Source organism: Camellia sinensis, chromosome 11 (assembly GCF_055761805.1).
Source record: "Camellia sinensis isolate YWXY chromosome 11, ASM5576180v1, whole genome shotgun sequence".
Lineage (NCBI taxonomy): Eukaryota > Viridiplantae > Streptophyta > Magnoliopsida > Ericales > Theaceae > Camellia > Camellia sinensis.
The window spans coordinates 143185418-143329596 of record NC_138971.1 but is presented as its reverse complement, the minus strand read 5'-3'; the positions used below and the strand labels follow the sequence as shown (position 1 = coordinate 143329596).

Sequence of the window (144179 nt, the reverse complement as noted above, 5' to 3'; positions counted from 1 at the left end):
CAAGTTCCCGAGCCGAGGCAACTTTGGTGATGACGGACACGTGGCCTTTGGCAACGAGTTAGGGTTTCCTAAATTTCCCAAAATAAAATATTTAGGTGGCGACTCTGTATCTGGCAAAGCAGTCCATGTTTGACACTTCTTTCAAAAATCTGTTTTCTCAAAACGATTTGCCGGATTTGGACTCTTTGGTTCAGACTTAGAACCGTGACCACAAATCGAGTCCGAGCTGTAGTGAGGTCCCCCGCGGGCTTGTTACAGTGACTTAAATAGGATAGTGACTTTTTGACTTTTTTAGTACATGACAAACAAAACCTTATTCTATGAAATTGAATAGAATAAATCATCAGATATATGATAAAATTATGTGATATGATATGTATCTTTTTTGATTTATTATACACCTAATGATGTAGACTCTAATTCTATTACTATATCATTTTGGGTGAATTTATGAGTTTTTAATATTTCTTCTGAATTTATTAAAAAAAAATTATGGTGTATAGTTTTTTTTAATAGATAAATATAAAACAAATATTAAGATAATTCTTTTATCTAAAAAAAACTACTAAGATAATTCACTAAACTAATAAAGAAGGGGAAAAAAATACATACATATACAAATGATTAATTTTATTAATACATAAACCATACTCGCATAATAAATGACCAATTTTATTACTAAGTTAATCAACAATTTTTAATGATATAAAAAATATTTTTCAGTTAACCATTTTGTTAATAAATAAATTATTGAGTCAATTAACAGTTTGTAATGATATGAGAAATATTTTTCAATAAACAATTTTGATAATTTGTTATTGCAAAGGAAATAGTTTTTGTTATCCCAGTTAGGCAACCCAAGAGGGGGGGTGAATTGGGTTATTAAAAATTTCACAATATTAAATATAACACAATATTCAGAATTTGAATAAATAAAAACAAACAGAATAATAATTATCAATATAAAAGTAGAAGAGATAGAGAGAGAAAATCAAACACTGCGATTTATAGTGGTTCGGCACGCCAGGCCTACGTCCACTCCCCAAGGAACCTCCTTGAGAATTTCTTTACTATCAATTGAATAAATACACCACCAAGCTTGTGGATTTGGCACAGGGCTTACTCTTATCTATTGAGCCTCACTCAACAATAAATGCCTTACCCTTACAAAATCTCTCACAAAAATAAGGAATAAGAATAAGTGGTAATTGAACCCACTTTTACAATAATTCTCTCACAAAGAGTAGATATGAAAGTGTAAGAACAAAAGTTAGACTTAGATCTGAAAGTGAAAGAGAAGAATACAATTTGGAGCTCACAGAAAATTTTCTCTTCAAGTTCTTGGTTTTTCTCCACATCCAACACTTCTATTTATACACAAAAATATGCCCGTTGGACGCTCCTTGCTGACGTCATGGCTTACATAAGCACGCTCCTGACGTCATCGCTTACATAAGCACGCTCCTGATGTCATCGCTTACATAAGCAGGCTCTTGATGTCATTGCTTACATAAGCACACTCCTTAAATTTAAATAGTCAGCAAATGATAAGAATTAAAAAGATAAAAATAAGATTGATTTTTTTCTTCTTGTTTTTTTCAAACATGGAGCCACCGTTTTTGTAGACAATTTAATACAAAGTTCACAACTTTCAAACAAACAAATAATTTTCTCCATCTAGTTTATAATATATATATACATATATACATAACTCCATCTTGTTCTTCTTGTTTAATTATAATATGATATAATTAATGTAGTGTAAAAAATTTAATAGCGCACGTGATGTATTCTGCATATAATGTTATATAAGTTCTGATCAAAATTTTGCATACAGAAAAATCTCTATAAATAATATTTATGATGGATCTGAAAATATATGTCATCTTTAAAATATTGTATATGTTGTAAAGATTTTAAACTAAATGTATTTTACCACTCTATATTAATTTTGTCAAAATAAGACAACCCATAAATATCAAATTTGTCAAAATAATACAACCAATCAATCATTTTTGTCAAAATAATATAATTAATCGATTTGTCAAAAGATGAATAGTAATTAACCCTATTTTTCAAAAAGTGAATAGTAAAGTTTTTGAAAATATTTAAAATAATCATTTTTGTCAAAATAATATAATTAATCGATTTGTCAAAAGATGAATAGTAGTTAACCCTATTTTTCAAAAAGTGAATAGTAAAGTTTTTGAAAATATTTAAAATAATATTTAACATATATATTTTAAAAAGATAATATTATTTTATTTAAATAATATTTAACAAATATATATATTTTAAAAAGATAATAATTTGTGTCAAATAATATGTATATTAACTAATATATTTTAGACATCATCAAAATTAAATAATATGATTAACAATCTCCCCCTTTTTGATGATGGCAATATTTGTATGGATTTGACACAAAATAAATTTGACAAAATATTTGACAACCCTGCGACATATAATTTTGATAATGGTAACCCTGCAACATATAATTTTCAAAATCATATTTTTTCTCCCCCTTTGACATCATCAAAATAAAGATGAAGATAAGAAACAAACACAGTGGATACAATAATCTGGGTGGCCAAAAATAAAATAAGGGTCCGGCTGTCTTGTCAGAATCATTGTGGGGATTTTGTAGCATCTCGAGCGCAGGAAGTATGGACAAACAAAAGATTTGAGCAGATATAGCAGATATGCATCGAGGAATGGAGCAATGGAGTGTATAAAAAGTGACACAGATCAGAAGCAAAGATACGAAATCATCAAGTGTTTGAGAGAAAAATTTGTTTTAGCTCATTTTGTAATCATGTCATTCCTTACCTTGTCTATCAATGAGTCGGACCTGCATGAGGTGCCTGTAATGCAGGCAAATGAGAGAGTACCAGTGACGCAGGCACATGCTATGCCTGTAAATGAGGGTTCTAGTGGTATTGGCAATCGAAATGATTTCGATGCTATTAATCACACTATGACTCTTAGTACACAGGCCATGACTGCAGTTTCCAATATGGCGCGACGATTACAAGCAAGAGTACAAGAAAATCAGCAATGTAGAGATGAGGTGTGCTTGTTAAAACAACAAGTAGTGAATATGCGTAAGGAGAAGAAAGAGCTAAAAAGAAAAAATGCACAGTTGGAGAATGCAGTGCAGTATTATGCAACGGTGATAATGCCAAGACTCACAGAAATCGAAAATAGAGAGAGGCATGTAACAGAGGCTCATGAAAAATTGTTGAGAGAAGTGAAAAAGAAAAAATCTGTGAAACCTTCTGAAAATTTACCTGTAATCGAGTAATATTTTCTTTTTCTGAAATAAAATTGTGAGCATTTCTTCCTTTATTTATTTATTATTATTATTATTATTATTTTTTTTTTTAAATTTTGACTTTGCACAAAAAAATTGTTTGTTGGTTCAGATAAGGAGTATGGCAGATAAAAAAAATGTATATATATACTCCCCCTAAAATTATGCACAGAATATACACATGCCCTTTTTTTTTTTTATATATGTATATATATTTATAATGATTGTTAATGTCAAAATATGAGTCTCCCCCTGAGTTAATGCACTAGAAATTTCATAAAATTGAAGAAATAAATTACCAATCTATGACACCAAAGGTCCTTAAGATCTGGCCATAAACAACTACACCAAGTGCACTAGCAAAAAAGGAGAAAATAAAAATAAAAACAAATACCTCAATCAAGGTAGAAGCAACCAATATTAAATCCAAGAGAATTTGGAGCACATATAACAAGTAAAAAAATACAACACAGTGCAACAAAAATTTTAACATGTTGATCGGTGATAACCTTGATGAACGGAAGAAATTGAGACGATTGGGTAGATCGGTGACGAATTTTTGTAGATCGACAATGGATCTTGATGGATCAGTCACGGATCTTGATGGATCGGTGATGGAACTTGATGAATCGGTGAAGATGGTGATGCAGATTTCGGGTGGAGAAGTGATGGAGTTTGGAAGATTAGTGAGGGATTTGGATGGATGGTGATAGTGATGAAAGTGATCGATGATTTTGTGGATGGTGGAGTTGGTTGTAGGCTATGGTGAGGGTGGAGATGGAGTCGGCTAAGGGTAGAGGAAGAAGGGGAGAGCGAGACAGCAAGAGAAGGAGAAAAAGAGAGAGTAAGGGAGAGAGTGGGTGAGAGATAGAGACGGAACGGAAGAGAGAGAGAGAGAGAAAAATTATATATATAAATATATGTATATTATTATTATGGTTATTATTTTTTATAATAATAATTATTATTACAATATTTATTTTATTTAATTATTAAAAAATTATTTTTTAATATAAACATTATATTGGAGAATTCATCATACCAAGTTCTGTTCTAATATAACAAAATTGTTCTTCATTTAGAGGCTTGGTAAATATGTCAGCTAATTGACAATTTGTAGGCACAAATTCGAGTTCAATGTCACCTTTAAGTACATGATCTCTCAGAAAATGATGCCTTATTTCAATGTGTTTAGTGCGTGAGTGCTGAATAGGATTTTTTGAAAGGTTAATGGCACTTGTGTTGTCACATTTTATAGGAATATGATCATAGTGAAGTCCAAAATCTTGAAGTTGTTGTTTCATCCAAAGCAATTGTGCACAACACCCAGCGGCGGCAATGTATTCTGCTTCAGCAGTTGACAAAGCCACTGAGTTTTGTTTTTTGCAAAACCAAGAGGTGAGTGAGTGTCCAAGAAAATGACAAGTGCCACTAGTGCTTTTTCGGTCAAGTCTACATCCCGCAAAGTCGGCATCTGAGTAACCAAAAAGTTCAAAGGTGGTTCCCTTAGGATACCATAATCCCAAATTTTGAGTGCCGACAAGATATCTGAAAATGCGTTTGACTGCGATGATGTGTGACTCTTTCGGTGCGGATTGAAAACGTGCACACATACAAACACTAAACATTATGTCGGGCCTACTTGCAGTAAGATAAAGTAAAGAACCAATCATACCTCGATATTTCTTCTCATCTACGGGTTTACCTTGCTCATCTTTGTCGATTTTTATCGATGTGCTCATTGGAGTTGCTGCAGGCTTTGATGATTCCATTTCAAACCTTTTGAGTAGATCTTTGATATATTTCGTTTGATTTAAATGGATTCCATCATTAGTTTGTTTAATTTGTAGACCAAGGAAGTAATTTAATTCCCCCATCATACTCATTTCAAACTCACCCTGCATGTCTTTAGCAAACTCTTTGCACAAATTTTCATTAGTAGCACCAAAAATGATATCATCAACATAAATTTGAACGATTAGCATATCTTCCTTTTTGATTTTTATAAAAAGTGTTGTATCAATTTTTCCTCTACAAAAGCCTTTGTCAAGTAAAAAATTACTCAATCTTTCATACCATGCTCTAGGAGCTTGTTTCAAGCCATATAAGGCTTTTGAAAGTTTGAAAACATGATCCGGGTATTTATGATTTTCAAAACCGGGAGGTTGTTCAACATAGACTTCCTCCGAAATGTACCCATTTAAAAAAGCACTTTTAACATCCATTTGATATAATTTAAAATCTTTAAAACACGCAAAAGCAAGTAACATTCTAATAGCTTCAAGTCTAGCAACTGGTGCAAAAGTTTCATCAAAATCAATTCCCTCTTCTTGATTATAGCCTTGAGCTACTAATCTAGCTTTATTTCTAGTAACAACTCCAGATTCGTCCATTTTATTTCGAAAAACCCATTTTGTACCAATAACGGGATGATCCTTAGGTCGAGGGGTCAAAAACCAAACTTCATTTCTTTCAAATTGATTTAATTCTTCTTGCATTGTTAAAATCCAGTTTTCATCATTTTCAGCTTCTAAAAATGATTTTGGTTCAATTTGTGAAACAAATGCCAAGTTACCACAAATATTTCTAACAGAGGAACGAGTTTTTATACCTTCCGCCGCATCACCTATGATGAGGTCTTTGGGGTGGCCATGAGCATACTTCCATTCTTTTGGTAGATTTGAGTCATTTTCTGGAAGAGCATATATTTCTTGAAGATTCTCCATTGTCATTTCTTCGTCATGTTTGCGTAATGGATTTTCTTCATTTTCCTTTTTATAAATACTCTCCATGCTTGGTTGATTTTCTACAATATCATTACTTAAAAGATTCTTGGAAATAATATCGTTAGATTCATCAAAAACAACATGCACAGATTCTTCAACAAGTAGAGTTCTTTTATTAAATACTCTATAAGCTTTACTAGACATAGAATAACCAAGAAATATAGCTTCATCCGATTTAGCATCAAATTTTCCTAAATTATCTTTATTGTTATTTAATACAAAGCATTTACAACCAAAAGCACGCAAGTGACTAATATTAGGTTTTCTACCTTTCCAAAGTTCGTAAGGAGTTTTCTTAAGAATAGGTCTAATCATGGCACGGTTTATAACATAGCATGCAGTGTTTACAGCTTCCGCCCAAAAATATTTAGGCAAATTATTTTCACAAAGCATAGTACGAGCCATTTCTTCAAGAGTTCTATTTTTTCTTTCAACCACACCGTTTTGTTGAGGAGTCCTAGGGGCTGAGAAATTATGATCTATTCCTAAGTCATCACAAAACTTAATAAAATCATCATTTTCAAATTCTCTACCATGGTCACTTCTAATACTACAAATATTAAGATTTTTCTCATTTTGAATTCTTTTACAAAGTTTTGAGAAATTATAAAAAGCTTCATTTTTGTGTGTTAAAAATAATACCCATGTATATCTAGTGTAATCATCAACACAAACAAAGGCATAAGATTTTCCTCCTAAACTTAATGTTCTAGATGGTCCGAATAGATCAATATGCAAGAGTTGAAGCGGTCTAGTAGTTGAAACGATATTTTTGGATTTAAAAGAAATTCTAGTTTGTTTTCCAAATTGACATGCATCACAAAGTTTATCTTTTTCAAAAACAATTTTTGGTAAACCTATGACTAACTCATTTTTTGAAAGCTTGGAAATTAAATCAAAATGAGCATGTCCTAATCTTCTATGCCAAAGCCAACCATTATCATTTATAGCAGATAAACATTTAATGTTAAAATGAGAAGATAAATCATGTAAATCAAACACATATACATTCTCATGTCTATAACCTACAAATAAAGTTTTGTTTTCTAAGGTATTTTCAATAGTGCAATGAGTTTTCTCAAAAATAACTCTATAACCTTTATCACATAATTGACTAATACTAAGCAAGTTATGTTTTAAACCTTCAACAAATAAAACATTTTCAATAATAGGAGAGGGATTTTTACCAATACTTCCTACACCAATGATTTTACCCTTGCTATTGTCGCCAAAAGTCACATATCCGCCATCCTTTGGTTGGAGTGTGGCGAACATAGCTTTATTTCCAGTCATGTGCCTCGAACATGCACTGTCGAGATACCATCTATCGTTACTAGATTTTGTCTTGAAACATACCTACAAAAATTTGATTTCTCTATTGGTACCCATTTTTTCTTGGGTCCATAAAAGTTAGAATTTGACACCCTTGAGATATCCTTAGGAACCCACATCTTTTTTATTTTAGCAAAAAGATTTCTTTTAATAGGACATGAAGGTGAAATATGACCTTTTGTTCCACAAAAATGACATGTGAGATGAGAGTGATTAGAAGATGCATATACAAAACCATTTTTGGCAGTTTTTACTTTTGAAAAAGGTTTATATCCAATTCCGGCTCTACCAAAAGTACGGTTTTGATTTTTAAGAATTTTATCTAAAGTCTCTCTACCTTGAGTGAACTTTGAAAGAGTAGTTTTCAAGTCTTCAATATTTTCTTTCAAAATAATTTGCTCATTTTTTAAAGACTCGTTTTCTTTTTGTAATACAACTAAATGTTTTTCAGAAATTGAAGACTCTTTTTGAGTTAAAATCTCATTTTCCTTTTTCATTTTCATGGCTTCATTTTCTAAAACATTTATCTTGGAAGTCAATGATTCATTTTCTTTTGATAAACTTGAAATTACTTTCTTTTGACAATTATTTTTTAAACTAAGTTTCTTAAATTCTGCATGTAATTCATCAAAAGCTAATTGTAATTCATCAAATGTAAAGGATTCGTCATTTACCTCATTTTCATTTCCAAGTGCCATTAAACATAGGTTAGCTACCTCGTTTTTGCAAACTTCGGTTTCTGTGTCGCTTTCATCACTATCTTCTCCCCATGCTGCAATCATAGCTTTCTTTTTGTCCTTCTTGAATTTTTTCTTAAGTTCTGGACATTCTGATTTGTAGTGTCCAGGTTTGTTGCATTCATAGCAGGTCTTCAGATTTTTTGTGATTTTCTCCTCTTTGAAAATCCCTGCTGTTGAAGTCTTTTCTGAAAAAATTTCGTACACCTTGTTTCTTTCTCACAAACCTTTGGAACTTTCTAGTGATGAATGCCATTTCCTCATCCTCATCTGAATCATCTTCGTTATCCTCTTGATGTTTCGAGGTGGATTTGAAAGCTATTCCTTTCTTCTTGTTGTTGTCTTCCTCTTCCTTTCCTTCTTGCATTATGAGCTCATGAGTTAAGAGAGATCCCATTAACTCATCTAGACTTAGCTTTGATAAATCCTTGGCTTCGGTAATGGCAATGACTTTTGTCTCCCAACTTTTTGGCAATGACCTAAGCACTTTTCTTACAATTTCAGCATTAGTATATATTTTGCCAAGAGAAGTTAAACCATTAATAATATCAGTAAAACGAGTAAACATTTGAGGAATAGTTTCATCAGGCTTCATTTTAAAAAGTTCATAATTATAGACTAGCAAACTGACTCTAGATTCTTTAACTTGTTCGGTTCCCTCATGAGTCACTATAAGCTTGTCCCAAATTTCTTTAGCGGTTTTACATGTGGAAATTCTATTGAACTCGTTGGCATCTAAAGCGCAGTACAACATGTTTGTAGCTTTGACATTAATTTGGGCCATTCTAGTATCTGATTCATCCCACTCATCTTCAGGTTTTGGTACCCTAAGTCCATCTATAGTTTTGGTAGGAATTTTTGGACCATTACAAATAATTTTCCAACATTCATAATCATTAGATTGAATATGTATGGTCATCCTAGTTTTCCAATAGCTAAAATTTGTGCCGCTAAATAGAGGTGGCCTATTAGATGCTTGTCCCTCGGGTAAGGAATAACTAGGGGTTGCCATGATCTACTCTAAGACGGTTAAGTCACAAACACTAGAGTCTAGGCTCTGATACCAATTGTTATCCCAGTTAGGCAACCCAAGAGGGGGGTGAATTGGGTTATTAAAAATTTCACAATATTAAATATAACACAATATTCAGAATTTGAATAAATAAAAACAAACAGAATAATAATTATCAATATAAAAGTAGAAGAGATAGAGAGAGAAAATCAAACACTGCGATTTATAGTGGTTCGGCACGCCAGGCCTACGTCCACTCCCCAATGAACCTCCTTGAGAATTTCTTTACTATCAATTGAATAAATACACCACCAAGCTTGTGGATTTGGCACAGGGCTTACTCTTATCTATTGAGCCTCACTCAACAATAAATGCCTTACCCTTACAAAATCTCTCACAAAAATAAGGAATAAGAATAAGTGGTAATTGAACCCACTTTTACAATAATTCTCTCACAAAGAGTAGATATGAAAGTGTAAGAACAAAAGTTAGACTTAGATCTGAAAGTGAAAGAGAAGAATACAATTTGGAGCTTACAGAAAATTTTCTCTTCAAGTTCTTGGTTTTTCTCCACATCCAACACTTCTATTTATACACAAAAATATGCCCGTTGGACGCTCCTTGCTGACGTCATGGCTTACATAAGCACGCTCCTGACGTCATCGCTTATATAAGCACGCTCCTGATGTCATCGCTTACATAAGCAGGCTCTTGATGTCATTGCTTACATAAGCACACTCCTTAAATTTAAATAGTCAGCAAATGATAAGAATTAAAAAGATAAAAATAAGATTGATTTTTTTCTTCTTGTTTTTTTCAAACATGGAGCCACCGTTTTTGTAGACAATTTAATACAAAGTTCACAACTTTCAAACAAACAAATAATTTTCTCCATCTAGTTTATAATATATATATACATATATACATAACTCCATCTTGTTCTTCTTGTTTAATTATAATATGATATAATTAATGTAGTGTAAAAAATTAATAGCGCACGTGATGTATTCTGCATATAATGTTATATAAGTTCTGATCAAAATTTTGCATACAGAAAAATCTCTATAAATAATATTTATGATGGATCTGAAAATATATGTCATCTTTAAAATATTGTATATGTTGTAAAGATTTTAAACTAAATGTATTTTACCACTCCATATTAATTTTGTCAAAATAAGACAACCCATAAATATCAAATTTGTCAAAATAATACAACCAATCAATCATTTTTGTCAAAATAATATAATTAATCGATTTGTCAAAAGATGAATAGTAATTAACCCTATTTTTCAAAAAGTGAATAGTAAAGTTTTTGAAAATATTTAAAATAATCATTTTTGTCAAAATAATATAATTAATCGATTTGTCAAAAGATGAATAGTAATTAACCCTATTTTTCAAAAAGTGAATAGTAAAGTTTTTGAAAATATTTAAAATAATATTTAACATATATATTTTAAAAAGATAATATTATTTTATTTAAATAATATTTAACAAATATATATATTTTAAAAAGATAATAATTTGTGTCAAATAATATGTATATTAACTAATATATTTTAGACATCATCAAAATTAAATAATATGATTAACAGTTTTTTTTTTCCTTTGAGTATTGTGCTAAATTAAAATTTATAACAAACAATAGTTATAATTTCTAATGTTATAGGACCGATTCATATTTTAAACAAATCTTATAAAGTATTTGTAATTTGTTAAAAAATAAAAGATTTGGCAAAGAATAGTTGCGTATTTACGAAAAAAACTTGTTTCATACTTGATCAATAATGTTTAGGTAATTACAAAAAAATCTGTTACATAATTGACCAAGAATGCTTGCATAATTAAAAAAAAAATCACTCAACATATAAGTCACTTTTAAGCTATGTTTGAGATATTACTTTGAATTAAAATAACCACATAAAATAAAATTAATTATTTTAATCAAATTGTAAGAGGGGCTAATTTGAGCCCACTAAATTATTTAGGCCCAATAGCCCAAGATTAGTGGGCCCGAATTTATCGCCATCAAACGGATTGAATCGCTGTAAGCCTCGAAAGGGTTCGGGTCCACGAACCTAGAGACTTACTCGGGCCCGGACTCGAAAGGGTATTAAGCAAGCCTAGAGATCCGAGGCACTCGGACTCGAAAGGATTCGGACCCACGAATCTAGAGATCCGAAGTACTTGGCTTCGAACGGATTCAGACGCAATCTAGAAGTCGCTCCGTTAATGAGTCCCAGAACACTTGCGGGCTCGGAGCTTTCCGGGATCTACGCACCAGAACGATGGGCGTAATGGAGTTCGAACAAAGGACCCGATCCCGAGGACGGTGAGTGGAGATAAATTCACTCTTCGGTTAAACTAGCCTATACCCGGGTCGAGGTGGCACGACCTCGGGGGGTCCATGAGACTCGGCAATATTTTGCGGCAGGACGTCCTCTGGGACTACCCCTGACCCTTTGGGATGATTGGGGATCATAGGTTAGGTGTGGCTAAGAAGAAGGGTTCGCCGAGGGAGTGATCTCCTCTTCGGGGTTTTCTCATCCTCGGAGAAGTCACCTCCTCGGAGAAGTCACCTCCTCGGAGAGGTCACCTCCTCGGACAAAGTGGTTAGAGAGAATATCCCCCATGTGCCTTGCACATGGGCTCCATCCTACATCATGAGGTGCCTATAAATAGCACACACCCATAGCTTTACAAGGGATGGATTTTGGAGATTTTTAACTCTTGGGAAAGAACTAATTTCCCTTCTCCATTATCAACCTTGAGAGTGAAAGTGGGAGATCCATGGGAGAGCCTTGCCATTATTCTATTCTCTAGCCATTTTGCCTTCTTCTTCACCCAATCTCTTATCTCCATCATCTCCTTTGTTGTCGTGTTCCTAAGTTGAGATTATTGAAGAATCTAAGCCTCTCATCATATTCTAGAGAATTCGAAATTGTTCTTCAAGGATCTTCGAAGATCTTCGAATTTTCCAACTCCTTTCTTGAACCCTCTCCTACAGTGAACAAAGCAGAGCCGCTGCCGTTTGCATTGAACTTCCTCGTGGCTTCAAGCGACGCCGCCAATCTGCCCCAACGCCGTGACACAGCCACTGTTTTGTTTCAGCGTCACGACTGCCGCAGTCGTGTAATCCAGGCTGTTGCTCGCCCTTGGTGCTTCACTTCAGCTTAGTGAGCTTAGAGGTTCAAGCACGCCGAACCTTGGTTTCGCTCCCACAATCGCTGAAATCCGCCTCTATTTGCATATCAATTGTTGTCTCAACACTCCGAGTGCCGCTGTCAGCCTCTCTCTGCTCCACCTCCGATCATTGTTGACTTCAACGGTTCCAACACAGACCACACACGTTCGCCCTCTCAACGCAACGTGTGTGGTCTAGCTCAGCCTAGCTCAATCTTGTTGATCTTGATCGACGCCGACTCAGCTACATCTTCAACACCGCCTCCGTCCTCAACTCTCCAACGCCGACTACGCACGTTGCCCTTTCAACGCGACGTGTGAGTGGGCCTGCCTAGTATTGCTCGGCGTCGGCCTCAGGTGTGTCTGGCTTACGTTTTGTAGTCTTGTCACTACTTCCAGCCGTGCTCTTCTTCCATTGGCGTGAATCTGTGAGTAACTCTTTCAATTGTTTTATATATATATATATATTTGTGTGGTGGCAGCTCTTGTAATAAATAAATGAATAAATTCACTTTCCTTCTTATTGATGGATCTTTGTGCTCAAGAAATAGATATATAAACCCATGCATTGCTATATTAAATAAAATGAATCCATGCTTGAACTTCCATGTTCTGATACATTAAATAAAAATAATATCGGTGATTTGAAATCCCAATGTGAATCTTGAATTTGTTTGGGCTTTGCAATTTTTGAAATAAGTTGTGGGATTTATTTAAACGATTTTTCTGACTTGAAATTTGCCAAAGAAATTCTGGACTATTGCATAACTTGAACCATTGCTGCTGAATTTTTTTTTTTGCCCTCGTAATAGAATATCTGCCACCTGAATTGAGCAAATAATATTGACTTGGGAAGAACATTCTTGTAGCTTGCACGTCAATCCATCAAATCTTGCTACTGATAAGCAATGTAATATACTTCGGATCTCGGGCCTGAAATTTACTATTGAACTTCACTGTGTCCAAATTTTGAGCCCCGTATAAATTGGACCTTTAATATGGAACATAGTGACTTTAAGAAATTGACCCAATTGAACTTTATCATGAAGCGACCTTTGACATTGCACCTCTTATTGATGATAGAAGGCGAAAATCTATATGTTGATGATGCACCCATTGGTATTAAAATTTGTTGAGCTTGAAGAATATCCGAGAAAATGAATTGTTGATGACGTCTGAAGTTGAATTTGTTGATAAAACCATCATGTTGCATGTAACAATATTCTGAATTTTAATACGGTCAACTCCTTACTATTTATACCTGTTATTTCAGCCATATGTCTTCTCGAAAGAAACCTGCTGTCCCGGGGTCATCGGAACCGGCTCTTATGAAAGAGAGGGATGTACCTCCGGCATCTGAGTGGAGGAAATCTCCTTATTTTGGTCGGAAGGACCCCTTCTGGCGGGCGGCTACCTCCACCACTTCTCTTCTATCTCCGAAGGCGGCTCCATTATGTCTCACTGAGGACACTGACTCTGGACATGAGGCCCTCATTTCTCCTTCCTCGGTGCTACGCTTTCGGATTGAGCAGGGGGACTTTCCATACTGTTATCCTCAGTTCAAGGCCTTCTCAAACCCTCCTTTCGGTTGGCAAGAGTGGGTCGATGATGTCCTCTCGGACAAGAGCCTCTGTCAACGACTTCAAGAGGCCCGGCTATTGATCCCGGTGAAAATATCTAGATCTCTATCCATCCGTCGCAACAATGCTAGCCTGGAAGCCATGGCTCTTCGGTGGAGCACCGAGACACACACCTTTATACTTGGCCAGCACGAGATGGGGCCCACCCTTGAGGATGTGTTCATGTTGCTGCGCCTGGAAGTGACCGGCCCTAATGCCTTCGACCCTGAGCAGACACCCCCCGAAGATGATTCTTTGATCCAATCTCTGAAGCTAAATCTTCAAACTTGTGGTCGGTGGAGTTCTGTTTTTGATGGTTCAGCGAGGAGGACTAGTCGAGTAAGGACGGACCGTGCCTCCTATACTGCATGGATCCGTCACTTCTTCAAGGATCTTCAGCCCTTGGCCAGAGATGCTGATCCTGACTCTCGGGAGTATGAAGCCGGTCCGATGTATGGCTCCAGGCTCTATTTCTTGGGATTTCTGGCTTGCTTCCTTTCATTCTTCATTATTCCGAGCACACCTCCGGATTCCCTCAATCCTTTCGTCTTCCCCTTGGCAGTCAGGCTCTTTAGAGGAGATCGGATCCCTTTGGCTCCCCTATTTCTTGGGAATCTCTATTATCGGCTGGATCTACTACATCGAGATATGGTTCGCTCCGTGGGTCGATATGAGCCTGTCTCCTTCATTCACAGCCAGTTCCTACTTTGTTTCTTCTTCGAGAGGTTCCCAAAATTTGCCCCTGCTCCAACTGTATTCGAGGCGGAGGTTCTTCGGGAGATAGTGGATAAAGATGGCATCCCCGTGCTCGATACTGATGGGTCTCGGACATTTGAGAAAGCGAAGTCTTGCCAGCCGTTGATTACACGTTGGTCACGTATCATTTCCACCTTATCCTTGAATACTCTGGTGGATGATCCCCGACGCTTTGTGGCACGGCCGTATGTATGCCCACCTGTAGGTGTGGCCACACCGCTTATCTATCATGGTTCCTCCCGCTCGGTGTCCTTTCCTTTGCCGAAGAACATCCCTGCACCCCTTGTTGATATGCTGATTATGATCCGTCCGAGTTCATTACCGGTGTGGCATGAGGAAGGCGTTGATAGTGCCGTTTATAGGCCTGACCGTGTAGCATGTCAATTCGGGTTTGATCAATGTGCCCCGGGGCCAGCACCTCATTTATTATCATTTTCAGAGAGCTACGGGCGCTTCAGTCGCCGGCTTGTACACACCATGCTTCCCATATCCGGCTCTTTGACGATGCCAGGCTTGAGCCGAGTAGGGGGTTTCACCCCCTCTTTCAGGCGGTATTGGCAGAAGAATATCGATGCGTTTATTGCATTTGTCCAGAGCAGACCGACCGTATGTTTGCCTCCGCCGATTTATAAGAAGGATTCTTCTCTTCGGCTACCCGAGAGCCGAAAATCTGACCACATGTACGAGAGTTTCTTCACCTCATCTGCTCCAACTGACCCTTCTGCTCGGGCATCTGCTTCTAGCTTGGCAATTACTTCTCCGGAGCCAGTCCCTTTGGCAATTACTTCTCCGGAGCCAGTTCCTCGGACGACCCGCCTTAAGAAGATGGCTCACAAGAGGACTTCTGATGCCAGTCCTTCCGCTTCTCGCCTTTCCAAAAGGCTTCATGAGGTACCCAAAATTTTTGATTTGAAGCTACTTTCCTTTTTGCGACTATACCTTCTAAAATGAAAACTTTTATTTGTCCATGTTGTGTAGGATCCTGCGGTTGTTGACGTTCTCAGTACCGGGGCTCCTGGCCATGCTGCCTCCCCCAGGCCGGACTCAGACTTGGACGACACCCTTCCTTTGTCTGCAAGACTTGTGAAGATGCGCACCTCTCGTATAGCAGTTATAGATGATGACGATGATGAGGCTGAGTCCTCCGATCATTTTTGTGACCTTATTCCACGCATGCGTCGTCACTGCCCTACCGTAGTTGAGGAGGAGCGCTATCTTGGTGACGAGGTTATTGGGGCTCACCGTTCTGATGTTGAGATTACTGGAGGGACTGATGCCACAGAAATTGATGCCGTAGGCCATGCTTCTAGAAGCAATGTAGAGACGAGGTGCGCCTCTGGGAATGGTGTGGAGGTGGATGTGCTAGAAATCTCTGAGACTCGCTCTGGCACTTATGGTAATTCTCATCCTCCGGTCCTCCTTCCTTCTTCAGGGATGACTGCTACTGTTCAGGCTTTGTCAGACATTGAGATCGATCAGGTGCTCTCTATACGGCCAAGTGACCTTGCTGATGCTAGGAGTCCTTCAGTTGCTCCGGTTTTGCATATTGATTCTCCCTCTGGTAATCTTTCTTTCTGAAGTTTGTCATTTACTTCTATCTGTGAGAAATCTTTACTTAAATGACTTTCCTGTTCCCTACCTCTAATAAGGCCTTCTTATCTTTTCTTCAGTGTTAGCTGCTAACGGGGTCTTGCCTTCACCTACCTCAGATTCTGCTCCAGTGTTAGCTGCTACCGGGGTCCTGCCTTCACCTGCCTCGGACTCTGCTCCAGTGTTAGCTGCTACCGGGGTCCTGCCTTCACCTGCCTCGGACTCTGCTCCAGTGTTAGCTGCTACCGGGGTCCTGCCTTCACCTGCCTCGGACTCTACTCCGACTCTCTTTGTAACTCCTCACGGTTCTCCTTCTCAAGGGGGAACACCTGCCTTTGAGACGACTGCCAGAGGTTCTTCATCGCCAGTACCTTCGAATATTTTGGATTTGAATCTCAGTGATTTCCACATTGATAGTGATGCTTTTGGTCTGTCCCCTTATCGTTCGGCATTCTCAGGCTCGGGACCTCTGCCGGGAGTTACCCCTCCGGGTGGTTCATCTAACCCGATAGACATTGGGGAGATTCCTGAGACTAGCAACTTTCCGGCCCCAATTCCTCCTTCGACTTCTGGCAAAGTATCATTTCTCCATTATTGGGTAGCTCCTGAGTTTGCTTCAGTTCTACAGCTTGTGCATTCAAGTTACCCGGAGACCTTTGCTTCATTTGCTTGCCAGTGTCCACTCATTCAGACTGCTCTTCTCGAGTCTTTTGCCACTATCTTATATAGCTTGGACACGCAACGGTTGTGTGACCTTAATGGAAAAGTAGTCGAGACGGCGTATCAGGGGATCTCTGACATGGAGCGTCACCAAGTGGACTTATCATGGCTTCGGAAGCGCCTGGATATAGCTTCGAACGCCAGTCATCGGCTGGAATTTATGTCTGTGCTTGCCTCTTATCGCACCTCTATAGATGAGACAAAGGCAACTCTTCGTGAACTTGAGTCGGGTTATGCTCGGGCCTTGGAGACTTTAGAGGCACACTCTACTGTTTGTCCTCCAGATGTAGATGTGACGGGCAGCTTCTTCGAAGGTGTCTTTAGGAAAGATTGAGTTTTTTTTTTATCATTACTTTCTTGCCCCTTTCGATAAAAATGTTTTATCTAGGACAATGCAATGAAATGACAAAATTTTTGTTGTTTGGATATTTTCGCATTGTTTTCTCATTCTACTTGATAAAATATTTATTTCGAATGATAGAACAATCATATGCACATGTTTATAAAAGCTGAAATATTCTCATTAGTTCTTCAACTTTCTTGACAAAAGCATAATAGATTCACTGTAAGTGATGGGATAAAACATACACCATAGAGAAAACCAGCTTCTTCATAACGCAAGGGAAATACAACCTTTAGACAAAGTAAGAAAGTGAAAATGAATTTCAACATAGATGAGTCCAACTATGGGTAGTAATGCTTGATAAACTTTGCATTGAGCGGGCCAGTTCGGAAGCCGTCTTCAACCCTTACAAGTTTGTAGTACCCGCTTGAGCTTGCCTGAACCACCTTGTAGGGCCCTTCCCATTTTGGAGAAAACTTGGGTAAAGGCTGTCCTCGCATGATTGGGTCTACAATCTTCCATACTAGATCACCTTCTTCAAACTTCCTTGGTACCACAGTCTGGTTATAGGCTCGGGCGATGGACTCATGATACCTTTCCATGACTTTTGCAGCTCTGTCATGCTTTTCCTCTAATGCTTCCAATCTGGTGGTTCGAGGCTCCAATACCATTCCCGAGGCGAGAGCCATTCGAGCAGATGGCGTTTCCAACTCTATAGGTAACACTGCCTCGGACCCATACACAAGGGAGTAAGGAGTTGCTTGAGTTGGCTTTCTCTTCGAAGTGCGATACGCCCATAGGGCTACTATCAACTGTTCGGACCAAGTCCCCCCAAACTCATCCATCATCTTGCTCAGAATCCTTATCAGTGTCTTGTTTGTGGCTTCCGCCTGCCCGTTCCCTTTTGGATAGTAGGGTGTGGATTTGTGATGCTTCACTTGGTAAGTCTCTAGGAGGCTCTTCACATCTTTGTTTATGAAGGGAGTGCCGTTATCCGAGAGGATGGTGTTTGGTACTCCAAATCGGCAAATGATATTCTCCTTGATGAAGTTCGCAACTGCAGGCCCCGTAGCGTTCTTCAGAGGAATTGCTTCGACCCACTTTGTACTCAATTCTGTGGCTGCGAGAATCCACTTGTACCCCTTAGAAGATGTGGAGATGGGCCCTATCAGATCAAAAGCCCAGGTATGGAACGGCCATGGCGTTCGGATACTATGCAGGTCTACAGCTGGAGCATGGATCAAATTTCCGTGTTTCTGACAAGTCTGGCACCTCTTCACGTGATGGGATGCATCTGACTCCATGGTCGGCCAGTAATACCCAAGGTGTATAAGTTGCTCGAACAGCCGAGCCCCTCCTTGATGTTCAATCTCGTGGGCTCTTCCGAGGACTAGATCTGACTCCTCCTTGGAGAGACATCTCAGGGGAGTGCCCTCAATACTTCTTCTATACAGCTTGTCCTGATCAAGAAAGTACCGCCTCGCTCTCCTCTTGAGGTGTGCAATGTCCCTCGGGCTCTCAGGTAGTGTTCCCTCTTTGAGATAGTCAATGTAGACTTGCCTCCAGTCAGGGGTATCAATTTCAAAGCAACTCTCATCCTCCCGGATGTATGACTGACACTTGGGGCATTCCCTCTGTAATTGATTTGAGTCCTTCTCCATCTCGGGCCAATAATAACCTTGTCTTTGGATTCTTCTATACAGACTGATATCCCCATCCCCGCAAGACTTTTCATGGATCTGTTGTAGTCGGAAGCTTGCTTCTTGTTGGCCAATACACCGGGCTAGGAATCCGGTACCTCCTCGGAAGTAAAGTTCACCTTGAATAATTGTGAATTGGGCAAGCTTGGCCATAGTCAGTTTTCCAACTTTGCTTCTGAGTTGCTCGAGGACTTCTCCTCTCCAGTCCTTCGGAAGGCCTTTGTCTTCGGGTATTATTGAAGGTTCTGTTCTCTTCTTGATAACAATTGTTGCCTCTTCCTCTGGAATGTCAACTCTTGCCCCTAATGTTGCGAGGGCATCTGAAAACTTGTTGTCGGAGCGAGGCACATGCTCTATTTCGACCTTCTGAAATTTGTCAAGAAGCCTTTGGACTGTTGTTCGATATGTGGCCAAGGCAGGCTCCTTTAAGACGAACTGTCCTGAAACTTGCTTCACTATCAGCTTTGAGTCCCCCCGGATCCGAATCTTCTTGATACTGTGCTTCTCAGCTGCTATCAAGCCTAAAATAAGAGCCTCATACTCGGCTTCGTTATTCGAACAATGGAAATCCAGTTTATAAGACAAATATAACTTTTCCCCACTTTTGCTTGTAAGGACTATCCCGGTTCCTCCCTTCCCTCCGGCTGCTGCTCCGTCAAAGCTCAATGTCCAGAAGCTTTCCTCGGAAGCCATAGCTGCGTGCACCTCTCCTCTTAATTCTTCATTCACTGGTTCATAGTCACCACTTGGAAATTGGGCAAGGAGATCAGCTAAGGCTTGGCTTTTGATCGCCTTGGGGGCTACACATGTGATCTCGAATTCACCCAATGCTAACAACCATCTTGCCACCTTCCCGGTTAGAGCAGGCTTGCTGAGGAGGTATCGGATTGGATCACTTCTAGTAACAATCTGAATCTGATGTGCTAGGAAGTAATGTCTGAGCTTTTGGGCAGTGAATACCAAAGCTAAACAATGTCTCTCTACTGGAGTATATCGGACTTCTGCTCCTCGAATCTTCCGACTGATGTAATACACCGGGCGTTCTACTCCATCTACATCTTGGACCAATAATGCCCCTATGGACTTGGGGGTTGAAGTTAGGTACAACATTAGAGGCACCCCGGGCTGCGGGGCTATCATGGTCTGAGGCGAGGTCAAGGCCGCCTTGATTCTCTCAAAGGCCTTTTGGTGCTCTTGGTTCCACTCGAACTTGGCATCTCCTTTTAACAAAGAGCTGAAAGGCGCAGAGATCTCTGCCAGTGCTGGGATAAACCTCCGAATATAAGACACCTTCCCGAGGAACTTCTTTAACTCCTTTTGAGAATGCGGGGGAGGCATTGCTCTGATAGATTTGACCTTGTCTTCATCTGCCTCGATACCATGCCTATGTACAAGAAACCCGAGGAACTTCCCGGCCGTCACCCCGAAAGCACATTTGAGAGGATTCATCCTCATTTTGAATTTCTGGCACCTCTTGAATACCTTCTCAAGGTCTCGGAGATGGTCTTCTTCTTTCTTGGATTTCACCACTAGATCATCAACATAATCTTCCATCTCATGATGGATCATGTCATGAAAGATTGCAGTCATAGCCCTTTGGTAAGTTGCACCGGCATTCTTGAGTCCGAAAGGCATGACTGTATAGAAGAAGTTTCCGAGAGGTGTTCTAAAAGCAGTCTTTTCAGCGTCCTCTTCAGCCATCTTAATCTGATTGTATCCACTGAATCCATCCATGAATGAGAACATCTGGTGTCCCGAGGTAGTATCCACGAGGGTGTCGATGTGAGGAAGAGGGAATTCATCCTTTGGGCAAGATTTGTTCAAATCTCGAAAGTCTACACATACTCTGATTTGGCCATTCTTCTTCTTTACTGGCACGATGTTTGCTAACCACGTGGGGTACTGTATTGGCCGGATGAAACCAGCCTGTTGAAGTTTTTCAATTTCCTCCTTAATCTTCTCTTCGAGATCTGGATGATATTTTCGAGCAGCTTGCTTAATTGGCTTGGAGTTTGGGAACACATCAAGATAGTGGGAGACTAGGTCAGGATCTAGTCCAGGCATTTCCTTATATGACCAAGCAAACACATTTGAGTATCGGCTTATCAACTTTAACAACTGTTCCCGCTTTTCTGGGCTAAGGCTCGAACTTACGAATACCGGCCTCGGTGCATCTTGTCCATCACTCAGATCTATTTCGATAAGTTGTTCAGGCTGAGGCTTCGGCCCATCTTGCATACATTCTGGAGCCACTTCAGGCTTTATTACTATATCATTGTCAGGAGGCTCTTCTTTTGACTCGGAGTCGGTGACTGAAGAAACCGACTCCCCGCACCTTCATAAATAATACACCATCTTGCCTCCTTCTCGAACTTTCATCACCTTCCGAGGAATAGGCGGACTTTCTGGTCTAGACATCGCCCGCTTACTTGATTCTGTCATCGGCTCCTTGTCATCTTTGATATCCTCCCAACGAGGAATTTTGACCCCTCGAGGCTTAGAGGTGGTGGGAACTTCTTCGACAGCCAGTTCGGTGAAGTAGATGGCATCAGAATAATGAGCTTCATGGATCTCGAACGGCCTTTCTGTAGCCTGAATTGTCACCGTCTTCTTTCCCCATTTAGCCTTAACACACTGATGATAACTTGATGGTACAGCCCCATATCTATGCATCCAGGTCCTCCCTAGAATGATGTGATAATTTGCCTCAGAATCGATAATATGGAACTTGGTGGCCGAGCGAATCTCTCCAACGGCTAAATCAACTGTTACGCATCCGATAGTAATTCTCCTTTCTCCACCGAAGCCAGTGATGACTATCGGCTGCTTCACAATGCGTTCTTCAGAGATTCCGGCTCTTTCTAGAGTAGCGCGAGTCATAATGTTGATAGAGGCTCCACTATCTAGAAAGGCCCTTTTGAACTCAACCCCGTTAATAAAAACAGTAACATAAAGCGGGCGATTGTGAGAAAAAGGATACTTTCGATCAGCCTCGGAGAAAGTAATGGCACTAGATTGCTCTTTTGCCTTCCTCGGGATAGACCCCTCAGTCGACATGCATTCCTCATGGTGTGCCTCGGCTATATTAATGATAGACTTGGTGATTTCCGTTCTTGCCTCCCTGGAAAGTCCAAGCTGGTCAAAGAACTGCTTGAACTTTACACAGTCTTGCAGGGTTTTGGCATAGTGATCCGGATCTTTTTCCACACTTGGAGGCTCGTAGTTAACCATCTCCTCGGTCTCCTCAAAATAAGATGCCACATAAACATGGTGTCCTCCTCTTCCATAGTATTCTTCTCCTCCTTCTGGATCAAAGGGATCATCGCCATGAGTCATAAATGTTCTGCCCTCTGGATCGAGAGCACTTCCATAGTAAACTTGCTCACCCTCTGGCTCGAGGATGTCGTCCAGATAACAGTCATCGTCATCGAGATTAGCGATAGCCTCGATCATTGGGCCTTCATAAGCTATCATAGCAACATTCTTGCCCTTGTCTCGGTGTTGAGGATACGGTTGTTCTCGGATGTCTTGAGTCCCTCGCTTTTTGAACCTCAATTCGTCTGCCTCGACTTTATCTCTGAAGATTTTCCTGAGAGTCCAACACTTCTCTGTTGGATGTTTCAATGTACGATGGTAGACACAAAATTCAGGGCTCTCACGGTCCTTTTTTGATGGCATTTCTTCAACATAAGGCAATTTTAGCTCTCCGTCAGCCACCCATTCCTTAACTAGAGCTTTCACTTCCTCGATTCCACATGGATAAGAAACATTCCCCTTTTCACCATTATATTGCTTTCTTTTCTGGCCTCTATGACCTCCTCCTTGTGAATTTCGGGTATCCGGGGCAGAGGCAGCAGCAACGATAGGTCCACGAGATGACTTGAAACTAGTCTTGTAACTGGCTTTAAATCCGGACTCCTGAGCCTGAGGAATGCTAATGTTCCGAGCTGCTTCTATTAATGCCGAGAAGGTGGGTAGCTTGTGGTTAACTAGAAACATTTTGTACCTGCTCAATGCCCCTTCTAGACAAATTTGAACCAGATAACTCTCCTCAACTGCTTCATGACAATCCACGGCCTTGTCCTGAAACCTTTTGACGTAGTCAAGGATGTCTTCACTTTCTTGTTGCTTCTCTTTACACAATGTAAGTGTGGTCACCTTCTCCGCCACTTGAAAGAACTTGGAGTGGAATTTGTTAACCATTTCCTCCCAACTTCGGACAGAGTTTGGGGCCAAATTAACATACCAACTATATGCTCGGTCGGTGAGGGACTTAGAGAATTCTCTCAGTCGGAGGACGTGGTTTGAACCATGAATACCTAGAGTCTCGATGAATCGCACAACATGTTCTCGGGCATTTCCTTGTTTGCCGTCGAACTTGATGAACTTCGGCACTGTATATCCCTCAGGGTATGGATAGCTCAGCATCTCAATGGGGTAAGGCGGCTTGACGTCTGGATCAGGCAAAGAGGGTAAGGTCCTCTTGCCCCGTTCGAGATCGAACATGGCCTGCACATCGGCGAGAGTGAGAAACTGTTGAGGGAGAGAGTTTGATGGTGGTATTCCCGGGACTTGGCTTATGTACCCGAAGACTGAGCTAGGGGCGTCTTGGCCATTCTGGTGCTGCAAATTCATCATTGGTGAGGACATTTGACGATACTGGCCATCAGCGCCTATAGACAAGCCAGTTGGTGATGGGATATTGAATTGAGGCCCGTAAAGTCCACCGTACGGCGCCGCTATACCGGGTTGTGCTTGCAGATTTGTTGTCGGCACCAAAGGAGGCCCGCTTGGTGCTTGGGTAACATTTACTGGTGGCGTGACAAGATTAGGTACGGGCAGAGCTCCCTTTTGCGCCATCACGCTCCTTATGTTTTCCTGGACACCAACAGTCGCCGGAGCACCATTCATTACACTAGAAACTCCCCTAGTCACCATTGGATCTTGGCTTGGCACGCCATGGAGCCCGGGCATGGGCAAACTGCCGCCGCCTACTGTGGTTTGAGCATGTGTTACTGTGGCCGTGTTGCCATGAGCCATAGGCTGATTGGGGCCTACTTCTCCTTGAATTTGATTTTGCGCTCCGGCGAGAATAACTCCACCACCAGTTTGATTCCCGTTTGGCGCCGGTGCAAAGTTAGAACTCATCACCAACATGGTGTGAGTGAGATTCTGAAGAGTGGTAAGAATCTCTTGCTGAGTATTCTGAAGTCCTTGAATGGCTTCAAGCAAAAGTGGTTGATCTGGAGTCATGGTTCTGTCATCACCACCATTAGAGGATCCTTGTTGGTGAACTTCATCTTCTCCCGCCATTCTTGTTGGAGTTGTGTGGATTCCAGATCTCGTTGAGACCATTAACCAATCCGCCTCCCCAGCAGAGTCGCCAAAATGTAGGAGAGGGTTCAAGAAAGGAGTTGGAAAATTCGAAGATCTTCGAAGATCCTTGAAGAACAATTTCGAATTCTCTAGAATATGATGAGAGGCTTAGATTCTTCAATAATCTCAACTTAGGAACACGACAACAAAGGAGATGATGGAGATAAGAGATTGGGTGAAGAAGAAGGCAAAATGGCTAGAGAATAGAATAATGGCAAGGCTCTCCCATGGATCTCCCACTTTCACTCTCAAGGTTGATAATGGAGAAGGGAAATTAGTTCTTTCCCAAGAGTTAAAAATCTCCAAAATCCATCCCTTGTAAAGCTATGGGTGTGTGCTATTTATAGGCACCTCATGATGTAGGATGGAGCCCATGTGCAAGGCACATGGGGGATATTCTCTCTAACCACTTTGTCCGAGGAGGTGACCTCTCCGAGGAGGTGACTTCTCCGAGGAGGTGACTTCTCCGAGGATGAGAAAACCCCGAAGAGGAGATCACTCCCTCGGCGAACCCTTCTTCTTAGCCACACCTAACCTATGATCCCCAATCATCCCAAAGGGTCAGGGGTAGTCCCAGAGGACGTCCTGCCGCAAAATATTGCCGAGTCTCATGGACCCCCCGAGGTCGTGCCACCTCGACCCGGGTATAGGCTAGTTTAACCGAAGAGTGAATTTATCTCCACTCACCGTCCTCGGGATCGGGTCCTTTGTTCGAACTCCATTACGCCCATCGTTCTGGTGCGTAGATCCCGGAAAGCTCCGAGCCCGCAAGTGTTCTGGGACTCATTAACGGAGCGACTTCTAGATTGCGTCTGAATCCGTTCGAAGCCAAGTACTTCGGATCTCTAGATTCGTGGGTCCGAATCCTTTCGAGTCCGAGTGCCTCGGATCTCTAGGCTTGCTTAATACCCTTTCGAGTCCGGGCCCGAGTAAGTCTCTAGGTTCGTGGACCCGAACCCTTTCGAGGCTTACAGCGATTCAATCCGTTTGATGGCGATAAATTCGGGCCCACTAATCTTGGGCTATTGGGCCTAAATAATTTAGTGGGCTCAAATTAGCCCCTCTTACACAAATAAAACAAAATATTATATCTAACTCATAATAATTTTATTTTTTCTCGCAGGATAGCTTGTGGACATCACCCAAAAAAAAACAAAGAAATTAAAATTGCAGTACGCGTTAGCCCGGTAATTGCCCTCGTGTTTGACCTCGAATCCCTTTGCTTTGCGTTGACCACGACCACCAGCCTTCATGTCTTATAAATTAATCCATTGGAATTAATGAAACCTGGTTCTCAATTGACAAACTACTCTATGAAAAATATTTTTAAGATATTAATGTCTTAAAATATTAATTTTTTTATTATTCTGAAATATTAATTTTTTTTTCAAAAATTAAGAAATTTTGTTATTTTTTAAAATTTATTAATAACACAAGAAATACAATTATAACTATTAATATTTTTTTTTAAAAAGTACTATTAAAAAATAATTTTGAAAAATTAATATTTTTAAAATATAATAATTGTACAATAAAAAAAATTAAATTCCCCCGTCAAAAAAAATTATTCATCTCGTTTGTTTTCAGTTTTTTAAAAACATTTTTCAAAAAATTTTACTTACTTATTTTTTGTATTTATTTTTATTTTTATTGAATTTTTTTTGCATATTTTAAGATTTTTTTAATTTTTAGACACACCTAACATAAATATACTTAAAAAATATAATTTTTGTGATTTTTTTAAAAATTCACTAAATACCAAAAATATGAAAATTCAGTATATTTTTTATTTTTATTAATTTTTTAAAATATTTTTTCACAAATATTTTATTTTTTACATATATCTAAGTAAAATACATCTAAAAAAATAAAAAAAAAATGTTTAAGATTTAAAAAATATTCACTAAAAATAAAAAATTACAAAAAAATAAAAAAATTTAATTTTTTAAAAACAAAAACTAAATATACTGATTATTATTTTAAAATAAAAGAAATATTAATTTTTTTTATTAAATATCCGACAATCACACCATAATTTGATAAAAGATTTGAGATGGCTACCACTACATCTAAGTGTGACCAGCTGAGAAGTAAGGTCCGCAAAGTTGAAGAAATTTTTGTATACCACGACACCACCTTTTACTAATCATAAATATAAATTGGCTAATCTCGAAGAAATTTTTGTATAACGCGACACGACACCACCTTTTACTAGCCATCTGTTAAAACCCAACTCATCAGCTAATCTCCATTATAGCGAAACTTGTTCACAAATTGGCTATGGCTACCAAGGAAGGACTGTATACGAATCCAATCTTCTTTCTCGTCTTCACTTTGTTCTTCATTGGTGGATTTGATTCGTCTCTTGTTGCAGGAGTCAGCACCCTCAGACATGGCGATCAGCTTAATTCCACCGACTCTCTCGTCTCCCAAGGTGGGAATTTCACATTAGGGTTCTTCACTATTCCACAAACCAATTACACTTATTTGGGCATTTGGTACACCAACGACGATCAATTCAACAGAGTTTGGGTTGCGAATAGAAACACCACTTTATTAAGCAATTCCAGTGTTCTCACCATTGACAACGCCACCGGAATTCTCCAAATCACCAGCGGAGGGAACACTGTTCTGAACCTTTCGGATCAAATCACCCGCAACGCAACCGCCACCCTCGAAGATTCCGGCAATTTTGTTCTCACCGATCATGAAAATGGCGATCGACGTTTGTGGGAGAGCTTTGATAACCCTACAGACACGCTTTTGCCCGGTATGAAACTAGGCTTTAACCTTGCAACTGGGAACAACTGGTCTCTCACTTCCTGGTTCAGTGCTTCTTTCCCTGCTTCTGGAATCTTCACTATGAATTGGGAACCAAACCAAGAGTCCGGACAATTGGTAATTTATCGGCGAGGACAGCCTTATTGGACTAGCGGGAATCTGGAAAATCAAACTCAAACTTTTCCAAACATGTTAATGTTGAATGGTCCTCAGTCTCAAGACTATTGCTTCCTCAATTATATATCCAATAATGATGAGAAGTACTTCACTTTCAGTGGTTTAAATGGAAGTTTTTGGATGTTGAAGTTGGAATCAGATGGGGAAATTTATGAGGGTCCTAATCGTCTTTTGCTTGGACCGCTTAATTTTTGTTATGGGTATCAATCAGTTAATGAGGCTAATGGGTGTGTGATTTCAGAGTTGCCCAAGTGCCGAAGCAGTGATGATACGTTTCTGCAGAAGAGGGCAAGTTTTTTACCCATCAATGCTCGCAGTGATTATGATGATAATTCAAGCCTAAGCATTAGTGATTGTGCGCAAAGGTGCTGGAACAATTGCGATTGTGTTGGTTTTAATGTCAATAGCAATGGAACAGGTTGTATAACTTGGACCGGAAAGTTGGAGTATCAACAAGATAACATTACCGTGCCCATATACGTGCTGGTTCGAGGAAATTCATCTAAAGGTAAGTGTATCTCTATTGTCATTTGTGATTTGATCTGCATCTGGTCATGATCATAGAAAAATGTCAATTTAATATGATCCCATTATTAGATAGCAGTGATATGTTTGAGAATTTTTGTAGATGCATTCTGTTAAGCTGAATTTGCATAAACCAATTTGACAACTTTAGACAAGGCATACATATGAACTGAGAAACCACACCCCTGTTCCGGATGGAAATTATAGTGCTTTAGAATCCATGCTTCATCCCTGGCATTAAGGTGAAAATACTTCTTTTTGTTGTTGATAATACAATGTACAATTTGGTACAATCTTGGTTGGTTGGGCTGAGTATAGTACTAATTTAAGCTTGTCTTTAAGTTGCCTAGTGATTGCGCTCTATTAAGCACTCATATATACCTTTGTGACTCAAGCAGGGCAGTGGATAACTGCTGCTCAATGATAACTAGCCTACTGTAAATCCTAATTGCAAGCCATCCAAAGCATGGAAAGGTGGCAAAAAATACAGGGGATTTATTTTAACAAAATTGGGATAAGCATTGGATTGTGATAATTCAAATAGCATACTAGTTGTGGCATAGCAACAATTGTGTGATACAAGAAGTGGTTACTGATAATTTTAGTAATGATTTTTGTGCAGCAAGTGCGGCAAAAACGTCGATATGGATAGTCATTGCACTGGCTATTTCTCTGTTTGTGCTCATTTAGGGCATCTTTGGCTACCTAAGTATGAGAAAGCATAGATTAGAAGGTATAAATGTCTTACAGTAGATACATTAGCCTAGTGATCGTTTATGTATGATGAATATTGTTGACACCATAAATAGTATATTATTATTACTATTATTATTATTGCAGGACAAGTGGCACTTTTTTGGTCAATCAGGAGTTAAGAAAAGTTACAGAGTTAGTGGTCTTGCATGGTGGAACATGGAAGACAAGGTGGAAGAAGTTAAAGCAATATGATGGACAAAGTGACTTAGTGGAAGACATGGAGGGATATGTGGCATTGTGAGAATGAAGGTGGAAGAGTAGGTAGTTTTAGGTGGTTATTAGGTAGTTATTGTTAGAAGTTTTTTTTTCTTATAAATAGCCATTGATGGCTATATTTACGGACCCAGAACCAGATCCAGAAATCAGTTTATTTTTTTTTATATTTTCCAGTCCTTTATTTCTAGTTTTGTACTTTCTTGCACTGCATTTCAAATTCCTAGGAGTATTTTTAAGTAAGTCTATTGCTATAACCCCTTTTGAAGTTGTAAAAGTGCGAAGGTACAATTGTAAACTCTTGTTTACTTAATGAAATTTGATTTCTGATACTATTTCTTTCTCTTTCTTTTACTTCTGTGATCAGTCTTATGAATTTTCTCCTAAAACAAGCCACCGGTAAATGTCCTCTTCATTGAGGCTAAAAAGAACTTTGAAACAATCGTCTGATTAATTGGTTGGCATTTACTATCTTTATAAGAACTTATTGATCTTTGCTGGCACGCTCTAATTATATTTCTAACCTTTGAAAGCCAAAAATGTCAACATATATTTTTAGCACCCCTAGCTGGACCACCATTACAATGGTTAGACGTAGACGACAAGGAGAAAATGAGCGCCTTGAAGAAGGCATAGAAGAAGAAATGACAAACTAATTGAATTTTGCCATTCAAATTTGTCAATATGAAATATATTGGCGTGAAAGAAAAATTTTGGATCTTCAAAAAGAGATCCATTTTCTTGATGAAGAAAATTTCCAAGTTGTTTCTTTATTACCATATTATTTGGTAGAAGAAAAAATACACTATTTAATTGGAGTAATTCATCAACTTGATATGAAAATTTACCAATGGAGACATGAGTTATCAACCCTTTTTGTCAAGTCTTTAATGATTGAATTTTGTGGGGTTTTACAAAATGTTTTCAAGTCTTTTATGGCTGAAATTGGTGAAAAAAATAATTTCATCAATGGCTCGGGGAATTCAAGAGCTCGCTTTTAAAGAGCCAAATTATGAAATTAACATAATGAAAGAGCATGTTCTTGAGTCAAACATGGCTAAGAATGATATTCCATATATGGCTCGGGGGGTTCATACATTCATTTGTAGAGAGCCTAGTCATGAAAAGCTTGTTAGGGAGCATGTTTTTAAACCAAGTTTGGTTAAAAATGATGAGCAACTCACGATTAGTGGATTTAAAATTTTTGATAATGTGGAAAATCTCAAAATATTTGAATTTCCAAAACCACCATATACCACTATCTTCATTGTTCAAAATCCATTTTGGATTTGTGGTTCACATCAAAATTTAATTTTGATGAAAACGATTAACAAAATATCAAAGTCTAGAAAATATATTTGTTGAGTTTTTTTTATACATTTTCACAATGTGAAGCATGGAAATGACCAATAATAATGGTCCTGGCTGTTTTCATGGTTATATATGAAATAGTGGCCAATACAAATTTACAGTTGGCCAAGGAAGAAGAAGCTCTATAGAAAACACAATGAGTTCACATGTTTGTTGTTTTCTATCATGCAATGTGAAAACCATCATTCTTGACCAAAAGCTAGTCTTTGATATGCATTAGACATTTTGGCTTTGTTGTTGGTCAACGTGTGTGCTTCGAAAGCCCTTTTTGCCATAATTTTTTAGCTTTGAAGCACTCCATCTTGCATCAACAACAGTTTTGAAGAAAAAAAATAATGGTGGTTGTGAACCTTCAAAGCTTTGCCGAGTATTTCGAAGGATGTAATTAGTCATTTGTTGGCACCTTCGACCTTCGAATGATGATTTTGGCCCTCTAGTAATACCTTTAGAGGATGACTTTCATCCTTTGAATTACAACTATTCAGGAATTCGAGAAGTCTCATAATTTTTTGTTATCATATTGGCTACTATCAATTGAGACATTTACTACATTTACATGGCGGTAAACTTCGAATCGTTTCAGAGTGGCTTCTGAGCATTCTGAATTAGCTTCGAAGTAGCTCCAAGGAGGCTTTAATATGTCTTTCTTTATAATGAACCTTCTAGTAAGCTTCAAAGGGTGCTAGAGAAGCTTTGAAGGATTCCAAAAGAGCTTCGAAGAGGGATTTTATAATAAACATAGTAGTGTTGCCATTTCATTGAAGTATTAACCATGATTTTTGGACACCATACATAGTGAGTGTATGCATTCATTGATTACAAATTGGTGTCTCACGTTAAAATATTGAACTTGCCACCTAAGAAAGTACAAAGCTTCCACTCATGACGCATACCAAACATGATTGGTATGTATTGTGGCCAAATCAAATTGGTGCTTCTTGATTCAAATTGATCACATTAAAGCACTCATATTGAATTCGAAGCACATGCCTTCAGTGTAGTGTCCCTTCGAAGCACTTCGTTGGTGCTGGTATTTGAAACACTTTATTACTCATATCAGTTATGTGCTTGGTTCGACTCTTTAAAAATTCAAATAAACATAATTTTTAAAGAGTCATGGGGGGTAATGTTGACACCATAAATAGTAATATTATTATTATTGCAGGACACGTGACATTTTCTTGATCAATCAGGAGTTAACAGAAGTTATAAAGTTACAAAGTTAGTGGTCTTGCATGGTGGAACATGGAAGACAAGGTGGAACAAGTTAAAGTACATGTGAAGAATATGATAAACAAAGAGACTTAGTGGAAGACATGGAGGGAAATGTGGCATTATGGGAATGAAGGTGGAAGAGTAGGTAGTTTTAGGTGGTTATTGGGTAGTTATTGCTGGACGTCTTTTCCTATAAATAGCCATTTATGGCTATATTTACGGACCGAGAACTAGATCTAGGAAGCAGTTTATTTACTTTACATTTTCCAGTCCATTATTTCCAGTCTTTTACTTTCCTGCACTGCATTTCAAATTCTTAGAAGTAACTCTAAGTTATTCTGTTGCTGTAACCCCCTTCGAAGCTGTAAAAATGCGAAGGTACAATTGTAAACTCTTGTTTACTTAATGAAATTTGATATCTGACACTATTTCTTCCTTTTTCTTTTACTTTTATGACCGGTCTTCTAAATTTTCTCTTAAAACAAGTCATCAGTAAAAGTCCTCTTCATTGAGGCTAAAAAAAACTTCGAAGTAATCGGTTGATTAATTAGTTGGCATTTACTATCTTTGTAAGGACTAATTGATCCTCGTTGGCACACTCTAATTACGTTTCTAACCTTCAAAAACTAAAAAAGCCAACATATATTTTTAGCACAGCTAGTAGGACATGTTATAATGGCTAGACGTAGGAGGCAAGGAGAAAATGAGCGCCTCGAAGAAGGTATAGAAGGAGATTTAGACACGCATACCCTAGAGGATAATGCAATATCACATCCTGCAATGACCCAGATTTTTCGTAAGTCATCATTTATTTATTATTACTTTATTTTATTTTGAGACTTCATTAATTGTATAGTTACATGAGAATTTAATGTGATAGTTAGTTAATTTAATATGTTAGTTAATAATATATAATTAATCTGAATATTTATATTTATATATTCTAAATAAAAAAAAAAGAATTATTGATATAGATTTTATATAAGATATTTATATTTATATATGTCATATTTATGATTTATTTGTATAATATAATATAATAGGAAATTAGGTTATTATATATTTAGACTTAGGTTTAAAATATACTTTTAGGTTGTAATCATAATAGTGTGTGAAAGAATTGCCAACTTAGCAGCAACTGAGAGAGAGAGAGAGAAAGAGAGAGAGAGAGAGAGAGAGGGGGGAAGAAAGAGGAAATGGGAGAAAAAAAAGGGTTAGGGTTTTGTTTTGGTGGCTCTATTAGTTCTTCAAATATTTTTTTGATCTGCAAAAATAATTGTGAGTGCAAAACCCACTTTTGTTGATTTATGTTTAATTCGTTGTTTTTATTTATTTATTTGATGTTGGTTTGATTTTGTATTTGCATGTAGTTGATAGATTGATTTCAATTATTTTAGTTAGTTGTGTATGCAATGTTTAGGGTTTTTTTTATATATATTTATTTTGTGGTTGTAATCACACTTATGTATATATGAAATTAAAATAAATTGGAAACCTATAGATAAATTCCTTATACTCCACCATGACTCCATGGATTGTTGTTTTATTTGAGTGTTGGCGAGAAAGAGTGTATATATATATATAAAAAAAAGGGTGAGGATTATGAAATTAATTTGAATGCCTTAGACTTGGCATTGTTATGTTTATTTTCATGAGTAGATGAGGGATTGTGTATATATATATTGTTACCTCGTTCTCAGGAGTCGACGAGTGCTTTGATTTACGCGTGTACCTATGTACTAACCATCTGGAGAGTGTGGGTCAAACTCAGGACGATATCCCCGTGCAAGTTTGGCTTCGGAGCGGTGTTAGGTATACGAGAGGCACATGGGATATATGTGTAGACCGGAAGTAAAGGACCGAAGTGGTGGAGTTAAGGTACAAAGAATTAAATATGAACTTGTTGGTATTGTTTGCATTGTTTCGATTTGTACATCTTGAAAATAGTAAATGACCTTGATAAATTATGAAATTTGGGTGGAGGCATGTATACGTAATTCTAGACAACTTTTGTGTTTTAATTTTTTACTAAAAAGATCAATTAAAACTTGTAATTGGATGATCTTGGTTATAGTAGGTTTTATTCATTTTGGCAATACTGATTTTAGAGACTGTTTTAACCCACGAAACGAGCTCATTTTTATTGATTTTGCGAAAACTGAAGTAAAACATTATTCTGAACACTTTTTGTGTTTTGAACTTTTTCGAAAAAAATCATGTTAGGGCAGTTTCTTTTCTTTTTCAGTTCCAGATTTTTTGATCGAATTTTGTTTAGGATCTTCTATTAAGTTTTTCTCTCAACCTGTTCAGATTTTACTAAATTCGTCCGCATAGCATTTTAGAAAATTTGATTATGTACAACTTTGATTCTTTGAGTTTTGGTCAATTCAAATGATTTAAGTATGAAACAATGCATTTTTATACTGCTTTGACAATTTACTTATGATTAAATTATATTAACTTTATTTTTTTTTGCAGAATGGTTGGCCTTACTAACTTTTTTTGCAGGGTTGACCCAACATAGTTTTATGTTTATTTTGTTTATTCTATACTCAATTTATATTTAGTTGTGTACAGGTAAGAAATGCCACCGTATCTTGAGAAACTACCCCTTCGTTTCAGTGCGGGTGAAACTACTTGTCTTGTCTCGTAACAAGAATTAAATGTACTTTTATTTGTGTCTGGTGGACACGTGGGTGTCAAATATTTGTACCCATACCAGCATACTTCTATATTGACCCGTTTTGTCTTTTGGCAACTCGGGTGCGTTCTATTTGAGTGTAGCCGAGCTTTCTTTGCAGGATTAGTTGGGACTATGGTGGTGACGAGAAATAACTACAGTTGTTAGATATGTTACTTGGACTTCTTTTGTTTTCTTGAGCTTAGAGTTGATATTAGTTTATGTATTTATTATTTTTTTATGACCTTAGTATTTTGATAATTTGGCATGGTTTGTAATTTTACATTATTTAATTTGTTTTGACCATTTATTGTTACTTTAATGTTGGAGGTATTTGATAGTTATGAATCTATGGTGGATAGTTTGGTTGGCATTTTGTTCCTTTTTTTAATCTCTTGTACTCTTTTGAGCATGAAAATTTACTTAAACCTTATGGGACGAGAACGTTTAGATTTTGTTTCATCCCTAGGATTTGGATGATGGAATACTGATTGGGGTTTAGTTCTAATTTAATATTTAATTGTCCAAATTTTGGGGCGTGACACATCCCATGAATGTTCCTTCTTCAAGTGATCCTGCAGAAGTGGTCGAAGAGACCAGCACTTCAGGACATGCAGCACATGTCCAAAATGTTGGACAGGGCCATGAAACTGGACCTTTAATTGTTCTATCTACCCAACCAATGAATCCATGGGATGGATTAGTTGATGTTATGGGACAACAATTAATGTATACAATGGAAAGATGGGCAACATCATTTTTGGATTGAATGAGCTCTTATCAACCACCTTTCATAAGATTGGCTGAAGAGAACATAAACTTATTTTAGCAGAGATTAGCTCGAGATAAACAGCCTATGCAAAATAATAGGCAAACTAGTGGTCAAACTAATAATCAAAACCATGAGAGACCATCACCTGTGCCTCAATCATGGTACGAAGCTCCTCCTAGACCACTGATAAGTCAGAACATACCGTTGCCTACCAGCGAAAACATACACATTGGTGGGTCTGGGCCGACACAAGGAAATGACATTCGAGTGTTTTCAAGTCCTGTGTTTGAACCCATGCCTGGCACACGGATGTTCACTAATCTTGTGTTTGAACTTACACCCGAGGGGTTAGAAGGAATTCTTGCTGTTGGAAGAGAAACAACACATGTTCCTCCTTCAGTAGTTCCCTTCGCAGCACCTTTTGTGGGACAACTGCCTTCCCCAAGGGGGTAGTCATATCCTTAACATCAACCAGCATAACAGGGGCTGTCCATTCTCATTCCCTAGGGACAACCAATCCCAAATGTGCCTTTATATGGACCAAGAAGGCCTCAAGCACAGGGAGTTCCTCCAAACCCTATGTTTGCTCCTTCAACAGGGGCCCAGCCAGCACAGAATGTTGTACGTAGAGACCAAATCGATGACATTGATAGAGAAATTTATAGACCTATGGCCCGGGTGGTCCAGACCCCTATTTACAGAAAGTCTTACCCAAAATGGGTAGATAGGTTACATGATTACCCAAGGCGGTATAAGATATCAGACTTTGCCCTTTTCTATGGGAATGGAAACCAGACAACTGTTGAACACATTGCCAGATTACAAGCCAATGTGGTGAATTTACCAATAATGATTACATGAAATTGAGACTCTTTCCAAACTCTTTAACTATGGCAACCTTTGTATGACACAAAAACCTTACACTTGGTTTTATTCAAACTTGGCAACAAATGGAGGAAGTGCTTCATGCCCAGTTTTTTCAAACAGAGCCTGAAGTACCTGTGACAGACTTGACAAGGTTGAGTGTCATGACCCGAACCCGCCCCTATGGATTAAGGTCATAACCGGCCAGTAATCAAGGGATTACCTACGCCCTCAAACCTGATCAAACTTGTTTTCAATAGAATAAGGGGGCCAAAACGAAAGCAGACTTGAAAATTTTGTCCAACGAGCTATGTTTACATGGTAAAACAAACATTCCATAATAACTCACACGTATAGTAAGATTACCAGTTTATGTGTCCAAGACCTTTCAAACATATTGTTAGCTTAACAAAAAGCCTATATACATGGTGATCCAACATATTCATCATAATAACAAAAGGGACATCAAAAGTAGAAGAAACAACGTAGAGTCTCATTCGTGAGACGTTCGGGCTGACTCCATAAAAACTTGATTCCTCTCATGTCTTTCACTGGGGCTGGGTTTGGATATCTCTTTGCTCACCTACACACACATGAATGAGAGTGAGCGATAGCCCAGTGAATAATATCAAAATAAAGGAGTACATGAGTGAAATTTGTAGCAGCCATACCAAACGACCTTAGGCCCATTCATGATTCTATCCAATACATCAAACGGCCTCAGGCCCAAATGTATCAAATGGCCTTAGGCCCAATTCGTCATTTTCAAATGGCCTTGGGCCCAACTGGTTCGTGTCAAACGACATTTAGCCCATTCATTCATGTCAGATGGCCTTTGGCCCAATCATACATATCAATGGTCTTTGGCCCAATCATTCATGTGAGACGGCCTTTGGCCCAATCATTCATGTCAGACGGCCTTTGGCCTAATCATTCACGTCAAATGTCAAATGGCCTTTGGCCCAATCATTCATGTCAAACGGCTTTTGGCCCAATTCGTTTATGTCAAACTGCCTTAGGCCCAATTCATTTCCGTATTCGTGTTTATGTGTGTCACATATCCGTGATCATGATCATATTCGTATTCGATTAATCTTATATTATGCAAAAGACTGATTCATCCACAATTCAAAATACCAATCCATAAGGCTCATACAGAAGTAACATTTGGAAAATAACGTACTTGAACCTATCTTTAATAAGGTATTACTCACAGTGATTTGCCGAATGATTTGCCCTTGTGCTTGACCCTACACATTTCATAAACATAATGGGTCACAAGCGATTCAATCTGTTCTTAATTTATACATTCTTCTTAGGCTTCTTTCTTATCCTTTTAACTCATTTATAATGTTCACTGCATGCCTAATAGTGCCTAGAAATGAAAGAGAACGGAAAACAAGTCACAAAACCACTTTTCAAAATTTCAGAAACAGGGCTCTCTGCTTGAGCGCAGACTTGGCCGCTCGAGCGGACCCTTAGGTCTGTAACAGTACTGGTTACCTCATTTTTGCGCTCAAGCGTAACTTTGGACTCTCGAGCTGAGAGTCAAAACATGTGACTGGGTGCTTGAGCGTAACTCCTCCCGCTTGAGCGAACATCATTGTCTGCAAAAATTCTGGGAGTTAACATTTCACACTCAAGCGGTGCTTTCCCTGCTCAAGCGGACATGCTGAATTCTGAAATTTCCAGAATTGCATTTGAAGCTCAAACTTAGTATTCAAAAGCCCAAAGCTCAAAGCTCGTGTTTTTAGTACAAAAACATGGAAGGTCAATGCATGGTATGAGAATATGGGTTATTTGAGACCAATTGACCAAAACCATGATCTAATTCTCAAATCATTTAACATTTTTCTTGGTATGGTTAAAGCTCTTGCATTCAAACTTCATACAAACTTCATACCTTCATGAATCATTTATGCATGTCAATTATTGACTCCAATCCTTCTTCAAATAGCACAAATGATGCTCAAAATTATGGAGTTCATCAAAATTATGCATGCATGTATGATTTGGTATCATATTCTTCATGTTTCAATAATCAACTTCTAATTACAACATAATCCTTAGAATTGAGTTTCATATCATGATAATTCTCTCATGCATGTAGTAAAGGACTCTCAAATTAACATGAACCACATGTTTCATGCTCAAATATACAAATTCATGGCAATTTCTTACATGCATGTGTACATTGACTTCAAATTCATCAAATTCAACTTAATTCTTGTTCTTAGTCACATAACAAGTTAGAATTCATGCAAGGATGAACTTAAACTCATGAAATGGAGTTCATTTACTCACATAGGTGTTCAAATCTCCCAAATTCTAGCTAGCTCTTTGAATTAACCTCCTCAATTTCAAGCTATTAGTTCAAATCCCCAATTTGGTGCTCCCTCTCTCTCTACAATCGGCTCACTCTCTCTCTAGAGTGTTTATTTCAGATTTTTGAGCTCAAAGTAAAATGAATATTAGCGTAATTAGGCCCTTATGTAAGCTTGCCTGATCAAATTTGATTAGGGCTAAGTAATGGTGCTTAATTCAATCAGTTTAAACTAATTAATTCGTTCCGAATCAGTTTTCAATTAAATTTGACCATAGGCTCTAAAAATCATGCCAATCACGATAATACAGTCAATTTCAGTTTCTGAAACCTCTACGGTCTTCAATTTTCAAATTATCGCAGTAAGTTGGACATATTTTCCTACGGTGAACATATATAGTTTCAAACACATGAATAATCACATAATTACCACTAAAAATCATATTGAACATATAATCACAATCATAATTAAGATTAATTAGCATAACATGGGACAGGGTTATCCCAATCTTCTCCTCTTTAGGAAGTTTGGTCCTCCAAACTTATTTTACCTCCATTCGTAAACAAGTGCGGGTAACGTAGTTGCATCTCATCCTCTTTTTCCTACGTGGCGTCCTTCCCATAGTGTTCTTTCCACTCTATCTTCACCATTGGGATGGACTTATTTCTCAACTGTTTCACTTGCCGGTCAATGATTCGTTCTGGCCATTCTTCGTATTCCATATTTTCATCGAGAGTTATCCGATGGTAATCAATCACATGAAACGGATCTCGAAGATAATCTTTCAATATTGATACATGAAACACATTATGCATTTGTTCGAATCCCGACGGCAAAGCAATCATATAAGTAACTGGACTAAGTCTTTCCAGAATTTGAAATGGCCCAATGTAACGGGGTGACAATTTACCTTTCTTACCAAATCTCAGCTAGCCTTTCATCGGAATCACCCGAATAAATACATGATCAGCAACCTTGTATTTAAGAGGCCTTCTTTGAAAGTCTACATAGTTCTTCTGTCGACTCTGAGCCGTCTTGAGCCTTTGTTGAATAATTTTGATCTTCTCAGAAGTGTCTTGCACAAGTTCAGGCCCAAGTAAGGCCCTATCTCTGACCTCTGTCCAACAAATTGGTGATCTACACTTTCTACCGTACAAAGCTTCGTAGGGTGCCATATCGGTGTTGGAGTGGAAGCTGTTATTGTATGCAAACTCTGCTAGTGGCAAATAATCTTCCTAACTCCCATGAAAATCCAAAACACACATTCTTAGCATATTTTCCAAGGTCTGTATTGTCCGTTCTGATTGCCCGTCTATCTGTAGGTGGAATGTGGTATTAAACCTCAATTCTGTTCCCATAGCTCTTTGCAAACTTTTCCACAATCTAGATACAAATTTCGGATCTCTATTCGAGACAATGGACATCGGAACCCCATGTAGGCGAACAATCTCATCAACATATATAGCAGCCAGTCTATAAGCATCAAATGTAGTTCTAACAGGTAGAAAATGTGCAGATTTAGTCAGTCTATCAACTACAACCCAAATAGAATCCATACCTCAAGGAATTCAAGGTAGATCAACAACGAAATCCATGTTTACATGTTCCAACTTCCATTCTGGAATAGGGAGAGGTTGAAGTAGACCGCCTGGCTTTCGGTGTTCAGCTTTAACTTGCTGACACTTAAGGCACTTGGACACATACTCTGCAATTTCTTTCTTCATTTTGGGCCACCAATAGCTTTGTTTCAAGTCCTGATACATTTTGCTATTACCCGGATGCATAGCAAACACTGATTTGTGGGCTTCATCTAAGATTCTCTTTCTTAATTCAGAAATGTTTGGAACACACATTCGATTTTGAATCTTCAACACTTCACCATCAATGCTGAATTCTGATTTCGGGTTTGCCTCAAACTCATCAATTATCTTCTTGAGGAACTCATCCTTTTTTTGCCTTTGCTTGATTTCAGTAACTGTTGCCGGTTCAGCTGAAATGAAGGCTGTTAACCCAGCTTGTTCGTGTAACACAACTTTAATCCCGGTTCTCTCGAGATCTAGCAAGATTTCTTTCTGTTCAGTAAGAAAGCAAGCTAAATTCCCTGTTGATTTTCTGCTCAAGGCATCAGCAACTGTATTAACTTTCCTGGGGTGATGTTGAATCTGAAGATCATAGTCTTTTATTATTTCAAGCTATCTCCTTTGTCGCATATTCAGCTCCTTTTGCGTAAAGAAATACTTCAAAATTTTGTGATCCGTGTAGACTTCGCATTTCACCCCATACAAGTAATGCCGCCAAATTTTCAAAGCAAATACAACTGCGGCCAATTCCAGGTCGTGTGTTGGGTAATTCTTCTCATGTGGCCTCAATTGCCGAGAGGCGTAGGCGATCACCCTTCCATTTTGCATTAATACACAACCCAAACCTTTATAAGATGCATCACTGAAAATCACAAAGTTTTTCGTACCTGTGGGCAATGTAAATACTGGCGCAGTGGTTAGTCTCATTTTCAGTTCATGAAAGGCAGATTCTCTTTTGTCATTCCATTCAAATGGTTGCCCATTGCGTGTCAGTTGAGTAAGTGGTACAGCTATTTTTGAAAAATCCTTAACAAATCTTCTATAGTACCCCACTAAGCCCATGAAACTGCGAACTTCTGTTACATTCGTTGGAGTGGGCCAATTCACAATTGCCTCTATCTTCTGTGGGTCTACTGAAATCCCTTCCTTGCTGATAACATGCCCTAAGAAAATGACTTCATCCAACCAAAATTCACATTTCTTTAGTTTGGAAAATAGTTTCTTTTCTCTAAGTGTTTGCAAAACGATTCTCAAATGTTGTTCATGTCCAGGTCTATTCTTCGAATATATCAGAATATCATCAATTAATACTACAACAAATTCATCGAGGTAAGGTTTAAAAATTTGGTTCATAAGATCCATAAATACTGCGGGGGCATTAGTCACTCCAAATGGCATAACAAGGAATTCATAATGACCATATCTCGTTCTAAATGCTGTTTTCTCTACATCTTCTGCCTTTACCTTCAACTGGTGGTACCCGGATCTCAAATCAATTTTAGAAAATACTTGTGATCCCTGCAACTGATCAAACAAGTCATCAATACGGGGTAAGGGGTATTTATTCTTTATCGTTACCTTGTTCAATTCACGATAATCAATACAAAGGCGTAAGGTTCCATCATTCTTTTTCACAAATAGTACTGGTGCACCCCATGGTGAAGTACTTGGTCGAATAAACCCCTTGTCCAGTAAGTCTTGTAACTATTCTTTCAGTTCTTTCATTTCAGTAGTAGCCATTTTGTAGGGAGTTTTGGAAATAGGTTGAGTGCTTGGCACGACTTCAACGGTAAACTCTATTTCCCTGTCAACTATTCACCTGCAATTCATCTGGGAATACATCTGGAAACTCACAAACAATAGGGATACTATTCAATTCAACATTCACAGATTGTTCAGATAGCACACAACACAAATAACCCTGGCATCCCTTCCTGATCAATTTACATGCTTTCATTGCAGATATCAAATAAGGTGGAGGCACTACCCCGTTACCCATGAACACAATTTCTTCCTCCCTCGGTGGTTTAAATATAATCCGTTTCATTACACAATCAATGGTGGCACAGTATTTAGTTAGCCAATCTATGCCCAAAATTACATCAAAATGTCTAAAGTCCAAGGGTAATAAATTTACATAAAAGGTAACATTCCCAATATGCATATCACAAAATCGACATACAGATGTACACAATACAGATTCTCCAGATGGAGTAGACACACATAACAAGTATGGCAATGATTCTAACGGTCTATTCAATATAGATGCAAATGCATAAGTTACAAAAGAGCGTGTTGATTCGGAGTCGATTAATACAAAAGCATCCTGATTGCATATAGAGATAGTACCTGAGACAACGGCTTCTGTGTTCCGTGTATCACCCGGAACAAGAACAAAGACTCTCCCTTGCCTCACAGTATTTCCAATAGTAATAGGCCTTGTAGTATTTCCCAATTTTGGGATTGACGCAGCTGAGCTAGCAGCTAACTTCCTACTGTTCCGATTACAATCTCTGGCCATATGCCCCGTTTTACCACATTTAAAGCAGGCTCCTGACACACGGTAACAAACTCTGCGATGCCTTTTACTACAAATATTGCATATTGGAGATGTATCTCGAGAAGAATTAGAAGTACTTGAGGAGCCCGTATTCTGTTTCTTTGATAATCTCTTCTTTGAGAAGAAGCCTTGTCTTGTACTGCTTTTCCAGTTAGTTGATGATTCGGTCTGTCTGGCTATATTAGCTTCTGATATTATGGCCCGATCTAATACATCAATATAAGTTTCTAGCTTTAACACATTCACCTTGTCTAAGATATCGTCTCGAAGGCCTCCTTCAAAGTGCCTTGCCTTCTTATAGTCGATGTCTACAATATGTGTTGCAAATCTGGCCAATTCAGTAAACTTGGCTTCATGCTCGACTACTGTCATGTTATTTTGTTTGAGTTTCATAAACTCCGACACTTTCCAGTTGCGGACACATTGTGGAAAGTAGTTGTCGTAGAAAATTTCCAGAAATCATGCCCAGCCAATGTCTTTATGATCCTCAAGCATTAACATTCACCACCTTCTCGCTTCGTCTTCCAGTGTAAAAGTGGCTAGTAATACCTTCTGTGTTTCTTGACAAGGAAATACCTCAAACAATTTTTCTATCCCAAGGACCCAAGCCTCTGCCTTCAATGGATCCAATCCTCCATGAAACTGTGGTGGTTTCATTTTCTTGAATTCTTTGGTGAGAGCTATTGTTCGGTCATCATTCTGTAGGTCTGGCATAGGTGGTGCTGGAGGTGGAGGTAGAGCTGGAGGGTGTGGCTATTGCCATTGTTGTTGCCTCAATGTTTCTGCCATTTCCTGAATTAATCTTTCCATCATATCCATTCTGGCAGTAGAAGACTCCTCTAGTTCATCACTTCTTGTTCTCACCATTATCTGATTAGACTTACATTATTCTATATGCAAAAATGTTCGCAAATATGCATATACAAAAGAGTATACGTATCCAATTAATTTACGATGCAAGTCATTCACAAAACATATAACACATAGTCATTTATTTTAAAGCATTTAAGCATATATTCGAAGTCTACAAGTTCAAACTTATCTCATGAATGCATCCTAGATCTTTTCTAAATGCTTATTGCTTATTTGGACAAGTGTGTGAGCTATTAACTCATGTTTTAATACCACCCTGTCATGACCCGAACCCACCCCTATGGATTAAGGTCATAATCGGCCAGTAATCAAGGGATTACCTCCGGCCTCAAACCTGATCAAACTTATTTTCAATAGAATAAGGAGCCAAAACGGAAGCAGACTTGAAAATTTTGTTCAACGAGCTGTGCTTACATGGTAAAAAAAACATTCCATAATAACTCACACGTATAGATAAAATTAACAGTTTATGTGTCCAAGACCTTTCAAACATATAGTTAGCCTAACAAAAAGCCTATGTACATGGTGATCTAACATATTCATCAGAATAACAAAAGGGACATCAAAAGTAGAAAAAACAACGTAAAGTCTCATACGTGAGACGTTCGGGCTGACTCCACAAAAACTTGACTCCTCTCATGTCTTTCACTGGGGCCGGGTTTGGACATCTCTTTGCTCACCTACACACACATGAATGAGAGTGAGCGATAGCCCATTGAATAATATCAAAATAAAGGAGTACATGAATGAAATTTGTAACAGCCATACCAAACGACCTTAGGCCCATTCATGATTCTATCCAATACATTAAACGGCCTCAGGCCTAAACGTATCAAACGGCCTCAGGCCCAATTCGTCCTTTTCAAATGGCCTCGGGTCCAATTTGTTCATGTCAACCGGCCTTTAGCCCATTCATTGAAGTTAGACGGCCTTTGGCCCAATCATTCATGTGAGACGGCCTTTGGCCCAATCATTCATGTCAGACTACCTTTGGCCCAATCATTCATGTCAAACGGCCTTTGGTCCAATCATTAATGTCAAACGGTTTTTGGCCCAATTCGTTTATGTCAAACGGCCTTAGGCCCAATTCATTTCCGTATTCGTGTTTATGTGTGTCACATATCCATGATCATGATCATATTCGTATTCGATTAGTCTTATGTTATGCAAAAGACTCATTCATCCATAATTCAAAATACCAATCCATAAGGCTCATACAGAAGTATCGTTTGGAAAATAATGTACTTGAACATATCTTTAATAAGGTATTACTCACAGTGATCTGCCGGATGATTTGCCCTTGTGCTTGACCCTACACATTTCATAAACATAATGGGTCACAAGCGATTCAATCCGTTCTTAATTTATACATTGCTCTTAGGCTTTTTTCTTATCCTTTTAGCTCATTTATAATGTTCAATGCATGCCTAAGAGTGCCTAGAAATGAAAGAGAACAGAAAACAAGTCACAAAACCACTTTTCAAAATTTCAGAAACAGGGTTCTCCGCTTGAGCGCAGACTTGGCTGCTCAAACGGACCCCTTAGGTCTGTAAAAGTACTGGTTACCTCATTTTTGCGCTCGAGCGTAACTTCAGACACTCGAGGTGAGAGTCAAAACATGTGACTGGGCGCTCGAGCGTAATTCCTCCCGCTCGAGCAGACATCATTGTCTGCAAAACTTTTGGGAGTTAACATTTCAAGCTCGAGCGGCGCTTTCCCCGCTCGAGCGGACATGTTGAATTCTGGAATTTCCACAATTGCATTTGAAGCTCAACCTTAGTATTCAAAGGCCCAAAGCTCGTGTTTTTGGTACAAAAACATGGAAGGTCAATGCATGGTATGCGAATATGGGTTATTTGAGACCAATTGACCAAAACCATGATCTAATTCTCAAATCATTTAACATTTTTCTTGGTATGGTTAAAGCTCTTGCATTCAAACTTCATACAAACTTCATACCTTCATGAATCATTTATGCATGTCAATTATTGACTCCAATCCTTCTTCAAATAGCACAAATGATGCTCAAAATTATGGAGTTCATCAAAACTATGCATGCATGCATGATTTGGTATCATATTCTTCATGTTTCAATAATCAACTTCTAATTACAACATAATCCTTAGAATTGAGTTTCATATCATGATAATTCTCTCATGCATGTAGTAAAGGACTCTCAAATTAACATGAACCACATGTTTCATGCTCAAATATGCAAATTCATGGCAATTTCTTACATGCATGTGTACATTGACTTCAAATTCATCAAATTCAACTTAATTCTTGTTCCTAGTCACATAACAAGTTAGAATTCATGCAAGGATGAACTTAAACTCATGAAATGGAGTTCATTTTACTCACATAGGTGTTCAAATCTCCCAAATTCTAGCTAGCTCTTTGAATTAACCTCCTCAATTTCAAGCTCTTAGTTCAAATCCCTAATTTTGTGCTCCCTCTCTTTCTACAATCGGCTCACTCTCTCTATAGAGTGTTTATTTTAGATTTTTGAGCTCCAAGTAAAATGAATATAAGTGTAATTAGGCCCTTATATAAGCTTGCCTAAGCAAATTTGATTAGGGCTAAGTAATGGTGCTTAATTCAATCAGTTTAAACTAATTAATTCGTTCTGAATCAGTTTTCAATTAAATTTCACCATAGGCTTTAAAAATCATGCCAATCACAATAATACAGTCAATTTCAGTTTCTAAAACCTCTACGGTCTTCAATTTTCAAATTATCGCAGTAGGTTGGACGAATTTTCCTACTGTGAACAGATATAGTTTCAAACACAAGAATAATCACATAATTACCACTAAAAATCATATTGAACATATAATCACAATCATAATTAAGATTAATTTGCATAACACGGGACATGGTTATCACATTGAGCCCAAGGCCTGATGAGATGGCTGCTCAATTCATTGCTAGATTCGAAAGAGCACAAAACAAATATAGGGCCATATTAGCTGAACCTAAATTTGTGAGGTTGACCCAAAGTGGGCTAAAGTTTAGGCTTCAAAAAAAGTTTGACTCAATAGAGTTTCGAGACCTAGTAGAACAAACTTATAAGGTCATTAGATATGAGACTCTCCTTAAGGAAGAATAAGATCGAAGTAATGTATCCTATAGGACCTATTATAGGGATCCTAATTGTGACATTGATGCAACAGAGATCATAGGAAAAGAGCCTATAATCCGTGAAACATTAATTCGAAAGGATACCACTGTTGATTTGTAGCTTAAAAAGAAAGATTTTCACAGGAAATATTCTTTTGATATATCAAAAGCAAATGACATATTTAATCATTTGCCAGCAGCACATTTTCTAAAATTACCTAAGGGGGTTGAGATCCCAACTTCAGAAGAAAAAAATGGTAAAATGTACTATAAATGGCATAACTCTTAGTCTCACTCAACTAAAAACTGTATTGATTTTCGAGACAAGATTCAAGAGCAGATTCGGAAAGGAACATTGAAATTTCCAACCAAAGCAGAAAAGGGAATGGGGATTGACATTGATCCATTTCTGGAGATCAGAGAAGCGACAGCCAATGTTGGCATACTAGACTTCCTTGCCCAAAAAGTAAAGAAGAACCTCTCCTTGAAGGAATTGGATGAGGTCAACGTGCAAATGCATGTTGCTAGCCAAACTGTCTTTAAGAAGAAGACACAGGGTTGACCAGCTGTAGACACCCCATTTTTGACCGTCCTCAAGACTTGGACGTCACCGCTTGAACACTCGGTGATCATCCATGTTTGTGTTCGTCTTGAGTTCCCGGAGGTCTCGGCTACGCGCCTTGCCTCAGGATTTCTCGACTCGACTATTTTGTGTCTGGTTTTGCACCAAACACTTGTGTTTTGCCTTGGAGGGGCAGGGAATGGCTTGTGGGCCATCCCCACACTCCACCGGCCATGGCTTGAGGCCATCGGCTGTGTTTTGTTTCCACCGGCCAAATTCTTGGCCGGCCGGCACTATAGATGGCCGGGTGGCTATCTTGTTTTGGGTAATTGCATTTTTGGCTGGTCGACTACTGTGCATCTGCTTTTGCAGATATTTTTGTGCAGCTGGCATACACTGTCACCCCCTCCATACACGTGTATGGAGGGATTGCCCTCTTGTTAGTTTCCTTTGGAAGCTTTACAAGACTAATTGTCTATAAAAGAGAACCTCTTCTCTCTTGTTTAGGGTTAGACAACTTAGACAACATTTTCAGAGCTTGAGCTTTAGGGTTAGGGTTTACATATATCCTCTATCTTTATATCTCTCTCTCTCTCTCTTGTGTTTAGTGTGTGTTTAGTCTTATTTTTGTGCACAAACACCCACCATCACACCTTTTCTTAGTTGCTGAGGTTCCAGAGGTCTTTCCTTGAAGCTTTTGGACTGGTTTGGAACCAAAAGAGCTGCTGGAACATTGTTTGTGAAGAGGGTCTACAAGGGTAAGACTTTTGCCCCTTTTTACCCCATTTTTGAAAAGCTTTTTAGCTTATTTTACATCTGTTTTTGAGCTTAGCATATAACATATAAAAGTCTTGTTTTTGTCTGCTCTAAATAGTTTGTTAAGGGTGTTTTAAGCTTTGGGGTTGTTTGACCCCTCTTAAGGCTTGTTTGGCCTTTGTTTTGTGCCATTTTGGTTGAGCTCCGGGACCATTGTGTTTGGGCCTCCTCACCACTGAAATCTTGAGGGATTTCAGAGGTGAGGATGGTGCCTTGAGGTCCTAGGAAGGAGAGGGCCACCCCCTCTCCTTGTTGTCCTTGAAAAGAGCTATTTTTGCCTCTTGAGGGAGCATCTAGTTTAAGTGTGTATTGACCATGCCTTGACTGATATTTATGCTTATTTTTCCATGAAATAGCATTGTGTTGAGTTGGTTTGGACACACCTTGCATGTTTTGCATACATGTCTTGTAATGCCATCATTTAGCCTTAACATGCATCTAGGCTTTGACCCTTGTTCAAGCATGTTTTAGGCCCTGCTTTGTGAAGCTTTTGTACTTGTTTTTCCATGCTTAAGGTCTGCCTTTAGTTGTTTTGGTCGACTATGGCATGCATTGCATAGCCCCTTTACATTGTTTAGCTTATAGGCTTTAAATGTGTGAAGTGTTGAGCATGCATTGTTTGATTTATTTCAGTGGTTTGACACCACTTATAGCATCATTTCAATCCTCATGACATGCTTGCATGCTTGCCTTTGATGCCTCTTTGATGCCTTATGAGGTTGTGCCTTATGCTCCATGTTTGGTCATTGTGCATGCCCTTGAATTTAAGTCATTTAGATGCCATCTAAGTGGTCTTTAGGCTTTGTTTTAATATGCTAAAACTCTGTTTTTGGTCATTTAATTCATGCCATGTTTGGTTTTGCTAAGGGTAGTTCAATACCTCCTTAGCTTGCCTTGAGTTCTGGACCTCTAATTGCATGCTTATGCTTGTCTTGTTGGCTTGGTTTGGCACCATTTTAACATGATTTTCAGAGCTTATGTTGCATGTCATTATTCCATGTTTTTGTGCTTACAAGCTGTCTTCATATGCTTAAGTGTTGGACCATATTTGCATGCATGCGCGTGTGTGTGTTGGACCTCACTTCCATAGTATTGGCCACTGATTTTGGCAAGCTTGCAAGTTACCCATGTTAGTTTAAGCCCACCCCTTTGCATGTTGTTGTATGCCCACCTTGTATGTTGTTGCATATTTGTGTGTTATTGCATGATTGGAGTTGCATGATTGAATGAAGTCACATGCTTGCTTGCATGCTCGAACACCCACATTGTGCCTTGCATACTTGTTAGTTGCATTGTCTCATGCCCTATGTCTTGCATGACCATTGTATGCCTTGTATGCTTCTTAGCATTGTCCATGTTGCATACTAATCGACATGCTTAGGATTACATTGCATTGGCATGTATGCTTCGCCTCTTGAATTGCTTGTGATAGAGGTTGAGTTCAATTTGCTTGATTATGTGCATTGCATTCCATATCAACATGCACACTTGATTCTTTGGGCCATCACGCATGGAAATGCGTGATTGGTGGCCCGAGAATCGAGGCCCATCCTCCTTTGAGTCATAAATATGATAAGGAGTGTGGTTGGTGCATACATTGCTTGAAATGCATTGCCATGCCAAGTTCTGTCCTCTGCTGCTGTCAAACCAGTTTTTGCAAGAAGATTTGGCCGGCCGGCCATCTTAAGTGCCGACCGGCCATCCATTGTTGGCCGATGGATTATTTTGTGGCCAGTGACCATCATACATGGCCAGTGACCAATTCCCTCAGCCGGTGGTGTTCCACAGCATTCAAAGAAGCAACCCTGAGATTTGTGCAGTCTTCAGAGAAGGATAACAGTCAAAACAGAGGCAACTTGTGCATGGCAGTGGCTTTTCGAGCGGAGTCGAGCGCGCATTGCATTGGGCCCTCTTCTCGAGGCTGTTTACTGCTTTCATTAGATTAGTTAATTTGTTAATTAATTAATTGGTCTGTAATATTTAATTAGCTTATAGGTTAATTAATTTGTATTATTCTTTCGGTCTCTCCGAGCGAGGGCAAATTTGTAATAAGTGTGGGTGCGTGTGTGCATGTCTTCCAACCCCCACTTCTTTCTCCCTTTTACTTACCTGCTTTTGATGGTTAGTATTAGGACATGTTTACTTTAGCATACCTTATGCTATGCATGCGTGCATCATTCATTAGTCTTGCATGCACCAGGCTCGGCGCATCATGCTAACTGCATAAAGTATTTCAAATCTAACTTGAATACATGCTATCTGTGCATTTTCACATGTCATCCTTAGATTAGCCGAGCCTATTCTAGATTGCATTCTGTATGTGTTGCATTAGCCACTTAACATGGACTTGGATCATGCATTGATTGCTAATGTGTTCTTGTCTTGGCTCGGAGTACATTGTAAGTATTTTTATGCTTTAGCATCTCGCATGAGTGTGAATGTCAACATGACAACATGCTTACCATGTGGCTAGATGCTTATGTGATATAAACTGCTTGAATGCCTGTGGGTGAAGGTTGAGTTGTTTGAGTTAGAACAACTCATTGAAATCCGTGCTTTAGCCTACTTGCGAGTAGCAAATTTCAAACTGTTTTTCAAACAAACGGATATGCAATGCTTCGTTCCAAATTAGGCAATCTAGTCTATATTTTTGTGTTGTGCGCATCACATAGTAATTCTAGCTAATTAACTGGAATAAGAACACATAACATTTTCAAGAACGGATATCACGGTTAGTAGAGGCCGATCTTCGGATCGGGCGAGAGGGGGTGCTCATAGCTAACCTTCCCCAATCGTACCCAAGCTCCCGAGCCGAGGCAACTTTGGTGATGATGGACACGTGGCCTTTGGCACCGAGTCAGGGTTTCCTAAATTCCCCCATAAAAAATATTTAGGTGGCGACTCTGTATCTGGAAAAGCAGTCCATGTTTGGCACTTCTTTTCAAAAATCTGTTTCTCAAAACGATTTTCCGGATTTGGACTCTTTGGTTCAGATTAAGAACCGTGACAATTTGAGAGTCCTGAACTGTAGCGAGCCCAAAACGAAGAGAACGGGACTCGTCCTCCCGGGGCGTTCGGGGACGTCTACACCAGCAAGTGGGCAAAGTTTCGTAGGCCAAAAGGATGATTCTAGCGAAGAAACTTTAGATGATGACTTGCTTGAAGCATCTATTATACAGCGAATGTGTCCCAGGTGCAGATTGAGTTACAAATGGCTGAAGGGGTTTCCAGTTTGTGGGAAGCAATACTACAAAGACGTGCAGAAAGATCGTAGGCTAGTCAGTACCTACAACAAGAGAGCATACCCAAGTGGTCTTAGCCAGCAGCCGTCCTTGGTTGGGCCACCAGACGTTAGGAATTTGTCGAGAGGTAAGAGACCTTTGTATGAAACTAGGCCACCAAACTACTATAGGATGGTCAACAAGCCTGTAAGTAAGCTTGAACTTGGCTTGAGACAGGGAACCAAGGCCAATGATTGGCTTTCGAAGATAAAAATAGTAGGCCCAACAACTGGCACAATGGGTTCATGGGTACCAGGAGTACTAGACTGGTTTGTCATGCAGAACAAACTTTAAATGATAGCAACCCATGGAAAAGCCTTTGTAGGCAAAGACAGAATGATCAAGCCTCCTTTGGTGGCTTCAAATAATTGGGTCTTACTAAAAAACCCAAAGACAAAGGAACCAGACATGGTTCCTATGATCTCCAGATCTCAAAGGAGGAAGATCCAACGAAGGTTTACCCAATACCAGAAGGATCTAAAGGGAACTGGTGAGGGTACCTCTTTGGCGCAATCAAGAGGTCAAATAGGAGAATGAGAGAGTTCAAAGCCTAATCCCAAGATTAATAGAAGTGCTAGCAGAGAGAAATTGGCTAAGGTTTATGCTGAACTGAAAGCCAAAGAGAAATCAAGTTTGGCAGGCCTCGAAAAGGCCTTCATGGAAAATAATGACGACATTGAGACAGACGGAAGAACTAAGCCAGACTAAGAAAAGATATTGGCTGAAGAAGAAATGTTTGAGGCCTTCATGGCTAAGAAAGCATTCATGGCTAAACAAATAGAATATGTATTCAAGATAGACCAACAACAGACTGTTACTAAGGAGCCTACTAACTTAGAGGTTTCAAAATGCAGCATGGAAGATGTATCCCATGCATCAGGTTAGACCAACACAGAAGGGCAGCATGTATAACCAGTAGTACAATTTGGATCATTCTCTCCAATGCCAATCAATATGGTCTACGTGCTGCCACAAGAGTTTCACGCTGTAGAGGGAAATTAGGAAGGACAGGAAGATGATCCTGTAGAAATCTCCAATGAGGATTTGCAAGTTAGCATAGTCCAGGATGAGTCTGAAGTAGCCAAGCCTATGGAGACTGATAAAGAAAATGAAGAGGTAAGCATAGTTACCATATTCTACCCCTTTGAATATCCCACATTGTCAATGACTCAACATGTTAAACCCTTGTATATTAAGGTATACTTCGATGGGATAGAGATGAACAGGGTATTAGTGGATAATAGGGCAACAGTAAACTTGCTTCCTCGTTTATCTTTGAGGAAATTGGGCAAGGGAAATCCTAGATTGATCCCAATGAGCACGACCATTGTTGGTTTTGCTGGGGACAAGCAGATGGCCTAAGGCACGTTACCTATTAATTTGAGTATGGGAACAAGGGATTGTATGACTGCTTTCTTTGTTATAGACAACAATGCCAAGTACAATGCCTTATGTGGTAGATATTGGATCCACACAAACAAGTGTGTGCCCTCCTCTTTACATCAAAAAGTGATATTGGCCCTGAGCAATGGGGAAACAGAGGAAATAAATGCAGATCCACTGCCCTTCAATGCATGTGCAACGCCCCCAAAATAATTACAATAATTCATCTATGAATGACTAATACCAGATGACATAAAAAGAATAATAGAATTTCATTGACCAAAGTTAATGTACAAAAATGTCACATGCGATATACATTCATAAGCTCTATCTTGAATCTATAGCATGTGGTACCAATCTAATGCTTAACAAAAGACATGCCTTACAGGCTTACATCTTTCCAAGATTATACTTGGTTACAATAAAAGAGAGTCTTAAGCTCCATACATATAAAGCCCTAGGCTTGTACAAATATTAAATACAAAACAATCAAAATAGAGCCTTCAGCTCCTAGGTCCTCCCAAGCTAAGTCCTCGGAGGAGGCATGACACCAACACCTGAAAATGGTTTCCCAAATAGAGTGAACCAAAGCCCAGTAGAAACAATCTAACACAATATATGAATATTGACAAAGATATAAGTACGATGCATATGTTCAATGCCCAAATGACAAAACTTTTATAATTTTTCCCACAACCACGTTATGTCACACTTACATCTCAATCCATTAGTCATACCCATTTCATTTAGTCATTCAAACAGAGGATGCACCCCTTAGACCTCCAACCAACATAGTTATCATATAAGATACACTCACTTGCCATTTTACAAAAATTTTGTCCGTGGGAATCGGTACTCATGTACACGCGTGGTTTTCAGGACTTTCACCCTAGACACACAGGCCAACTTAGTTTAATGGAGTCCATCAATTTTCTCCTTCCAAACATGGAGTACATTTCCTTTCTCCTCCCAAACATCATACATATACGATGTATATAAATCATAATCATATTCAATGATAATGGCTAAGAGATTAGTTTTAATTCGCCTAATCCACATGCAATTTCTACAACAATCATGGCCATCCTCCACCGATAGCCCAAAACATATATTTCTAAACAGATACACAATCTCAAAGACAGATAAATTATCCAAATTTTCATAGGTGAGAGGTAACATACATTTAACTCCACCATTTATATAAACATTCATCTAAGTTCACATTTCCAATGGCAATTTCATTTATTTATACAAAGTAATTATTTGAGATATTTTAGGGCAAACTTCCCCTTTTTCCAACATCCACTCCAAGTATCAAAATCAATCATTTTAACATAGCACAAGCTCATATTTACTCCCATAACCATTTCCAATACACCCATTCAAAAACCTTTCTTTTGATTTTAAACCAAAACCCTGGGTTCGTTCAAAATTACCTCAAATCCCAATATTTCTCTCACACCAACAAATAACTAAGTTAAAACTCATAGAAGAGTATAGAAAGTCCCTACCTCACGTTTAGAAGACCAAGGGAGAAATGGAAAAGCTCCAAAGACATCAAAGCCAAGATTGATTCAGATCGAAACGTAGCTCTTGATGTGTTCTACCTTTTTAACAAAGGCACAAGGCCAAAGAAATCACTAGATCTAGATGAAAAAGTAGAGAGAATGTAGGTTTTAGAGAGAGAGGGTCTCAACTTTAGGGTTTGGAGAGAAAATAGATCTGAAAAGTGATGTAAAAAGTCACTTTCGTGAATTGATATACGCATAGTCCGCTCGAGCACAAGAATTGGCACTTGAGTGTCAGACACAATAAGTTGTTCCGTTCGAGCGCAAGAAGTGACGCTCGAGCGTAGAATGCACACTCCGAGTAGTTTTACAAACAACTGACCAATCGCTTGAGCGCAAGAATGGCTACCTGAGCTAAACCTGCTCGAGCGCAAAAAGGATCGGTTGAGCGTAGATTACACTCTCCTAGTAGTTTTGTAGACCTACAAAAGTAATAAGAGTTTGCAAAGCCCGCTCGAGTGCAAGAAGTGCCGCTCGAGCGGAGGATCAAAATTCTGGACAACAATAGTTTGAAAACTAAGCAACCAACCTATCCCAAACGCAACCACAATGATCCCATAGCCAAATCTAAGGAGATACAAGGGAAGCAAGATGTAAACAAAAATATAAAACCATTAAACCCGAGTTCGGGATATAACAAAGTCGGGTCAAAATCGGAATCGCTATAGCATGTGCAGATTTTGCAGAAGCAAAGTTGTATACCGAAGGGGTGGTTCCATTAAGTGTGCTAAGAAAGCATGATGTAACAACCGAAGTAACGGCTGATGAGGAAGTGACACACCTGAAACATTTGGTACAAGAAAGTGCTGATGATGAATACGACTACATTATCAAGGATACCAACAATGCCTGGTTGTAGGCAGGAGAATCAAGATGCCAGACCATTGGCTTTAGTCAAGTTCTACACATTAGACATTGATGCTATAGTCCAGAAAGTCGAGAAGGAAGAAAGGAAAGCTATAATGATTGGCTACAAACATGAGTAACAGGAGGCCAAATCATTAGCTCTAAGTAGGTATTGTGCGCTGGACATTGAAACTAAAGTTAAAAAAATATAGGAAGAAGAGGCTTTATGGACGAATTTTGTCTATGAAGAAAAAAGTAAAGATACTAAACCAGGAAGGGTTATGACAGATCAGGGTGAAAAAAGTCACTTCGAAGCTAGAAGAAGCTAAAGGAGAAACATTGGTAAGCATTCAGATGCAAGATCTTTTGGAAGAAGTAAATCTAGGAGAAACTTCAGCACAACAACCTACCTACATCAGTGCTTGGTTGGATCCCATTGCCAGGGGCTAGTTATTGACTATCTTGAAGTAATATAAGGATTGTTTTACTTGGTTGTACAATGATCTACCTGGATTGGACAGGTCATTGGTAGAACATAGACTTCCAGTCAAGCCAAACTTTAAGCCATATAAGCAGAAGCCTAGGTGAATGAGTCTTGAGGTGGTTCAAAAAGTGAAAGAGGAGATTGCTAGGCTCCTCAAAGCAGGCTTTATTAAAACAGCTAGGTATGTTGAGTGGCTGTCTAATATCGTGCCTGTGGTCAAGAAAAATGGTAAGTTGAGGGTATGCATTAATTTTAGAAATCTGAATTTAGTAACTCCAAAGGATGAATACCCTATGCTTGTAGTTGATCTGCTGGTGGACAGTTCAGTAGGACACAAGATCTTGTCTGTGATGGACGGACACTCTGGCTACAACCAGATATGCATAGTTGAGGAGGATGTTCACAAGATAGCTTTCAGGTGTCTTGGGAACATTGGGACCTTCGAATAGGTTAAGATGCCATTTGGGTTAAAGAATGCTAGGGCAACATATCAGAGGGCAATGAACACCTTCTTCCATGATCTCATTGGAGGATACTTAGAGTGTTACATTGATGATATTGTTGTAAAATCTTAGTCTATGGAAGAGCATCTAGTTCATCTCATAGCATCTTTCAAAAGAATGAGGAAATTTAAGTTAAAGCTTAATCCACTCAAATGTGCTTTCGGGGTATCAGCTGGAAACTTCTTGGGGTATATAATTCACAAGTAGGGAATACAGATTGATCAGAACAAAGCCAAAGCCATCATTGAGGCCAAACCCCCATCAAGTAAGAAAGAATTGCAAAAATTATTTGGCCAGGTTAATTTTCTTCGAAGATTTATTTCTAACACTACTAGAAAAACTAAAGTTTTTTGTTCTCTATTGAAGTTAAAAAATGAAGAAGAATTTATGTGGACAATAGAGCATTAAGCTGCCATTGAAGAAATAAAAGCCTATTTGGTTAAGCCTCCAGTACTAATGCCACCAAGGAATGACAAACCTTTGAAGTTATACATTGCTGCAGTTGAAGAATCATTGAGAGTTTTCTTGGCCTAGGACAATGAAGAAAGCATGGAGCAAGCAGTCTATTACTTTAGTAGGTTTTTAAACTCTTATGAATGTAAATACTCAGCTATAGAAAAGCTTTGTTTAGCCTTGTACTTTTCAGCAATGAAATTAAGATATTATCTTTTGGCTCCTGTTGTCTTGGTAATTACAATCACATATTTGGTTAAATATATGTTATCTAGAGCAATATTGAGAGGGAGAATTGACAAATGGATTCTAGCTTTGTCAAAATTTCATTTGGAATATGTCCCCCAAAAGGCAGTGAAAGGTCAAGTATTGGCCAACTTCTTATCTGATCATCCATGTCAAACAGAAAGTCAAGAAATAATGGAACTTGACATAGCAAATCTGGAGCCATGGCAGATGTGGTTTGAAGGATCAAAGGCTAATGGGCTGGTTGGAGTTGGTGTTGTGATTAAATCTCCACAAGGGGCAGAAACCACACATGATTTCAGAATTGATAAGACCACCTGTTCCAATAATCAAGCTGAATACGAAGCCTTGGTTGTGGGACTTGAGATACTTATTGGTTTACAGGCTCATGTAGTTGACATATTTGGAGATTCCCGATTGGTAATTAATCAAGTAAAAAGGGGTCTTTAAATGTCAAAGTGCAAGTATATTGCCATACTATGTTGCTACTGTACATTTGCTATCCCACTTCCTAGTGGCAAATGTAACTTACATCCCAATATTCATGAATCACAAGGCCAATGATGTGGTCCAGAAAGTTTCGAATTTTAAAAGAACGGATTATACTCAAATAGACATGAGCTAAGCAACATACTAGAAGCTGATACCACCTTTAGCAAAATGAGGTATATTGGTAGAAGCTAATCAAGATGACTTGAAAAAACAGGATTGGAGACATCCAATCATTCATTATTTGACTGGCTCTTCTTCGAAGACCAGTAGAAAGCTTAAAGTACAGTCAATGCAGTTCATAGTGTATGGGAATGCTCTTTATAACATAGGGGCAGATAGTCTTCTATTAGAATGTCTGGGACCAAAGGAAGTATTGACAACCATGACTAAGGTGCATGAAGGCATTTGTGGTGCTCACTAGTTTAGTGTTAAAATGAGATGGTTGCTTCGAAGGCACTCTTATTACTGGCCAACCATCCTTAAGGATTGCATAGAGTATGCAAAAGGTTGCCAAGCATGTCAGAAGCACGGTACAATAAGGCATGTTCCAATAACTGATCTACATCCAACAGTGAAACCTTGGCCATTTAGAGGGTAGGCAATAGACATGCTAGGGAAAATTTACCCACCTTCTTCGAAGCAACATTGTTTCATTCTAGTGGCCACAGACTACTTTACTAAGTGGGTTGAGGCTAAGCCTTATAAGACTATAGATCATACAGAGGTAATTGATTTCATCAAGGAATTAATTTATAGGTTTGTTATTCTATAGACCATAATTGTGGATAATGAGACTGTGTTTGATGGAAAGCTAGTAAAAGCTTTCGTAGCAGAATTTGGAATTAGTTTTGTTAATTCCACCCCTTATTATACACAAGCAAATGGTCATGCAAAGTCATCTAACAAGTCCTTGAAGAAGGGAATACAGATGGTTGTGGAAGACAATCCTAGAGATTGGCACAACTTATTATTAGATGTATTATAGGCTTATAAGACTTCCCAAAGATCAAGCATAGGAGTTACCTTTTATGCCTTGGTATATGGACACGATGCAGCATTGCCTGTGGAGATCAATATAAAGTCCTTAAGGGTCAAATGCCAAGATCATCTAAGTGTTGATCAATATCATCAAAGCATGCATTTAGAATTAGAAGATGTGAATGAAGCTAAAATTTTGATACTAAATAATATCCTTTTACAAAAGAGAAAGGTAGCCAAAAGCTATAATAAAAGGGTCAAACACATCAGCTTTGATGAAGAAGACTTGGTGTGGAAAACAATACTTCTAATAGGAATTAAAAGCCATAAGTTTGGCAAATGGTCATCTAATTGGGAGGGACCATACCAAGTGCATAGAGTTTTTCCTGGAGGAGCTTGCCATTTGAAAAATCTAAATGGATATGTACATCCCAAGAAAATTAATGACAGATATTTGAAACCTTATTACCCAACTGTGTGGGAGACACAAGGAGTATAGAGACAATATATGGAAACATCAAGAAGAAACAATAAACACTTGTGTAAAGAATAATGTTTCATTTTATAAAAATTTAAGTACATTGTGTCATAAATTGGCCCAAAACTCATTACAATGTTTCAATTGTTCCCTTATAATAAGCTTTCTACTCTTAAGTGATGAGAACAATTGTATAGTTGTGTTCATCTCCTGCCTACGATTGAACAGCCCCTGGTGAGGAGTGTGCAACCTCTCTACATTTTGCTCCAAAGCCAGGTTGATTGTTGCTAACTCCTTCTCCAATTCTGCCTTCCTATGCAAGAGCTGAGCTTGAAGTTGAAAAGCAGAGGAGTGTTTCCCCTTCAGTACTGACACTTCAGAGTGACTGTGAGAGACAAACTCTTTATCTTTTAACAGCTCCTCTGCAGTTGTAGCCATTTGGCAGATATTGACATAGAAGTCAATGGGATGCTGCTGCGCACCCAAAATGACGTCGTTTTGATGGCCAAGCTGATTTGAAAATGTAATCTGCAGCACTGAGTTTCGAACCCTTGACCTCTCCAAAAAAGAAGCACAACACTAACCACTGTGCCACTTTGTATCCTTACTAAGATTAAGGACATATATTTTATTTATTATATTATTCAAACAATCAATATATATGTATATACACCCAAGTGATGTCATCCAAAAAAAAAAAAAAAACTATATGTATATAAATCTAACTGGGTGGATGTCATCATCTCACTTTACTATGTGGTTCTTAATTTCATAGTGATAAAATAAATAATGTCCATTCAATTTAATTTATATTTTTTATTAATTAATGAAGCCACTCAATTCGATATATATATATATATATATATTTGAACCTATTCATCTAAACAAGAAGACAAATGACAAAAAAAAAATGATTACTTCAAGAATAAACAATACAATTTGTCAAATCAATAAGTAAAAAAAATAATTATCAAGTTATGCCAAAAACTACAATATGTCCATCCAAAACAACACTTAAAAAAATTCCAAGACTCAAACAAAATTCTATAAAACCCATTTGAAATATTCAAAATATGTCTCAAAAAAAATATCATTATCTAAGAATTACAGTAAAAAATAAAATAAAAATATTACATTTCAATTCTGTGGAAGAGATTGTGAATGACTAATTTTTTAAAAAAAAGTTTCATTATCTAAGAATGACTCGCCCCCCGTGGGATTGAGCTCTCTTTCATCAAATGACATCCCCTGAAAAAATAAAAATGAATAAATGTAAGAATATATTGGAATCAATTTATTTTATTTTATTTTATTAAAAACAAACAACATTACAAACTTAAGAAAATTGCATACCTAAGAAGTTTGTGGATTAAATGATATTTGTGAAGATAAAGGGGTAGACTGTGGGTAATTGGATAAGCACGCAATGTTAGTATCGTCTAGCTTGAAAAGATTGTTACCATAATTTATCAATTGTGGCCAATAGGGTATCCCAACATCTTAATTCATAAAATACTATTAGAAGTAAATATACTATTATAAGAAAATTTTAATATATAAAAAATAAAATCTAACTTGTGAGCGGCATAAAGAGGAACTTTGATCAGTTAACGTGTTGCTTGATTGGCCAATTTTCTAAAAAAATTGTAACATTTATCAATACATTGCATGAGTGAAAAAGAAAACAAAAATTAGAATCAAGTAGGTAAGCAATACCTTATGAAGGCCGGTAGGTTGTGAAATAATTTTTGTCCTCTTATTAGTCTTCTCTTGTTAAGGTTTTAATCTACCCCCACCCTTTTGTCCACCTTCTTTTTTTCTTTTCTTTTTTTAAGCCTTTAACTCGTGCAAAGTTAGGATTAAAACTCATATCAATGTTGCTTCCACTACCATAAGTGCCTGAATCATCAATGTAGCTTGCTTTTCATGCTCCTTTCGGATACGACTAGCCCTATAGTTCGGACTCCCGTGGTTTTGAATTTGATTTCACAAGTGCAATGTGAAATAGATAAACACAAATGAGTCCAAATTCAACAAATCTTTTGGAAAATCGATGTTTGAATCAAATGCCAAAAATGGACTGCTTTGCCAGATTTCAGAGTCGCCACCTAAATATTTTTGGGAAAATTTAGGAAACCCATGACTTGTGCCAAAGGCCACTTATCCATCATCGCCAAAGTGTCTCGGCTCGGGAACTTTGATATGAGATGGAGCACCCCACTCACCTGATGAAAGATCTGCCTCTACTAATCATGATGTGATTTTTATTTACATTATATGATCTTGTTCCGGTTATTATGCTATTTTTACTAGGTGATGCACACAAGTATAGACCAATTCGCAAAATTTGGAACGCATTGATTTTATGTTTGTTTTAAAAAAGTGTTTTGAATACATGTCACTTGGAAAAAGCGAGCTCATATTTTACATTAATCAATTTATTCCAACTTAAGTAAAAAGACATTCATCCACCGGTATTCAAACATGTATATCATTTAAGCACTTAGCCCCATGGAAAACATGCTCGATATGACAACAATCACATACATGCAATATGTTAAAGTGAGAAATGCTCACCTAGTACTCCAAGGCAAGCCAAATAAAACAAAATAATTAGAAGAAATGCATGCTCCTAGACAATGCAATATGACTAATGCAACACACACATTATGTAAATAATGAGTTCGGCTACTAGCATGGCATATGAATCAATTTAAGGCATGCGATAGAGCATGTATTCGAGTAATGAATTCGAAATTGATATTGGTTAGTATGATGAGCCGAATCCTTATGCATACAAAATGAATGGATGCAAATCATGGAAACTGACAAGGAAACATGATGTTCTATGCTACCATTATAAGCGGGTAAATAAAAAGGAGAAAGAAATGGGGTTAGAAGACATCACAATTATTACATATTTGCCCTCGTGCAATGGGGTTCGAATGAGTGTCCAAGTGTCCAAATTAAATTAACTATTACAAATCCGACTGACTAATAAATTAGCTAAACTAATTACTTATTACAAATTTTGGAATGAATAATAAGTAAATAACTAACCATCTAATTTATTACAACAAAGGCACTATGATAATAATAATGACAACAACGAATTACAACAAGATTATGTACAACAATAATGTGAAAATGGATTAAAAAAATGATTACAACTATAACATAAACGACATTAATAATGCATAAGAATCGGATGCGTGCTCATGCGGACAATCTGCAGAAGCTACTCTGTCTGCCTCCCTGGAAAATCTGCCATGTTTCACCCTCAGCTACTGTCCCCTGTTTCTGCCAAAACACTCTATTTACCAAACATTAGAGCTCGACCGACCCCTAATGAGGCCCAACCGGGTCCAAATAAGGCCAGCCTTGCCCTAATCTAATGCAAAAATCTGTTTTTGTGCTATGGGGTGAAAATAGTGCAGACAGAGCAACTTTAAGCCATGTTTGTCCCTTCTGCTCTCCTCTATCATGAAACTCAAGAGAAGAGTGAATTCGAGTATGAAACCATCAATAGACACAAGTTGATGGCTTGATGATTTTGAACAAAATTTGGACAAAACAATTAATAAATGAAATGAAATACGACCACCTCTCACTTTCATCATGAATTTGGCTCAAAGAGGGAGATAGACATGCCTCAAGTTTCGTCAAAATATCATGGATCGATATGTGACAACTCTTGAAGCGATGAACTTGGCAAATATATAGTTTTTACTTCTTCGTACTACTTATCTAGAGCAATCCAGTTGAAGTAGGTAAAAAATTGAACAATATTATGATTAACTATCAAATACCTCTTTAATGCTGAATTGAAGCTTTCACTAAGCTGGGTGCTTCGCATTCTTGCGGTGAACAAATATTTCATGTATACGTGCCCCCATTGCTCTCTTTTTTCCCAAGTCTTCTTCATCCACGCATTCTCATGCAAGTTGTATTTATCAATCAAAGAGTCCCAAGCTTCAGTTAACTCGTGTTCATCCTCATATCCAAAAATATAAGCTTTGAAATCACTACCAAATCTTGAACCACTCTTATACAAGTATCCTAAATGCTTCAAATCATTTTGCATTCAATGGTAAGTGCATAATCCATGGAAAACCTTAGGCATGACTTTAGATATTGCCTTAATCATTGCCTGATCTTGGTTTGTGAAAAAATTGCTAGGCTTTTTCCTCGACATTGCCTGCAAGAAGGTTTCAAATAGCCACTCAAATGAATCAGTAGTTTCATCATAAAATAATGAGGGACCAAAAATCACTATCTTTCTAAAGTGGTTAATGCTTGTAAATAAAGCTAGTGGCCGATACTCCTTATTTGTTCGAAATGTTGTGTCAAATGATACGACATCACCAAAAAGTTCATAATCTGTAATCGTCTCATGGTTAGCCCCAAAAATATTAGTAATCATTTCATCCACATCCAATTGAATTGCATAGTAAAAATATGGATTTTTAGCTACTTGTTGCTGAAAATATCTTAATAAACTCCCAGCTTCCTCGTATTCCAAATTTCGTTGTCTTTTTCCACGCAAGTAGCTTTTTTGGTCCTCTCTCGTGAATCCCAAATTTTCTTTTCCCCCAGCTAAGGCACTAATGAGATCATGTGATGCTTTAAGATAGATACGAGTGTCATCAGCTATATCAACATTCAAAGCCTGAGCCTGATATAACTTTCTTTGAGATGGTATCAAAAGTGTGCACTGAGAAAGATGCAAACGATGGTTATGGTTGTCATCAAACTTTTTCAATATCCACTTCAACAAGTCTCGATCCAAAGATACATACATAAATGCATTGCAGTTTGTTCTTGTCTCATGTTAGGATGATTACAATCATGTACCGTTTATCTTTTTCTTTTTCTCCCTCCTTACAACAAACAAACTTCATGTTAACCATAACACCATCTTTTATACTTTTGTTATTGTAATCTATTCTAATGCCGAACCGCATAATCCTTCCATATTCATTATAGAATTGATATGCGACTTCCTTTGAATGAAATTCCATTCCAAGATATGGTGTTTTATCTTTGGTCAACTCTCTCATATCTTTGCTACAACCCCCATGTCCACCATTCTCTATTCTAACACCAACAAATCTAAAAAATTGAGAACAAGTATATAAGTAAAATAAAATATTAGTCTCTGTTTATAATTTTTATTATTTTTTATTCTACTTATCTAATAAGATGCCCAGGTTTTACTATTAAAATTTTTAGTAGAGCAATTGTCCGGGAAAAACTACTAAATTGGACAAGGCCTTCCCAAATAAACTCTTAGGATTGGGGCTTCCTAACCTAACTGTAATTCTGATTAAAAAAGAAATGTTTCTAACCTCAAAACAACCTATCATTCAAGGGCAGAGAAAAATTGACAAAGTCTAATAACCAATTGATCAATTGAAAGAATTAAGATTCACCTTTTTTTATTCCACAAAGTTTATCATTACAACAATATTTTGTTGACAAACAAACTGATAAACATAATACGGTATAACAATATGATAGATGTAACATTATTGTTCTTAGTTTTGAAAATATGAAGTAAAAGTTAAACAATAAAAAATCTTAAATCTAGTCATTCATTAATTTTAGAATATTTTATATTAATTAATTTATATATTTTATTGTTCACTTTATTGATGTCAAAAAAATGAAAATAAAATAAATTGTAGAAACTCAACAAAGCAACGCACAAAGGGGCAACAATAAAGGTAGACACATCTAGCATCTAGTATTAATAACCAAAGCAATAGTTCTAAAGACAAAGAAAAATAATAATAACTCGTAACATTCTGCTGGGAAAAAAAAAAAACCAACCAATCACAATCACAATATTAAAGAAAATTATATGTTTTTTCTTGAGGCCTACCAACATTCAAAGACAAAATATGTTATATTCGTACAAACCTGAATAGTATGGTGCAAGCAATGGAGAGTCTCCGACAAAGGTAATAAAAAGTGTTCGGCAAAGGTAGATAGATGGTTGGCCAATGGGAACAAACTTTTTATGGTTTTGAGACACTGATAGTTGAGAGTTTGTTTGAGATTATAAAAAGAAATCAAAGTAAAATAAATGGTAAGATCTTAAATGGTGTAGTTTTGATTTTTAAGATTTAAAAAAAAAAAAAAAATTCCAAAATGGAACTACTAAAAAAATTCCAAAATGGAACTGCTGTGCCACAATTTGTAATTGGATACTGTATAAAAATTATAAGGTATAAATAATATATATGTCCTTAATATTTCTAAGAATACAAAATGGCACAGTGGTTACTGTTGTGCCTCTCTTTTGGAGAGGTCACGGGTTCAAAACTTAGTGCCGCAAATTACATTTTCAAACCATCAAAATGACATCATTTTAGCATCCCCAATTCCCTATCAAAACACCCCTTACTATGATGTATATGGTTCGGCTTCTTCCATTTATGTATGAGTTTTATTTGTTACTTTTTGTTTGCAGTCTTTGCTATGTGATTTGTGTAGTTGTTTGGTGTATTGTATGCTTGTGATGATATTGTATTAGGCTTTTTTTATTTCGAGCTTACTTGGAACTTAATTTTTTTATTTTTTTTATTTTTTACGAAAATACATATAAAAAATATAAAGAATGATTTGATAAATTATAGTACTTATTTGACAAAAAAATTTTACTTCCCAAACAAGGCCTAATAATGTAAGTATCATGACATTTTTAAATGGATTTTGTTAATGAGTGCAACTGGGTAATTAATTTTAAAATTATTATGTATTCGCCAATGTTAGTACCATGTGTGGGGATATATTTTCTGAGTACCAACACGTGGCTAAGGTGACGCCGACATGTCAGCCGAGGTGCCACGTGTCCGGATCATGACGCCGAGGTGATCTCGGTCAAGCCGAGGTTATCTCCAAAGATATCGGAATCCGAGATAAGCGGATAAGGGACAAGAGTCCTAGAATAAAGAGGAGACTTAGCCAAGATAAGGATAAAGCTCTTAGGGAGTTTATCTTTATCTCTGAAGGAGTCCAAAGTAAGTACTAAACAGGAATCCATAGAAGTCAGGCTTCTATTGGGATTAGGATTGAGGAAACTATAAAAGAGAGGCACTCCCATGGGTCTAAGGTACACAATTTTATGCTTTGAGTATTGAGTTTAGCATTATTGATTATCTTTGAGAGATATACTGACTTGATCGTCGGAGTGCCCCCGGGTGGTCGAGCCACCACTGGAATCTTCTCTTTCTGTTACAGGTTAGCCAGGTGTCATCTATTCTGCCAATGTTCTCCAGCTGAATATTGAGTTGGGCAGTGTGGTCGGAAAATCACTCACACAATTTGGCGCCGTCTGTGGGAACGAAAGGAGAATAGATGGCCAACGACAAACCGAAAGAGAAGGTTGAGGATGACACCCCTACTGAGAGTGGGAAACATATTGACCTTGGCATCGAAGAAGACAACTATAACGAAGAAACTTGTCATAAGAATCACGGAGAAGAGGACATCGGCCAGGAGGGCGACGTGCTGAAGAAATCAGACCGAAGCGAATATTATAACGAGGACGACCTCCAGGTATGGAAAGAAAGATACTTACGAAGGGACGACGAGATGAAAGGAATGGCGAACAAATTGGCAGACCTGCAAACGGTTGTCAATTTCATGATACAGAACAACGTCATGCAGCCACTGTTCCCGTTACAAGATACGCTGATTCCAGCAGCCAAGAAAGATGCCCAGGCAGGGGGCAGAAAATGGTTCCTGCAGTCCTTCAGCATGGCGGGACCAAGGGACATTCTCACCGGTCTTCGCGGGAGGTCGGGCATGGAGAATCCCAGAAGACACAATCTCGGCCTAGATGATTACGTCTGAGAAGAGAAGCCTAAAGTGAACAAATCTCAGATTCTAGAAGACAAGATCTCGACCTAGATGATTAGGTCCGAGAAGAGAAGAGCTCAGCCTAAAGTGAGCAGATCCCAGATTCCAACAAACAAGAGACCGAAATCATTGTTTAACACTTGTTGAAATTTGTGGACAATTTAAAAGTTGAAGTTAAACCGAAATCATTGTTTAACACTTGTTGAAATTTGTGGATAATTTACAAGTTGAAGTTAAACCGAAATCATTGTTTAACACTTGTTGAAATTTGTGGACAATTTACAAGTTAAGTTAAACCGAAATCATTGTTTAACACTTATTGAAATTTGTGGACAATTTACAAGTTGAAGTTAAGCCGAAATCATTGTTTAATACTTGTTGAAATTTGTGGACAATTTACAAGTTGAAGTTAAACCGAAATCATTGTTTAACACTTGTTGAAACTTGAGAAAAGTTTACAAGTTAAATTTAAACCGGGGTCATGATTAAAGGAAGGAATGATATAGGTTCCATCACCTCAGGATGCCGAGGTAATAGAACCTAGGGGGCAGTTGTGGGGACATAATTTTTGAATGACAACACGTGGTCGAGGTGTCACCGGAGTGCCAGCCGAGGTGCCACGTGTCCTGGTCATGATGCCGAGATAATCTCGGCTAGGCCGAGGTTATCTGCGAGAATACCAGAATCCGAGATAAGCGGATAAGGGACAAGAGTCCTAGAATGGGAGAAGACTTCAGTTTGGGTAAATATAAGACTGTTAGAGAGTTTATCCTTATCTCTGGAGGAGTCCAAAGTAAGTACTAAACAGGAATCCATAGAAATCAGGTTTCTATTAGGATTAGGATTGAGGAAACTATAAAAGAGAGGCACCCTATGGGTCTAAGGTACACAATTTTATGCTTTGAGCATTGAGTTTAGCATTATTGATTATCTTTGAGAGATATTTTGACTTGATCGTCGGAGTGCCCCCGGGTGGTCGAACCACCACCGGAATCTTCTCTTTCTGTTACAGGTTAGCCAGGTGTCATCTATTCTGCCAGTGTTCTCCAGCTAAATACTGAGTTGGGCAGTGTGATTGGAAAATCACTCACACAATTTGGCGTCGTCTGTGGAAAAACAATCCCCGTAACCCCTCAGCATAACAGAAACGAGAGATACTCTCACCGACCTTCTAGGGAGGACGGACGAAGAGAATCGAGAAGAGAAGGATCACTGAGGATGCATCGCACAAAGGAGGCAGACCCCAAAGGACATCGGCATGTTCAGGGGCAGGCACTGTGCTTCGACACAACTCATGGAGAAGGATCGAAAAGGGCTCACCACGAGGCCGAGAGTAGTATACTGAAAAGACTGAAGTTGAAAGATAGCCGAGCTCTTGGGCAGAGCAAAGAAGACTTAAGAGATTACCTCAAGAGGAAGCAACAGAATGCCGAAGCCGAGGTAACCTCTCCAGATAAGCCGAAGACACCATTCTCTGTGGAATTAGACAGATTTGAGGCACCAAAGCGATTCAGTATGCCGAGGTTTCAAATATACGATGGTAAGTCAGACCCCAACTTCCACGTTGGACTATATTTGAATTCAATGGCATTGTATAGTGGGAACGAGCCGTTGCTCTGCAAAGTGTTCCCCTCATCCTTCGGGGAGATTGCATCAGATTGGTTCCACAAACTACCGAAGGGAAGCGTGAAGACTTGAGAAGGCCTGGCCGAGATGTTTGTGGCCAGGTTTGTGACAAACAAGCTGCAGCCATTAAGGGTGGACGCATTGATGGCTCTAAAGATCAGCAAGGATGAAGGCCTTAGGGCCTATGCAAAAAGATACTATGAGGTATTCAATCGAATACCCGAATGTAATCAAGAGGTGGCAGTCGTATCTTTCAAGAACGGCTTGAAAGACAACTGTCCACTACGAAAGTCTTTGGCAAAGACCTTGCCAAAAAGTATGGAGGAGCTTATGGCGAGAATCGAGAAGTACGCCAGAGCCGAAGAAGATACGTTCGGAACTAGGGAGATAAAACAAGAGAAAGGAAACAGCTCGCCGAAACGAGGCCGAGGTAATAATGGAACGAACAGACAAGAGGCAGAACTGAGAGCCACACAAGCAGTAACAACTGTGTTCCGAATCCCAATTCCCAAAGTCCTGGATCAAATTCGGAACCAACCCTATTTCAGAATGCCAGAGAGGACTCCGGGAGAGTTTATGGGAAGAAACATTGGCAGACATTGCGCCTACCACAATGAAGATGGGCATACGACTCAGGGTTGTAGAGCCCTGAAAACGTATTTGGAAGACCTGGTCAGACAAGGACATCTGAGAGACCTTGTCGATGAGACAAGGACAAGGGAAGAACGGGCAAGGTTGCCTCAGGCACCAGCAGCCCCACCTCCCCCAGCACAGCAGCCGTAGGCAGGAGGACCTCGGGTAATCAATGAAATCCACTCAAAGGTCAACGAAAACGAAATCCGAGGAGAGACCCAGAAAGTGAAGCACCTACAACATGTCTACTAAGTCGGGGAGAAAAGACATCGGGTAGAAGAGTACCAGGGACCAATGACAACCTTCATTGAGGCCGACCTAGAGATGGTCCAGCATCCGTATAATGATGCCTTGGTAGTATCCCTCTAGGTTGGGGAGTGCCAAGTGAAACGCATCCTGATTGATCAAGACAGCTCTTGCGACATCATGTACGTCCGATGTTACAAGGAGCTTGGCCTTCACCCAGATGATATGGAACAATCCAATGGCCCAATGGTTGGGTTCAATGGAACACCGACATGGCCACTGGGAACAGTAAGCTTGGAGGTGCAGGCTGGCACCAGGAAGATCAAGACAGAATTCACCATCATCGACACACCCTCCCCTTACAACATCATCTTGGGAAGGCCATGGTTGCATGCAATGGGGGCAGCTCCCTCAACATTGCATCAACTATTGCGATTCCCAATAGAGCATAGGATAGAGGAAGTCAGAGATGATCAGCTGCAGGCGAAGAATTGCTCCATGGCAGCAATGAAATCTACCTGCAACATACGAGAGCCAGAGAAGGCAGAAATTGAAGATGAGGACGTGGAAGTCCTAGAAGACGTCGGCAAAGAGCCAGCCGAGAAGAGCGAAGAGGCACTGAAGACAATCTTCGTCCATGATGAGGATAAAGAACGCTTCTTTCTTCTCAGCTCGGGCTTAGCCAAAGAAGAGGAAAAAGAGTTAGAAACTTTTTTGAGAGCAAATACTGAGGTGTTCGCTTGGACACCTTACGAAATGCCTGGCATTGACCCCGAGGTCACTTGCCACAAGCTGAACGTTGACAGGTTGGCCAAACCTGTAAGTCAACGAGCCAGAAGACCAACGTTGATGCACGTCGAAGCAGTAGAGGAAGAAGTAGACAGACTTCTGGAGGCCAGGGCCATTAGAGAAGTACACTACCTAACATGGCTATCCAATACAGTAGTAGTGAAGAAGAAGAACAGTGAATAGAGGGTCTGCGTAGACTTTACCAGCCTCAACAAAGCCTGTCCCAAAGACGGCTTTCCTCTACCCAAGATTGATCAGCTAATAGATGCCGTTTCAGGGCATGGAAGAATGAGCTTCCTAGATGCCTACAGAGGGAACCACCAAATAGCCATGTACCCCCCAGACGAAGAGAAGACCGCATTCATCACCCCGAAAGGCTTGTACTGTTACAGAGTAATGCCTTTCGGGTTGAAAAACACAGGAGCAACTTACCAAAGGCTGGTAACCAAAATGTTTAAACACCTGATTGGCCGAACAGTAGAAGTCTACATTGACGACATGGTCGTTAAGACCAAGGAGCCCAAAGGTCATCTCGCCGATCTAAAAGCAGTCTTTAAAATCCTTAAAACATATCGGCTCCGACTCAATGCATCGAAGTGTGCATTTGGAGTTGGATCTGGTAAGTTTTTAGGATACTTGGTAACTAGAAGGGGCATCAAGGCCAGCCTAGATCAAATCAAGGCCATCCTGGAGTTGAAGAGCCCGACGTCGACAAAACAGGTGCAGATGCTAACTGGAAGGGCTGCAGCCCTAAACAGATTCATCAGTAGAAGCTCAGATAAGTGCAGACCTTTCTTCAACTTGGTGAAGCAAGCCACAGGCTTCTTGTGGACAGAAGAATGCGAAGTCACTTTGGCTGACCTGAAGAAGTACTTGACCACAGCTCCAGTTCTTTCAAATCCAAAACCTGAGGAGGAGCTGTTTCTGTACTTAGCTATTTCTGTACTTAGCCGTTTCAGAACATGCAATAAGTGCAGTACTAATCCGAGAAGAGAAAGGGGAACAAAGGGCTATTTACTATGTAAGCAAAACCGTAGCCGATGCAGAAACGAGGTATCTACCCTTACAGAAATTGGCACTAGCTTTAGTAATGGCTTCAAAGAAGTTGAACCATTACTTCCAGGCCCATAAAATTGTGGTGCTAACAGAACACCCCTTGAAGTCCTTACTGCAACAAGGAGACCTGACAAGAAGAATAGCCAGATGGGCAGTCACCTTAGGCCAGTATGAGCTGGAGTACAGGCCAAGGACAGCAATCAAAGGCCAGGTTCTGGCCAACTTCGTGGCCGAGTTCACACCAGAATCCATCGAACATCGGGCTCCGTTGAGCCAGGATGAGTGATGTCCAACCAAGCAAGGAGAAGCACAACCAAAAGCAAAAGAACAAAGGAAAGAGGACAAACTCAGACCCTGCAGCATTTACATCGGCGACTCCTTTCGACTGTTTGTTGATGGGAGTTCAAACTGGCAAGGAGCGAGGGCAGGAGTAGTATTGATATCCCCAGATGGGCAGGTACTAAAACAGTCAATTCGTTTGGGGTTCAAGGCCTCAAACAATGAAGCAGAGTATGAAGCACTCTTTGCAGGACTGAAGTTGGCAGCAACAGTGCAAACAGATGAGGTAATAGTTTTTTGTGATTCACAACTAATAGTTAACCAGACAACATGCGAGTTTACAGCCCGAGATGAACGAATGTCGGCCTACGCAAAGGAAGTCATCAGACTATCAGCCTTGTTTCAGAACTGCTGACTACTTCAGGTAAGCCAAGATGATAACAGCCACGCCGATGCGTTGGCTAACCTAGCTAGCGCAGTACAACCTGGAAAAGCAAGGACAATAATGATTGATTACCTGTCAGGCTCGAGCATTGAACCAATAACCACGGAGCATGAAACAATGTGTGTAGGCATGGGACCAAGCTGGATGGACGCAATTGTTACGTTCCTAAAGGAAGGAAAGCTACCAGATGACCGCAAGGAGGCACACAAGATCAGATTAAAATCGACAAGATTCAGTCTGACAGCAAAAGGACATCTCTACAGAAGGTCCTTCACTGGACCCCTTTTAAGGCGCGTACACCCTTTGCAGGTTAAAGATTTTCTATATGAAATCCATGAAGGAATTTGTGGAAGCCACACTGGGGGCAGATCACTAGCTCACAAGGCCATTACCCAGGGGTATTGGTGGCCTTACATGCAAAAAGATGCAGAAGCCTACATGAACAAGTGTGAACAATGCCAAAGGTTTGCACCTTTGATACACTAGCCAGCTGCTGACCTGAACCCTGTATCCAGTCCTTGGCCATTTGCCCAATGGGGCATGGATCTCGTTGGGCAATTACCCCAAGCAACTGGATAAAGAAAGTACTTGATGGTAGCAACAGATTACTTTACAAAATGGGTAGAAGCAGAACCTCTTGCCAAAATTTGAGATGTGGATGTCAAGAACTTCATATGGAGAAACATCATCACTAGATTTGGGATTCCGAGAGCAATTGTTGCAGACAATGGAACTCAATTTGACAGCAAGCTAATCAAGAACTTCTGTGCAAAGTTCAAGATCAAGAACTACTTTTCACCCCAAGCTTTTCACAAAGTAATGGACAAGAAGAAGCATCCAACAAAGTAATTTTGGATGGAATAAAGAAGAGGATGCAGGCAGCAAAAGGCAAGTGGGTAGACGAATTGCCCAATGTACTCTGGGCATATCGGACTACGCCGAGAAGATCAACAGGAGAATCCCCCTTCGCCATGGCTTATGGCACAGAAGCAGTCATTCCGTTGGAGATCGGCATCCTAGGAATCAGAACCTAGGGAGTAGAAAACGGGACTAATGATGTACTCTTAGCCCGAGATCTGGATCTTTTAGAAGAAAGAAAAGAGAAAGCTGTAATCCAGCTTGCAGCATACCAGCAGCAACTTGCAAAAGCTTATAACAAGAAGGTCAATCCAAGAGAGTTTCAAGTTGGCGACCTAGTCTTGAGGAAAGTCGTCGGCAATAAGAAGGATCCCAGAAAGGGCAAGCTTGGCCCAAATTGGGAAGGACCCTACAGAATCATCTCGGTACTAGGTAATGGGGCATATCGGCTTGAAGATAATGAGGGCAAAGAGTTGCCAAGACCTTGGAACACTTGTAATTTGAAATTTTTCTATCATTAGAATTTCTTTGTTCCTTTGCCATTTGCAGAAGTAAATAAATAAAGATTCAGTTCTCTTTTCAAGATACTTGACATTGTCTCTAGAATACATGCATAATGAGAACCCAAGTGGAACTCAGGTTCACATTAGGGGGCAGAAAGAAGAAGAATATGTTTAACACTTGTTGAAATTTGTGGACAATTTACAAGTTAAGTTAAAATCATTGTTTAACACTTGTTGAAATTTGTAGACAATTTACAAGTTAAGTTAAAATCATTTGTTTAATACTTGCTGAAATTTGTGGACAATTTACAAGTTAAGTTAAACCCAGATTATTGTTTAAATATTTGTTGAAATTTGTAGCAATTTACAAGTTGAGTCAAACCGATATGATGTTCAACACTTATTACAAGTTTACAAGCCAAATTAAACCGAGAAGTTTGTTTATCCGAGGTATGTCACCCTGAGAAGATTGCATAGAGAATGAAGAATATGATAAAGACATACAGAATATTCTAAGTATAGAATCACACAAAAGCAGTCAAAAGAAGACAGTGGTACATGCAAAAGTTGTATTAGCATTCAATAAAGAGAAAGAACATCGGCCATACGGAGGGCTTACAATGTTTCAAAAACAAAGAAAAACAAAGTACAAAAGAAAAGACATGAAAATTAAGACTCCTCAGCATCGACAACAGGCTCGGTTTGGACCTCAGAAGGCTGTTGAGAAGCCACCTCGGCCGCCTTTTCTACCGCAAGCTCGGCATCAATTTCTTGCAAAGTTTCCTCAAGACTCTTCTCGGCAATGGTGACATCGGCTGATGTCTTCTCGGAAGTAGCATCTTTGCGAACATCCTCATCCTCCTCATCTTGAGTCAAGTCCAGGACTTGCTCATTCTGAGGAGGAGACTTGGCCCCAACAGCATCTTTGGACTTCCTTACCAAAACTTCCTCCTCGATCTCATCCTCAGAATCAGATTCATTACCAGACTGAGCAGGAGTTGGAGTTGGGGCCGGAGGGAATGGAAGAGGAATGAGGTCGGCATTTCTGAAGGGCGAGTCCTCAGGGACATTAAGCTTCTTTAGAAGAGACATCCAACCAAGGGTGAAACCCTTGTTGCATGCCTGCTTCACTTGAAGTTCATAAGGCTCTGTGACATCGGCCATGCCTTGAGCGTATGCGGCGTCCTTAATTTCAGCCTCTTTGGTGGCCAAGGCTTCTTGAAGCTCTTTTTCTGCTTAGGCCATCTTCTCATCGGCCTCTTTTCTTTGGGCCTCAGAGACCTTCCTGATGGCCTCGGCAGATTCAGCCTTTTCTTTGGCATCAGTTTGGGCTTTGATTGCGGCCTCAGCTTGGTCTTCCAGCTTCTTCATTTTTTACTGTAAGCCTTTATTGGTCTTTTGAAGAGAAGAGAACTCCTTCTTCATCTCTGCCAATTTCTCCCGGTTTTCAAAAGACTGAATTGAAAAGGAATGACCATGCTGAATGGCCTGAAAGTAAACAAAACGAAAGTTATTAGAAAATTTCTAAGTATGAAAAAGAAGGAAAAAAGTGCCAGATGAAAGACACTTACTTGGACAGAACGCTGAAGCATCAAGGCATAGTTCTCATACTCGCTGAACCCGGCGTTTCGCTCCAGGTCGCCTGGTAGAAGCAGAGCAGTACTGAGCGCAACGCCGACATTGATATCCTCGGCGCTATCATTGGCCATGAATGGCTTATCTTCCAAGGTTATTTCTCGGGCCCAGGGGGCAGCAGGCTTTTTAGACCCCGAGGTCGTTGCAGAAGATGATCTCGGCTTCTTCGATTTTGGCGATTCGGATAGTTGGACCTCAGAGCGCCTCTTCCCAGCAGAGGGTTGAGATTTGTCACTCTCAGCCAATTTGGATATTGGCAAAGCATCATCAGACTCAACTTGAGTAACTTTAGCCTTTAGTTGAGCTTTTTTTATTCTTTTCGGCTTCGGTGGAGGAAGGGTTTGAGTTGGTTGTGCATCAATATCAGAAGGGATGCTGGCCAAGAGATCTTTTGCAATTGGTTTTGGACGACCCATCTCGGCAGTAGAAACTGTTCGGCATCGACGGTGGCGTTGGGATATTGGAATCAAGTATGGAGCTGAAGTTGACGGTTGCTCGGCTTGATCAGAGGTTGACCCCTGGTCTGTCCGAGATGTGGATGCGGTCTGTGGCATTATGGCAGAGGGTGGAGAAAGGCTTTTCTTCTTCCTCCGAGGAACGTCGGGAAAAGCTGACTTGTACGTTGGAATAAAATTGAGAAGCAGAGGCACCGTTCGTTTATGAACTGGCAGGTCCAAGAGTCTCTTCAAATTCTTGCTGGGAATGAAGGATTGACGAAAGTTCTTTGGTGGCTTAGGAACAGCTGCAAGAAAAACAAACACTAAGAAATAGATGAAGTACACAAAACTTTAAAAAACAAGTAGGTATGAATGCAGGGCTCTTACCATTGCCCTCTACAAAGACTGATCGAAGGAGAGGGAAGAGCTGAAGGTCTTCATCTGGGGCGAACTCCCAGTTCCCCGAAGTAATGAAATAATAATCCCCAGCTCCCTTGTTGGAGTCAGGGAGGTCGGCGACAATTTTGTATTCAGTGGACCTCGGCTTGAGGTAGTAAACGTAGCCGGTGTCTTTTTTGAGGCCACACATAGTGTAGCAATACTGGATATCGGCTAATGTGATCCTAGCTTTCTCTTGTTTTGCTAAGGCTATGATACCATTGATGGTTCGATAGGAGTTGATGGAAAGTTGCATTGGGTTCAACTTATAATAATGAAGTATTTCACGAAAAAGGATGTTGAGTGGGAGCCGAAGTCCACACTTAATGAAGGCTACCATAGGGAAGGGCATGGAATGATCAGTAGGCATGATGGAGTCATCATCCCCAGCCAACCTCAGATGGACGTCGGCTGGGATTTCAAACTCTTGTCTAAAGAATTCTAGTTTAGATGGGGTGTTTACTCTATGTTTCCACATGCCCATGATGTCGGCTTAAATGGAGATATCAGATTTCAGGAAGAAGTATTTTTGGAAGGTTTAAAGGACCTCGGCTAAAAAACCTAAAAGTACACTTTGATAAAGGTTTGTATGGATCTAAAGGAAGTTCGTTTCAGTTTTTTCCTAAATTATGGGTTCTACAGACAAATCCCAAAACCTAAGTCTATGGAATCGAAGACTGAAGGCATGAATCTGGAAAAGACACCAAAAACAGAAACAAAAATGAGTTTCAGAATCAAGAACATAGATGGTCTATCAAGAGCATAAAGAATACACGAAGTATAGGGCCAAGAACAGTGGCAAAAATACAGGGAAGTGGTGAAACAATGCGTATGTTCAAGATATGGACAAGGGCAAAATCACACACTCAAATATATGATTCACAGGTTGAATGTTTAAACAAAGCAGTAATGGCAACAAGTTCAAGAAAAAATTAAGAAACTGGAATAAGAAGGAATAAGTGTATTACTAGAGGAAGAACGAAGCCGGTGTTGAATATTTCCGAGGTCAGATGACGGCGGCGGACGGGAGAATCAGCACGAACTTAGTCAAAGAAAACGAACGATGGTGGTTGCAGAGCTTTGGAAGCTTGAGCAATGGAGGATTTCGAAGGGTAAAGCAAGAACGAGAGAGAAAAAGCTTCAGACGAGAAAGAGTAAAGTGAAAAGACGGGGGAAAGAAAAAGTTTTGATTAAAATTGAAACGGCGGCAAAAAGGAAATCAATGACTCTAGAAAAACGAATCCGTCAGGCGGCGCATACAGGCGCAAAAATGATCTACAGGCGCGTCCGGAGTACGATCCAGTAAGAAGAAGACGCGTGGCTGAAACAGTTGAGTTGTTTGTGCACGACAGCTCACAAACAAAGAAGGGCACTTAGAAGTCTTGATCTTTAAAGAAGGCATGTCAGCCTTTAAATGATGATCTCGGCTAGAAGCCGTTAAGCCGACGAACTGAAAGGAAGCACAGATATAGGTTCCATCACCTCAGAATGCCAAGGTAATAGAACCTAGGGGGCAGTTGTGGGGATATATTTTCTGAGTACCAACACGTGGCTATGGTGACGCCGACATGTCAGCCGAGGTGCCACGTGTCCAGATCATGACGCCGAGGTGATCTCGGTCAAGCCGAGGTTATCTCCGAAGATATCGGAATCCGAGATAAGCAGATAAGGGACAAGAGTCTTAGAATAAAGAGGAGACTTAGCCAAGATAAGGATAAAGCTCTTAGGGAGTTTATCTTTATCTCTGAAGGAGTCCAAAGTAAGTACTAAACAGGAATCCATAGAAGTCATGCTTCTATTGGGATTAGGATTGAGGAAACTATAAAAGAGAGGCACCCCCATGGGTCTAAGGTACACAATTTTATGCTTTGAGCATTGAGTTTAGCATTATTGATTATCTTTGAGAGATATATTGACTTGATTGTCGGAGTGCCCCCGGGTGGTCGAACCACCACCGGAATCTTCTCTTTCTGTTACAGGTTAGCCAGGTGTCATCTATTCTGCTAGTGTTCTCCAGCTGAATACTGAGTTGGGCAGTCTGATCAAAAAATCACTCACACACCATGGATGAGTACTTCAGTTATGCACTCATAAAGGATCCAATTTATATACCTGAGGAACAAAAGGTTATATCAGGATGGTTGTTAGATTATAGGCCTATGATTGCACCAGTTAATCTTTCTTATGGGTACAACACAGATGAAGGCTGTGACTTGTGGAAGCAGCCTGAGTGCAGAAATAACAAACAAACAAACATACCTTATTTTGTTTACTATGGATTGTTTGGTGTAGTTTATGTGAACTACGTGTAGTTTTTATTTATTTATTTTGAGAGTCTGACTATTTAGTACAGCTTTTAATTATTAGGTAGAAATAGCTTTAAAAAGTTAAAAAAATTGCTATTTGAAAGTTAAGGTCATGTTTATTTGGCTCCATAGGTGGAGGGATTGGACTACCAATCCTGTAGGCCCTACATAGCCCATGTTTGGTTGACAAAAATAGAAGGGGACTACTAGTTTCATAGGAATATGAATTCTCTCACATGGGGGATTAGCTTGGCTAGATTTTAGGTGAAATTAAGAAAATAGTGAGGGGATTGAGTCTATTTTATATAAAAAATTTATTTTTTAATTTAATTTTATTTTTACCAAGTGCATCTGTTTGTTTTAATTTATTTTAATATAGAAATAATTTATTTATTTATTTTATATAAAAATAATTTAACAATTCCATCACTAATCATATCCCATACTATCATCAAAACAAACACACTTTTATTTAATCTCCTCATTAACAATCCTCCCATTAACAATCTGTTCACTAATAATCTCATCAAATCTAATCCATCAAACAAGAAAAGAGTGTTTTGGACTTATTTTTTTTAATTATTAATTTTTAATTTTTGGAGAGCTATATCAAACATGCTTTATGTATTGTCGCATCACTCTGTTAAGCTAACTTAGGAATGGTTTGAGATGGTCTAAACAAATGTATTTTTTTATTTTTTATGAAATATAAGTTGAGTTTAAAGTGATATAGTAGAGAAGTGATATAACTTAAATAAGATCATATAATTTAAATAAGATAGTGACTTTTTAATTTTTTAATTTTTTTAAATTATCACAAACAAAACCTTAATTTTAGGCATACACATGAATTGACAAACCACACACCCTGGAAATTGTTCCTTATAGTGGTTTGGGTATTGGATTTTTTTTTTAGTAATTTTTTAATGGACTTTTTGCAGACACTTTTTGACTTTTATAATCGATGCTCCAGGTCCAGGCCTAGAATTAAGGTAAACGATTTGATCAACTTTTTGTTTCATTTACTTAGCAATTTCCTAGAATTTTATTATATTTGATTACGGGATAAGAAATGGGGGATTGAGTATGGAAAACATCTAACCTCATTGGATTTTTAATTCGTTTTTTTTGTTTAGTTCATTATTAAATTTTTAGATAATTTTAATATTGTTATGGGAGATTACATGGGAAAAGATGAGGGATAAAGTAATACCATAGAGATTGTGGTAATAAACCTCACCAAATTATTTTTTACTTTCATTCAATGTTAAAAAATAATTATACTTTTTTATCTCATCCTTACAAAACATAGTATCATACTCCCTTTTTATTCTATGATATAAATAGAAATAAAGCCTACAAGGAATATTAAATCCCTCTCCAGAGCAATTGAACATAAAATTTCACACTACAAAGTAGTGTTTCATAATTATTAGGCTAAATGCCTTGATTTATTTCGTAGTATGACTTATTCTTCTTAATCCTATCGCACTCAAAACTTTAAGATATGATTTCAGATTTTTTCACAATTTGAAGACCAACGTTGTTTAACATATTCGTTTTACACTAGGTGATTATCTCAACTTCAATGTTTCATCTTGACCAGCGGAGGTGGGGTCTTCAGATTTCAAGTTGAAGGTTGTAGTGTAGTGGAGTTTTGGATACATTTGACGACTTGAATCTAGTTGTTTTCAATTTGCTTTTTTTATTATTTTGATTATTTGCTGTAATAATCCTCCCTGTGTAGAGGTTGTATATCTCCTTTGTGAGGGTTTGTTATCTCTTTATGAGATCTTTTACTACTGTTATACGAGATTGATCTGATTTTTTACTGATTTTGCAATGATGATTTTCTTCCCGATCAAAAAAAATCCTATATTAATTCCATAATAATATAACTTATCTTCATAATTCTATCATTAATCTATTTAAAAAAAAAAAAAATCTAATGATCGTATCTAATACATAGGCTTTGTTTGGGAAGTTGGTTATTTGACTATCTTAGCTTGGCTAAAATAGTTGTGATAGGAGAGTTGTTTTTTTTTTTTTTTTTGTGTGGTGGTGGTTAATTTGATAGTTGTGGAAAAAAAAAAGTAAAATGATTATAAATTCGAGCTACCAAACATTTTTCATAAATATAGGCTATGTTTGGGATAATTTTTTTTTTGTTATTTTAGTCACAAAAAGACAAAATAGATTAAAAAGCCAACAAAAAAAAAAAAATCACATCCAAACCATAATTATTTCATTTTTTCTCTTACAAAAAGTCAAAAAAATCAAAAAACTTATTCCAAATTAGACTTTTTAACTTCTCCCAAACGAGACTTTTTAATTTCAAATTAAAATAATTAAAAAACCAAAAAACCAACTCACATTCCAAACCCAAACGAAGGCATAATGGACCACTGTCATAAACTTGACACGGACAATATTGTTTATAGCCACCAGTGGAGTCAAAACCCAACTCATGAGCTCCATTATCGCGAAACTTGTTCACAAATTGACTATGGCTACCAAGGAAGGAGTCTCTACGAATCCAATCTTCTTTCACATCTTCACTTTGTTCTTCATGAGAATAATGTGCAAGTCAAGTGTGGCGACTGAATTATTGAAGCAGGTGTGGAAAAAAAGAACGAAGGATAAGAAAGAGAAAAAGAGAAAGAAAAGGTGTCGTGTCTTAGTTTTGAAACTGTGCACCTAACGCTGCTGTTGACATATTCATGGACCACTATTCACTCTCTAGATTATCAAATTCTTAACCCATAAAATTGGATATCACTTTCATCACTTTTTATTATATAATACTTTAATGTGTTTTTAACAATTTTATTCTGAGAGTGTAAATTTGTACACGTAAGTGTGGACAATACGCATTATATTGGTTGAACGACTAAGATGATCCCACCAAAAGCCCAAATAAGCCAATCAAGTGTTGTGTAATTTTTACATTGTGTGAACAAATTGATGCTCTAGGCCAATAAATTTCTAATATCTTGGAGCATTTCAATTGTTTCTTTTCTTCTCACAAAACATAATCGAACAGACAAATCACTTGAATATACAAATTTCATGGTGTTGGGCACCATAGACCTATTTGGTGTAGTTTATTGTAATTTAAGTTAATAGTTGAGAATCAACATGTAAAAGTCAAAAGCACATCTCCCCCTAACTTTTAGGTGATCAATTTTTTTTATTTTTTTATTTTTTCAATTTGTTTAAACTAATTTTACCTAATAAATAATAACTAGAAATTGCACTAATGCGGCTTAAATAAACTGCCCAAACGGGAACATGTTGGGCAGCTTGTGAAAACTTTTGCATTGTCACATTGACTAATGCGATCAGCATCTCAAGGGGACAACTAGAGTCTACACTTTGACACACTCAGCTAACAAATTTTCATCTGCCTGACTATCTGAGCTATATATGTGTTAAAATAAATGGATATATATTATTGATTGATATATTGATTTATAAGATTGTTGTGTATATTGATATTTTTATCTGTATATTACAAGTCCTATATATAGAGAGGTTTTGGGAGTAGTAGGTGTAGAGTGGGTGGTGGTAGTAGGTATAGTGGAGGTGGTAGGTGGAGTGGGTGAGGAGTAGTGGAGGTGTGTAGTGGTAGTGGTAGGTTTTAGTGGTGTAGGAGGTGTACATTAACAGCCCCCCTCAAACTCAAGGAGGATAGGAACTAACCAACTTGAGTTTGAAGAGAGTAACAAAACAGAAAAATAAACTGATAAATAAAACAGGATAGGAGACACGGTATGGTCGTGTCAGACCGATGTAGCAGACAGTTTATGGGGTCATGTCGGACCGTTGTAGCAGACACTGTGTGGTCGTGTCAGACCGATGTAGAAGACAGTTTACGGGGTCATGTCGGACCGTTGTAGCAGGACAGTTTACGGGGTCATGTCGGACCGTTGTAGAAGACAGTTTACGGGGTCATGTCGGACCTGATGTAGCAGACACTGTGTGGTCGTGTCAGACCGATGTAGAAGACAGTTTACGGGGTCATGTCGGACCGTTGTAGCAGGACAGTTTACGGGGTCATGTCGGACCGTTGTAGAAGACAGTTTACGGGGTCATGTCGGACCGTTGTAGAAGACAGTTTACGGGGTCATGTCGGACCGATGTAGCAGGACAGTTTACGGGGTCATGTCGGACCGTTGTAGAAGACAGTTTACGGGGTCATGTCGGACCGTTGTAGCAGACACTGTGTGGTCGTGTCAGACCGTTGTAGAAGACAGTTTATGGGGTCATGTCGGACCGTTGTAGAAGACAGTTTACGGGGTCATGTCGGACCGTTGTAGAAGCTGACCGGAATCAATGTCGGGACAGTTTATGGGGTCATGTCGGACCGTTGTAGAATGTTGTGGTGGTGTACCAAGGGGGCGACTTAGGGAGTGCGCCATGAGTGACTTATACATGATACTGTGTATAACCCCCCCTCAAACTCAAATAGGTGTGAAGATAGAAACCTATTTGAGGTTGAAACAAAGGGATTGATAAAGCTGGCCGGTGTAAAAGACACTGTATGAGGGTGTATATAGGCTGCCCAAAAAATATACATGGATGTAGATATCGAGCCCTCAAAAGTCGTGCCCTCAAAAGGTGTGCCATCAAAAGGCGTGTCATCAAAAGACGTGCCCGAGTCATGAAAAGGTGTGCCATGAAAAGGCGTGCCAGGTTGTCGGTGTCAAAAGGCGCGCGATGCGCGTGGCTGTCTCTGTGTCATGGTCGTTATAAACCGAAGCGGAGGAGGCAGAAACTGAGACAGAAAAACTGAGAGAAACCTCTGAAAACTTCTTCATTTTGCTGAGAAAGAGAGGTCATTTTGCTGAGAGAGATAGGCTGTAACACTCTGTTGCTGTTGCCCAGAAAATGGCTTCGTCGTCCCGTGGGCTGCTCACTCTCTTTCCCGATCTCAACGAGTCCACAGGAGAGAGAACTGGTGCGGTGGCCAGTGAACCTCAACCAAACACCGCTGGGTTTGCTCCTCTGAACTTTCCGATGCGGTCTGTGGAGCAAAAAATGGCAGTGCAAACGGATGTGGAGGCGAATCAGTATACTTTGAAGGCATGTGTGGAAAGCATGACGGCGGTCACAAATTTGTCGAACCGGCTGCAGAGTAGGACAAATGAGGTGCAGCATTTAAACTCCCAGCTGGCTCTGCTCCAACGCATGTATAAGGATGCGCGAGCAGAGATAAGCGTGTTAAGGGCAGAAAACAAGGAGCTGAAGCGGAAGGCCACCGTGATGTTCCGATTTGGAGGGCCGCCATATGCTGCAGTGGAGGAGCAGGGAGTAGTGATCGTGCCCAGTGGACAAGGAAACACGGAGACCGGACTGGCACGGGACACCCAAGATAAAAGTAAGAAGAAGAGACCTGCAGTAGAATAGAGAAGGGAAAAGAAAAATCCCATTGTGGGTGTTGTTTTTTTTTTTTTTTTTTTTTTGTGTAAAATGGTGATCGGGGTGAGGCCCGATATGAATAAAATGAGTTTGCAGTTCGTCTTCTTCCTTCTTCTTTTTTTTTTTTTTTTTTTTTTTATATTTAAGAAAATAAATAAATAAATAAAAATAAAATAAAATAAAAGAAAGAAAGTGGAGCAACGTGGGTGAGGCGTAAAAGTGATGATAATGTTTTGTGAGTGGAGAATAAAGAAAAGAAAAGAAAGGATTCTGTTGTGTGGGTTGTGTATGTGCTGGTGTATGTGTGTGATGATTAAAAACATGTTGGCATTAGAAATCCCGTGGGTGTGTGTGAGTGTGGGTCACAAGAAAAAGAGGGAGAGAGAGAGAGGTTAATAAATAAAAAAAAAATGCAAGATGAGGAGAAGTGAGACTGTAGAGACGACAGAGAGTGAGACTGTAGAGACGACAGAAGGAGGAGAAGTCGAAGAGCTCTGTCCATGGGCGGCCCGTGGCCAGTAGGGATTGAGTCTGGGCTGTGGCGCGAGAGATGAAGGTTGACGGTGGTGGCGGCGGCGGAAGCGGCGGCCGTCTGCTGCTGGTGGCGGTGGTGGGGGAGGTTCCATAACTAGATGGTGATTTGTTTGACATTTTGGATCCACAAACAACACAGATCAACTAGATGCAGAGAGAGACGACTGTGATGATCGAGAAGAAGATGTTTCGGAAAGTTTTCGGAGAGTCCACGTTGAAGGACACGGTGAAGGCGGTTTTGATCCCCTGCTACGACCTCACCACGCGATCGCCGTTCGTGTTTTCGCGCGCGGATGCTGTGGAGATCGACGGCTATGATTTCAAGATGGCGGACGTGTGTTTGGCCACGTCGGCGGATCCGACGGTGGTTGGGGCGGTTGAGATGAGCTCGGTCGATCGGCAGACTAAGATCGCCGCCGTCGGTGGTGGTGTTGTGATGAATAATCCAACGGCTGCGGCTATTACGCACGTGCTTAATAACAAGCAGGAGTTCCCATTTTGTAATGGTGTGGAGGACCTCATTGTAGTGTTTCTTGGAAACGGAGAGTCAGATTTCGGTGCAGGAGATCTGACGTCATCGCCGGCGAGACGGGCGGTTCAAATTGCCGGAGAAGGAGCTTCCGACTTGGTTGATCAAGCTGTTTCTATGGCATTCGGTCAGTCTAGGACGAGCAATTATGTTCGAATTCAAGCAAATGGCAATGGAAAGTTTGGCAAAAACAGATCTGGAAAACGCGAGATGCATACGATGAGGAGAGACGACCTCGTCGGCGGAGCCAACTCAGATGTGTAGAGGTCCGGCGGGCGGCCAAAGCGAGACTGCCGCCCGCCGGTGAAGCAGAATGGTTAAGTTGTTAACCTTGCTCTGATACCATGTTAAAATAAATGGATATATATTATTGATTGATATATTGATTTACAAGATTGTTGTGTATATTGATATTTTTATCTGTATATTACAAGTCCTATATATAGAGAGGTTTTGGGAGTAGTAGGTGTAGAGTGGGTGGTGGTAGTAGGTATAGTGGAGGTGGTAGGTGGAGTGGGTGAGGAGTAGTGGAGGTGTGTAGTGGTAGTGGTAGGTTTTAGTGGTGTAGGAGGTGTACATTAACAATATGGTGAAGAGTTTCATTCTTTATCATCACCCCATACCCATAATAGTGAAGAGTTTATCTGATCAATATCTAGTGAAGAGTTTCATTCTTTATCATTCTTTACAAATTGGTTATGACAATCAAGGAAGGAGTCTGTACCAATCCAATTTTCTTTGTCATCTTCACTTTCTCTTTCACTTTCTTCTTCATTGGTGGACTTGATTCGTCTCTTGTATCAGGAATCACTACCATCAGACCCGGCGAAGGGATCAGTTTTGCTGATTCTCTCGTGTCCCAAGGTGGAAATTTCACCTTAGGATTCTTCACTGTTAAACAAACAAAATACAGTTATTTGGGGATATGGTACATCAAAGATTCTCAACTTTGGAGAGTATGGGTTGCCAATCCAAACAACCCTTTAAACGATTCTGGTGTTCTCACCATTGACAGCAGCACCAGAATTCTGAAAATTACCAGCCGAGGGAGGACTGTTCTGAACATTTCTGATCAAGTTGCCGCCAACAATGTAACCGCTACACTCCAAGATTCTGGCAATTTTGTTCTGACTGATCATGAAAACGGTGATCGGATTTTGTGGGAGAGCTTTGATCACCCTACTGACACGCTTTTGCCCGGTATGAAACTTGGTTTTAGCATTGCAACCGGGCAGAAGAAGAACTGGTCTCTCACTTCCTGGCTCAGTGATTATTTCCCGACTTCTGGGGCCTTCACAATGAATTGGGAACCCAGCAAAGAGTCAGGACAGTTGGTAATTTATCGGCGAGGAGAGCGTTACTGGACTAGTGGGCTTCTGAGAAATCAAAGTCAAACTTTTGAATCTATACCTGCACTGAGTGGTCCTCCAATTCGGTACTGTTACATCCTCAATTACATATCTAATAATGATGAGAAGTACTTCACTTTCAGTGGTTTAAATGGAAGTTTATTGATGTGGATGTTGACTCCAAATGGAATGATTCATCATGGTGCTAATAGTCTTGCCATTGGACCTGTTGATTTTTGTTATGGGTATCATCAATCTGATTATGGGTGTGTGGTTACAAAGTTGCCCGAGTGCCGAAGCAGTGACGATAAGTTTGTGCAGAAGAGGGCAACTTTTTAACCCAGCAATGCTCGTGGCAATTATGATGATAATTCGAGCTTAAGCCTTAGTGATTGTATGGAGAGGTGCTGGAGCAATTGCAATTGTGTTGGTTTTAATGTCAATAGCAATGGAACAGGTTGTATAACTTGGACTGGAAAGTTGGAGTATCAAGAAGATTACGCTAATACCGTGCCCATATATGTTCTGGTTCAAGGGAATTCATCTAGAGGTTTATTGTCTTTTGTTTTGTGATTCTTAATTTTCTGCATTGCATTGGGTTTATTACTCATTTCTTGATTGCCACGTACAGTGGGTAAAAACATTACACAAGTCACTTGTGGTTCACGGATCATTGATTCAAACATTGCTGGTAGTACTAGTTGCAGATTCTATTTTTCTTCTACCTTTCAGCAACACAAAAATGTGAAAATTTCTATGCAGTTGTTACTGATCAATTTAGTAAATGCTATTTTTTTGTAGGGGAAAGATGGACATGGATAGTCATTGCTGTGGCTATTTCTTTACTTGTACTCATTTTCGGTACCTTTTGCTATCTAAGAATGGGAAAGCTTAGGTTAGAAGGTATAAATGTCTTACCATAACTACATTAGCTTAATGATCATTTTATATATGATGAATATGCATGTTGATGGTTAGTGTTGGGCTAATAATTTTCCCAGTAGAGGAGAAGAGGAGGGAAAAAGAGTTTTTACAGGAGTTGATAAGTTCAGACAACTTTAATAATGCAAATGATGGAGAAGATGATGGAACAGAAGGTCATGCGTTGAAGATACTTAGCTTTGCATCCATTGTCGAGGCTACAAATAACTTCTCAATAGAAAATAAGCTCGGACAGGGTGGTTTTGGGCCTGTTTACAAGGTAACCACGAATCCTGTCGAATAAGAAGTTGGTTAGTTACAATAAACAAAAAAATTAAATTAAATTAAAAAGGAAGAAGTTGATAAGTCTTTGTACAATATTAAGCAATCATCGATAATTTTCAAACAGGGAAAGTTACAAGAGGGGCGAGTAATAGCAGTTAAGAGACTTTCAACAACATCATGTCAAGGGCTTGTAGAGTTCAAGAATGAACTTATACTTATTTCCAAACTTCAGCACACGAATCTTGTTCGGGTTCTAGGTTGTTGCATTCATGGAGAGGAAAAAATGTTAATATATGAATTCCTGCGGAACAATAGCTTGGATACATACATCTTTGGTGTGCAATATTTATGACCTTATCTATGTGAATTTTCAATAATTTTAAATTCATTTATTCAACCACTTATACTCTGTTTTAGTAACTGATGTTTTTTTCTTTTTCTTGGGTGAGACAGATCCAGCTAAAAGGGGGCTACTAGACTGGACGAAGTGTTTGAATATCATTGAAGGGGTTGCACAAGGGTTGCTTTACCTTCACAAATACTCGAGAATGAGAGTAATACATAGAGATTTGAAGGCCAGTAATGTATTATTAGATGAAAACATGAACGCCAAGATATCTGATTTTGGCATGGCAAGAATTTTCAAAATAAATGAGACAGAAGCAAATACTAAGAGGCCTGCTGGAACATAGTAAGTACTTACTATATACTACATGCAGTTGGATTGAAGTCTTAAAACTTTATTCACTGTTTATGATCTTGTTACACTGAAGTACTTGTCAATCATGTGATATACAGTGGTTATATGTCTCCCGAGTATGCCATGTTAGGAACTTTCTCAGTGAAGTCTGATGTCTTCAGTTTTGGTGTCTTAATCCTTGAAATTGTGAGTGGTAGAAGAAATACTAGCTTCTATGATTTTGATAACCGTTCGCTCAACCTAACTGGATATGTGAGTTAGTCTAACTAATCCCGTCTAATAAATTTTTTTTTTTTTTTGGACCAAATAATTTGAATGCGTACACATTAACATGATGAGCATGTAAATGAAAATGAAAATGGTATTGACTCAGGCATGGGAGTTGTGGAAAGAAGGGACTGCGTTGGAGTTAAAGGATCCAGCACTAGGCGATTCATGTGTCACAACCCAATTTCTAAGAATCATTCATGTGGGTCTTTTATGCGTGCAAGAAGGTGCAATGGATAGACCTATGATGCTGGATGTTATTTCTATGCTTAATAATGAAGCTGTGGTTTTGCCTGCTCCGAGACAACCAGCATTTTTCATTGGAAGAAATGTGCCTAGCACAACAATTTCAGATGGGAGGAGGTCAGAAGATTGTTCTGTAAATGATTTGACCAAATCTATAATGGAAGCACGATAAGGGTATTAATTCATTTTATTTGCTTCATTTACTTCGCAATTTCTTGGAATTTTACTATCTTGTGCTATGTTATTTTATAAAGAGTGGATGTACAGTTTAGAATTTACAGTATGCATCTATAATAAATTTACTTTGGAAATTTATGTGCTTTTTTGATTTGCTGATCCAACCCTCATTGTTATAATCAGCAAATAGTGTGCTTATTGCTAGAAGACTATGAACATTGAGTTAATGGTCTTCACAAACAATTTATAATTGTTGTAGAGTGCCATCAACAGATTAGATCTATGTGTACAACATAAAAAATAGCATGAGACAGAAGTTCCTCGTGACCGGTATCTGCAAGTCAAGAGAATAAGATAATCCCAGAGCCATTCAAAGAAATTGAAAACTGCAACAATAGAATTTTTTTTACTGAATTAAAAAAGCAAGAAACAGTATGTGACAACCTTGACTTCCCAAGTTCCCATTGTTAATTATGCATATATGAAACCTGCTTTTGCCTCTTCTGCATTTAATAATCTGATAATTGATAGGGGAAAAAAAAAACATAAATTAATATAAGGAATGGATTGACTTACCAATTTAATCCAGCCGGCCATGAATTAATTTAAGAATTTTCATATATACATGTTGATGTAGCCTGTAACTCCGATGAGTTAGAATTGCGCATTTGATTATGGCTATCAAGGAAACCTTCATGATCATGATAATTTTCTTTCTCATCATCTTATGCTTCTTGGATTCTCTTGATGCATCAAGGGGTCAGCACACTCAAACCAAGGCGATAAGCTCAATTCCTCAACTAATCTAGTTTCTGTAGGAAAGATCTTCACACTGGGATTCTTTACCATCAATATTTTCCAATGACAGTTACTTAGGAATATGGTACACCAATGATTCAACAAGCTCTAAGGTATGGGTCGGCAACAGAAACACACCTATTGCTAACAATTCAGGTGTTCTCACCATAGACAATGCTGGAAACTTGATTATCACACATATTGGAGGAGGTCCTATTGAGCTATATGGGGCTCAAACCAACACCAACATATCTGCTACTCTGTTGGACTCCGGCAATTTCATCATGACAGAGGTGAACAACAATGGATCTAACAAAAGGGTATTATGGGAAAGCTTTGATTATCCTGCGGATACACTTCTACCGGGCATGAAGCTAGGGGTCAATCACCAGACTGGCCAGAACTGGTCACTTACATCATGGTTAGGCAGATTGATACCAGCTCCGGGGACTGTCACTCTAGAGTGGGATCCCAGTGAACGCCGATTAATTGTTAAGCAAGGAGGGGTGATACATTGGACTAGTGGGATATTGGGCAACAAAGACTTTGATTTTATAATGACAAATAGTTCAAATTTCAATTAAGTATTCACTAATGTTAGTACCATGGATGAGGAGTACTTCAGTTATGCACTCATAAAGGATCCAATTTATACACCTGAGGAACAAAAGGTAATATCAGGATGGTTGTTAGATTACGAGGGCCAAATATCTGACGGAGATAGGCCTATGATTGCAGCAGTTAATCCTTGTTATGGGTACAACACAGATGAAGGATGTGAACTGTGGAAGCAGCCTGAGTGCAGGAACAGCTACCAAACGTTTGAATTAAGATCTGGGTATTTTGGGTATTCCAAAGATGGGATTTTCATTTGTCAGAGAAAATATGTTCTTAAGTTGTTGAAGGAAACATGGATGCTTTGAAGCAAAGCATGTGACACTACTGGAGCCTAGTCAGAAACTTAGTGATGATAGTGGGGGAGCAACCGTGGATAGGGGAAGTTATTAGATACTAGTGGGTAAGCTCATTTACTTATCCCATTCTCGTCTTGATATTGCTATTGTCGTTAGTGTGGTTAACCAGTCTATGCATGCTCCTCGTAAAATACACTTGGATACAGTTATAAGAATCTTGAGATACTTGAAATTTTTCCCTAGAAAAGGTCTTTATTTTTCCAAACATGATCATCTAAGTGTGGAAGCTTATACAGATGCTGATTGGGCAGGATCAACAACTGATAGGAGGTCCACTTCAGGGTATTATACCTTTGTTGGAGGAAATTTGGTTACTTGGAGAAGTAAGAAATAGAATGTGGATGCCAAGTCTAGTGCAGGAGCTGAATCTAGAGTTATGGCACAAGGTGTGTGTGAGCTCTTATGGATAAAGTTGTTATCGAGTGATCTGGGAATTGGCCAAATAGACTCCATGCACATATTGTGATAATAAGGTTGCTATCAACATAGCTCACAATCCGGTTCAACATGATAGAACAAAGCATGTTGAGATTGATCGTCACTTCATCAAAGAGAAGCTCACTAGCGGCACTATATGTACTCCATTTGTGAAATCTGGTGAACAACTTGTAGATATCCTCACCAAGGGAGTTGGGGGTAAACCTTTTCATGAGATACTTGACAAGCTGGGTATGAGAGATATCTTTGCACCAACTTGAGGGGGAGTGTTAGAATATATGTTAGATTACTCTATTATTTGTTTCCTTATTTAGATTATATGTTTGATTCCTTCCTTGTAATCTTCTTGGGTTAATTAATATATAAGGGGTGTGATATCATTATCAACCCTAAGTTTTGTTTTCCTCAAACAAACAACTATTGCAGGTATGGGAATTATGGAACAAAGATACTGTACTAGATCTCATGGATCCAATGCTTAGCAATTCATGTGTAAATCAACAATTGGTGAGATGCATTCATGTAGGTCTCTTATGTGTGGAATATCGTGCAGTAGATAGGCCAACCATGTCAGATGTTATTTCTATGTTAAACAATGACAAAACAGTTTTGTCAGTACCCAAGAAACCAACATTTGTCTTTGGAAGAGATGTTGTAGAGAGAATTACACAAATGCAAGTCGGAGAAGCATTGGAGACTTTCCTCTACTACAATGGATGGGAGATAGAGGTATGGTTCTTCCCTGTATAACCTACAAAAAATAAAAATAAGAAACGGAGAAAAATGAGAGGTGGTTTTCCATTTCTCTAAATCCATATATGTTGATCTCCAATTCTCAAGTTTGTTATAAAAATGTTGTAATTTGTTACAATTTCGTTATACTTGTATATTAGTTGTAATACTCAATTGAATATTGTTTGTTAGCATTCAGTCTCTTGTTATATTTCTCTCTGCCGTTTGCATTCTGTGTTCTCTATGTATGCATGGGCGATGCCTGGCTCAACTCAAGGGTTCAACAGGACCCCTTTTTGAAATATTTTTGTAACATATGTAAAATATTTATTAGGTAACATAAATGATACATTGCTTATGAACCCTTTACTTTTGTGTGCATGTTAGTGGTTCAATATTTTTTTTTATTTTAGGTGTGTACCAATATTTTCCCTCCCAAATATATATTAATGTGTACTAATTGGGCGTTGTTTTATTTATTTTTAAAAAATAATATTAGTTATAACCCAATGTGACTGTAATCAATGACTCATTTATCTTTTCACTCAAAATTTTAAATCCAATGACCTAAAATGCGTCTGCATATGATGTGCATATTTTTGTGTGTATAGTACAATTTCCCTATATCCAAATCTAATAATTGTATCATTATTGTTGAAAAATGGTAGTTTACACTCATTTTTCATAAAGTACGGTCTATTTTGATTTTGAAATTTTTTACAATGACGACACAAATCAAACCTACAAAAATATTATATTCAAATGCTTTTTCATTTAATTCTTTGAGCGAAGATAAGTAACTAATAATATACATTTTGTAGTAAAAATTAAGGAGAAAGGCATTTATAGAACAACTTTTACTTTTTTTTCTTTATTTATTTCCAAAGTGAGATTCTACAAGTTTTTACAAAATCCTTCAAAACCCATTACAAAGTATTTTCCCTATTTCTTCTTATGCGCTAACTTTTTTTCAAAGTTGAGCATCCAATTTATCTTTTACTGACCAACAAATATATAATTTCTCTTAAGTGATATCATGGTGAGCCATACCTCTGTCTTGCATCCATTGCAGAAATAGAAAGCCCATTCACTGAATATTTTCCCAACTTGCTTTTGTTTGAATTTTCCTCACCTACAATTCTAGAGACAAATGCTGGTTTCTTGGGCATTGGCAAAGCTATGTTGTCATCGATTAACATGGAAATAACATCTGGCATGGTTGGTCTATCGACTGCACAATCTTCTACGCATAAGAGACCCACTTGAATGCATCTGAACATTTGTTGCTGTATAGATGAATCGCTTAGCAGTGGATCTATAAGCTCTAGAGCAGCATTTTTGTTCCACAAATCCCATACCTGCAATGTCACGATTGTTGGTTAAGGTGTTACTAATGACAGTGTCGTGAGCAAAACATACAGACTTGAATGTGAGTTTTATAGTACTTACATATCCTACTAGGTTGAGTGGCTCATCAACATGGTAGAAGCTGTTATTCTTTCGACCACTCACTATTTCAAGCATTAAAACTCCAAAACTGAAGATATCAGCTTTAACAGAGAAAATACCCTCCATGGCATATTCAGGAGCCATGTAACCGCTGTAAAATGGATTCAACAAAAACTTGATCATGTGAGTTAATTAATAGCAAACTTGCAGGAATACTATCGTAAACCTCACAATCCCATACAAAATATATATTCACATATATATTTTCCCACTTTCTATGTTCCAACAATCCTTTCCGTCTTCACTTCCAACACATTCTGTTTGAAAATTCTTGCCATGCCAAAATCGGAAATTTTAGGGTTCATGTTGCTATCAAGTAATATGTTGCTAGCTTTCAAATCTCTATGAATTATCTTCAATCTTGAGTATTGGTGGAGGCAAAGTAGTCCTTGAGCTATCCCTTCAATGATGACGAAACGTTTCTCCCAAGTTAAATTCTCCTTCTGAGAAGGATCTGCCCAAAGTAAGTTAGAATTAAGTGATAAAGTTTTTTAGGAAAGATTGTATAAGAACTACATTTACTTTTAGTAATGATGTGTTAGAATTTACTATCACCTACCACCACTACCACCTCACCTACTCCACTAAACCTAACCCACTACACCACTACCACCTCACATACTCCACTAAACCTAACCCACTACACCACTATCACCATCCACTACACACCATCCACTACACCTACATCTATATAAGGAACTATTTGTAATAGACAGAAAATTAATAGATCAATCAATATCAATCAATAATACAGTATTTTTTACATGGTATCAGAGCTATAAGATTTAGACCTATATATTGTTTTCCCCCGGCGGGCAGCCGGCCGGCAACCTTGCCTTCGCTGCCCGTTGGAGTTTTTTCTATACATACCTTCTCTCTCTCATCTAAGCTAGGGTTTTTCACGATGATGCAACCAGCAACGAGCGTAGTTCAGCCACACCAGCAGAACCACCTTCAATACCAACAACAACAACAGTCATGGATGATTAAGCAGCAGATGTATTACCACCAGCAACAGTCATCGAACCAATTTCCGACTATGGAGCCGCCGGAAAACACCGCCGGAGCAATCGAATCAGCCGAGAAAATCATCCTCCGGTGGGACTCCACGGCGTTGGAGGAAGCCAGAGAGCGTATGATCTTCGATTCCGATCGTCAAGAGATCGATCGATACTTGCAAGCCGTTGATGAGATTCAACGATCGATGGAATCGGTGACTGTGACCGATGATCAGAACAAGGTCAATGGTGCGATGCAGATCGCCATGGCTAGGCTCGAGGACGAGTTTCGTAATATCCTGATTTCACATACTGGACCTGTTGAAGCCGAATCGTTAGTCGAATCGGTTCGATCTACTCCGAGAACTGATAGCACTGGAGTTGATTTTCCAGAAGAAGATTACTCGTTTGCAGATTCGGTGGTGAGCAAGGAAGTTGAAGTGGAGTTTCATGTTGGAGAGAGTAGTAGTAGAAGTAGTAGTAGTTCCAAGTATCAGTCTACTACTAGTATTCGGGAGATCGATTTGATTCCATCGGAAGCCACCATCGGAGACTGCTGCTGTTACTGGTGGTGTTGTTCTGCTGTTAAGCGAGGAAGACTCAAAGATTTTCAAGTACCTAGATTCTCTTGAGGAGAATAAAGAAGAAAAGAGCAAACAACACAGGGGGGACATAGCACACACTGTCACTCTCTCTTCCTAATAATCACCCCACATGCCTCAAGATATTTCACGTGGGTACTCCACCTCCATAGACACATCAAATATTTTATTCACACCCAAAATCATCATTTTCCACCGCCCCACTTTTTAAACATATTATTATTATTATTATTATTATTATTATTATTATTATTATTATTATTTTAAATATATTATTATTATTTCTTTCTTTTATTTTTTTTTTATTTTTTTTTCACTTTATTAAAAAAAAAAAAAAACAATTGCAACCAATTTACAAATTTGCACAATACACTCATTTTATTCATATCGGGACCAACCCCGATCCACATTTTACACAAAAAAAAAAAAAAAAAAAACAACAACAACAACAAAAATCCACAACAACAGCTTTGTTTTCTTTTCTGCATACGGCCACCCACCGACCTACTCTGTCGCCGGTCTCTTCTTTTTGCCTCCGTCCTGGGCGGCCCTTGTCGGTGTTGCCTCCGTGTTTCCCACTCCACTGGGCATGATCACTACGCCCTGCTCCTCCACTGCAGCATATGGCGGCCCTCCAAATCGGAACATCACGGTGGCCTTCCGCTTCAGCTCCTTATTTTCTGCTTTCAGCACACTTATCTCTGCTCGCGCATCCTTATACATGCGTTGGAGCAGAACCAGCTGGGAGTTTAACTGCTGCACCTCATTTGCCCTACTCTGCAGCCGGTTCGACAAGTTTGTCACCGCAGTCATGGTTTCCACACATGACTTCAATGTATACTGATTGGCTTCCACATCCGTCTGCACTGCCATTCTTTGCTCCACAGACCGCATCGGAAAGTTCAATGGAGCAAACTCCGGGGCGCTTGGTTGAGGTTCCAGTGCCACCGCACTAGTTCTCTCTCTTGTTGACTCGTTGAGGTCGGGAAAGAGGGTGAGCAGTCCACGGGAAGACGAGGCCATTTTCTGGGCAACAAAGTGTTACAGACTATCTCTCTCAGCACAAGGAACTCTCTTTCTCAGCAACACGAAGGATTTTTCAGAGGTTTCTCTCAGTTTTTCTCTGCCTCAGCCTCTGCCTTCGTCTTGGTTAAATAGCCGCGGCAGCCACGCGCATCGCGCGCCTCTTGACGCCCGACAAATTGGCACGCCTTTTCATGGCACATCTTTTGATAAAGTGGGCGCGCCTTTTGAGGGCTCACTATATATATCCATATATATATATATTTGGGCAGCCTATATACACCATCATACAGTGTATTTTTTAGGGGTCCGACAAGACTCTGTAAACTGTCCCGACATTGATTCCGGTTAGCTCCTTTATGGGTCCGACAAGACTCTGTAAACTGTCCCGACATAGATTCCGGTTAGTTGCTACAAGGGTCCGACAAGACTCTGTAAACTGTCCCGACATAGATTCCGGTTAGTTTCTACAAGGGTCCGACAAGACTCTGTAAACTGTCCCGATATTGATTCCGGTTAGTTTCTACAAGGGTCCAGCAAGACTCCGCAAACTGTCACAACAACTGTCACAACATTGTCTGCTACAACGGTCCGACATGACCCCATAAACTGTCTTCTACATCGGTCTGACACCACCATACAGTGTCCTCTACCACGTTATGACACCCCCATACAGTGTCATCTACAACGTTATGACACCACCATACAGTGTCCTCTACAACGTTATGACACCACCATACAATGTCTTCACCAACGGTCTGACACGACCATACAGTGTCTCCTATCCTTTTTATGTATTTTCTTGTTTTGTTCCTCTCTTCAAACTCAAGTTGGTTAGTTTCTATCCTCCTTGAGTTTGCGGGGGGCTGTTAGAATTTACTATCACCTACCACCACTACCACCTCACCTACTCCACTAAACCTAACCCACTACACCACTACCACCTCACCTACTCCACTAAACCTAACCCACTACACTACTATCACCATCCACTACACACCATCCACTACACCTACATCTATATAAGAAACTATTTGTAATAGACAGAAAATTAATAGATCAATCAATATCAATCAATAATACAGTATTTTTTACATGATGCAAACAAGAGTAAAGGCGTTTCTAACCAAACAGAAAGGAGTCTAAGCTTTTGTTGACCATATACTCATAGATTAACATCTTTTCATCTCCTTGAATGCAACATCCCACAAGACGGACTAGATTCACATGTTGGAGTTTGGCAATGAGTATGAGCTCATTCTTGAACTCCACTACTCCTTGTCCTGACGTTCTTGACAATCGCTTTACTGCAATTTCTCTTCCATTGATCAACCTTCCCTGAAGCAAATAATTGTTATTAAGGTAACTTAATGCTGGTAAGATAATCTTTCACTAAATTATTCATTTTTTCCTCCCTTCCTAAAGTAGTGTTAAACAAATGAATAGTGTGTACAAGAACCCTATAAGCCAAAAAGGTCATCGTTTCTCTTGCTTTTGTGATTCTTCCTTTCAACATGAATAAGAAACGACAACACAATTTTGGATGACCTTTTAATCTGTCTTATTTATTCTACATGATTTATTTGTACTAGCTGTTCATAACAATAAGAAGTTCTAATATACCTTGTAAACAAAGCCGCCTTCCCCAAGATTGTTTTCCAATGAGAAGCTATTTGTAGCAGCAATGATGCTTCCAAAACTAAATATTTTTAAATCATTACTCTGGTTCCCATCAAGTTCGAGTTCATTTGTGACCGTGTACCCATTGGGTGTCATTAATTCAATTAGATCTTTCGTGTTCCTTGTTTCATACTTCCCTATTTATATCAACACACAAGACTGAAATTGTCATGGACAACTATTAAGAGGATCTTCAATATAATCATAATCTACTATTTGTTAAGAGGTGTACCACGCAGTCTAATTTTTCTCTGTTTCGTGTAGCACAAGATCCCAAAGACAAGCATAACAAATGTTGCAATTGGCACAGCAATGGGAATCCATATATGCTTCCCTCCTGCATTGAGTTATAAATGGTAAACTTCTATAATGTAGCATGGTTCATGTACCCAAACAAAATGAGTAGGCATGGTTTGCATTTTAAAAATAGGAGTAATGTTATATATCCCTAATTTTTTTTTTTCACAATTTCATGCTATTGTGAACACTCTACTTATCAATAAATTATTTCTTTCACGATTTCCTTAATGATTATTTCTAAACAACGAACCGATCATAAGTATTCAAGTAGGCGGTGATATGAAACATAGACGACAAAATAGTGATATATACCATTTTTGTAAAAATAATATGTATGTTGGAGAGTCAAAAGGTGAAAAACACCTAAAATTTTGTTGATGTCACTTTTGGAACAAGAATACATGAAAATTAATAAGTGGCTAGTTATTATAAATCCACATGACATTTGGAGAAAATTCGGTATTCAGTAAAATAATTACCTACGTGGTAATTGGATTTCAAAGGGCATAGTGGGCTATTAAAGAGCCCACAGACCAAAAGGTGCATTAGCCTACAAGCCCAGTTTCGGCATATTATTCATAATTTAATTTCAAGATCGCTTGGCAATTGAAAAATGACTTATTTTGGCATTCGGATAATGAGTCTATGGCCCAACCAAATCTTTAAGGCTTATTAAGGCCTCGGTTAAACGAGGCAAGTGCCCTAGAACCCAGACACGTTTTAGACATTTGAAGGGACACATACATGTTCATCACTTAAAACACATTATAAGGTTGAATAAATAATTTAGAGGATATAATGATAAATGAAATTCATATAGATGTATACTTATAATCCCTCTTCCTTTGAACTTTAGAAATTAGTGTTATGTTGTATTTTTTATATGTGGTACTCATGGTTTTGATGTTTCTGTTGTGTGCATAGTGTTCGTATTGGACACATGTTGGACATGGATACATAGCTTGTTAGAAGTGAACGTGCTTCTTAGATTAGTATGTACTATCTCTAAATTAGCTCCTATTGAAGAGTGATTTAGTAACTTACTTTTGTGTGGCGGTGGCTGATCTGAACTAAGAACATAATGCCTCGCTGAAGAACCGGCATAATCTTGATTGAACTCCAAATCTTTTGTCCAAAACAGACATCTAGTCCCACGAATATCAGCCATAAAGCCAATGCAATCACAAACATTCCAGCACTTCTCTCTACAATCACTGAGACCAATGCTTGTATTTCCATCATAAAACCATGCTTTATCGCTGTCATTAAAATGCCCAGATCTTTCATCAAATTTTTGGTATCCGTTCCTGCACTGAGGCTGCTTCCATAGTTCACACCCTTTATCTTTGTTGTACCCATAACAGAGATCGACTTGTGCAATCATAGGCCTATCTCCATCATATATCCAACCATGGTAATCTAACAACCATCCTGATATAACCTTTCGATCCTCAGGCGTAAAAAAAAAAAATCCTTTATCAGTGAATAACTAAGTACTCCTCATCCATGGTACTAACATTGGTGAATACATAATTCAAATTAGATGGATCAATAGTTATAAACTCGAAGTTTTTGTCCCCCAAGATCCCACTACTCCAATGTATCACCCCTCGTTGCGTAATGATTAATCGGCATTTCGTGGGATCCCATTCCAGAGTGAAAGCCCAGAAGCTGGTACATCTTGTCCTACCCATGATGTGATTGACCACTTCTGGCCAGTCCTGTGGTTGACCCCTAGCTTCATGCCCGGTAGAAGTGTGTCGGTAGGATAGTCAAAGCTTTCCCACAGTACCGTTTTCTTGGATCCATTGTTGTTTGCCACTGTCACAATGAAATTGCCAGAGTCAAACAGAGTAGCAGCTACGTTGGTGCCGGTTAGACCCCCATATAGTTCAATAGGATCTCCTCCATTATGTGTGATAATCAATTTGCCAACACTGTCTATAGTGAGAACACCAGAATTGTCAGCAATAGGTGTGTTTCTGTTTCCAACCCATACCTTCCTGTAACTGTCATTGGAGTACCATATTCCTAAGCAACTGTCATTGGAAAATGTTGATGGTATAAAGAATCCCAGTGTGAAGATCTTTCCTGCAGAAACTAGGTAAGCAGAGGAATTGAGCTTATCGCCTTGGTTGAGCGTGTTGACCCATGATGCATCAAGAGAATCCAAGAAGCATAAGATGATGATAAGAAAGAAAATTATCATGATCAAGAAGGTTTCCTTGACAGTCATAATGAGAAATTCTTAGACATTGGAGGTGTAGGCTACATCAGATGTATCACCTATGTATATATGGAAATTCTTATATTAATTCATGGCCGGTTTATTAAGTCAATAAGTCAATCCATTCCTTTTATTAATTCAAGTTTTTTAAAATTTTCCTATTAGCTTGAGATCAATCATTTGATTATTAAATGCAGATAAGACAAAAGCAGGTTTCAGATATGCATAATTAACAATGGGAAGTCAAAGTTGCTACATTGTTTCTGGCTTTAATCAATTTTTTCTATTGTTGCAGTTTCTGGTTTCAGATGTGCTCCAGTTTATCTTATTCTCTTGACTTGCAGATAGCGGTCAAGAGAAACTTTTGTCTCCTGCTATTTTTTATGTTGTAGACATAGATCTAATCTATTGATGGCACTCTACAACAATTACAATTTGTTTGCAAAGACTTTTCATCAAAGGAATAATATCATGAAATGTTCCATGAAGATTTTTCATCCTTCGATACCTTTCCTCAATGTTCATAGTCTTCTTGTAAGATCTTATTCAATGTTGTGGTGCATATTTTCGAACTTTTACTTGGCTTGAGTTAGGCAATCTCTCTCTCTCTCTCTCTCTCTCTCTCTCTCTCTCTCTCTGTCGTTATGAGTCAGTCAATTAACTTAATATTTATGTACCCTTAATGGCATATCTATGACCTTTATTCAAAGAAAAAACTACAGACAATTACTTGCCATAATCTTTATATTTACATATAAAAGTCGTAAAAATAGAACAAAAGTACCTACCAATTGGAGGCAGGGGTAGGAGTTAGATGAAAAAGGGAAATAAACCAGAAAAAGGAGTGTGAAGTTTTTTTTTTTTTTTTTTCTTTTTAGATGGGAAGGCATATGAAGTATTAAAGTCTTAATACTTCTCACCTTCTTGGTTTAGTTTCTTTTAGGGCAGTAAAATGCAGAAAAATTCAAGCAATCAGGTCTCTGTAGTTTAAAAAATCTGACTTTCATGTCTGAGTAGTGTAAATTTTGCCTAAATTGGATTTTTTTTTTTCATCAGGACTGCTATTTCTCTACTTTCTCATCCTAAGATGGTAATAAGTGTCCAAAATGAGAAAAAGTAGAGAATTAGCTACTGCAATGACTATATCCATATCCAAGTTTTTTCTACAAAAAATACTATTTACTAAATTGATCTGTGACAACTTCATAGAAATTTTAATGCATCCTACTCAGTCCACATGTTCAATCTGCTGTTATGTTACCACTCAATAGTATGCAATTTGAATCTTCACAAATTACAATCTACTGCTTATCCCAATCATACTATAATAAATCCCCTGTTTTTTTTTTTTTTTTTTTTTTGGGTACCCTTTAGTAAAGCCCATACAACCAAGAATGTACCAAATCATGAACCACAAGTTTGAAGTTTCATTGTAATGTCATCAAGAAATTAATGGTAAATTCGACGCATATCAAAAATTAAGAATCACCAAACAAAAAGGGCAATCAAAATTCACCAACCTTTGGATGAATTTCCTTATATGGGCACGGTGTTAATGTAATCACCATCACTGCTCCAGCACAGGGCCAACTCTGAAACCACACGCCCACCATGACCAATGTAAAATCCAACCATTAGCACCATCCAGAATCACTCCATTTGAAGTCAACAGCCACATCAATAAGCTTCCATTTCAACCCTTCATCAATTTATATATTTTTTTTAATCTAATTTGGTTTTAAATTTGAGTAAAAGCTTTATTTTATATGAAATATTCAATTCTTTCATTAAATTTTTATCAAAATCTTTTTTAAAATTCTCTTCTCTTCTCATCCCAAATTTCATTTTTCATCAAATTTGATTATAAAAAAAATGATCTCCAATGTTTAATCTTTTTAAATTTTCATCAAATTTAAATTTGATGAGTTCTCAATTGATGAAAAATAATGACTCCCTTGATTTGATGAATTCCTGATGAAATGATTATAAATGATTTTAAGCATTTGTTTTTTTTTATTTATTTATTATTATTATCAAATTTAAATTTGATTAAAAAAAAAAAAAAAGGCAAAGAATTGGAAATGATGTTAGACCTTGGGGATGAGACTCGTCTTTATGCTCTATTTGGATGCGAGGTGGCATTGCACAAGACAAGAGTTTGTTAGTGAAAATAATAATAAATTAAAGAATTAATTGGTGAAAAGTTCATTCTTATGAGGTCATATGTTATTTAACTCAAAATTTAATATTTTTATGGTGATAAAAATATGCCTTAAAAAGTCATCAAAAAAGTTAGCCCCGAATATTGTTGAGACCTATGGTAGCTAGTGGTAGTGAGATGGACCGATATATGACATTGAACACGTAGGTGAATAGATGAATAATACGTGTACATATAAGTGAAATTTGATACATATGAGTGACATTTAGATAGATAGACAAATAGATAAGTTTTGAACAAATAAATATCTCTTTTAGACATATATGTGTCCTTTTGGCCTTAAAAAAATTTAAGCTTGGACCTATTGGCACAAAAGTTGATTGCCCCAAATTAAATAAATAAATATGGTGATTCTTTGCTATATTATTTGGATGAATAATAAATAAAAGAGGATGCATGTATCATTTTATTTTATTAACTATAACATTTAAAGAGTAATTTGGGTATTATATATATCCTCTTTTTTTTCTTTTTCTTTTTTTAAAGCTATTTGATTTCTCTCAAATCTTAACATTTTTTTTTTTTGAGAAATAAAACTTGAATTTTAAAGATTTATCTTTCTCGTCATTTGTTATAATTTCTCATCTCCTATTTTTATGAAAACAAAAAGGATAATTGCACATTTCACTCTTCTAATTTGAGACTCTTATAATTTGACTCAAATTTTAATTTAATTCTTATTGTTTAATTTAAATCATAAATTTTAAGTTTAATTTCACTTTGATCACTCTATCCAAATTATGTCAATATTTTTTTAGGTGTGCTCCTAATATGATTACCATGTGCAAAAAAAAATCGTGAATTTAAAATATTTTACTTTGACTTCAAACCAACTTTTTAAAATTATAAAATAACCCCACACACAGGTTCCTAAGACATGTCCAAATACAAGACACATGTGTCCCCAATGAATCTTGCAAAAAAGATAATATATATATATTTGAACAAAATAATCAAATTAAAATTAGACTTCAAATTTAAAATAAATATTATTCAAATTAAAATAATTGAGATCAAAGTAAAACCCTCTCTCTCTCTCTAAAAAAAAAATACCAAAGAACAGTGCGTCACCAACCACTACAAGAATTAACACTTTTGGCAACAAAAAAATTGGTCGCTAAAAGTCAATTTTTGGTCGGCAAAAGTTATCCGCGACCAATTTTTTTGGTCGCTACTTTGGTCGCCAATTGAGGGTCGGCAAAAGTAATTCGCGACCAAAATTGTGGTTGGTCGGCAAAAGTTGGATTTCGCGACTAAATTTTTGGTCGCTAAATATTTAATTACCGCGACTAATTTATTTTGTCGCCAAAACACTTTGGTCGCGAAAAGTAATAGATTTATTTTGTCGCCAAAACACACAGATATCATCTAATCAATCACATATACAGATAGATAGATTATAGAGAGAGAGTACCAGGATCGAAGGGGGTCTGCACAACCGACTCGTTTTTCTTTGTCAGAGAGATGGGAGACGGAAAGCCCTTGCGAGATTTAGGCGCCAAAGAGCTGCCTCTGCAGATACCATTCTGCCTCTGCAGATTTAGAGGCGACAAACACTCACCTGAACCCAAATCACAGAGGAGACAAGAAGACAGAGACACATAGAAGAGACCGAATAGAGAGAGAGAGAGAGAAACAGAGGGCGATGGCGAGTGTGGTCTGAGGATCTGTGTGAGAGAAAGACAGTTGGCGATGGCGATTTACGGCGGTGGCGATGTGCGACGGACGTGAGCAACGGTGGTGAGGGACTTCGGTGAGCGAGAGAGTGGGCACCGATTGAGAGAGAGAACACAGAGAGGGAGAGAGCGGATGAACATACACAGAGGGAGAGTTGGAGACAAAGAGGAGATCAGGGCTTTTTTTTAATTTGTTTTTTTTTTGTTTTCCAGGTACAAAACGACGTCGTTTTTACTTTGGCAACCAAATTTTTTTTGTCGCCAAAAAATTTCATTTCCCCCCTCCCTGTTTGAAATTTCCCTCCCAAACACTTTTTGTCACGACCCAAACCCGGCCCTATGGGTTTAGTACCGTAACCGGCCAGTAATCCGAGATTACCGAAGGCCTGCAGAACAGTAATACAGTAAAACAGAGTACAGGGCCTGGCGGAAGCCAATACAGTAAATAAATAGTGTCCATTGAGCTGTGACAGTCTGTATGCAAAAAGGGTTTTCACACATTTATACATAAACAGTACGTACAATATTGACATTCATTCAATCTAGGGACTCAACCCTAGATAGCGGTACAGAAAACATTCCGTCTGTACAACACAGTATACAAAATTAACAGTCACACAGTACAGGGACCTAATCCCTGTATAACAGTACAGTAAACAGTCAGTCTATACAAAACAGTGAAACAGTACAAAAAGGGGGAAATTCTAAAGCACCCCTAAGCCTTAACAGTAGGCTCGGAACCTCGCAGTGAGGCACAAAGGCTGGCTTGACAAAACTGGAGTTACCCTGACGCTCCTAGCTCCGTTCTGGTGCCTGTACACCTACATATATATATGAGCAGTGAGCTAAAGCCCAGTGAATAACATAAAGCGTAAAGGGGTTTAGAATGAATGTCCTTACAGTAATGAAAACAGTTCATTTCAATCAGTAATTCAGTTGCTCAGTACAGTAAACAGTCATATGTGGTACATCCATTAGCATAACAGTAACAGTAGGTCTTAAAAGACCGAACAGTAATGATGGCCATCAGTCAGTAAACAGTAGTGGTTCCACAAGGAAACCGACAGAGATCTCTGTGACCGTAACAGTAACAGTAAACCGTAGATACTAAGGATGCCACAGTACAGTTCAGAAATAAAGGACATACATTCATTCAGTAAATAATACCAGTTCAGTAAACAGTTCAGTTCAGTATTCAGAAGATAATCAGTTGAACATATCTTTACACAATTGTTACTCACAGAGTTCTGGGCTACAGTATGCTAGAGCGTGCCTCCCCAGTTGCCAACCCTACACAGTTCACAGGTTGAACACACACTAAGCTACACAGTTGGGAAATCTTATAACTTAATCCCTAATTTGCCTTGGTGTGTTCTACAACGATATCCTCATCTAAATGTCTTAAACTAGGCCTAAGAATGCCTAGGATGGGATGAGGATGGAAAAATGTACATTTAAAAGCATTTTCAGGATTTTCAGAAAAACAGAGTCCCGCTCGAGCGCAGGTTTCCACGCTCGAGCGTACAGGCAAACAAAGGTACACGCTCGAGCGTAAACTTTCCCGCTCGAGCGTACTGTAAAAGTACTGGATGGGTGAAATCCCCGCTCGACGCCCGCTCGAGCTTGAGACAAGACTCCGCTCGAGCGCCCAATCCTCCGCTCGAGCGGACTGCCAAACAGTGCAGAGAGATGCTGGTTGCTCGAATTCTACGCTCGAGCGGCACTTCCTCCGCTCGAGCGGAAGTGCGAAATCTGGAAAATCCAGATTCGAGCTCCAGGTTCAAAACCAAGCTCAAAAGCATCAAAACCAATCCTCTTGGGCCCATTTTCTGGAAAACATTTATAAACACATAGAATATCATGTTTCAAAGCTCAATTTGAGAAATCAAAGCCCAAGGGTGTTTAATTCAAACCCAATTTCAAATCATTTTCAAGAACAATCTTCAAACATGACATGCATGATCTTAAATCATTTTCAAAGCTTCAATGCTGTTTCAAAAGAGCTCAAACCTTCAAAAACAAGATGAACTCATGGACTTAGACATAGTTGTGAACATGCATGTAACATTTTGCCATGACTCAACTCCAAATTCAACCAAGAACACATGCATGCAAGAATTGAGCTTCATTTAACAACAATATGAGCATGCATGCACTAATGTCTATGTAATCAACCTCAAATTGCAACAATACCAACATGCATGCAAGAAATGATCTTCAATCCATCATTTATGGACCAAATCATGACTTAGCTCTACAAATTAACATGAATCATGCAAGAACTAGCTCAAACACATCAATAAAGGTTGAGTTCTCTTACCTAGAGCCTCAATTACTAGTGTAGGACCACAAAGCAACAATCAACCTTCAATTCTCTAAGTTGTTTAAGCCAAATCCCAAGAACTACACAAACTCTCACTCTCTCTCTCTCTAAGTCGGCAAAGCAAGGAGAAAGGCTGATGAAATGTTTATGTATGAGTGTAATGAGATGAGCCAAGTAGTGGGCCACTTAAGTGGCATTTAGGTAATTACGGCAAACTTTGCAATTAACTCATTTTAATCTAATTTAATCATACCTAATCAGTTTTCAGATAATTATACCATAAAATCATATTAATTATGAGGGTCACGGAACATCAATCGGTTTCTAATTCGGCCGCCGATAAGGCCTTCAATTAGCAGTTTAAACATATAAACATGAACAGATAATCAGACAATCAAACAGATAAAATGCAATTAACTAACATATACTCAGTTAATTCAGATTCCAATTTCAATCAGTCCCTAATCAGTAAACAGTATGAGGGTTGTTACAGTCTCCCCTCCTTATAAAGAGTTTAGTCCTCTAAACTCGAGTTACCTTCATTCTGGAAGAAAACAGGATTCAGTGGAAACAGTTCAGGATATCGTTTAGCCATGTTATCTTCCCTTTCCCAAGTGGCGTACACGCCACCATGGTTCTGCCAGTCAACTTTCACTAACGGGATCTCTTTGTTCCTCAGTTTCTTGATCCGTCGGTTTACAATCTGTATAGGCCGTTCCTCGTAAGTGTAGTCATCACTCAACACTACGTGGGTAGGCTCTATTACATGGAAGGGATCCCGGAGATAGTCTCTCAACATAGAAATGTGGAAGACGTTATGCATATGCTCCATTTCAGGAGGAAGCGCAACTTGATACGCCACCGGATTGATTTTCTCAATAATCTCGTATGGTCCGACGTATCTCGGTGCTAGCTTGCCTTTGACTCCAAAACGAGTCTGGCCTTTCATTGGTGTCACTTTCACAAAAACGTGATCACCCACTTCATACTCTCTGTCCCGTCTTCTGACATCGGCATAACTTTTCTGTCTACTCTGTGCAGTTTTCAGTCTTTGCTGTATCAGTTTCACTTTTTCAGTTGTTTCATACACAATCTCGGGTCCAAGCAAAGGCCCATCTCCAACTTCTGCCCAGCAGATTGGAGATCTACATTTTCTGCCATACAATGCCTCAAAAGGCGCCATTCCAATACTCGAATGGTAGCTGTTGTTGTAGGCGAATTCAACTAATGGCAGATGACTTTCCCAGTCTCCCTGAAAATCAAGGACACACATTCTCAGTAAATCCTCCAGAGTTTGGATGGTCCTTTCTGATTGGCCATCTGTCTGAGGATGGTAGGCACTACTCAGTCTCAGTTCAGTACCCAATGCAGTCTGTAGACTTTGCCAAAACCTCGATGTAAACTTCGAATCCCTGTCAGAAACAATAGACACAGGCACTCCATGCAGTCTTACAATTTCATCAATATAAATAACAGCCAATTTGTCCGCATTATAAATCGTCTTGACAGGTAAGAAGTGAGCAGATTTGGTTAGTCTATCAACAATCACCCAAATTGAATCCATACCTTTTCTGGAGCGAGGTAATCCAACGATAAAATCCATCGTGATATGCTCCCATTTCCACTCTGGTATGGGTAGGGGTTGCAATAGTCCGGCAGGTCGTTGATGTTCAGCTTTGACCTGTTGGCAATGAAGACATTTGGATACAAAATCAGCAATTTCTTTCTTCATTCCCGGCCACCAGAAATTCTGTTTCAAATCTTGATACATTTTCGTATTCCCCGGATGGATAGACAATCTTGAGTTGTGGCCCTCTTGCAGAACTCTTCTTTTCAGTTCAGTATCATTTGGTACACACAGTTTTTCATGAAATTTCAGTACATTGTTCTCGAATTTGAATCCCGGTCTCGGTTTAGATTCTCTTTCTTCGATGATCTTCTTCAAGAAGTCATCCAGTTGCTGTTTCTCTTTAATCTCTTCAACCAGTGCCGGTTGAGCAGAAATAGCAGCTAAGGTTCCACCTTGTTCTCTCAAAACAATTTCTATTTCAGATTTTTCAAGGTCACAAAGCAATTCTTTCTGTCCTGTAAGCAAACAGGCTAAGTGTCCAATCGATTTCCGGCTCAATGCATCGGCAACGGTATTGGCTTTTCCCGGATGGTACAATATCTGTAGATCATAGTCTTTAATCAGTTCCAGCCATCTCCGTTGTCTCATATTCAGTTCTTTCTGTGTGAAGAAATACTTTAAACTCTTGTGGTCGGTGTATACTTCACATGTCACCCCGTACAGATAGTGACGCCAAATTTTCAGTGCAAACACCACTGCAGCAAGTTCCAGGTCATGGGTCGGGTAGTTCTTTTCATGCGGTCTCAGTTGACGGGAAGCATAGGCAATTACTCTCCCATTCTGCATTAAAACACATCCCAAACCCTTATGAGAAGCATCACTATATACAGTATAACCATCCGTACCTGATGGTAAGGTCAAAACTGGCGCAGTCACAAGTCGAGTTTTCAACTCCTGGAAAGCAGATTCTCTTTGATCAGTCCAATTAAATGATGTCCCCTTTTGAGTTAACTGAGTCAATGGTAGGGCAATTTTGGAGAAATCTTTGACAAATCTTCTGTAATATCCAGCCAATCCCAAAAAGCTTCGGACTTCAGTCACATTTGTTGGTCTAGGCCAGTTCACTACAGCTTCAATTTTCTGCGGATCAACAGAAATTCCATTTTTGCTAACAACATGCCCCAGAAACATAACATGGTCAAGCCAAAATTCACATTTAGACAGTTTAGCATACAGTTTCTGTTCTCTTAAGGTTTGTAGGGCAAGTCTCAGATGATGTTCATGCTGTTCTATACTTTTGGAGTAAATCAATATGTCATCGATAAATACTACAATGAAGTCATCAAGGTACGGTTTAAAGATTCTGTTCATAAGATCCATAAATGCAGCAGGGGCATTCGTGACTCCGAATGGCATAACTAAAAATTCATAATGGCCATACCTTGTTCTAAAAGCAGTTTTATCAATGTCTTCCGGTTTAACCTTCAGTTGATGATACCCCGATCTGAGATCAATCTTAGAAAACACTTGTGCACCCTGTAACTGATCAAATAAATCATCAATGCGTGGCAATGGGTATTTGTTCTTTACAGTTACCTTATTCAGTTCACGGTAGTCAATGCACAGTCTCAGTGAGCCATCTTTCTTCTTGACAAACAAAACAGGAGCACCCCATGGCGAAGTGCTAGGTCTGATAAACTTCTTATCCAGCAGTTCCTGCAGTTGTACTTTTAATTCTTTCAATTCAGTTGGAGCCATTCGGTATGGAGCTTTAGAAACTGGTTGTGTTCCGGGAATCACATCAACAGTAAATTCAATCTCCCTGTCAGTCAAATCTCCTGGAAGATTATCTGGAAAAACATCTGGAAATTCCCTGACTATAGGAATACAATTCACATCAGTTTTAATGCTACCATCAGTAGGCACAGTCAGTACAGAACACAGATATCCTTTACACCCCTTTCTAATTAATTTAACAGCTTTTACTGACGAAATCAAATACGGAGGAGGTACTACTCCACTCCCATTAAACACAAATTCAGGCAAACCAGGTGGACGGAAAACAACTTGCTTGGTCACACAGTCAATAGTGGCATGATATTTTTGTAACCAATCCATCCCCAATATTACGTCAAAATGATCAATGTTCAATGGCAGTAAATCAATAAACAGATGCATATCCCCAACAATAATTTCACATGCGGGGTACATATAAGCACATGTCATGGATCCCCCTACGGGTGATGATACGGCTAGCAGATAGTTCATGGGTTCTAAGGGTCTATTCAATTTCCGTGAGAAAGCATGCGATACATAAGAATGCGTAGACCCCGAATCAATCAGTACATATGCATTTTGAGTACAGATAGAGAGAATACCTGACACAACGGTCTCGGTATTCTGGACATCTCCCGGTACTAGTGCGAACACTCGGCCTTGCCTCATAGGCTCTTTCCCCGTAACTCTGGGGTTAGGCTTTGGTGGAGCATTTGATGCTGCTGCGCTTGGTGCAGCTTTACCACTGGCTTGTGGAGCAGAGGGGCAGTCTTTAACCATGTGGCCCACCTTGCCACACCTGTAACAGGCTCCAGATATTCTGTAGCAACCCCTTTGTGCTTCTTGCCACATTCAGAACAGGGTGGTATAAAACCACTCCCTTGGCTGGGGCTAGTTGTCGACCCCGTATTCTGTTTCTTGTTGGCTGGGTTGTGCTTGCCTTTCTTGAATTTGAAACTCTGCCTTTTTCCATGCCATTCAGTCGTTGGTGTTTCAGATTGTTTCACTGCTGCAATGTTCGACTCGGCCATCAATGCCCGGTCGAGAACACCCACAAAAGTCGGTAATTTCAAAACATTTATCCGGTCAAGTATTGCCACATTAAGGCCACCTTCAAATTTCCTGGCCTTCTTATATTCAGTATCCACCATATGCGGTGCATATCTAGCAAGCTCAGTAAATTTCGTCTCATATTCCGCAACAGTCATTGTGCCCTGCTTCAGCTGTTCAAATTCAGTCACTTTTCTATCCCTAACACACTGAGGGAAGTACTTTTCAAAGAAGGACTCCTTGAACTGAGCCCAAGTCATAACAGTGTTTGTTTCACGGATTAACATCCACCACCTTCTAGCCTCTTCTTGTAGGGTGAAGGTAGCTAACAATACTTTGTTTGCTTCTGAGCACGGAAACACTTCGAACAACTTTTCCGTTTCCAGAACCCAAGCTTCAGCTTTTAATGGTTCAAGGCCTCCCTGAAAGGATGGCGGTTTCATTTTGCTGAACTTCTGGGTCAGAGCAATAATATCCCCATCATTCACATTAACGTTAGGTTCCGGCTGAACCGGAGGAGGAGGAGGTGGTTGGTTCTGTTGTTGTTCAAGTCTAGCAGTTATCAGTTCTATCATTCTTTCCATTCTTTCCATTCTTGCCTCAGTAGATGAGGACTCAGGTTCATTTGCATTGTCCATTTCACTATAAGCAGTTATAACAGTTTTAAACATAAGCAGTCATTTGTTTAACGGTTTACCACATTAGCATGTATTCAGTCATAACATAACCACACACTTATCATGCTCATGAGATGCCTTAATAACTTTCTAGGACACCCTATAGCTCATTTGGACACGTGTGTGCGGTATAACTCGTGGTTAAGTATCGCTCTGATACCACTCTGTCACGACCCAAACCCGGCCCTATGGGTTTAGTACCGTAACCGGCCAGTAATCCGAGATTACCGAAGGCCTGCAGAACAGTAATACAGTAAAACAGAGTACAGGGCCTGGCGGAAGCCAATACAGTAAATAAATAGTGTCCATTGAGCTGTGACAGTCTGTATGCAAAAAGGGTTTTCACACATTTATACATAAACAGTACGTACAATATTGACATTCATTCAATCTAGGGACTCAACCCTAGATAGCGGTACAGAAAACATTCCGTCTGTACAACACAGTATACAAAATTAACAGTCACACAGTACAGGGACCTAATCCCTGTATAACAGTACAGTAAACAGTCAGTCTATACAAAACAGTGAAACAGTACAAAAAGGGGGAAATTCTAAAGCACCCCTAAGCCTTAACAGTAGGCTCGGAACCTCGCAGTGAGGCACAAAGGCTGGCTTGACAAAACTGGAGTTACCCTGACGCTCCTAGCTCCGTTCTGGTGCCTGTACACCTACATATATATATGAGCAGTGAGCTAAAGCCCAGTGAATAACATAAAGCGTAAAGGGGTTTAGAATGAATGTCCTTACAGTAATGAAAACAGTTCATTTCAATCAGTAATTCAGTTGCTCAGTACAGTAAACAGTCATATGTGGTACATCCATTAGCATAACAGTAACAGTAGGTCTTAAAAGACCGAACAGTAATGATGGCCATCAGTCAGTAAACAGTAGTGGTTCCACAAGGAAACCGACAGAGATCTCTGTGACCGTAACAGTAACAGTAAACCGTAGATACTAAGGATGCCACAGTACAGTTCAGAAATAAAGGACATACATTCATTCAGTAAATAATACCAGTTCAGTAAACAGTTCAGTTCAGTATTCAGAAGATAATCAGTTGAACATATCTTTACACAATTGTTACTCACAGAGTTCTGGGCTACAGTATGCTAGAGCGTGCCTCCCCAGTTGCCAACCCTACACAGTTCACAGGTTGAACACACACTAAGCTACACAGTTGGGAAATCTTATAACTTAATCCCTAATTTGCCTTGGTGTGTTCTACAACGATATCCTCATCTAAATGTCTTAAACTAGGCCTAAGAATGCCTAGGATGGGATGAGGATGGAAAAATGTACATTTAAAAGCATTTTCAGGATTTTCAGAAAAACAGAGTCCCGCTCGAGCGCAGGTTTCCACGCTCGAGCGTACAGGCAAACAAAGGTACACGCTCGAGCGTAAACTTTCCCGCTCGAGCGTACTGTAAAAGTACTGGATGGGTGAAATCCCCGCTCGACGCCCGCTCGAGCTTGAGACAAGACTCCGCTCGAGCGCCCAATCCTCCGCTCGAGCGGACTGCCAAACAGTGCAGAGAGATGCTGGTTGCTCGAATTCTACGCTCGAGCGGCACTTCCTCCGCTCGAGCGGAAGTGCGAAATCTGGAAAATCCAGATTCGAGCTCCAGGTTCAAAACCAAGCTCAAAAGCATCAAAACCAATCCTCTTGGGCCCATTTTCTGGAAAACATTTATAAACACATAGAATATCATGTTTCAAAGCTCAATTTGAGAAATCAAAGCCCAAGGGTGTTTAATTCAAACCCAATTTCAAATCATTTTCAAGAACAATCTTCAAACATGACATGCATGATCTTAAATCATTTTCAAAGCTTCAATGCTGTTTCAAAAGAGCTCAAACCTTCAAAAACAAGATGAACTCATGGACTTAGACATAGTTGTGAACATGCATGTAACATTTTGCCATGACTCAACTCCAAATTCAACCAAGAACACATGCATGCAAGAATTGAGCTTCATTTAACAACAATATGAGCATGCATGCACTAATGTCTATGTAATCAACCTCAAATTGCAACAATACCAACATGCATGCAAGAAATGATCTTCAATCCATCATTTATGGACCAAATCATGACTTAGCTCTACAAATTAACATGAATCATGCAAGAACTAGCTCAAACACATCAATAAAGGTTGAGTTCTCTTACCTAGAGCCTCAATTACTAGTGTAGGACCACAAAGCAACAATCAACCTTCAATTCTCTAAGTTGTTTAAGCCAAATCCCAAGAACTACACAAACTCTCACTCTCTCTCTCTCTAAGTCGGCAAAGCAAGGAGAAAGGCTGATGAAATGTTTATGTATGAGTGTAATGAGATGAGCCAAGTAGTGGGCCACTTAAGTGGCATTTAGGTAATTACGGCAAACTTTGCAATTAACTCATTTTAATCTAATTTAATCATACCTAATCAGTTTTCAGATAATTATACCATAAAATCATATTAATTATGAGGGTCACGGAACATCAATCGGTTTCTAATTCGGCCGCCGATAAGGCCTTCAATTAGCAGTTTAAACATATAAACATGAACAGATAATCAGACAATCAAACAGATAAAATGCAATTAACTAACATATACTCAGTTAATTCAGATTCCAATTTCAATCAGTCCCTAATCAGTAAACAGTATGAGGGTTGTTACACTTTTGGCGACCAAAACACCATATTAGTCGCAAAAAAGGTACCTTCGGCAACAAATTTTTTTAGTCGCTAAATCTCAATCAACGCCGACTAAAATATTAGTCGCTAAAAGTACAAATTTGGCGACTAAATTTTTTTGGTCGCCAAAATGTAACCTTTGGCGACCAAATTTGTAGTTGGTCGCGAAAAGCATACCAATTTCTGCGACTAACTCATTTTTGGTCGCCAAAATGTGACCTTCTGCGACCAACTCATATTTGGTCGCCAAAAATATTGATCATTCGCGACTAATTAATATTTGGTCGCCAAATGTCATTTTTTTGCGACCAAAATTTTTTTGGTCGGCAAAAGTGGTCGCCAAATATGTAAATTCTTGTAGTGAACTACTACTCTTCATGGATTGCCATAACTAGAAGTTTGCCGGGTGGTTAATTTTAGGGCTTACAAAGATTAGTCTTCGATTGTTTAGATATGAAATAATCCGGGTCCAATTAGACTAGATAGGGCGGGAGATATCTTGGATTATCAAAAATAAAAAAATAAAAAATTATCCATGAAGTTTGGAAGGAACTGACAAAAGTCTCGTTTGATTTGGAAAATAAACCAAAAGTATCACAGCCATCCATGTACATATTGATTGCCAAAACTGCAACCTATTTTTTGGGGGGGTGAATAAATTGCAACCTATTTTGTCCAAACACTGCAATTTTTGTTCACAATTAACTAGCTTTTAAGTATGTACATATACATAGTCACCACATTTAACCAGTCTGTAACATTGAGTGCATGTTTTACCATGAAGAAATCTGCAACTGACTAATCATCCTCTAATTTACAGCAATTTTAGTATAATTGAAAAGGAATAGTTTCAACTAAACTAAATAGTTCCAAATTGATAAATGTAAATCTTCATCCACTTTTCATGAGATAACATACAAGATAACAAAATTCCAAGAAATTGCTAAGTAATTGAAGCACACAAAAAAAGGAACTCATATCCTATCGCGCTTCCATTATGGAAATGGTCAAATTATTTAGTGAACAATCTTTCGACGTGCCCTCCTTTGAAGTCATCATGTTAGGCACATTTCTTCCAGTGAAAAACGCCGGTTGTTTTGGAGCAGGCAGTACCATAGTTTCGTTACTTAGCATAGAAATAACGTCTGACATGGTAGGTCTATCTGTTGCACTTTCTTGCACACATAAAAGGCCTACATGAATGATTCTCAACAGTTGGTTTGTGGCACACGAGCCGTCAAGTGATGGATCCTTTAACTCCAATGCAGTTCCGTCTTTCCACAAGTCCCATACCTGAGGCAATACCATTTTCATTTTCATTTACATGCTTATCATTTTAATGTGTTTGCATTCAAATGATTTGATCAAAAATAAATTAATTAGAAGGGATTAGTTAGACAAACTTACATATCCAATCAGGTTGAGTGAACGGTCATCAAAATGATAGAAGCTAGTATTTCTTCTACCACTTACAATTTCAAGGATTAAGATTCCAAAACTGAAAACATCAGACTTTATTGAGAAAATTCCGTCCATGGCATACTCAGGAGACATGTAACCACTGTATCACATTATTTTAAAAAAAAAATTAAGTATACTTTAACAAGATCATAATCAATGCACAAAGTTTTAAGACTTTAATTCAATCATATGAAAGTAGTACTGTTTCACTTACTATGTTCCAACAACCCTGTTAGTAGTTGCTTCTGTCTCGTTTCGCTTGAAAATTCTTGCCATGCCAAAATCAGATATCTTGGCATTCATGTTTTCATCTAATAATACATTATTAGCTTTCAAATCTCTATGTATTACTTTCATTCTTGAGTATTTATGAAGGTAAAGAAGTCCTTGAGCAACCCCATCAATGATATTCAATCGTTTTCCCCAATCTAGTAACTCCTTTTTAGTTGGATCTGTCTCAAAGAAAGATTTTCAAAATGAACAATAACTTACATAGAGCACAAATAGTTGCATAATAAATTTAAGATTATTGTAAATTAACATTAAAAAACAAGGTTAGAAAACTACGCACTGAAAATGAAGAAATCCAAGCTCTTGTTTGGCATGAACTCGTAAATCAACATCTTTTCTTCTCCATGAATGCAACACCCCAAAACCCGAACAAGATTTGTGTGTTGGAGTTTGGAAATGAGTATAAGTTCATTTTTAAACTCCACAAGCCCCTGTCCTGAATTTCTTGAAAGTCTCTTGACTGCTATTTCTCGCCCATCTCGTAATTTTCCCTGTTTGAATAATTTATCTACATTAGTTTAACATTAGACTAAAACTAGTCAGTTTTTTTCCTTAAACAAAAAAGATCTCCGGTTTACCTTGTAAACAGGTCCAAAACCACCCTGTCCTAGCTTATTTTCATTTGAAAAGTTATTTGTGGCCTCCATGATGGTTGTGAAGCCAAGGATGTTCAAGCCATGACCTTCATTTCCATCACCTTCAACTTCATTTGCATTATTAAAGCTGTCTGAAGTTGTCAACTCTTTTAAATATTCTTTTCGCTTTCTCTTCTCCACCTCTACATTCAATATATACTACCACTAATAAGCACATTCAATATATAGAAAGATCAATAAGCTAACGAAGCAATTGCAAGACATGTACCACGTTGTTGATACTTTCTCCGTATCAGATAACAAGAGTAGCCGGAAAGGAGGATCAGTAGAGAAATAGCCATGGCAATGACTACCTGCACCCATATTTTCCCTGCACAAATACCAAAAATTATTTATTACCACTTTAGAGAAATTTTCATGTATCATACTGACCAAACGTAGAATATGTTGATATGTTTACTATTACACAACATGAATAATCACAAATCCACTCAGTTGCAGAGCTAGAAAAAATAGTTAAAAGGGAGCACTTACTAATTAAATTTTCAAAAAAAAAATTCATAATAAATAACAATAGATAATAATTTTTTAAATTATTATTTAGCACAAATTCTTAAATATTTAATATAAAAGTTTTAAATATATATATGTATATTTTTTACAAATGACCTTGTGAAAAATCAAAATTGAAAATATGATGTTACTTGTAACTAGTATATTATAGGCAATGTAAAATAGTCTTGTATATTTTATGATAGATTATATAATAATATATAAATAATAGTGATACCACGTCATCATCAATATATGATATTACTAACCGATAGCAAATTAACGCATGAAAGGTTAATCTTATTTGTCAAATATAAATAACAATTCAACAATTCTACATTTCCGTAGTAAGGTTAACTATGTTTACATGTAAGTGTAAGTAATGATTTGGTATCACTGTTGCATTAAATTTTTTTTATAAAATTTTCATACATAATAATGTATTTTTTTAGTTTCTTCATTTTTAATCAAAACAACTATCGTTATTTTCGTAATTTAAAAAATGCCATTAAGAAATCATTTTAAATTTCTATATAAATTTTCTATTTGCTAATTATTTTTCTTTATACATTAAAAAAATTAAATTGCAAAATTGAGGGGGCACGTCCCTTCATTCACTATTTTCCCACGGTATTATAGTTTATTCCATGTACTTTTTCCATGCCATTTCATACTTTCTAATTCAATTAGGTTGCGTTTGAATTATGAATTTCAGCAAAGATTTAGAAAGAAAAAAGAAAAATGTGAAAAAACTATGAATGAAATATAAATTAAATTTTTTTTTTCCATTTTTCTTTTTCTTTCCAAATTCTTACACAAATTCATGATTCAAATATGGCGTTAGCAAATTTCGAATTATTTGGAATTTTCTTTTGGAGTAGGCTATAGTAGTCCTCCTTTGTTATGCAATTGCCAAGCTTGAGTCACAGAGGTGTATTAATGAGTTTAAAAAATTCATTAATATATTTAAATTATTTAATTCAACAAAAATTAACTAAAGTCTTGGACCTAGTGATTATGTAGCATTACTTTGTCACGTGAAATTGCGAGTTTAAATCATATGAAAAAAAAATTTGATACCCTTTGGGTTACTCCCTTCTCCTTCTAAGAACTAATAAACTACCTCTACTTATCTACACCAAATGAATGGAAAATATATTAAAGTTTGAAGAAGTCAATGAAAGGAAAAAGAGACAAGTACACTGTAGAAACCAGATACATGTGAAAATTAATAAAAATACTGAATAGTTCCATTTTATTCAGTTTTTTTGAGCTGAACCATAATCAATGGTTGTTAATTTTTTACAAGAAGAATCAAATTGTACTCTCAAAACACCAAGGATTCTCTAGAGTGAAATTTTCCTAAAGTTTGTTAGAGTGCTACATTGTGTGGTTGAGATTTACTGGTAAGTCAAATTGATGTGACTTGCCAGTAAATCTCAACCACACAATGTAGCACTCTAGGAAACTTTAGGGAAAAATCACTTTAGAGGATCCTTGCTCCTCTCAAAAACTAGACTAATATGGTTTAAACTGGTTCGGATCAATTTACAATTTTACCCTTTTTTTTTAAACTCCTAATTCTGTTTGAACATGGATCCTGTCATCTATGAACCACAATTGCCTCACCATATGTGGGTTACTGGGTATTCAAACAATGACTAGGAAAACCCAATGCAAATAAGTTTTAAGAATCAGATATACGAAAATTAAACAACTGTTCTATTTGTAAAGAAATCAATCATAGATACGAAAATTAAGCAGTTTTTCTATTTGAAAAAAAACCAATCATAGAGCATACCATATTATTCTTGGACATTTTCAAAATTAAAATGAGCTTACTTTTAGGTGAATTTTCATGAACCATCACGTATATGCCCTCGGCTCCACTGATTTCTTGATATACCAAGTCTCCAGTCCACGTTATACAACCCGTTCCGTTGCTATTGCTTGTGGTGAACCCAACACAACTGCAATTGTTCCAGCACTTTTCCATACAATCGTTAATGCTTAAGCCCGAATTATCGTCGCGCTGGCTAACAGTATTTCCTTCGAACCTCGCTTGCTTTTGCATGAACGTATCTTTCCTGCTCCGGCATGAGGGAAGCCCGAAATGGCTCACACAACCATCATTACTACCCGATTGATACCCATAACAAAATAAATATGGTGTAATAAAAAGATTACTACTATCAACAATATACCCCTCTGGCTCCAACTGCCACATCAGTAGTGGTTCATCATAAACAGAGTATGTGAGATACTTTTCTTCTTTGTTTGATACTGGAAGAAGGTTGTGATGGAACGCAGAATTAGGACCGTTCAACATAGGCATGTTCGGGAAATTTTGATATGACAAAAGCCCACTCGTCCAGTACCGCTGTCCATCCCGATAAATCACCAATTCGCCTGAACTGATGAGCGGTTCGGGTTCCTCCCAGGTCAGCTTAAAGGTCCCCGAAGCCGGGATTGATTCACTGAACCAGGAAGTAAGCGACCAGTTTTTGCCCGTTACAAGATTTGTTCCAATTTTCATACCCGGTAGAAGCGTGTCTGTAGGATGATCAAAACTCTGCCACAAAGTCTGATTCTCGGTTTTCAGAACGAAATTTCCGGAATCTTCGAGCGTGGCGGTTGCGTTGCTGGAGACTTGATCGTAAATATTCAGAACAGTCCTTCCTCTGTCGGTAATTTTGAGAATTCCTGTGGTGTTGTCAATGGTGAGAACGCTGGAATTGCGTAAAGGGTTGTTTGGATTGGCGACCCATACTCTTCTAAGTTGATCGTCCTTTGTGTACCATATGCCTAAATAACTGTGAGTCGTAATTGGAAAAGTGAAGAATCCTAAGGTGAAATTCCCACCTTGGGACACGAGAGAATCAGTGAAATTGAGCTCATCGCCATGTCCGATGGTGCTGATTCTTCCTGCTACGAGAGCCGAATCAAGTCCCCCAATGAAGAAAAACAAGGTGAAGCCGAACAAGAAAATAGGATTCATAGCCATAAGCAATTTGTAAACAAATTCTCTATGGGATGATGATAATAAATAATTGTTGGGTCGATTGAGAGTTGGGATGAGACATTAATGCTGATTTTTCAAACATGCAGAGTGTATTCGGTTTGTGTTTTGAGATTAATTTTATAAAATAAAAAATTAGGGGGAAGTTTAGAAATTTAGTTTGTTTCTTTGTATATTTTGAGAATAATTTTGGAATTTGAGAGTTTGGAATAATTTGATATTTTGTTGTAGTTGAGTAAATGTATGTGAGAGAAAAAATGATTGAGAAGCAGCGAAGAGAGAGAAAAAATGATTAATTGATGTGTAGAAGAGATAAAGTAATTTATAAAAAAAATTTCAAAAAATTTAACGCAAATAGAATTTAAGGTTGCGTTTGGTTGAGTTTTGTAAATATGATTTGAGAGTAGGAGTTGTATTTTGAGTTTGTGAGTTGTGCATTATGATTTGAGTGTAGAAAATTTGTTTGGTTATGATTTTTGAATAGAGTCTTGAATTAAGTTTTGAATTGAGTGTGAAATTAAATTTTGAAAGTTTGATTTGACATGTGAAGTAAGAAAATTTGTTTGGTTATGAATTTTGGAAAGAGTTTTCAAAACTTAATTCAAATTGTTATAACTCATAACAAAACACACTACTTTCACACTATTGAAAATTCTGATAAACACTCATAACCAAACTCTTTTTAAAATTCAATTAAAAAAATTTATTATTAACAGAAAATAACATTAATCAATTTTTTAATTGAAAATACTACAAAAGAAATAATTTTTTTTCAAAATAAATATTCAAAAAATTTAAATCATAAATATTTAACTAATTTAAATAATCTAAAAAATCTAAAAAATTTAATAAGTAAAAAAATTAAAATAAATATTCAAAAAATTTAAATCGTAAAAATTTAAATAATTTAAATATTCAAAAAATTTAAATAATTTAAAATGTTGATATTTTAAATTTAAAAACAACTCTACACTCAAATCGTAACCAAACACATAAAAAAAAATTGAATTAAGAAATTATTTTTAAAACTCATAACCAAACACATAACTCGAAACTTCATACTACTTTCACAACTCTACACTCAAATCGTAATCAAATACATTGCAACAAAATTAAAATATTTAAAAATATTTTTATAAAATAGAGTTTGAATTTATTTTTATAAAATATTTTAAAATTTAAAAAATTAAAATCGTAATATTTTGAAATTAAAATATTTAAAAATATTCAAAAAATTAAAAAAATCGTAACATATTTAATTATTAAAATATTTAAAATCTTAACAAAATTAAAATATTTTTAAAATATTTAAAAAATAAAAATATTAATTTGAATTGAGTTTTGAAAAGAGTTTTGAATTATGTGTTTGGTTATGAGTTTTGAAAAGTAATGATTATATTTTGAATTGAGTTTTGAGAAATGGGTGTACAATTATGATTTAAAAACTCAAAACAAACAACACACTCAAATCAATGAGTGAAACTATAATTTAAGAGGCTTACCAAACGGAGCCTAAATATTTTTTTTCAAAAATATGTTCAAAAATACAAACAAAACAAGCCTCTATTATTGGGAGCATCTATTTACACACACTCAATCCTCTATTTGCACATCTTTCTTAATACACACACCTAAAAAAATAAAATATATACTCATTCCACACATCCTTGTTCCAATTTTATCCCTCAATCCACACACCTTCCGGACCTTCCAAACTGGTGACCACTGTGTACCTTTCAGACCGGCGACCACCTCGCCGGTGGAGATGCAACACCATCGTTTCCACCTCCCTTCCAGTCGCCATTCCCACCCCTTCCTCCACCCACCGGCGACACTACCGCGACGCCCACCCCATCTCCTCGATCTCCTTCTCTCTCCCCTCGCAGTCGCGAAAAGGGGCTGCGGCGGGGTGGAAGCTGAGGCTCGCGAAAAGGGGGCTGCCATTCCCACCCCTTCCCAAATCTAGGTTCTCCTCTCTCTCTCTCTGTGCAGAATTGAGGGTCGCGAAAGGGTGGAAGCTGCGGCGGCGGCGGCGGTGTTGTGTCCCGAAGTGAGGGGTTACGGGGGTGGCGGGGAGGGTGAGTGAGCGACGAACGATGGGGTAGGGTGGAGCTTCAATTCGAGAAGAAGGAGGCTGGAGGGAGGCGACGGAAGGAGGAAGGAGATGACCGGAAGGGAGGCACTGTGTTGGGTATTAGGGTTAGGGTTAGGATTTTGGTTGGAAAAGAAAAGGATATTTTGATAATTTTATTTTAAGATAAAAATGTAATAAAAAAAATATCATTAAGTGTGTGCGAAGAGGGAAAATAATGTGGGTAAATAGAGGCTCCCTCTATTATTCGACAATAATAACTTTTTTGAAAGTTTGACAATTTTGCACCGACTTTTACAATAGCTTTTTTGAAAGTTTGAATTATTGAACCCCATCCCGCCATCTCACCACTTTTATCTCCACCTCCGTCTCACATGGCCGTTAAAAATAGAAAAATATTTTTAAAAAATAATTTTATAAAAAATATTTTCCGACAAACAGAGCTTAGGCCTCGTGTGCAAATGACTTTTTTTATTAAAAAATTAAAAAATTATTAAAAAAATTAAAAATTCAACAACTCATATTAAAAAGTCAAAGATTGTCTTTTCTCTCTACTTTTTACACATCTTTTTATAAAAATTCAAAAAATTATTCAAAACATATATTTTTTTAATTCATATTTTAACCAAATAACTAAAAAGTTACTAAATTAACATGTTTCCAAACAAGGCCTTAATGCAGCGGACCCAGAATTAATACAAAAATAGTATTACCTCCTCATTTTAGAAAGCAAGAGTTAATTTTTAATTTTTTTTTATTCTTTAAAAAAAATATGTAAAAAAATAAATAGATAATATGACTTAAAGCATCCCACATGAGTTAATTTTGAGCTAGCCCCGTTTGGCCGTATTGCGACGGAGGTAAGCCACGTTCTGTGAGGTTTCGTTCTTGTGCTGTCTATCATGTTGCTCATTGTTGGACTCGATTAGCTATTCATTTATTTTATCACTCGTGCTATGCACCAGATAATTATACATATTTATATTTATTTTAATTTTTTTAATATATAAATTATGTTTTTTAAGATTTTTTATAAATATAATTTAATAATCTTATCACTAACCATAGTGTACAAGAGGAATTAAAAAGACTACTGCAATAGTTATGCACGGACTGTATCTATAGTTATTTGTATGATGGGATTTTAAATGCTAATCAGGGATTTTGACCAAATCAATAAATGCAGGTATATGGATTGGAAAAAGTTAATAAATGTTGAACAGGAAATTTTGACCAAATCAATAAATGCTGAAGTTTTTTTTTTTTTTAAATCAAAAATTTAGAAAATTAAGATTGAGAGATTGGAGCTCGCTTGGGGTTTAGAAACCCCATTTTCCTTAATATATTTACAATTATCAATATATGTTAATTGCGATTTTTACATGCCTTTTTTTTTTAATTTTTAAATGTCTTCTTTTTTTTCTTTTTTATATTATATTAAAGTTTAATATTTTGATAATAATCATATGTGTTGGACATTTCAAGGAATTAAATGTCTTCTTTTTTTATTATATTATGTTAAAGTTTAATATTTTGATAATAATCATATGTGTTGGACTTTTCAAGAAATTTTTTTTATGCTTGTTCTTAATACATTAAAGTATTATTATGAGAGATAATAATCATATGTGTTTGGACTTTCAAGGAATTCATATGTGTTGGATTTCAAAAAAAAAAAATTATATTTGTTCTTAATGAATTAAAGTGTTATTATGAGGGTAAGACTTGGGAGTTTGGAGAAGTTAATAAATGCTAAGTTTTTTTTTTTGTTTAAATCAAAAAATTAAAAAATTTAGATTGGAAGATTGGAGCTCCCATAAGGTTTGGGATTAAAAACCTCTTTTGCTTAATACATAGTATAGATATTAACAGTTGAAACGTGTACCGTACGTATTATTTTATTTTTTAAAAATATTTGATGGTGTAATATGTGTTATAAAATAATAATTTTAATTTTAATTTAAAATTAAAATTAAAGTATGATTTTAATTATTTATTTTGATAATATTAACGTTATTGTACTATAAAATTGTTATTTGAATACTTATAGATATATTAATTTGATTAAATTATTTAGGTATTTTGATAATTTTAGTTCTATAGTATTATAAAAGTGTAATTATCATACAATAATTTTGTATGATGTATATTAAATTATAAAATAGTAAAATAAATACTCATTTGATATTAAAAATAATAGTTAAATTAGAAGAAGAATTAGTAACATAAAATTAAAATTAATTCTAACTATTTAATTGTCTTTTATATTAATTTAGAAAATAAAAATATGTAGAATAGAAATTATATAAAATTTATTAAAAAAATTTAAATATAAATATGTTGTAATTGGATTATCATATAATAATTTTATATGATATATATATATATATATATTGAACTATAATTGTAGAATAAACACTCTTAATTAAATTAAAATAGCGACTATATAGAAGAAATTCAATAACGACTAATCAAGAAATAATCACATAATAATATCTAAACCCAAAAATAAAAAATAATGAAAATATCTAAACGATAGATACATCTCGTGTGAAGTGATTGATCATTTGTAATATAATATTAAAATATAAAAAAAAATACTATTCAATAATTGAAAAAGTAACCCTAGCAGTAAATTCAAACTTTAGAGATTCGTATCATTATTGTGCAGATTTTTCTCCTGTGAGTTGTGATTATATAAAATAATGTAGGAAATAAAATATACTTTCATAAATAGAATTACTATAAAATTTAAATGACAAATTCATAGTATAGAATAATATAGAATTAATATTGGGTATAGAATAATACACGGAAAAATAAGAAGAAAAAAAAACAATGCATTAAAAACAATCCTAATATCCTTGCAAGAATTAAGAAGAAACGCAAAATTAGAATTGGGTTTGTAGATTATCTTAATTTACGATGAAAAATATATGAAAAAGAAATATTTATCAAATATAGTCCATATAAAATAAGTGAAATTAGTATAATTTAAATTAGGTTTAAATTTGTGTAAAATTCTTTATATAATTAAGAAAGATATGTACTGACATGACTCTTTTGAAAAAAAAAAAAAAGTCTTTATATTATAATGTGCCACATAAATATAAGAAAAACACTAATTTTAAGTAATATATACAAGTGTCCCTTTTTGAACTATTTTTCAGATTCGGGTGGAACTCATTCCATCTATGCAACTATAATTATATAAATATGATTATTATACTATTAAATGATACCGATGGGCACCCAGAAGGGCCTAACCCACGGAATAGAGGCCAGTCCTCCACCTCCTGTTTATCAAAGCCCAATAGCTCTGAGAAATTAATACTAGGCTAGGACCAATAACGTTCAAACACTTGCCAAATAGGGGCCTAGACGCATAAGCAGACAAAGATCCTGCAAAGTTATTGCACCACACATCAGCCATTAATAAGGTTCTCACAGCATTAAATGCGACAACTCCTTCACGTCGGAACAGGCAGCCTCACCGTGAACAATGCAAGCTAGGGTATAGACTTTCAGCCAACACGACAGGTCGAAATGGACAAGGAAATGATGGACAAAGGATACAAGGAAATTTCCAAGACACATCAAAGGTTAAGTTCTTCATTATCTTCCCTCCTCTCTCTGTCTCTCTCTCGACACAGTCAATCTCTTCTATTCTAACTTGATTGTCGGAGGGTCTACTAGGGGACTCCCATTCCCCGTCGGACCTTTTTGCAGGCACCTCCAGTGAGCTCCGAGACCAGTAAAGTTGTTAGAAGCATGGAACTGCCCGACTTGTCCTCCGTTGGATCCCCAACATTATCATTTAATTATTATAAATATACCACATCAAATAATATACAAAATTATGATAGAAAAATGAGATAAATCAATGTAATATTCAAATGATAGTCTGAAATTTTGTGATCGTTACTATTCCATTACAAGATTTTGTTGAATTTTTAAATGGGAAGTTTGTATCTTCTTGACCATTAGTTGGAGAGTAGAAGAGTGTTGGATGGGGGTGTGGGTAACAACAACATGAATATTCTTGGAGATGGGGCCTAATTGGAGACTATTTATTCATCAAGAGTTAAGACTCGTTTTCTTTTCTTATTAGCTTTTGGTTGAGATAGGTCCTACAAAGACAATTAGTTGATGAATAGAAGAGAGATGGCGTGTGGGTAATAGGAATATTATTGAAGATAGGTACTAATTGGAGACGAATTAAGAAACGTTTTTATTTTCTTATTAGCTTTTGGTTGAGATAGGTCCTACAAAAACAATTAATTAAATTTTATGAATTTTTTAAGAAATATTAGAGATGCAAAAAAAATTTATCAAATTTTCAATCAAATATTCAGATAAGTCATGTAAGTATTTGATAAAAAAATTATATCATGTTTGATTGAAGGTTTAGAAGAGGGGATTGGATTAATAATCCATAGGGTCCACTTATAGCATTTTTTTTTTTTTTATCAGAAGAAATTTTCATTAATGCAGCCAAACAACATATACAGAGAGGAATCCATCCAAAAGACAAACTTACACCAAACAAAGGAAAGATGAAACAAAAATTACACATGAGTAAATCTATGAAATTATCCAACCACACGACCTATGCTTGTGCTTGCGCTCGCGCTCGTACTGCAAAGCAGAGGCTAAATAACTGTCACGATCCAAACCCGCCCCTATGGGTTTAGCACCGTAATCGGTCCGTGATCCGAGATTACCGAAGGCCTGCTTAACAGTAATACAGTAATACAGAGTACAGGGGCATGGCGGAAGCCAAAACAGTATGTAAACAGTGTCCAATGAGCTGTGATAGTCTATATGCAAAAAGACTTTTCATACATATATACAATCAGTGCAAAACAGTTTGTACAATATTTACAATCATCCAGGTCAGGGACTTAATCCCTATAAGACAGTACAGTACAGTGTATCAGTCTATACAACATTACAAAACAGATACAGAGACAGACGGGGGAAATTAAAACACCCCTAAGCCATAACTTGGCAGGCTCGGAACCTCGCAGTGAGGCACATAGGTTGGCTTGACAAAACTGGAGTTTACCCCGACACTTTTAGCAACGGTCCGGTGCCTGTACACCTACATATATATATATGAGCAGTGAGCTAAAGCCCAGTGAATAACATAATGCGTAAAGAGGTTAAGAATGAATGTCCTTACAGTATTGAAAACAATCATTTCAATCAGTATGTCAGTTATTCAGTCATTACAATCATATGTGGTACATCCAGTAACAAAACAGTACAGTAGGTCTTATCAGACCAAACAATCAGTTGATGGCCATCATATCAGTAAACAGTAGTGGTTCCAACATGGGAACCGACAGAGATCTCTGTAACAGTAGCAGTAATAGTAACAGTAACAGTAACAGTAGTTGCTAAGGATGCCACAATACAGTTCACAATTAGGACATCATTCATTCAGTAACAGTATCATTTCAGAAAACAGTACAGTTCAATTGTTCAGAAGATAATCATATTTGAACATATCTTTACACAGTTGTTACTCACAGAGTTCTGGGCTACAGTTAAGCTAGAGCGCGTCCTCAGATGCCAACCCTACACAGTTTACAGGATGAACACACACTAAGTTCACATTCGGGAAACAAAGACTTAGTCCCTACTTAGACTCGGTGTGGTTCTACATCTATATCCTCATTAAGATGCCTTAAACTAGGCCTAAGAATGCCTAGGATGGGATGAGGATGCAAAGATGCACTTTAAAAGCATTTTCAGAATTTTCAGAAAACAGGGGTCTCGCTCGAGCGTCGATTACTCCGCTCAAGTGGACATGCAGACAAAGGTTTCCGCTCGAGCTCAGACTTACCCGCTCGAGCATACTGCTAAACAGTCAAAAGTGCTGGGTAGGTGAAATTCACGCTCGATTGGGCGCTCGACACCCGCTCGAGCGTAAGACACAATGTCCCGCTCGAGCGTAAATTACTCCGCTCGAGCAGACTTCAAAACAGTGTAAAGTGCTGGGAGCACGAATTTCACGCTCGAGCGCCAGTCACTCCGCTCGAGCGTGAGTCCAAAATCTGGAAATTTCAGATTCGAACCTCAAGCTCAAAACCAAGTTTTAAAACATGAATTTTGATCCTCTTGGGCTAATTTGCTGGAAAACATTTGTAAACTCATAGAACAGCATGTTTCAAAGGTCAATTGTAAAACCAAAGCCCCAAAGGAAGATCAATTCAACTCAATTTCAAACCAAATTTCAAGAACATAACTTCAATTGAACATGCAAGACTTTAAGCAACTTTCAAGCTTCAAATAATTGCTCTAGTGAGCCAATATTTACAAAACATGATAAATTCATGCACTAGAACTCTAATATGAACATGCAAGTAACAATCTTCCATGAAAACAACTTCAAACTCATCAATATAGGCATGCATGCAAGGAATGAGCTTCAATTCAACATTATAAGGCTCAATCTAGGCTTATATCACTAAGGACACAAGAACCATGCATGAATCAGTTCAAAAACAAGTTCAAGAAGGTGGATGTTCTACCTTAAGTCTTGTATTCAAGGTCTAGGAGCTCAATTTGCACAAACCCTTTACAATTTCTTCAAGTTTCCAAGCAAAATTCAAGATGAACAACTCAATTCTCTCACTCCCTTCTCTAAGTCGGCTATGCTCTCAAGGAATGGCTGAAGAAAATGTTTTATCTAAGTGTGATAAGGCTCCAAACAATGTGTAAGTAATGGCCCACTATAATGGCAAAGTTGTGTTTAAGTCCAAGTTTGCAATTTATCAATAATTAATCTAATTTAAACATACCAAATCACATTCTAATTAAATATACCATAAAATCACATTAATTCTAATTATCATAAATCATCAATCAATTTTAGATTCGGCAGCCGATAAAGCCTTCAATTTGCAGTTTAAACATAAAACATGAACAGATAATTAAACAATCAAACAGATAGACATGCATTAAAACTAGTACATTCAATCAATCAGTTCAGTATTTCAGTCAGTTCAATTACTAATCATGTTCAGTCTTAGTTTAGCAGTAATCAGTAGCGTTATCAGTGATCAGTGGTGAGGGTTATTACAATAACCAGCTGTAGAGCATGTCAAATATAGATCATAGGTTACAATCACAGAGTGGACAAGTTACATCAAGTGCTGATGGACTCTAAAATCAAACCAAACCAAACCAAAATACAAAAAAAAAAAAAAAAAAAATAGAAAACTCAACCTCAAACTAGAACTGGAGCAAATTTGAAACAGATCCACACCGGTGAGATGAAGGAGGAGAACCCAGCACACTTCTACCATGGGGAAAAAAAATCATAGAATGAGAGAAAGACTGGGAAGAAAACAGCTCCCAAACTTATTTGACAGAAGTCAAAGGGAAAAGAGGGGGAAAAGAGAGGAGAGAGGTGGCCGGAGGCCGAAACCCTCTCCCCCTCCCTGAGCAAATTGCACCAGAGAAGAGCAAGAAATGGAATAGAAAGAGAAGCTCTCGATTAGAGGGGGAGCACAAAAGTGGGAATACCTATAGCATGTTTGTTTGTAAAGAAATGGTATGGGATTGCTAATCTTATGGCAGTGTCAATCCCCTTCCATGGTGAGATTAGTTGACCCGTGTAATACACATGCTATTTTAAAAATAAAAAATATTTGATGGTAAAATATATGTTATAAAAGAATAATTTTAATCTTAATCTTAATTTAAAATTAAAATTATAGTATAATTTTAATTTTTATTTTGATAATATTGACGCTATCGTTGTATCAAATTGCTATTTGAATACATATATATTAATTTTATAAATTATTTGGGTATTTTGATAATTTTAATTCTATCGTACTATAAAAGTGTAATTATCATATAATAATTTTGTATAATAGATATTAAAATATAAAATAGTAAAATAAATACTCATTTTGATATTAAAAATAATAGTTAAATTTTAAGAAAAATTAATAACATAAAATTAAAAGTAATTCTAACTATTTACTTTTCTTTTATATTCATTTAGAAAATAAAAATATGTAGAAATAGAAATTATATAAAATTTATTTTAAAAATTAAATATAAATATGTTGGATTATCATATAATGAATTTATATGATATATATATATATATATATGTAATTATAAGTGTTAGACTTACTTATTTTAATGATTTATTTAATTATATTTTAATTTATTTGAAAGAGGAAAATAGAATCCAAAATTTATTTTGATGATTTATTTAATTATATTTTAATCAAAATTTATTTTTATGATTTATTTGAAAGAGAAAAATATAATCAAAATTTATTTTGTCCCATTATTTCTCACCTAAACTTTTATCCTAAATGTTGTTAGAATGTATTTAATATTTGATTAAATCAGGAGTTCAAACAGCCAAAAACAAAGGTTCAAACAGTCTAGCACAATAGCAGACCAAAAGGTTCAAAAGATTCAAGTGAAAGATATTCAAATTAGTAATGATGGAAGTACAACGGCTATAAAGGTTCAAAAGGCCAAAAGGTTCAAAAGACTCAAGTGGAAGATATTCAAATTTGTAATGATGGAGTGGAAGATATTCAAATTGGTAATAATGGAAGTACAACGGCTATAAACGGCTACAAATTCAAATGACTACAACGGCTATAAAAGGCTATAATTTTCATTACATATACCAAAGCCTCTAATGTAAACAAGTTACAAAAAAACCTGAAAATATTCTTTGATCTATAATCACTTACATCTATTCTCAGAAATTATACACTGAGCCTTATAGCATTAAGCTCATCTTTCCTGTGTGAGATTTACAGAAAAATCAAAGCTTCATTTTATATATCTATCTTTGAGAGAGATTTATTGTAAGCTTTCTTTGAAAGCAAAAATACCATTTCATCTTGTTAAAGTGTTGCAAACACTATGTTCTTGAAATCTTGAGAGTGATTGTGAATCACCTAAGATTTGCAAGGGTTTGGGCTTGTGAAGTCTACATAAAATCTGTGGAGGATTGCTCCATTTGTAAAGAGGTTGCTAGCACCCCTGTGAAGCTAGAAGATAGTGGAAAATTTCAAGTGAATCTTGAGGAGTGGATGTAGGCTTGGCTGAAGTCGAACCACTATAAATCTGTTTGTCTCCTCTTCCCTAATCTCTTTACTTTCTTACTACTGCTATAACTATCTAATATTCATATGCTAATCATTTGATTTACCCTGTATGTTAGTTATACTTCATTGTTATTTTGCTTGATCATTTACTGCTAAGTTCATCATTTTGCTTGTTAATAATTTGTTGTACTAGTAGTTAATTTTATTGGGGTATTATTAATTTTAATTTGTAAAAATCTAATTCACCCCCCTCTTTGGTTGCCTTTTGGGTAACAATTGGTATCAGAGCTTGGGACTCTTATTTAGATTTAACAATCTTGAGTTTTTTATCTATAGTAACCATGTATTCTACTTACTCTGTTATAGGACAAGCTAGCAATAGGCCACCTCTCTTTGATGATAGTAATTACATTCATTGGAAAGAAAAAATGACTTTTTATCTTCAAACTACCAATTATGCTTTGTGGCTCATTATCACTAAAGGTCCTAAAATCCCTACCAATGTAGTAGACCATATCAGTGTGCCTAAACTTGAGGATGAATTTGATGAGCGTGATTATAAGCTAATGCTAAAGCCAAGCTTATTCTTGTGTGTGGACTAGATGCAAATGAGTACAATAGAATTTCTGAATGTATTACTGCTAAAGAGATTTGAAATAAACTTGAAATCACCTATGAAGGAACTAGCCAAATAAAAGAGTCTCGGATTGACATGCTTATTCATGATTATGAACTCTTTACTATGGAATCATTTGAATCTATTTCTGAGATGTTTTATAAATTTACCAATATTATTAATGCTCTAAAATTTCTTGGTAAATCTTATACTAATGATGAGCTTGTAAGAAAAATACTTATGTCTTTGCCAAATGAATGGGAAGCCAAGGTTACAGCTATCCAAGAAACAAAAGACCTGACAAAATTAGGTATTGAAGAACTCCTAGGCTCACTCATGGCTCATGAACTTTCAATGATGGATGGCAGCAAAAAGGAAGCCATTTGGGGAGAAAATGACGGAGTAGCCAACATGTGTCTCATGGCTCTTGAAGAAGAAGAATCCACTCAAGATGAGGTAATTTCTAATTATGTAGGACTTGAAAGTGTTTTCAATGAATTACATGACATATTTAGAAATGTTTGTGTTGAGAATTCTAAATTAAAGAAATTAGTTACTTCTCTTTCAAATGATGTGGATGTTTTAAAAATGAAAAATGCTACTTTGAAAAATGACTTCTATTGCCAATGAGAAAAATATTTTGAAAAACAATGTTGAGGATTTAAACAAAACTCTTGAAAATTTTGTAAAAGGAAAAGAAAACCTCAACAAGCTTCTTGGAAATAAAAAATGTGTTTTTGACAAAGTAGACATTGGTTTTGATCCTCCTAAACCTTTTATGAGATTAAATATTCTTGAGACTAATCCCTATGGACCCAAAAAAGTATGGGTACCAAGAAAGAAATCAAGATATTTTGTAAGTGAAATCTCAAAGAACACCAAGGACTTCGAGAGGAAATGCACAACAAGAATGTTTAATTTAAAGAGCAAAATCAGCCCCTACAAGAAGAAGAAGAATGATAAAATAAAAATCACCAAGATGAACAATAGAGGTAATGTATGGGTGAAGATTCCAAAAAGGTAAATGAAGGTATAACTCCTAACACACCTTTAGGCTTAAAGTTCTATATTCTTTAAGGTGTGATTTGTGTACAATAGGTTGTGTCTAATAATTGCTTTCATGTAACCTAATTGTACTAAGTTTGCTAAGTCATGTTCTGCTAGTTTCTTTTAAACCTTCATTGAATTCAAAAATGAGAATTATATTATTTTGATGAATGCCTAGTAGAATATGAATGATTCATGTATTCATTAACATTGTATATCATGTCATCCATTGCTATGAAAAAGAGATAAGAAGTGATAAATATTTTTTGTGAACTTACTTTTCACATCTTATAAATGACTTCATACTAATATGTTAATTCCTTTTTGAGTCATATATTTGCAGAATCAATTTTGACGTCATAGCATGTTTTTTAGATGTATACTATCTATATTTTGAATTGTACATTTATGATCTCAAGAATATGCTTAATATGAATATTTCATGCTTATATGCTTTACATTGGAATATTTGAATAAGTTGTGAAATTTCTTGATTATGATCCATCAACAATGTCTAAATGAAAAGAAGTATCATACGTTTGTAGAGACATTGCATCTATCCTATTGAATATCTTTTGAATATGGATTATATTGACATACATATCATGAAATGCTTTTGATTGAAAAATTGTTAAATTAATTGTTTATAACATTCATGTTGTATTCCACATTAAGTAAAATGTTTTATCACACTTGAGTATGTGGATTGAATTGATGAAAATGCCTCTTGATAATGTTATGTGATTAAATGAGATTGTTGCATCATTTTTTAATAAAACAAAGAGTATAACACTATTTTCTTATGCATATTATGCTATGTGCTACAACTTGAAAATTATGAAAAATAGCATTCCAAACTCTTGCTTGATCATTGAATTATTTTTCACCTTTTGAGTTTGTGATAAGAAGTGATTTGTGCTGTATTTTTATTGAGTAATAGTGATTGTTCTATAAATGCTAAATTTACACAAAATCATATTAGAAAAGGGTAACACCAACTTAGAAGGAGAAATCATTTTGCTGACATACTTGTTAAACCCTTTTGAGATGAACTCCTCATGAAAGAAAATTAAAGATTGAAAAGCTTCTAACTCATGAACCAAAGGTATGCCTCCTACACTCTCTTAAGCTTTTGAGGTAAAAATTCTATCTTATATCCTTTGAGCTAATACTGTTATTACTTTGATATGAAAAAGATTGATTATGCTTCATATGATTTGCAATGTATACTCTTTGATGATGCTCTTGCCTAAGAATCATGCATATGCTTAAATGTGTGCTATAAATTGAAATTCATGATTTGTCTTGGCATATGGATTGATATACCTTGAACATGCTTCATTTTTTGGAATTACATTAGCACCATGAGATTATATTTAGTTTAACCTATTATGAGCAATATTTGGTATTCTACATAATGCATGAGCTATGATTGTTAAATCTTCTAGATTGTCTATTGGTATCCTCGGTAGATTGCATGTTGGTATAATTTTGGCATCTTTATTGGTAATATTTGGCATCCTATTTGATATTATTGAGGAGAATATTTTAGTTATGAGCTTTCATTTATCATATCTCCTATTGATTTTGCCAAATGAAACAAAGGGAAAAATTTAAACTAGATTTTTTTTAAAAAAAAAAAAAATCCCTTCAGATTCTATTCTATTTTTGATATCACACTTATGAGCTTGCACCTCACATATTTTTTTTTCATTATTATTTTTTATTTGGGCTTAATTTTCTTTTTTTTTTTTTTTTTTTTTTTCTGTTTTTTACATTTCATTTTTCAATACTTAAACATAAAAACACAAACAAATCAACATACAAATATTTACATTAAAAAAAAAAACACCCTCCATTTTTTTTACGGTCATACGCCGATCAAACTAACCATATTTCAACCAAAAAAAAAAAAAACAAAACAACCCTTCATTTTTTTCCGGCCATACGCCGACCTCACTTACTCGCCTCTTGTATCATTTTCTTCTTCTTTTTATCACCTTGGGCGACCCTTGACGCCCCTGCCCCCGTGCTTTCGTCGAGAGCGACGACTCCCCGCTGACTATCAAAGGCCAAGAACGACGTTGCTCCAAATTGGGCCATGGAAGTGGTCTTCCATTTAAACTCTTTATTTTCGGCCTTCAGTGCGCCTATTTCTGCTCGCGCATCCTTGTACATGCGCTGGAGCAGAGAGAGTTGAGCGTTGACCTGATGGAGCTCACTCGTCCTGTTCTGCAATCGGAGAGTCAATTTTGTGACTACAGTCACTGTCTCCATACAGGACGTAAGTGTGAAATGATTGGCTTCTATGTCAGATTGAGCTGCCATGATTTTCTCAATCGACATCATAGGAAGGTTAGGCAAAGGAATGACAGGAAGAGTAGGAGTAGGGGCACTCGGTCCAGCAGTGCTTACGGGATCATTCAAGTCCAGAAAGAGAGTAAGGGAACGGGACGACGCCATGTACTAGGAGAGAGAGATGTACTCGAAAGGAGGGTCGTTTTTTGCAGCCGTTCTACTCTGCTCAGTCTCTCTGTTTTGTCTCTCGAGGAAGAAGAAGATCGAAGAGAGTGATGCAGAAGAGATAGAAGCGAATGAGGAAGAAGAAGGCGAAGAGAGTGATTAAGAAGAAGACGAAGGAGAAGACGACAAGAGGGAGAGAGAGCCGAGGCCGCTGATTGACTGATTGACCCGTCTTGCTTTTGTCGGTCGGCTGATGTAAAAGCGAGGACGCGTGTCTGACGCGATTTTCGACGAACAAAAAAGAGACACGGGTGAATCATATATCTATATATATATATATATATGTATATGTATATATCTGTTTTGATTATCTATTTTTTGATACCATTTATCACTATTATTTTCCTCCTCCTCCAAATTCTGAGCCATAATTTCCTTTTGATAATGTCACAGGGGGAGAAACTAATATGATGTTATGTATTATGGTATTATTTTCAAACTAATCTGATGTTATGTATTTATAGTTTGATATCTTAATCTTATATCATGTTATTGATTAAAACTTTATTTATTATACATGTGCTAACATATGTATTTAGAAATGAATTCAGGGAGCATGTGTGACACCCTGAACGTTAAATTAAGCACCACATAAATATTTATAGTTATATATAATTATGGTTGCATGTGATGATAGGTTATTAAATAAATAAATATATAAATCTAATTTGGCGTTGGGTTATCAAATATGGGATTAATTAGGGATTATTATTTGAGGCTAAATTAACACAAATATAAAATTATAATACAAATTAGAGTTAAAGATAGTAAATAAATAGAGGAAATAAATAATAATATTGATAACAATAATAATAATAATAATAGTGGGTGTGGTAGTAAAATAAATAATTAATTTTCTATTGGTATACGATAAAGTGAAATTTAATTAGGGATTAATTTATTTGGCAAAAGTGTAATTATCATAAACAACTACTAAGATAAGAATAAATTTTCCGTTATAAATGACGTATCCAAGTGAGATTGAACAAATCTGTAGAAAGATTTTAATCCGCCATGTGTCGGCGTAAGAGTGGCCTGACCTCCCTATAAATAGGGAGGAGTGGGACAACCTGTGAAGGAAAAACCAAAGGAAAGGAAGAAAAAGAAAACGAGAGAGGTGCGCGTAAGTACTAAACTTATAGTAGGGAAGTTGTGTTAGTGGAGTAAGACTAAGGGTCAATATTAAAGTGAGTTATATTATACCTTGATTTACCATTATATGTTTTACGAATGTTTGGAGTTACCATAGCTTATTTTATACAAGTTATATTTTATTAAGTTATATTACTAAAAGTTATGTTTTATAAATATTTCAGTTACGTTGGCTACTTTCTAAACTCTATTTACTTAAAAGGAAACCCATGGATATGCTTGTTTAAATTTTAGCATATATTTGACTATAACCGTATAAACAATTATGTTTTGTAAGTACCACCACGGGGGTCCCACGCATTGGGGGGCTTAAATAACCATGGGCCTCTGTTTGGCCACTTTGTGGTCCTCTGTTTGTCATAGATCCATTGACCTCTGTTCTGACTGTCACTTCTGTGACCTTTGTTCTGTTTTGTTTTATACCGTGGTTATGGTTATTTTGTATTCCCTGCACTCTTGGCATAATATTTTCACTCTGATGTGTGTTTATAGCTGTTACCCTTTTAGGTGACGAGATGTAGGGGAAACCCATAACCCCACAAAATGGAACCCGCACATGGATTGCTGTTGAACCACTTTTTTTATCTTTTTAGTTTTGCTTCCTTTTTGTCCTACTCGGGGCCGGTCACTGACTAATAAAATAACTAAAGCCCTAGAGATGTATTTTCTTTTTCCTTAAATAGTAAAATGAAGTAAATTTTCCATTTCATTATTTTATTTCTGCTTGCGCAGTTAAATTTGCTACATATAACATAAGTTAGTAAGTTGCAATTCCAACCCTAAATCCTGGGGTTGGGTCATGACAAAGGTGGTATCAGAGCAACGGTTTAAAAAAAAATTAGTTTTAATTTGATCAGGAAGTTCAAAAAAAATTATAAATAAAACTATATAGCTAAGAAAATATAGTAAAATAAAAATAAAATAATAATAAATATTTACCTGCAACGTTAGTTTTTCTGTGTAAAATCTCACGTTTATTCTGGTGTTGTAGAAATGTCAGAGATTTATCTTGATGATGCTTTTTGGGATGATCTCCAGGCCATCAATTTAGATGAAATCTTAGCCGAACACCCCGCCCTCGCCCCCGCCTCACCTGAGGGTTGGGGAGATTCCGAGGACATAGTCAGGGGACTACACCTAGGCCTTGCCCGATTAATGGGTTGGCCAGTTTATATCCAACCTGATCCCATCGATGTCCCACATTTATTATGGAGACACAGCCTTGTCGATACACACAGACGTTTCCTTGGACCATCTCGTGTCCTTAGCGTCGCCCCAGGACATGACTGCCCACATTATATTATAGGCCCTCTACCCCCAGAGTTTGTGGCCAGAAGGGGGAACGTGTACCCTGAGGATTATATTTTTTCCACAGTCCCTAATCCACTGGAGATCATTAATATTCAAAATGTTGACTCTAATAACGACCTGTCATATGTTGAGACACCTGGCTGGATTGTCGACCGAGCATTTGTGAGACATATATGGTCCATCCTTTTCATGGTCCAGGTAGCATAGATGTGTTTTGGTGTAGTCCAATTGGGGTGGGAATTTGAGCTTCTTATGCAACACTATTTCCCGTGGTTTTTTGGCCCATTTGACCCACCACTCTCGATTTGGGTAGCAGAAAATCTTTTTATATGTTGACCAGGATGTGTTCTAATCCCTTTTTTTATATATCTTTTTGTTTTGTTTAAAGTAGGGATGAGACACTAACATATTCTGACTAATGTAATATGAATTGTAAAAAAAAAAAAAAATTGTGTAAAGATGGCATTTCATATAAATATAGATTGTGCTACATATATATATATATATATGTTGTGTTGAGAATATAATGCCTCGTTTATTACTTTGTAGAATGGCTAATAATGGTAATGGAAGTGAGTCATCAGTTAGTGGCACTGAATCGATGGAAAGAGTAATGGAAAGAGCGGTTACTAGCTTTTTGCAAGCCTTGTAAACTAACATTAACAATGGGACGCCGGAACGGCGAGAAGAGCCAGTTACCATAAAACAGTTTCAGGATCTGAAACCCATCACATTTACCGGCGGCCTAGACCTAATGGTAGCAGGCGCCTGGGTTAAAGACATGGAAAAGATTTTTCATGCCCTACCCTGCACCGAGAGACAAAAGGTAACTTTCACCACTTTCACTTTCAAAGACAAAGTACAAGAATGGTGGCTTCTCACTCTGGCCAAAGAAGAAATTACGACTTGGGCAAGATTCTTGGAAGTATTCTACGAAAAATACTTTCCCGATTCATTGCGGGAACAGAAGGCATCTGAATTCATACATCTAAAGCAATAAACCATGATGGTGGCTGAATATGAGAGCAAGTTCACATAACTCGCTCGGTTTGCAACATACGTCATCTCCACCGAAACTCGAAAAGTAAGAAAATTTGAAGCAGGATTGGATGTTAGAATTAAAAACAGGCTCGAGGTCTTGAAACTACCAACCTATGCAGAAGTGGTGGACCGGGCGTACATTGCGGAAAAGGGGATTAAAGCCTCGCATTCCGGAGAACCAAGCTACAAGAAGTGATTTTGGGAAGGAGACAACAGAAGACCTGGTGTTGCGCCTCCCAAAAACGTGAATATGGACACAACCAGCTCAGGCCATCAAGGTCCTACCAACCCCCGAGGAGGCACTGTTCCAATTTGCCCCACTTGTGGGAGGGCTTATTGGGGACAATGCTTTCGAGACATGGAAGCATGTTTTAGATGAGGACAAGTTGGCCATTTGTTGAGGGATTGTCCAAAGCTGACTAATCCTACAGCCAGCCCCTCTGGCCCAGTCAGGAGACCCGCAGGACCTGGAGGAGAGAAGAAGCACCAAAAATGCCAAGATCGGGCTTTTGTCTTGGTACCTGGAAAATCAGAAGTTACCGAAAATGTTGTGTCAGGTACACTTTCTGTCTGTGGTCTTTTAGCTCATGTCCTCATTGACTCTGGGTCAACTCATTCTTTTGTTGCACCACACTTTGCTGCCAAGTTGGCATCAACACCCGAACCATTAGGATATCTATTGTCTGTGTCTTTTCCTTCTGGTAAGTATGTCTGTATTACTGATGTGTACAGTTCTTGTGTTGTATTCCTAAAAGGCAAAACCTTATATGTAGACTTGATTCCCCTCCGCATTGGAAACTTTGATGTAATCTTAGGTATGGATTGGCTGGCTGCCAACCACACCTCTATCGATTGTAAAGCCAAAAAGGTCTCTCTCAGGTTACCAAACCAACTCGAACTTGTCTTTGACGGGGCTGGAGTTTCTAACCCTCCCTGTATTATATCCTCAATGATAGCCCAACTACTTCTAAGAAAGGGATGTGATAGTTATATTTGTTATGTGATTGATACACAAAAAGAGCCCCCCCCCCCGGTTGATGCAATCCCTGTAGTTCGAGAATTTCCGGATGTTTTTCTTGAAGATCTACCCGATATTCCAGTTGATCGGGAGATCGAATTCACCATTGAAACCCAACCCGGCACACAACCTATATCGAAAGCTCCTTATCGCATGTCGATGACAGAATTGAAGGAGCTGAAGACTCAACTCCAGGAACTCCTAGACAAAGGTTTTATTCGACCTAGTACCTCACCTTGGGGAGCTCCAGTATTGTTCGTGAAGAAAAAGGATGGCGCGATGAGATTATGCATCGATTACCGGGAGCTGAACAAGGTCACTATCAAAAATCGGTATCCTCTGCCACGAATCGATGACTTGTTCGATCAACTTCAAGGCGCCCAAGTATTTTCCAAAATCGACTTACGTTCTGGCTACCATCAACTAAAAGTTAAAACGGAAAGCATTGAAAGACTGTCTTTAGAACCCGTTACGGGCACTATGAGTTTCTTGTCATGCCTTTTGGCGTCACAAATGCCCCAGCAGCCTTCATGGACCTCATGAACCGAGTGTTCAAACCCTATCTTGATGAGTTCGTCATCGTCTTCATTGACGACATCCTCATATACTCCAAATCACCAGAGGCCCATGAGCAGCACTTGCAAACGGTCCTACAAACACTACGTGATCATAAACTTTATGCCAAGTTGAAGAAATACGAATTCTGGATCACTAGTGTACACTTTCTTGGTCATTTCATTAATAAAGATGGCATCTCGATTGACCTCCAAAAAGTTGCAGCAATCGTGGACTGGCCACGATCTACTAATGTGTTAGAAATTCGAAGTTTCTTGGGTCTAGCTGGCTACTATCGACGCTTCGTGCAAGATTTCTCAAAAATAGCATCGCCCTTGACCCAGCTAACTCAAAAGAACACACCCTTTGAATGGACTGACAAACAGGAGCGTTGCTTTCAAGAATTAAAAAGTCGACTTGTGTCAGCCCCTATACTAGCACTCCCTACCGGAACAGATGGATTTGTAATCTATAGTGATGCCTCATACAATGGATTGGGTTGCGTTCTCATGCAAGACGGAAAAGTCATTGCTTATGCGCCGCGACAATTAAAGACTCACGAATAGAATTACCCGACTCATGATTTGGAATCGGCTGCGGTGATCTCTGCTCTCAAAATCTGGTATCATTATCTCTACGGTGCAACCTGCGAGATTTACACTGATCACAAGAGTCTTAAATACCTATTCATACAGAAGGAACTGAATATGAGGCAACGACGGTGGCTAGACGTGACAACCCTCACCACTGTTTACTGATAAACCACTGATCACTGTTAAACTGAGACTGATTATGATAATTGACTGAATTAACTGAAATCACTAAACTGATTGATTGATTGTGCTAGTTTGAATGCATATCTATCTGTTGATTGTTAAATTATATGTCCATGTTTTAAGCTTTAAATTGCAAATTGAAGGCCTTATCGGCGGCCGAATCTGAAATTGATTAGTGATATGTGTTAATAATAATTTATGTGATTTTATGGCATATTTATTTGAAATGTGATTTGGTATGGTTAAATTAGATTAAATAAGCTAATTTCAAGAGTTGGACCTATTTACTTAAATGCCATCTAGTGGGTCTTTGTTTAATGATATATTGAGGCTTGTGTTACATTTAGACAAACATTTTCTTAGCCATTTCCTTAGACTCAACCGACCAATAGAGAGAGAGAGTGAGAGAATTGAGTTCAACTTGTGGATTTGCTTGGAAATTGAAGGAATTGTAGAGTTTATTGCAAAAATTGAGCCTCTAGACTTGTGATTGGAGACCTAAGGTAGAGATTCTATCACTTGGTTTATGTGTTTAAGTAGTATCTTCATGAATCATGGAAATTTAGTGAGTTAAAGCCTAAAATTGATTCTATATGTTGAATTGAAGCTTATTTCATGCATGCATGCCTATATTGATGAGTTAAAAGTTGTTTTCATGAAAAATTGTCACATGCATGTTCATGTTAATGTTAAGGACCATGAGTTCAGTATGTTTTGGAAAGAATTGGCTCATTTGAGAAACTATTTGAAACGTTGAATTGGTTTAAATTCATGCATGTACATGTTTATCATGTTCTTGAAAGTTGGTTTGAAATTGAGTTTAATTGAACTACCTTTGGGCTTTGATTTCTCAAATTAACCTTTGAAACATGTTATACTATGGGTTTTGAAGTGTTTTCCAGAAAATTAGCCCAAAAGGATCTAATTTGGTACATTAAAACTTATTTTTGAGCTTGAGGTTCGAATCTGGAATTTCCAGAATTTGGACTTCCGCTCGAGCGGGGTTACTGGCGCTCGAGCGGGAAATTCGGGCTTCCAGCACTTTACACTGTTTTACAGTCCGCTCGAGCAGGGTATTGGACGCTCGAGCGAGGACTTGTGTCACACGCTCGAGCGGGTATCGAGCGCCCAATCGAGCGTGATTTTCACACATCTAGTACTTTTTGCATGTTTTACAGTCCGTTCGAGTTTGCCTGTCCGCTCGAGCGTGGTAAGTGATGCTCGAGCGGGACCTCTATTTTCTGAAAATCCTGAAAATGTTTTTAAAGTGCATCTTTGCATCCTCATTCCATTCTAGGCATTCTTAGGCCTAGTTTAAGGCATCTTAATGAGGATGTTGTTGTAGAACCACACCGAGTCAAGATAGAGATTAAGTTACTATTTTCCCAACATTGTAACTTAGTGTGTGTTCGCTCTGTAACTGTGTAGGGTTGGCATCCGAGGACGCGTACTAGCTTATTTGTAGCCCAGAACTCTATGAGTAACAATGTTGTAAAGATATGTTCGAAAATGAATATTTTCTGAATGATTAACTGAACTGTTTTCTAAACTGTTTACTGTTAACTGAATGAATATTTGTCCTCTATTCTGAACTGTATTGTGGCATCCTTAGCAACTACTGTTACTGTTACTGCTACTGTTACAGAGATCTCTGTCGGTTCCCATGTTTGGAACCATTACTGATGGCCATCATTGACTGTTCGGTCTTTCAAGACCTACTGTTTACTGTACTGTTCTGCTAACGGTTGTACCACATATGACTGTTATGACTGAATGACTGATACACTGAATCAATTGACTGTTTCAATACTGAAAGGACATTCATTCTTAATCTCTTTACGCATTATGTGATTCACTGGGCTTTAGCTCACTGCTCATATATATATATATATATATATAAGTGTACAGGCACCGGACCGTTGCTAGAAGCGTCAAGGTAAACTCCCGTTTTGTCAAGCCAACCTTTGTGCCTCACTTCGAGGTTCCTGATCTGTTCAAGCTGAGGCTGCTTGAGGAGTTTTAGATTTTCCTTTTTTGTTTATAATCTGTATAGACTGAATATTACTGTACTGTACTGTTCTAATAGGGATTAAATCCCTGTCTTGAATGATTGTATATATTGTACATACTGTTTTGTTTCTGAATGTGAATCTATATGAAAAGTCTTTTTGCATACAGATTGTCACGGCTCATTGGACATTGTCTATTTACTGTTTTGGCTTCCGCCATGCCCCTGTACTTTGTATTATTGTTTGACTGTTAAGCAGGCCTTCGGTAATCTCAGATTACTGGCCGATTACGGTGCTAAACCCATAGGGGCGGGTTTGGGTCGTGACACTAGAATTTATGAAAGACTATGATATAGAGATCCATCACCATCTGGGCAAAGCTAACGTGGTGGCAGACGCACTGAGCCGAAAGACGATGAGAAGTTTGGCATATACTCTCGTTTCTCGCAAGATCAATAGGTTGCTTGCCAACATAACCGTGGAGCCTACATTGATTGAAGAAATTAAAGCGCGCCAATGGGAAGATAAACTTTTGAAGAAAAGGTATGGTGAACAAGGAAACATGCCTGATCCTGATTTCATTATAAGTAATGGGATATTGAAATTTCGGAATCGAATTTGCGTACCCGACATTCCGGAACTCAAGAAGAAGATATTGGAGGAGGCTCATAACTCGAGATTTGCAGTCCACCCTGGCAACACAAAGATGTACCATGATCTGAAGGAACACTATTGGTGGATCGGAATGAAAAGAGATATAGCAAGCCATGTTTCCAAATGTCTGCATTGTTAGCGTATTAAAGCGGAACATCAGAGACCTGCAGGACTGCTGCAACCACTCCCTATTCCTGAATGGAAAGGGAGCACATTACTATGGACTTCGTGGTCGGGCTACCACAGTGATTTTCAAAGAATGATGCAATATGGGTCATAGTAGACCGATTGACGAAGTCAGCGCATTTTCTACCAATCAAAATCATGTACTCTCTGAATAAGTTTTCCATTTTATATATCAAGGAGATTATTCGGTTGCATGGTATCCCAGTTTTGATCGTGTTTGACCGAGACCCTCGTTTCGTGTCTCACTTCCGGAATAAATTGCAAGAAGTTTTGGGAACTACACTGAAGTTCAGCACGGCTTATCATCCACAAACCGATGGTGATGTTGGCCGAAAGGTACCACATTGAGGCCACTTAAGTTACAGTTTTAGTCTTTCAACTTTATTTATTTGGTGGAGATGATGTGTTTCGTGCACTTGTACAGATTTGGCAGGAATATGAAACTTCAATCAAAAGGAGCGCGAAAGCAGATTCCCCATGCGAGAAGTGAAAAATCCGAGCCAGCCAGACTACCGCACGTGCGGCCAAGCTTCACCGCACGTGCAGCCCACCACCGCACGAGCGACCCACCTAGGGACACGTGCACAGAATTTTTGGTCTGTTTTGCTCCGAATAAAAGACAGAAAGTTGGTCAAACCTAGGGTTCAAAAATGGAATTCAGAATAGAGAGAGGCTAGGGTTCCAAAGGGGTGATATTCTACCAAAGCTTGAAGGACACTTCCATGGGGGTTTCTTCCTCATCTTCTTCCTCTTTCCACTCCTCCATGAGTGGCTAGTCGTCTTTTCTAGGGTTTTGATGAAACCCTAGCCATGTAATGAAATTTTTCATGAGCTTTAATTGTAAATTGGTTTGAATGAATGTATGGATGTTTTAGAAGTTTTTAGCAAGTTGTTTCGTTCATCTCTTCAAGCATTTTGCTCTCTGTGATTGTTTAATGCTTTCCATACATTAGTATTCTTTGTGTCTGTATTCAAAATACGAGACGAGTCATACTATGAGAGATGGGTCGT

The 144179-nt window shown here is 37.8% G+C and overlaps 8 protein-coding genes and 2 pseudogenes across 11 annotated transcripts; 6 read left to right on the top strand and 4 right to left on the bottom strand.

The window, feature by feature from the left end:
- Positions 1–15348: 15348 nt before the first annotated feature.
- Positions 15349–16319, top strand: LOC145802723 (uncharacterized). Its single transcript, XM_082895487.1, has 2 exons — positions 15349–15632; positions 15720–16319. Exons 1-2 carry the CDS (start codon positions 15420–15422, stop codon positions 16317–16319), a joined length of 813 nt encoding a protein of 270 aa, XP_082751613.1. The 5' UTR covers positions 15349–15419.
- A 10227-nt stretch (positions 16320–26546) lies between these two features.
- On the top strand, positions 26547–79297 carry LOC114275342 (G-type lectin S-receptor-like serine/threonine-protein kinase CES101). 3 transcript variants are annotated; one of them, XM_028217359.2, is made up of 3 exons: positions 26547–27936; positions 28576–28686; positions 28794–29257. In XM_028217359.2, exons 1-2 carry the CDS (start codon positions 26751–26753, stop codon positions 28641–28643), a joined length of 1254 nt encoding a protein of 417 aa, XP_028073160.2. In that variant the 5' UTR covers positions 26547–26750; the 3' UTR covers positions 28644–28686; positions 28794–29257. The 3 variants fall into 3 exon arrangements, with proteins under 3 accessions (XP_028073160.2, XP_028073162.2, XP_082751899.1); XM_082895773.1 differs by lacking the exons at positions 28576–28686; positions 28794–29257 and adding exons at positions 78430–78480; positions 79059–79297 and having other exon boundaries at positions 26572–27936; XM_028217361.2 differs by lacking the exons at positions 28576–28686; positions 28794–29257 and adding an exon at positions 34293–34537 and having other exon boundaries at positions 26571–27936.
- Positions 79298–83561: 4264 nt separating this feature from the next.
- On the top strand, positions 83562–84309 carry LOC145802925 (patatin-like protein 7 pseudogene; annotated as a pseudogene).
- A 264-nt stretch (positions 84310–84573) lies between these two features.
- Positions 84574–91207, top strand: LOC114279270 (receptor-like serine/threonine-protein kinase SD1-6). 2 transcript variants are annotated; one of them, XM_082895772.1, is made up of 8 exons: positions 84574–85871; positions 86123–86224; positions 86323–86522; positions 86652–86862; positions 86981–87218; positions 87326–87479; positions 87601–87914; positions 90554–91207. In XM_082895772.1, exons 1-7 carry the CDS (start codon positions 85718–85720, stop codon positions 87910–87912), a joined length of 1371 nt encoding a protein of 456 aa, XP_082751898.1. In that variant the 5' UTR covers positions 84574–85717; the 3' UTR covers positions 87913–87914; positions 90554–91207. The 2 variants fall into 2 exon arrangements, with proteins under 2 accessions (XP_082751898.1, XP_082751897.1); XM_082895771.1 differs by lacking the exon at positions 90554–91207 and adding an exon at positions 88786–90537.
- On the top strand, positions 84671–85891 carry LOC145789098 (G-type lectin S-receptor-like serine/threonine-protein kinase At1g67520). The gene has a single exon (XM_082895774.1). The coding sequence runs from the start codon at positions 84671–84673 to the stop codon at positions 85658–85660; it is 990 nt and encodes a 329-aa protein (XP_082751900.1). The 3' UTR covers positions 85661–85891.
- On the top strand, positions 88592–89299 carry LOC145802722 (G-type lectin S-receptor-like serine/threonine-protein kinase CES101 pseudogene; annotated as a pseudogene).
- Positions 91208–91701: 494 nt separating the features above from the next.
- On the bottom strand, positions 91702–96331 carry LOC114265502 (receptor-like serine/threonine-protein kinase SD1-8). The gene is made up of 3 exons (XM_082895777.1): positions 96119–96331; positions 92309–92822; positions 91702–92217 (listed from the first exon to the last, which is right to left on the bottom strand). The coding sequence occupies exons 2-3, from the start codon at positions 92489–92491 to the stop codon at positions 91894–91896; spliced, it is 507 nt and encodes a 168-aa protein (XP_082751903.1). The 5' UTR covers positions 92492–92822; positions 96119–96331; the 3' UTR covers positions 91702–91893.
- Positions 96311–102466, bottom strand: LOC145802924 (G-type lectin S-receptor-like serine/threonine-protein kinase B120). Its single transcript, XM_082895776.1, has 3 exons — positions 98016–102466; positions 96904–97008; positions 96311–96808 (listed from the first exon to the last, which is right to left on the bottom strand). The coding sequence occupies exons 1-3, from the start codon at positions 98353–98355 to the stop codon at positions 96606–96608; spliced, it is 648 nt and encodes a 215-aa protein (XP_082751902.1). The 5' UTR covers positions 98356–102466; the 3' UTR covers positions 96311–96605.
- LOC114265511 (G-type lectin S-receptor-like serine/threonine-protein kinase At1g67520) lies at positions 98596–99207 on the bottom strand. The gene has a single exon (XM_028206330.2). It carries the CDS (start codon positions 99205–99207, stop codon positions 98596–98598), a length of 612 nt encoding a protein of 203 aa, XP_028062131.2.
- An 11553-nt stretch (positions 102467–114019) lies between the features above and the next one.
- Positions 114020–119260, bottom strand: LOC114279198 (G-type lectin S-receptor-like serine/threonine-protein kinase CES101). Its single transcript, XM_082895770.1, has 7 exons — positions 117914–119260; positions 115788–115889; positions 115502–115701; positions 115204–115414; positions 114847–115084; positions 114579–114732; positions 114020–114464 (listed from the first exon to the last, which is right to left on the bottom strand). Exons 1-7 carry the CDS (start codon positions 119073–119075, stop codon positions 114153–114155), a joined length of 2379 nt encoding a protein of 792 aa, XP_082751896.1. The 5' UTR covers positions 119076–119260; the 3' UTR covers positions 114020–114152.
- Between the last annotated feature and the right edge of the window lie 24919 nt (positions 119261–144179).

What these genes read in the sequence shown, in the direction of transcription:
- LOC114275342 (XM_028217359.2), top strand. Translation starts at nt 26,751, where the DNA reads ATGGCTACCAAGGAAGGACTGTATACGAATCCAATCTTCTTTCTCGTC. An exon ending in TCGAGGAAATTCATCTAAAG is followed by an intron (nt 27,937 to 28,575) that starts GTAAGTGTATCT and finishes ATTTTTGTGCAG; the next exon opens with CAAGTGCGGCAAAAACGTCG.
- LOC114279270 (XM_082895772.1), top strand. Translation starts at nt 85,718, where the DNA reads ATGGAGAGGTGCTGGAGCAATTGCAATTGTGTTGGTTTTAATGTCAAT. An exon ending in TCAAGGGAATTCATCTAGAG is followed by an intron (nt 85,872 to 86,122) that starts GTTTATTGTCTT and finishes ATTTTTTTGTAG; the next exon opens with GGGAAAGATGGACATGGATA. An exon ending in CGCTCAACCTAACTGGATAT is followed by an intron (nt 87,480 to 87,600) that starts GTGAGTTAGTCT and finishes GTATTGACTCAG; the next exon opens with GCATGGGAGTTGTGGAAAGA.
- LOC114265502 (XM_082895777.1), bottom strand. Translation starts at nt 92,491, where the DNA reads ATGATCAAGTTTTTGTTGAATCCATTTTACAGCGGTTACATGGCTCCT. An exon ending in CACTCAACCTAGTAGGATAT is followed by an intron (nt 92,218 to 92,308) that starts GTAAGTACTATA and finishes GTGACATTGCAG; the next exon opens with GTATGGGATTTGTGGAACAA.
- LOC145789098 (XM_082895774.1), top strand. Translation starts at nt 84,671, where the DNA reads ATGACAATCAAGGAAGGAGTCTGTACCAATCCAATTTTCTTTGTCATC.
- LOC145802723 (XM_082895487.1), top strand. Translation starts at nt 15,420, where the DNA reads ATGTACGAGAGTTTCTTCACCTCATCTGCTCCAACTGACCCTTCTGCT. An exon ending in TTTCCAAAAGGCTTCATGAG is followed by an intron (nt 15,633 to 15,719) that starts GTACCCAAAATT and finishes CATGTTGTGTAG; the next exon opens with GATCCTGCGGTTGTTGACGT.
- LOC114265511 (XM_028206330.2), bottom strand. Translation starts at nt 99,207, where the DNA reads ATGACTGTCAAGGAAACCTTCTTGATCATGATAATTTTCTTTCTTATC.
- LOC145802924 (XM_082895776.1), bottom strand. Translation starts at nt 98,355, where the DNA reads ATGATTGCACAAGTCGATCTCTGTTATGGGTACAACAAAGATAAAGGG. An exon ending in TCAGCCACCGCCACACAAAA is followed by an intron (nt 97,009 to 98,015) that starts GTAAGTTACTAA and finishes AACTCAATGCAG; the next exon opens with GAGGGAAGCATATATGGATT. An exon ending in GAGAAAAATTAGACTGCGTG is followed by an intron (nt 96,809 to 96,903) that starts GTACACCTCTTA and finishes TGATATAAATAG; the next exon opens with GGAAGTATGAAACAAGGAAC.
- LOC114279198 (XM_082895770.1), bottom strand. Translation starts at nt 119,075, where the DNA reads ATGGCTATGAATCCTATTTTCTTGTTCGGCTTCACCTTGTTTTTCTTC. An exon ending in GAGAAAGTATCAACAACGTG is followed by an intron (nt 115,702 to 115,787) that starts GTACATGTCTTG and finishes TATTGAATGTAG; the next exon opens with AGGTGGAGAAGAGAAAGCGA. An exon ending in GTTTTGGACCTGTTTACAAG is followed by an intron (nt 115,415 to 115,501) that starts GTAAACCGGAGA and finishes TTATTCAAACAG; the next exon opens with GGAAAATTACGAGATGGGCG.